At 42.8% G+C, this 143,437-nt stretch overlaps 6 protein-coding genes across 7 annotated transcripts; 2 read left to right on the forward strand and 4 right to left on the reverse strand.

Moving 5' to 3' along the window:
- Positions 1-7,299: 7,299 nt before the first annotated feature.
- rps18 (ribosomal protein S18) lies at positions 7,300-16,071 on the reverse strand. The gene is made up of 7 exons (XM_057827292.1): positions 16,005-16,071; positions 15,240-15,322; positions 14,428-14,526; positions 14,267-14,353; positions 14,096-14,197; positions 7,513-7,604; positions 7,300-7,428 (listed from the first exon to the last, which is right to left on the reverse strand). Exons 1-7 carry the CDS (start codon positions 16,054-16,056, stop codon positions 7,353-7,355), a joined length of 591 nt encoding a protein of 196 aa, XP_057683275.1. The 5' UTR covers positions 16,057-16,071; the 3' UTR covers positions 7,300-7,352.
- vps52 (VPS52 subunit of GARP complex) lies at positions 15,388-55,812 on the forward strand. Its single transcript, XM_057827290.1, has 19 exons — positions 15,388-15,550; positions 23,213-23,294; positions 23,369-23,421; positions 23,503-23,578; positions 23,992-24,059; positions 24,122-24,297; positions 24,373-24,523; positions 24,589-24,689; positions 29,257-29,389; positions 37,304-37,361; positions 40,812-40,945; positions 53,656-53,811; positions 54,414-54,532; positions 54,611-54,734; positions 54,795-54,998; positions 55,069-55,134; positions 55,208-55,319; positions 55,383-55,501; positions 55,561-55,812. The coding sequence occupies exons 1-19, from the start codon at positions 15,476-15,478 to the stop codon at positions 55,705-55,707; spliced, it is 2,154 nt and encodes a 717-aa protein (XP_057683273.1). The 5' UTR covers positions 15,388-15,475; the 3' UTR covers positions 55,708-55,812.
- Positions 55,813-56,459: 647 nt separating this feature from the next.
- LOC130910221 (F-actin-uncapping protein LRRC16A-like) lies at positions 56,460-75,522 on the reverse strand. Its single transcript, XM_057827288.1, has 37 exons — positions 75,373-75,522; positions 74,850-74,947; positions 71,635-71,685; positions 71,487-71,546; positions 71,300-71,412; positions 71,126-71,223; positions 70,984-71,054; positions 70,828-70,901; positions 70,670-70,745; positions 70,520-70,608; positions 70,360-70,454; positions 70,202-70,288; positions 70,031-70,134; positions 69,832-69,909; positions 69,664-69,740; positions 69,263-69,367; positions 69,119-69,188; positions 68,963-69,044; positions 68,745-68,844; positions 68,616-68,670; positions 68,367-68,539; positions 68,229-68,297; positions 67,850-67,943; positions 67,549-67,647; positions 67,354-67,482; positions 67,164-67,274; positions 66,912-67,087; positions 66,721-66,808; positions 66,524-66,652; positions 66,389-66,455; positions 66,153-66,319; positions 63,267-63,367; positions 62,786-63,200; positions 62,652-62,682; positions 62,410-62,592; positions 62,189-62,302; positions 56,460-59,143 (listed from the first exon to the last, which is right to left on the reverse strand). The coding sequence occupies exons 1-37, from the start codon at positions 75,404-75,406 to the stop codon at positions 59,013-59,015; spliced, it is 3,894 nt and encodes a 1,297-aa protein (XP_057683271.1). The 5' UTR covers positions 75,407-75,522; the 3' UTR covers positions 56,460-59,012.
- A 5,671-nt stretch (positions 75,523-81,193) lies between these two features.
- Positions 81,194-100,621, forward strand: LOC130910222 (venom phosphodiesterase CdcPDE). Its single transcript, XM_057827289.1, has 25 exons — positions 81,194-81,229; positions 85,640-85,727; positions 86,272-86,406; positions 86,470-86,595; positions 86,666-86,726; positions 86,803-86,900; positions 90,814-90,893; positions 90,959-91,078; positions 91,138-91,247; positions 91,304-91,369; positions 91,436-91,508; positions 91,594-91,702; positions 91,774-91,896; positions 92,055-92,086; positions 92,160-92,287; positions 92,357-92,426; positions 92,493-92,580; positions 92,650-92,822; positions 92,919-92,973; positions 93,553-93,707; positions 93,819-93,945; positions 94,009-94,086; positions 94,304-94,436; positions 94,646-94,802; positions 100,451-100,621. Exons 1-25 carry the CDS (start codon positions 81,194-81,196, stop codon positions 100,619-100,621), a joined length of 2,592 nt encoding a protein of 863 aa, XP_057683272.1.
- LOC130910224 (uncharacterized) lies at positions 100,609-107,991 on the reverse strand. The gene is made up of 4 exons (XM_057827291.1): positions 107,885-107,991; positions 107,758-107,810; positions 100,790-101,698; positions 100,609-100,734 (listed from the first exon to the last, which is right to left on the reverse strand). Exons 1-3 carry the CDS (start codon positions 107,905-107,907, stop codon positions 100,797-100,799), a joined length of 978 nt encoding a protein of 325 aa, XP_057683274.1. The 5' UTR covers positions 107,908-107,991; the 3' UTR covers positions 100,609-100,734; positions 100,790-100,796.
- A 23,845-nt stretch (positions 107,992-131,836) lies between these two features.
- LOC130910812 (ectonucleotide pyrophosphatase/phosphodiesterase family member 2-like) lies at positions 131,837-139,190 on the reverse strand. Of its 2 annotated transcripts, none has more exons than XM_057828377.1 (24): positions 139,042-139,190; positions 138,798-138,903; positions 138,403-138,552; positions 138,207-138,332; positions 138,064-138,124; positions 137,896-137,993; positions 137,741-137,820; positions 137,416-137,535; positions 137,293-137,348; positions 137,158-137,223; positions 136,773-137,071; positions 136,587-136,712; positions 136,260-136,291; positions 136,061-136,188; positions 135,875-135,953; positions 135,719-135,806; positions 135,467-135,651; positions 135,346-135,406; positions 135,058-135,197; positions 134,833-134,974; positions 134,675-134,752; positions 134,428-134,560; positions 134,209-134,362; positions 131,837-134,137 (listed from the first exon to the last, which is right to left on the reverse strand). In XM_057828377.1, exons 1-24 carry the CDS (start codon positions 139,057-139,059, stop codon positions 133,967-133,969), a joined length of 2,697 nt encoding a protein of 898 aa, XP_057684360.1. In that variant the 5' UTR covers positions 139,060-139,190; the 3' UTR covers positions 131,837-133,966. The 2 variants fall into 2 exon arrangements, with proteins under 2 accessions (XP_057684360.1, XP_057684361.1); XM_057828378.1 differs by lacking the exon at positions 139,042-139,190 and having other exon boundaries at positions 136,773-136,881; positions 136,999-137,071; positions 138,798-138,936.
- Between the last annotated feature and the right edge of the window lie 4,247 nt (positions 139,191-143,437).

Here is a 143,437-nt window from a genome sequence, read left to right on the forward strand (position 1 = left end):
TCAAACAATGTGATTTTCTGTTTTTTCCCCCATATTCTGTCTCTTATGGTTGAGGTTTACCCATGTTGACAATTACAGGCCTCTCTAATATTTTCAAATGGGAGAACATGCACAATTAGTGGTTGACTAAATACTTATTTGCCCCACTGTATTCACTATGAAGTTGCCAAAATATTAGTTTGCATCAATAACAATATAACCTCTCATTATTAACTTAAATATCATCATGAATCTGTCAGTTTCCTTACTTCATAGAGTAAGTTAGCTCATCCCTTCAGTGCGTCGCGATCCAATCCATTCCACCAGTTCAAATAGAGAACGCCCACATCTCTGAAATCCAGTCCACGTTTTTCCTGTGACATTGCTAGCAGTCGGTATTTTTTTCGCAGTTGGTCTCTGCCCACGTTTTACCTTTGTTGTCTTGCGGTGAAAAGTTCATCCCAGCTCTAAAATAACGCTGCTACTTCTGAAATGCATTGTGAAGGTCGAAGTAGAGTTAAGTGTGGACTCTTGTTACCAATATCTTTGGGGTGACTTCCTACTGGACCATCAGCTGTGGTTCTCACTTTACACGTAGAGGAGTACAGAAGCTGAGCTTATTCACGTATGATTATCATCATTGGATTGTCATGATAATACACTAATAATAATCACTCTACCACCTTTATTGGAGTCAGAGCAGAGGAGCAAAGAGGGTGACAAGGGAGACCTCTACTTAAAAGGTGAATAGGAGAGTAATGATGAAAAAGTGGCGAAAGCCAAGAAGATTATAGCATAAATCTAGACCCCCCCCCCCCCCCCACACACACACACACACACACACACACAAACACACACATAGACAGTACAGGCCAAAGGTTTGGACACACCTCCACATTTGTATTCACATTCTTTTTTTATGACTATTTACGTTATAAGTTCTCAATGAAGGTAATAAAACCATGAATGAACATGTGTGGAATTATGTACTTAGCCACCCTTTGCTCTGGTTACTCTTTTTTGCACACTCTTGCTATTCTCTTGATGAGCTTCAAGAAGGACTCACCTAATGGTTTTTGACTTCACAGGTATGCCTTTTCAGGGCTAATTAGTGGAATTGATTGCTTTATCTATGGGGTTGGGACCTTCATTTGTGTGGCATCCAACTATTAGGTCTGACAAAGCAAAGACTGAAAACCCTTCTGTAATATTAAATAACTTTACCACTGTAGACCAAATCGATGTAATTTCAGTTATAATGTCCTCCAAACCATCAACGTGCCTCCTAGACCCGATCCCAACCAAACTTTTAAAGAAACCCTGCCTCTAACGATTGATAATTCAATAATCAATACCTCATTAGTTACTGCTGCAGTCCTTTAAATATGCAGTTATTAAACCGCTTTTGAAAAAACCCCACTCTTGATCCTGTTATTTTGGCCAATTATAGACCTATCTCTAATTTACCATTTCTCTCAAAAGTCCTTGAAAGAGTGGTAATTAAATAGCTCTGTCAGCACCTACAGGACAATAGTTTATTTGAACATTTCCAGTCTGGCTTTCGACCTCATCATAGCACTGAAACTGCATTAGTCAAAGTAACTAATGACTTGTTACTAGCTGCTGACGATGGATTAGTCTCGATCCTGGTTCATTTGGACCTGAGTGCAGCTTTTGACACAATCGACCATAATATCTTATTGCAGAGACTAGAATGGGACATAGGCATTAGAGGAGCAGCCCTCTGCTGGTTTAAATCCAATTTATCTAATAGGTACCAGTTTCTCAATGTAAACCAGCAGTCGTCACCTTATTCCAGAGTCAGTTATGGTAAGCCGCAAGGGTCGGTCCTCGGGCCCATCTTGTTTACGTCATATAGGCTGCTTCTAGGCAATATCATCAGAAAACATAGCATTAATTTTTATTGTTACACTGACGACACACAATTGTATTTATCAATTAAACCTGATCAGATCAGGCAAGTGGATAAACTGCCTGCGTCTGGGAAGTAAATACCTGGGTGAGCAGTGAATATCTTACCTAATCTTGAAAAGACAGAAGCCCTTATAATAGGCCCTAAAAGTGTAATAGACTCTCTAACTGCCCAGATAGTCACTCTGGACAATGTGAGTGTAGCCTCCAGTACCACAGTTAAAAACCTATAAGTTATATTTGACTCCTTCTATTTGAGCTACCAGCTAATATTAAAGAGGCCGACTCAGTCTGTACATTTAGCATTAGACTAAAAACGTTTGTATTTGACAAAGCTTATGGTCAGGCTAGTTGAAAACTGACTGGACTCACAGTTCAGTCTAAGCTGCCCGAGGAGCTATAATGCTGGGGGAAGTACAGCCACTGAGTCCTATCTCCTGCTTTTCACTCTACCTACCACTTGTCTTTATTTCTCTTTTCTAATTCTAATATCTAGTTGACTAGTCCCTTCATCACTAGTCACCCGGTGTCCCCTTTCGGACAGGCTATTTTTTCAGCCGCAGCCACCTGACTATCCTGACCCCTGGCTGGATGGACGTCCTCGTTAAGTCTTAATGCACAAATCTGATTTTTCTTCATATCTGTGTTTGGGTGTGCCTGTTCAGACTGTCTTTTACCATTGAGCTCGTAAATGTAGTCCGACGCGCACTGAGCAAACTGACCTGCATGCGCAGAAGCATCAAAACAAATGACAACACATGCTGGCTCTACATCATTCTTGGGTGATCATATTTTCATTTCCAAAACTAGGACACACATAACAGACATAAATAATCCCCATTTAGTCTTATATTGATGTTTATATGGATTGATAAAACGCATGCACGCACTGTGCGTGCATGACGCGCACACACACATACAGGCCCCGACTCTCGGCCATATAAGCAATATTGAAATATTGCTCATTTGGCACACAGATAGAAAACCGAGTATTCTCAGGCTTACCCCCCTCTCCCATTTTATTTTTTAGGACTGTTCTCAAGCCCACCTCATCCGTAAAGGCAGAGTTCAAGCTCGGCGCTAATGCTAATGCATAGCTCCATCGCTGCCATAGCTCCCTGCCTCATTTGCTGACGTAACTGCAGCATGAGTTCCGATTTGGGAGACTTGACAGTTCAGACAGACTGTTGCCACATTCTGAAAAATGTGGCCCAGATCAGATTTGAACTACATACAAAAATGACCTAGATAGGATTTGAAATTGTCCTGGGGGGAAAAAAAAAAAAAAATCGGATATCTGCATTAAGACCTGCAGTATGAACTTAGCTTTGGTTTACATTTTATTGAACCAATTATATAGGACGTTTTTAATGGAAGCCACTCTTGTCCAACCACAGACCAGTTGTGACAACAGAGAAGCTGAGTTGCTTCACATAAACTGAACCACAGCCCATTTTCTTTAAAAGCCAGACAAATAGTGTCCGGCGAATGGGCTGTGCCGGATGCCGGACAGATCACTGAAAAGGCTGGGTGTCTGTCCTCCAGGCATGAAATGGGGTAAGGGGTAAAAATGTGGGAAGGGTGTGGAGGAAATATGTTCCGGAACACTGTACAACTAGGGCTGTCCCAAACGACTAATTTTCTCCCGATTAGTCAGCCGACTATTTTTATGATTAGTCGACTAGTCTAATTAAAAAATTTCCTGTTTTTTACTAATTTAGCAATGACATTTTGGTTGACGCTTATTAATTCACAAAAACATTTTGGAACACTTAAATTCTTTATTAAAAGTACAAATAAACACGTAAATAACAACAATAAATCAGATATAAACAATGAGACTCAAATGCTCATAGCATTAACTAGTGCAAAAGAATGGAATAAACATTCAGAACACTGACTTTGCCTTTCCAACATGATTCAAAACAATTCTTAAAAAAATATCTAGCATTAATATTATAGTATACTACTATATATAATAGTAGGGGTGAAAGTGGCTAGAATTTCTTGCCGGAACTCCCCGACATGAAGGTTGCAACGGAGCCAGAAATTTTGTTAATTTTTTTTACCTCCTAAAACTACTGAAATGCAAAGAAAATGGCAAAGAAAACTGTTTTGGCACAGTTATTTCTATAACACATACAGAAACTGATTTTCAAAATAAAAGTTAACAAAAACAGTAATAACCCCAACCTCCATCTCCTAATTTTTATTTTCCCTCATTTCCTAACATACTAAATGCCAAATCTCAATTTTAACTACTTAAGAACATAGGCTGTATATTAAAATCGAAGTTAATGTAAACATTTACTTTTACATATATATATAATAATAAAGATATAAGTAACATACATTCAGAAAAATAAGTACAAATGACTTATATTATGCAGAGTGAAATAGAATATATTTTGAAGATTGCACAAACATTGAAGTTTTTAAATCATAAGGAAATGAATAAGTCGCCTAACATAAATGAACAAATATAAGTCCAAAGTGCACATTGACAGCTAAAATGTTCTGAACCTCCCCATCAGAGCAAATAAAACTAAATATGATAAATAAGCCTCAACTCTATCCCTGCGTTGAAAGATTTGATCCATTTTCTGTTGCCTTCCCCTTTTTTGTCGCATCAATTCAACTTTTTTTTTTTTTTTTTTTACTGTTCCAGGAAACATGCACATTTGAACCAATCAGAGCTAACTATTTCTGCTGATCACATGTCAGTATGTCAGCCAATTGAACGGATAAATGAGTCGAGGCGTTTTGGTTTGCTGCGTGCATTCGCACATTGACGTGACTCATCATCATCATGCAGCAGCTGGGGAAACCTCCATACCGTCCGTGGAATAAAATAAATAATAAATATGGGTGAAAACGGACTACGCTACACAAGCACTTTATGATGCTTGGTGTTAACACTTGTGTATGTAAATCTGATGTTGGTAGTTTGTTTTCTTCTTGGAGATGAAATGTATGTGTGGCAGCTTAGCATTTTTTTTTTGTGTCCATAGTGTTTTGACAGTTGCAGTCATATTTTTGGAATCAAAGCACAGTGTACCGGAGCAGCATTCCGGCCCTGAATCTTATACCGGAACTGCGTTCCTGCCTTGAATCTTATATAGGCATGTGCCGGTATGAGATTTTGACGGTATGATAACCGTGAGCAAATATACCGCGGTTTTACGGTATCACGGTATAGCAATTATAGCTCCAAAATGTGTTATTTTGAGAGGTATGGGTTAAAAAAAATAAAAATAAAAAATCCGGGATTTTTTTATTTTTCAGAAAATATTTGCAAATTGGAACATATAAATATTATATTACAATATTATAAACAAAAAATATTTTAAATAAAATTAAAATAGATAAAACTTACAGACTACCCACAGCCACAGCTCAGGTTGCTCAAGATTGGAGTGAGAACTCAATTAAATGCTATAAAAAAGTAAAAATACTTCTAAATGAAATTGAAAAATATTGACTGTATTTTTTTTTTTTTTTGAGGGGGCAAAAGCTCAAGTGAAGTTTCGCCATTTTCAGCCACTGTGTCAACTCTAGTCTACATGTCATGCCTTTGTGTTATAAAGACGCAGATTTCATGAGTTAAAAATGGATAAGTTAAAATGTGAATGTGTAAACGTTTCATCTAAAAACACTGGGAGTGAGACCTCTCCTTGTCCAGCGAGCGTACATTTGTGCTTAGGGCAAGATCATCCGTCGCAATTAGCAATCTTTAATGTTATCCCTTTTCCTTCATTCAAGCTTGTTTCTCAGTGGCCGTGAGATTTATAACCCCGACGAAGTTGCTCTCCCGGCTAAGACTAGGCTAACATTCGTCTTTGTAAGTTTTTTTAGTTAATTTGTATTATAAATTTGAAAGGAAAAAGTGTGTTTTGTTTTGGGCGAACTTTTACATGGATGACTTCCTCACATTCTGTTGTGTTTGTGCTAATGAAGCTTCACACGTGTGAAATACTATTGTACAACATTTTAAAACTGTATATTCCAGTTACCATGATTTGAGACCTCCATAAATTAAAGAAAAGTACGCCTTTTGTTTGGAGTTTCTTTTTTGGTGTTTAGCAGAATAGAGTCAGTGACACACACACACATCAACAACCGGAGAGGGAGGGGTGAGCGCTGCCGCTCCAAGATACTTCTGGCTGCATTTTTGAGACTTGTAAAACAGCGAATACCGTACTACGGTATGACGAAAATTTTTGTGGTTTTGAAACCGTGATGTTTTCATACCACGGTAAACCTTGAAACCGGTACATGCCTAATCTTATACCGGAACTGCGTTCCTGACCGTTCTGGCCCACTTTCACCCCTGTATAATAGTATAATCATTGCCAGTCAGATTTTTCATAAAGGGTGTCATTTTAAAGCTATACTTACTGTAATGTAGAATCTGAATTCTGAAGTATGTGGGATAAAGTCCAGAAATCTTTATATAACGAACCTGACGTGCTTTTATTTTGAAATGTTCACCGGAAGCACATTTGCTAAACCGTTAGCCGAAAACTTAACACTAAGCTCTGTCATTTCATGTGTTTTTTTTTTTTTTAATGCAAATGCTGTTAAGCAGCGATTTTTCATGTTTAAGTGTCACCTTTTAACTGCAAGTTTGCATTTTGGAGAATACTGCCAATGTTTTATAGCAGGCTAAAGTAGGTTGTTCTTTTTCCCCATTAGCCTAAATGTAGCAATGCTAACCTTTACTGTGTTTAATATAGATGTCTCATTTTGTATGTCTGAACTTTAAATCTACAGCGTGTTGATGATCAATAAACATGTTACATATGTCCAACAAATGGACTCATTGCATATCGCGACAGGCTTTAGCAACTTCAACAAAACATGTCCGATGTGCATCTTCCAAAATTACAACTGGGTGACGGCGCTTTAGGTGTTCATTCACGTCCGACGTGCAGCCAAGCTTGGCGTTGAAGAGACAGGAAACAACAGTGTACCCTCCCTTTGTTTCGTTGGGTTGTTTCCCCTTCGTTTCGTTGAAATAAGAATGTTTTGACCACTCTGGTGTACTTTTTTGGCTTCGTGCCGGTTTTCCCTCTAGCATACAAAGCGTCCGACATTAAAAAAATCTCCCGACCCCCCCTTAAAAATTTTCTCCTCGGATCTACACAGTTCACGTAGGTCACCCTTTTTTTTTTTTTTACTTCAAAACAGCGAATTATTGCCGAAAGGTGATTTTCATGCCTGTTTAAACCAAAAATGCATTTTTACCTATTTTCTGCTGAAAGTTTTCAGTGCCTAATTTTTGGTGTCATCTCTAAAAAAAGATCCGAAAGTCACGTCAAATGAGTTCCCGTAAATAAGCATATGTCCAGGTTTGGCAGTTGAGCTACACAAAAAAATGACATCACATTGTTCATCCATTTTTTGGGGCGGTTTATTGAAAAGCAAAATACGCAGCCAGTTTACTTCTTCTTGGAGACACCCACAGTGCGACCGCGGCGGCCAGTAGTCTTGGTGTGCTGACCGCGAACGCGCAAGCTGCGGGGGGGGGGGAAAGACAACCGGTTGAAAGAAAGTGCGCTCCTGGGGTCAAAGTTCACAGACGGGTCGCCGAGGCCTTACCCCCAAAAGTGCCGGAGTCCGCGATGCGCTCGTATCTTCTTCAGCCTCTCCAGGTCTTCTCTCAGCTTGTTGTCCAGGCCGTTAGCTAGCACCTGCGCAGAGAAGGCGTCACCGCTTAAATCTGCGTTCAAACCGAACGGAATTTGCCACGCAACAACGCACCGCTCACCCTACGCCAAATGCAAACTAAGGGTGTAACGGTACATGTATTTGTACTGAACCGTTTCGGTACGTGGTGCCCGGTTCGGAACGGAGGCGTACCGAACGAGTTTCTGACTTAATGTAACCCTACTTTTCGAGGCTGTGAGTCGATCGGGTTGGTGTCTTTGTGTAGATTATATTTACTCCATCTTCTCTACTATAATGAGGATCAACACGGTAGGACAGTATAACCCAGAAACGTCAACGGCGCGACACCGTGGCTGCCGCGAGAACACCGTGAAACGCGGGCGTTAAAGTCAATCAGCCAACGCACACCAGTCGCAGTGCGGCCGCATGTTAGATGCGTCCCAGAAGCGGCTCAACACGACGCACGCGAAAAGAACAGCAGAGTTTATTACTTGACGCGAGATGCGGCCCTCCTGCTTCAATACTACTACCGGTAGCTAGGATCGGGCAGACTGGAAGTCACTCGTGTAAAAATACAGTGGATCCGGTTGATTTTCTAACTAATATGCAATCGTAACCCACTTTTTCATCATCATCAGATCTCTTGAGTGGTAGATCGGGGCACAGTTGACTTGTCTTTGTTGATTTACTGCCGTCTTCTCTGCTATAATAAAAAACAACACGGCCCTGTGTTGAATACAAAACCCTCCTACCACAACAAAACAAGTAGGAACTAATATTCACATAGGAACTAAAGTTATACACATAAAATATACAATACAAATGAATACTACATCACATTTGTAAAATATAAACACATAATAAAATACATAATAGCCCATTTAAATAAAATAAATTGAAATGAGCTAAAACACCTGTAATTAAATAAGAATAATACACAGATCCTGCTTACACAATTAAATTTATTAATTTCTGTGTGGCGCTTTAATTTGAGAAAATCCACCAAAAAAGCTTTTGAAAACCGTTCATAAGAACACAATGATTCATTGAGGCATTTCATTTGTAAAACACATGTTCAAAACTTTGTCATTGGGATTGCTTTTCTCTTTAGCACAGGACTTATTTTTTTCTTTCAGAAAGAAAGCTGACCAAAATGCGGGGTCTGAAAGGCAAATTGTTGTTGGATTATCTTTAAATACCCGCTACTTTTTGAGCAGAATTCCAGCTTTGTATAGGCTAATGTTCCTATTAATGAAAGCACAAAGGTGTGTAATAAACAGCTAGCACATTTAAATTTAGCATTTTGTTTTCTTACTGTACCGAAAATTAACCGAACCGTGACCTCACAACCGAGGTACGTACCGAACCGAGTTTTTTGTGTACCGTTACACCCCTACTGTTTTGTGTTCACAGTAGGGCTGTGGCTATCGATTATTTAGGTAATCGATTACTCCGATTAGTTCGAATAATTGAGTCATCAGATTATGAACATTCAATGCGTTGCAGAATACATTTTAGGAGATGTAAAACAAACAAGTGTATGCCTGCAGTAATATTTATTTTGGCTTGCTAAGATTACACCTACTAAAGAGGATTAAATGCGAATAAAAAACGAGAATTTGAGAATTTCTGCAAACTATGCATGATTGCACTTTCACTTCACAAAATCAATAAGTGCATTTGAAACTAAATTAAAATACCTGAGCTACAACAAAAGAACAATTAGCTAACTTGAATAGCTAACGTGCGCTAGCTTAAATGCTATAAAATGTTAACGTTTACAAAGTTCTTAAATCGTTCAAATATTCCCACACAAACTGCTAATTATACTTCTAAACTAAACGAATGAATAAACAAACAGTTTAGCTCAAAAGAAAGCATACCTTATGTTGGTCTGAACAGGGAGCAGCTGAATTCAGACATGAGTTATGGCATATTCACTGTTACCACTAGAGGGCACTATATCCACCCAAATTATTAAAACTAAAGGCAAGACTTTCAAACAAACCATTACAATGTCACTAATAAAACGAATCCTCAAAGCAGCAAAATTTGATTTGCAGCTTTTTTTCCCTAATCGAATTACTCGAGTTAATCAATTAGTTGTTGCAGCCTTAGAGATGTCCACATTGCGATCATTGCAGCACTAGTTCACACAGACCTTGATGTAGGCATGTGCCGGTATGAGATTTTGACGGTACGATAACCGTGAGCAAAAATACCGCAGTTTCACGGTATCACGGTATTGCAATTATAGCTCCAAAATGTGTTATTTTGAGATGTATGGGTTAAAAAAGAATATTTTATAATTTTTTCCATTGAACAGGATTTTTTGTTTTCAGAACATAGTTGCAAATTGAAATATGAATGTATTGTTAAAATACATAAATTATCAATTAAAAAATATATATATTTTAAATAAAATTAAAATATAACAGACTATACCCACAGCCACAGCTCAAGTTGCTCAAGTTTAGAGCAAGAACAAAATAATTTCTATAAAAAAAGTAAAAACTCTTCTGAATAATTTTTTAAAAAAAATGTATACTGCATAATTTTTTTTGAGGATTGAAAAGCTCAAGTGAAGTTTCGCCATTTTCAGCCAGTGTCAACATGATGCCATGCCTTTGTGTAAGGAAGAACAAAGAATTCAAAAGTTAATAAGTTAGTTAAAAATGTGTAGTTAAAATGTAAATATTGTTGTGGAAAGGTTTCACCTAAAAAAAAAAAAAAAAAAGAAAATCATTGGGAGTGAGACCTCTCCTTGATCCAGCGAACGTGGATTTGTGCTTAGGGAAAGATCATCTTTCCTCAATTAACGATCTTTGATGCTATGCCTTTTTTCCCCTTCATTCAAGTGAATCGAGCTTGTTTTCTCACTTTGCGGCTGTAACACTCGACGAAGTTGCTCTCCCAGCTAAGCCTAAGCTAACATTCGTCTTTTATAAGCTTTTAGTTAGTTTGTATATCGAATCTCAAAGGAAAATATGTGTTTTGTTTTTGGTGAACTTTTTCATAGTGCTAATCTGTTTAGCTACTCACACATGGAAAAATACAATTGTACGTTTTAAATGTATTCATTTTGTATATTCCACTTACCACGATTTGAGAGCTCAATAAATTGAAGAAAAGAACGCCTTAAGTTTGGAGTATTTGTTTAGGGTTCGCTGGCTGTTTAGCCGATAGTCACTTTCACACACAGCAACAAACGGGATGGGGTGAGCGCTGCCGCGCCACGCCACTTCTGGCTGCATTTTTGACACATGAAAAATGGCGAATACCGTACTACGGTCTGACGGAAAATTTTATTGGTTTTGAAACCGCGACGTTTTCACACCACGGTAAACCGTGAAACCGGTAACCGGCACATGTCCACCTTGATGTCTCCAAAAGTTGTGAGTTGGAATTCAGTTTCGTAAAATTACAATGTATGACTTCTAAGGCTGCAACAACTAATCCATTAAATCGATTAATAAATTGGTTGCCAACAAATTTAATAACCGATTTTACCCGGCATCTGTGAACAGTCCCGTTCGGGCCCTTGTTTGAGTGTAACGTGATGCTGAACAACATTCATTCGCCACTCTCAGTCCAAAAGGGTTGGAATGTCTAGTAGTGCTGCAACTAATGAGTATTTTTAAAATCTATTAATCGGACAATTAAACGATCAATCGGATGAATTACTTTTTTCAATTACCTTCACAGTATAACAAAGTTTTTTTTCGGCATATTGTAAGTAACAATGAAGACAGAATGGATGACTATTTCCTTAAATATTATTACAGCTTCCTGACAACTATAGTCTACAATTGTGCCATTTTAAATACAAAAAAAATGTTAAAGTTTATAAATAAGGTTCTGAGTATAAAACAAACGAATTTCTCAGACAAAAGTCCTGTTCATCAAAATAAAAATGCTGCCCTTTGACTTTTTTTGTGAGCAAAGAGTTGATATAAAATGTGTCAATGTCATTTATTTTCTTCAAACAAATTAAACAACAATAAGGCTGCAACAACTAATCGATTAAACCAATTGATAAATTAGTTGCCAACTTATTTGATAATCTTTGCCGGTAGCTATGAGATGTCCCGTTTGGGTCCTTGTTTGTGTGCAAATCTGAGGCTGCGCGTGTGCCAGTGATCAGAACAAGAGAGAGAATTCACTGTTTCAACTGCTGTTGGGTTGCTGCTGAATCAATAGTATTACCAAGTGTCAAGTTAGATTGTATTTTGTGTTATTAGATCCAGTGCGCCCCTGTCACAGGTGAGTAAATGAAGCCAATTCTATTGTCTGTATTCTTTGTTGATGAGATGTTACTACTTAGCACGGAGCGCTAAGCTAGTTAGCGATTATGCTACTTAGTGGCTTAAGTGTCCATTTGTATTGTGTTTTCGAGAAGCATATTAGCACTTGAGCTATTGTTAGATAGCAAAGTTGTCTCATTTCTTTTTTTATAAAGAAACCACACACATAAACCCATTCACATCCCAGCTTATAATCTCTTTTTAATACAATCTGTGAATTGTCATAGAAGCGTGCTTTAGATTTGGATTGGATTTATGAACAACCGTTTCATCAAAAAAGACTTTACAATCGAACAATAACAAGTGCTATTATTCTCCAAAACACAATACTAACGGACACTCAAAGCAACACCAGCAACCTTTTTCAACCTTTAAAAAATATTTTCATAACATTTTTGATATCTCGACTGACAACTAGTTGAATGACACCACTTTTATATCCCGAGGTGGTCTGTATCGCTTTCACCGGCAATAATCAACTTTGATGAGGGTGGCAGGAACACCACCACACACACAAAAAAACTACAAATGTGCTGACTGCTTTACCGTATACGTCACTTGCCCCTTTCCTTATTTGTTACAAAGACGGAAGTTGATGTGAATGCTTTCGCACGAATTCTGCAAAGACGGCAGGGCAACAAAAGAGAAGTTTTGTCAGAGGAGACAAAAAATAAGGAAAACGGCTCAGCGCACAAACAACAATTGGCTTCATTTACTCACCTCTGACAGAGGCACAACACTTCGTAATATTATTGATTCGGCAACCCAACACCAGCGAACTCTCTTGCTCTAATCACTTGTGCGCGCTCGCAGCACCACATTACACACAAACAAGAACCCAAACGGAACTGCTCATAGCTGCCGGCAAAAGTCGATTATCACATTAGTTTTAGTAATTTTTTAATTTAGTATTTATTTTTAGTAATTTATGAATCGATTAGTTCAGTGGTTCTTAACCTTGCTAAAGGTACAGTACCCCACAAGTTTCACAGGTGCATTCACCAAACACTGCTGAATTTCATAATAAAGTTTTTTTTTTTTCTAATTCAAAACCGGGCAAGCTAACATCTAATTAGTGTTCAAATTTGTTCGATTTCAAATTTACTACAAATAATTATTTCCTCTTTTTGTTTTCTTGTCTACTTTCTCATCTTATTGTCGCATCCTTGCGTCACATCCTATTTTCATGGCGTAAAATGATGCAATTTTTAAAAAACTATCTTCCCAGTTGACGTCTGTAGGTCTGTTATACTTCCTCATACCAAGAGCCAGTCAACTAGTGCTGCAACAATTGATTAACTCGAGTATTCGATTAGGAAAAAAAGATCCTAATAAAATTTTGCTGCTTTGAGTATTCGTTTAAGCGGTGTTGTAATGGTTTATTTTGAAAGTGTTTGCATTTATTAATTTGGGTGGATACGCTGCCTTCTAGTCTGCCTCATTTCACATGGCTGAATCCAGGTGCTCCCTGTTCACACCAATATAAGCCGTTTTGGTTTGAGCCAATTTTTTTTTTTTTTAAATGCATTCGTGATTTAGTTTATAAGTATATTTAGCCTGTTTTTGTGGGAATATGTATCTGAACCATTTGTTCAGAGCATTGTAAAAAAAGTTGGCATTTTATAGCGTTTAAAATAGCGGACTTTTGCTACGCAAGTTAGCCAATTTTTCTTTTGTTGCACATAGGTCCTCATTTATTTATTAAACCGTCTGAGGTTCAGCTCAGGTAATTTAATTTTTCATGTTCTTATCCGATTAATCGACTACTAAAATAATCGATAGCTGCAGCCCTACAGTCAACCTTCCACTGAGCAAACCAATTTCTCCTCCCATTAGATAGAGGACTAGCAGTTGAAAGAAATGGAATAAAGCCTGTAAATTGATGTCAAACAAGTCCAAAAACCTGGTCTAAAACGGCACTTTGCCTAGATTTAGTCAGCGTACAAAATAGGCATCTGCGTTTCTTAACCTTCAGTGAACCGCTGAGGCTTACTCACCGAACCCCAGTTAAGAACCATTGGATTAGTTGCTGTGGCTGTATTGTGAAGGTAATTGAAAAAAGTGACATTTATCCAATTAATCAATTAGATGTTTACATTCACTTTGTTAGGAAACCCATCGCGCAACGTGGAAATAACACATCTCATCTGAACTTAGCTTAACAGCTCCTCCACAGTGGGATTCCCCTCCGCTCGGCTGGTTTCACTCACCTGGCTGAATTTTCCATCCTTGACGTCCTTCTGCCTGTTGAGGAACCAGTCTGGGATTTTGTACTGGCGAGGGTTCTGCATGATGGTCACCACTCGCTCAACCTGCAAAAGGAGCAGAATGCCGGTCAGCAGAGTTCGGAGTGTCGGGGGACGGACGCGCGGCTGGCTTACCTCCTCCTCGGTCAGCTCGCCGGCCCGCTTGTTGAGGTCAATGTCCGCCTTCCTCAGCACCACATGGGCATAACGTCTGCCCACCCCCTGACGACAGAGGTAAAGTTGTCAGCGTCACGGGAGGAGACCCTGCGGCCGTCTCGGCGTGGTATTGCTCATACCTTGATGGCAGTGATGGCGAAGGCGATCTTCCTCCGACCGTCAATGTTCGTGTTCAAAACACGAAGAATGTGCTGGAACTTCTCAGGGATGACCAAAGACTGTACAAACCACAAAGCAAAAGTTGTCACACTTTGAGAACTATTTATTAACACTCAATTCAATGTTCATCCATCAAATTTCAATTTAAAGGGTTTTATTGGGGCCATAACTAGAATTGATTACCTTTTACACTCATTTTGAATTCAACACACTAGCAGAAAGTGACCCGGAAATGCCCCTGTACCAACAGGTGGTGTCCTGGAAAAGCCCTAAACATAACCTAACCCTTCAAATTTCAGTTTACAATGAACGTAATTTCGTTTGATTCTATCGCATGAGAAAGCCCGTTCATGGGGATAATCACTTTATCTTCTTAGCAGTTTTATTTCGATGACGACTGCCATGTGGCTAGTCCTGTGTATTTCTTGAATGTTTTCACAACAACCGCAACTTTACAGAGCACATGAAAACACAAGGCAGACATTAACGCTTCCTGTCCGTTCCAACATCCTATTTAAGCAAACAACGAAGCATACATTATTGTTTTTACATGTGACGGACAGGGAAACCGAGGCAGACATTGCTACATTAGCGGCATCGACGTCTGTAAACTCGCTCTTAAAAGTCAGTATATTTGCCCTCATTGGGAAACAATTCAGCTTCTGGTCGGCACAAACACACAAAACGCAACCCTAAAAGCCTCCCGGAGGACGGATGAACATTAATTCACAGTGGATGGCATTAGATTTGAAACGCTAAGGGAGATTCTCACCATCTTGAAAGCTTGTTCCAAGCAAAGAGGAAGTGACGACAATCTCGGGGCGGGATGACAGCGATGAAAACGGAAGTTGGTCCCTTTTTTTAAAAAAAAAATTTTTTTTTTTTTTTTTTTTTTTTTTCATTTGTTGTGCATACAACTATCTATTCATATATCATGAGTAAAAAATTCTGGAACGTGAACGAAAAATTCGGGTATTTTCCCCACCTTACGCTGACGTCATATTTACAATGGCGGAGGCTACTACGGATGTCATCTCCGCGGAGAGGACGACACAATCAGCTATGGCCTACTTTCACGACGAGGTGACTTTTAATCCTCTCACTCTGGCTTCAATGGTGTTCTGTGGCGGCGCCTTGTCCTTTTTTTTTATCGGACTTTGGGCAGCAATCTTCTCCGGAAGTCGCTAGCTTCCATTCATTGGCATGAGGCTGACACATTCACAAATAAATGATCGCATCGTCTTCGAACTGTTTACTTCATCAGTCCCATCTCACTAAATTGATCTGTAAGGACATAAGACATACAGAGTTAAATCTAGCAATGTTAGGATACCGGAAGTAAACAATGACAGCTATGCAAGCGACGCATAGTCGTCCAACAACTTCCAACGATTCTCAGTTTCACTATAAAAGACAAAGTTTGTATGGTTTAAGTGGAGGCGATAACCGAATTTTTAGTCATGTCGTGAACTGTTTAACTCCTTGGCTGCCATTGGCGGCGATCGAGCAAACAGAGTTGATTAAAAAACATTTTTACCTGTTATGTACCGATAGCAAAATTCTTGGCCGAAACCGAATATTGGAGACATTTGGCCGAGAGGCCGAAACATATAGATGCATTAATTTATTTATTTATTTAATTTCATTATTTTGCAATTAATGCCCTTTGCCTTGAAATTGGCTCTACAGCCCCGGAGGCTCAAGACATCGATTTACAGTGGTACCTCAACTTAAGAACGTCCCAAAATTTTCAGTTTAAGGCATGACTCAATGGGAAATATTGCCTCTTTTTAAGAAAAAAAAATCAGGATACGAAAGGCAAAAATACAGCATAGCAGCGATGGCTGGTATTAGCAGCTTCCATAGTTTACTGAACGTAGCATACTTGGGCTGCTCTGCTATTGGCTATTGCCCAGCATCTTCCTGGCAATTGGCTAAGAAGGACCCCTGCTGTATGTGTGCGGTAAAGAGAATAATTATTTCCACCCCTTGAGATTTTGCAAGTTCACCCACTGGGGTAGAGGTCTGAATTTTCATAGAAGAATTATTTCCACCCCTTGTGATTTTGCAAGTTCACCCACTAGGGTAGAGGTCTGAATTTTCATAGACGCATTTCCACTCATAGAGACATTGTCTGAAAAAAATCCAGAAGCCACATTGTATGATTTCAAAAAAACAATTTATTCGTAATTTACTGGGGTTCATAAGTATTTGTACCCCTGAGAACAAACACTGCTAATATTTAGTGCAGAAGCTTTTGTTTGCAATTACAGAGGTCAGATGCTTTCTGTAGTTCTTCACCAGGTTTTCACATATGGAAACAGGGATTTTGTCCCATTCCTCTACACAAATTTTCTCTAGGTCTGTCAGGTTTCGTGGCTGTCGAGAAAATTTCAGGTCCATCCAAAGATTTTCTATTGGATTAAGACCTGGAGACTGGCTAGGGCACTTCAGAACATTATGCTTTTTACGCAGCCACTCCTTGGTCAGCTTGTCTGTGTGCTACGGATCATTGTCATGTTGAAAGATCCAGCCACGACTCATCTTCAAGTCTCTGACTGAGGGAAGGAGGTTGTGGCTCAAAATCTGACAATACATTTCACCATTCATCCTCTTTATACAGTGCAGACGTCCTGTCTCCTCGCCGAAAAGCGCCCCCAAATCATGAGGTTTCCACTTTCCACCTCCATACTCATACTGGTCAACCCGAGGCCGTTGGCAATCTTACAAATAGTGACGTATGCCCTTACAAATTGGTGAATAATCTTACAACGTTGTATTCAATTTAATTCAATTTTATTTGTATAGCCCTATATCACAACAAGGTTGTCTCAAAGGGCTTTGATCTATAGCGTGCAATATGAAACAAAAATAAAACTGTTTTTAAAATAATATGAATTTATTGGCAATATTCTATCATATAACCTAGTGCAATCTGAGAACAATCAATATGGCGCCCAGGCTGTGGAACCAATTACCACTTACTATTAGACAGGCCCCCTCACTTACGGATTTTAAATCACGCCTTAAAACATTTTATATTTCTTCAGCTTTTTATGTGCAATGACAGTTTATGACCTCGTCTTTTATTTATTTTATTTCATGTGTTTGTTTTATCTTTCAAAGTTGACTTATTTTGCTGTGTTATGCTATGTAAAGCACTTTGGTCTCCTTGGCGGATTTTTAAATGTGCTATACAAATAAAGTTGATTGATTGATTGATTGAATATCTTCAGCTACATCATGATTACTAAAATTTAACCGTGACTGTTGTTGTAAATGTATGTAGCACTTTTGGCAATTTCTGTCATGTCTTGATGGCTGCACTTCATGGCACTTCAGCTCACAATTCAGTTTGACTTGAAGGTAGTTTGTTAGTGTGACTAATTATAAATTAAAAAGGCCAATTGTCAAAATGAACTTACCGATGCAATCTTTGAGCCAGGGAACATTTCTTTTGCTAATTCTGAGAAGTGATCAGCAATAGTTGCGGGCAAATTGTGTTCGGCAACAAATTGGCAGAATAAAATCTCCGCTTTCGTCACTTTTCAGTCTGCAGACTTCATCTTTATGACCAGTGTTGTTAATCTTACTTTTAAAAAGTAATTCATTACAGTTACAAATTACTTCTCCCAAAAAGTAATTGAGTTAAAGTAATTCGTAACTGGTGTTACCTTTCATGTTTTTTTTTTTCATTAAAAAAAAAAAAAAAAAGCATAGTAACGTTGCGTTTAATGTTGTGAATCACCTGTTAAAGTTGTTAAAATTCCTACCGTTTTTGCATTAGTTCCCTTCTGTCTACTTTCAACATGTTAAACAGTTTAATCATTTTAAGATAGATTCAAGTCAAGATTTTGCCGATTTAGGATTATTTTGGATAAAATGTTATTTAAGTTCGCTAGGAAGGTTCACTACAGCAGAGCCTTTCTGAGAAGTCTACTGCTTCAAAATGGCAGCTGTTTATTAACGCCGCCGTCTGTCATTTCGCATGTAGTTCTATAGGCATGTGATATCTAGGCATAGATTGTAGGCTGTCGGCCACAGTCAGGAAATATTGGAGCCACCTAGCCTAGCATCACGTTTGCTACAGCGTCACAACAAACACTCTTCTCTCTCAGGGTCGCTGACTTTTCTCACGTCATTCAACCAACGTAGTAACGCATCGTAAGGCACATTGTCTCGTTGCCGACACGGTGACAAAATACGAACGGAGAAAAAAAAGTACAGATTTTGAACGTACGGCGTACACATTTAAAAATCAGTGCTCACTTGTACAAATTACGCCAAAACCGTGCAACTTGACAGGTATGCATACTTTACAGTGTGGATGGTGTTCTTGGGATTGTACTTATCCTTCTGTTTCCTCCATACACGACGAGTAACGTTTGCACCGTAAAGTTCGACTTTGGTCTCATCTGACCACATGACTTTCTCCCATGACCCCTCCGCATCATTAAGATGGTCTCTGGCAAACTTCAGACGGGCCATCACATGTACTGGCTTCAACAGGGGAACCTTCTGAGTAATGCGTGATTTAAACCATTTCGTCGTAGTGTTCTACTGACAACCTTTGAAACTGTGAATCCAGCTCTCTTCAGGACATTGAACAGCTCCTGCAGTGTAGTTCTGGCCTGAGCCCTCACTTTTCTCATCACGAGTGATGCCCCATGAGGAGAGTTTTACATGGAGCCCCAGTGCGAGGTAGATTATCAGTCATGTTTAGCCTTTTCCATATTCTAACAATTGTTGCTTTATTCTCACCAAGCTGCTTTTCCATCCGTCCGTCTGTCCGTCCGTCCGTCCGTCCGTCCGTCCATCCATCCATCCATCCATCCCCCCACCCAACCTGCTCCTCTGGCGGAATCCCGAGGCGTTCCCTGGCCATCCGAGAGACATAGTCTCTCCAGCGTTTCCTGGGTCGTCCCTGGGGCCTCCCGCTTTCCAATTGTCCCATAGCCTATTCCAACTCTGAGATCAACAGTTTTTTTCTCTGTTGTCTTTCGAAAGCTCTCTGATCTTTCCCATGGTAGCAGTTAGATTATGACTGACTGTGGGGGGCACAGGTGACAATATTGAGCTGAAACGGGTGGTGGGTGGGTGGTTACTCATAGGCTAAAGGTGGACTATTTTTTAAGGTTGACTGACAACTCTTTGAGTGTCATAATTATTGCTGATTCTCAGCGGTACAAATACTTATAAATCCCAGTACGTTACAAATAAATGATTTTAAAAATCATAAAATGTGATTTCTGGATTTTTTCAGATTATGTCTCTATGAGTGGAAATGCCTCTATGATTGAAATTTCAGACCCTCTACCTATTTTCGAAGTGGGCAAATTTGCAAAATCTCAAGGGGTGCAAATTCTTCAGCTCTTCACTGTATATGCCAGCGTCCTCTTCAAGTGCCCTTCCTGTTCCGACAGCGTTACATGAAAGTATTAACTTGTATTCTTTACACTATGCTTTGTTTTATACATGATGCACAACAATGATTTTATGTGAATTGGGCAATAATCTAGTTGTAACATTTATTTGTTACATGTTTAGATGCTTTTTATGCATTATAAAATATTTCTGTCTGAATTATGGGGGTCTTGGATTAAATTAGGGCATTTACATGGAAAATATGTCTCTATTTACAGAATTTTCAGGTTACGAAACCATTACCAGAACCACTTAATTTCAAAGGTAGAGGTAACACTGTTTGAAAAGTGCCGATTCTGTACCCCATCAGAAATTGCAACTCACGGCAAGAGACTCGAAAAATGTGTCTCACGCCTCCAATTGCTTAGCTAAATGAGATCTTCATCCTCTTTTGTGTGGAACTGTTGTTCACAACTAGGGTTGCCACTGTCTCTTGAAACACGGGTTCGTCTGGTATTCAGAAACATTAGTACACCTCCCTTATTGAGCTTTCAAGGGTCACGCTTTGTCCCGTATTATCATCAAATTCAAAAATAGTGTCTTCTTTGTAGAACAAATACAGGAATGGTGCTTTACAAGAATATGCAGAGAAACGCATTTCCTCACCTATCCTGCTTTTTGACCAATGCAGGCATGAAAATCACTCACCTTTCGGCGAAATTCGCCGTTTTGAATTCAAAAAGGGTGACCTACGTGAATTGTGTTGATCCAATGAGAAAATTTTTAGGGGGGGGTTGTAAGTCCATCTAACTAACTAACGACATGTTTTATTGCGGTTGCTAAGCCTGTCGCGATATGCAGTGAGTCCATTTATCGCAGGGTAAATAAAAATGAGGGCGGTAATTTTCACGGCTGCGTTTCATCACCTCGTGCGTGCGTGTAGATGACATATGAGACTCCAGTTGTTGTGTCCAGATGTTTATTGGTCAACAAAACGCTGTAGAATTACAGTTCACACGTACAAAATAAGGAAACACATCTATATTAAACACTTTCAACATTAGCATTGCTACACTGAGACTAATGGGGGAAAAATACTTACTAAACTAAGACTTAATAAGCTAAACTTACTTTAGCCTGCTATAAAACATTAGCAGTCTTTTTCAAAACGCAAACTTGCGGTTAAAAGGTGACGCTTCAAACATGAAAAATCGCTGGTTAACAGCATTTGCAACAAAAAAATGGGGGAGGGGGGGGGAATCTATTTGTGACACCACAAGCAATGACGCCAAGTGCTTTTTGCAGAGTGTAAAGTTGTTAGCGGTTTAACGAACGAAGATGTCTGAAAATTGGCAAAAATGGGAATTTTAGATTAAAGTAAAGTAGATTTTTCATGTCCTACTTTGACTTAACAACAATATAATGACGAACTCTGATTATACATATTTCCAACTGAGAAGTTATACTTATGTTATAATTTCAAGAATTTTGACAAGTTTAAGGTGAAGAAGGTCCTAAACGGTTAATAGGTTGTCAAAATAGTTGTTGATTAATTTGCTAATCAATTAGTTATCGATTAATCAGTTGGTGCACCTGTGACACCCCCCCCCCCCCACACACACACACACACACAAAGGCTCAGGAGCTTAAGCATTTAATTATCCAATTTTTAATTTAGCAGGACAGATTTATTTCTTGTACATTTTGTATTAAAAATACATTGCTAATAATTGTTGTTTTCCCATGTAATTATATCATTCAAATAAGTACCTAAAAGTATTATAATAGAGTGATCCCTCATTTTTCGCGGTTAATTTTCAAATGGAGAATGCCATATGCCAAAAAGTCATTTTGTCATATACCAACAAAAAATGCCACATACCACAAAAATGCCATATACCAAAAGCCGTTTTGTCATATACCAAGTACTGTACCACTTTTTGTTCTCGGCCCTTCTGCATCTTTCAGTGCCATTGACAGCGCTCAATGTCCAATCCTTCGCCCTTCCCAGTCAAAATACATTGTACTATTTTGGCCAAAAATACCTTAGTCCAACTCAGATGAGATTTAATTACCATTAAATGTGGCAATCAAAATAAGTTAGACAAACCTGACTTAAAGCACTGAAACTGAGGAAACACATCAAAACCTTCTTACTTTTCTAGCGGCTTAGTTGTTCTTTCATACGTTTCCATCAATCACAATCCAAAGCATTGGATGCCTGTTGCACTCAATGACGCTGAAACATGACCGGAACATGTCGCAGAATGGCGTACTGCAAGCAACATGTCACTTCCGGTCATTAATTCTCATGACCTTAGCTACTGTTGCTAAGGAAGGATACGCCACCGTTTGTCCCCAATAGGAAATGAATGGAAATCGTGTACAAAGGAGATGTGTACAAAGCTAAACCCACCAATTCTCTCCGAAAATGATGTCCCTGGTGCCAAATTCACTTGCAAAGATGTGGAAGTACGTACATAAAAATGTTCAGTTAAAGAGATGGCTTGAGTGTCGATGGCTGAAAAAGACGGAAAAAAACAAGCCGACCTTAGCATAGCCTTAGCTTTTTTCATCGACACCATTTTCTGACAATGACATTCCCCTGTTTCAACAAGCAATCCTTTATCACCAGCCCTGTCTTTCCTATATTTTATATCCTCTGGTTGTCCTACGTCTCTGACCGTTCTTGGGGGTAATTTATATTTGTGTAGCGATCGCAAATGCTACTCAGTGACAGCCAACAAACACTTTTAATTTTTTCATTGGTAACAAATCTTAATTCTATAATTTCTTTACACTTCCTCCTTACTAAAGTTTTTTTTTTTTTTTTTACAATAGAACAGGTAACAGTGGCAGTCAGATACCAATTTAATTCTTTTCAGGTCATTCATTGTGAGACGGAAGCAGCACGGCACAACGTCACGCTAGAAAATAAGTTAAAAATATCAAAATGGCCAAATTACCTCTTTGTCCTCTGAAAGACCATGCCAACCCAACAAAATGTTTACTGCTTATGTAATGTGAATGGTTACACCGAGCTGGCGTTAAAAGTCCGCGCAAGTTGATTCATTCTTCACATTTTTTCCTCCCGAGTTTTTGTTTTCGGGAAACGTATGAAGAAAACATCCTTCATATGTCGTAATGTCTAGAGTCGTTTCTACAAGTGCCAAAAAAAGCAATGTGTGATCGGCATGTTTGTTTTTGAAAGATTACCGGAGAAAAGTAAGCAGAATTAACATGGTTTCTATACGAGGGCGGGTCTATAATGTCCCACTTCGGCTTTACTTCCGCTTTATGATGCGACGCCACGGTCTAAAAATAGCATGCGTGCGGTACGCCACTTACGCCGGTCTCCTATACTGCTTGCTTTGTACCCAGATGAGCGACGGGGAAATTGGACAACTGCACCTGGGAGAACTGGATCTGACAACGGACGAGTTGATCTTGGACGAAGTGGACCGTAAGTCAGAAAAAAAAATACAGCACAAAGTCGGGTTCTGTGACGGCTTTAAAACGGAGGCATCTTTTGCGTAGTTCACATCCAGGCCAATCTGGAGGACGAGCTGGTCAAGGAGGCGCTCCAGACGGTCAGCGTTTTCCTGGTTTTTCCACCATCTTTAGTTCGTACGCGGTGGTGACGACCTGTTTCTTTCTCTTTTTCTCCACAGGGCGTGGACCTTCGCCAGTACTCCAAACAGGTGGAGGGGGAACTGGAGCGGATCGAGCAGGCGTCCATCAAGGATTGTATCCGCTCAATCTGACTTGCGCCTCTGATAAAAGAAATGTCGTTGTTGAGGTGGTTGCAGCTCAATGTTGCATTCGTAGGGGTAAATGACGGAAAATAAGTTTTCTTTCAGCCAAAAGTCGGCGTGTTTAATTTCCATCGACATGCGGATACATCCTCTCGCATTGCCGTCTTCACAGGCAATATCTCAAATCAAAGTAATCAAAGTCAAACAAAAAGAAGTAATATAAGTAGCACTTTAGACAATTAAGTCCCATCCTGCCCTCTTGTGGCGAAAAGATAATATGTCAGTAATAACAAGCAATAGGAACATTATTTCAACATCAACTGAGGAGACATTTATGAATACCAAACATTTCTCCCAACATTTCTCTCAACAGTCGGTAGGCTGTTTTTCCTAAACGAGCATCAGATATCAAGGAGAGCCAGAACATCGCTCTGCTTCATCAGCAGATCAGCGCATGTGACGCCATTTTGGAGGTAAGCTGCCTTTTGGTCTGCGCTCGACATGCTTTGACGTTCACCTTCCACCTTCCTTGCAGCGGATGGAAGAAATGCTGAGCGGCTTCCAAAGCGACCTGTCATCCATCAGCAGCGAAATCCACACGCTGCAGCGGCAGTCCCTCAGCATGAACGTGCGTCTGAAGAACCGTCAGGCAGTGCACAGCCAGCTCAGCCAGCTGGTGGACGAGCTGCTCGTGCCCGGCGCCATGATCTCGTAAGACCGCCTGCTTCGTCCGTCAACGGCAGCCAATGTGTTTATTTTGGTTTTCCCGCCTGACGCTTCGACCAGCACCATCTTGAACAGCGCGGTGACGGAGCAGGAGTTTGTGGAGCAACTACACGAGCTCAACAACAAGATCAACCTGGCCAAGGAGCTGAGCTTCCGAGAAACGCTAGCCTGCTCGGACATCCAGGACATTGTCGACCGCCTTAAGATCAAGGTTGGGGATTCCGCCACAATGCCTGCCGAAACCGCAAATAAGTTTTGTCTTTTGCCGCGTCGCAGGCGGTGTCGAAGATCGGTGAATTCATCCTCCTCAAGATCAACTCATTCAAGAAGCCCATGACCAACTACCAGATCCCCCAGAACACTTTGCTCAAGTACAGGTATTGATGGATGGGGTTGGTGATACCCCAAGGAGCGTATTGGGGTGATTTTCATGAAAGCTATGCATTACGGTAATGAAGGAGACATTTACAAAAGCCACCTTAAAATAGAATGTTATGATGGCCAAGCCATTTTTTGTCATCAACAGTTTGAGCTCCGTAATATTTTATTTACGTTACAATAATCGTCGAAAAACATGTAATATTACACAATATGGTAATGATGGTGGCGAAGCAGACATACTATTTATAAAAACATAAATTTAACCATATACTTCATAATGATATTGACGGGACATGGGGCCGATTAATAGGGGGCCTGCATTGTTGGCGTAGCCGTCAAAGCTGACCGAGTGGAATCACAGACAAAGCGTTTTTTTCGTTGAAAATCTTTGTGAATAAATACTTAAATCCCTGAATTATTTATAGATATGGATCCAAAACAGTCTCGATTCTTGGTTAAAAGCAAAAAACGTGCAATTAGCATTTATTTTACGTAAATATGTCGAAGTACAATGCTAGTCTGTTAGTCAATGTGGAGGCAGCCTTACAACAAAGAGCTTTTTATGTTGAAAATTCTTGTGAATAAATGCTTAAATCCCCGAATTCTTTATAGATATGAACGTAAAACAGTCTCGATTCTTGGTTAAAATAGCAAAAAAAAATGGGCAGTTAGCATTTATTTTATGTAAATATGTCGAAATACGATGCTAGTCTGTTAGTCAATGTGACAGCCGCCAAATGCAAACGGAGCTTTTCCAGTGAAAATTCTTGTGAATGAATCCCTAAATCCCCGAATTCTTTATAGATATGAACGTAAAACAGTCTCGATTCTTGGTTAAAATAGCAAAAAAAAAAAAGGGCAGTTAGCTTTTATTTTACGTAAATATGTCGAAATACGATGCTAGTCTGTTAGTCAATGTGACGGCCACCATATGTAAACAGAGCTTTTCCAGTGAAAATTCTTGTGAATAAATCCTTAAATCCCCGAATTCTTTATAGATATGAACGTAAAACAGTCTCGATTCTTGGTGGAAAGCAAAAAAACTGTGCAGTTAGTATTTATTTTACATAAATATGTCGAAGTACGATGCTAGCCTGTTAGTCAGTGTGACGGCCGCCATATGCCGCCAGTTTTTCTGGTGAAAATTCTTTTGAATTAATGCTGAAATCCCTGAACTCATTATAGATTTGGACGCAAAACAGTCTCAATTCCTGATTAAAATTTTAAAAAATTTAAAAACTGCAGTTATCATTTATTTTACGTAAATATGTGGAAGAATGATGCTTGTCTGGTAGACAATGTGGCGGCAGTCTTACAAAAAAGAGCTTTTTTCTGTGAAAATTCTTGTGAATAAATGCTTAAATCCCTGAATTTTTCATAGATATGGACGCAAAACAGTCTCAATCCTTGGTTAAAATAGCAAAAAAACAGCATTTATTTTACATAAATATATCGAAGTATGATGCTACTCTGTTGTTCAATGTGACGGCCGCCATGTGCAAACAGAGCTTTTCCAGTGAAAAATCTTGTGAAGAAATGCTAGTCTGTTAGACAATGTGGCAGCAGCCTTACAACAAAGAGCTTTCTACGTTGAAAATTCTTGTGAAAAATGAAAAATATAAGAATTACCTTGAATCCTCAAACAAATCACTACTGAGACAATCCTTCCTGTTTATAAGCGGTACAGCTTTTTTACTTTTTCAACCTAAATCCGGCGTTGGATCGCTGCATGTGTCGCTGCGACCGATTGTGGACAAAGCGGATTGTGGGATGGCCCCCTACTTGAAGGCATGGCTCAGTGAAGGTAGAATCTGACCCGTCAATATTTTTATGAAGTCTATGATTTAATTATTACCAATTTAAAAAAACAAGGCCAAACAATCTTACCTTGTAGCCATCTTTTGTCTCGCATCCCTTGTGGCGCATTATGATTCAGAATAACTTTGTTTATTTATTTAAAAACAAACAAACACTGTGATAATGACGTGCAACAGTAATGGAAGCTGCATGCTTGGACACTAGATTTTGTTAAATGTTTTTTTCATACAAAGTAAGAAACCATTATAGTTCGTCATAATCTGCTGAATTCTACAGTTTGAAAAGTTTTGTATGTATATTGATCATATATTTTAATTAATTTGATTGAGTATTCATGATGCTGTATTGAGGTTAAAAACATCAAAGATTTCAATGGACATATTACAGACATGAATTTACAACTCTAAAACATACCAAATTCTATTTTGTTAAGAAATGGACTGGCCACATAATATATATAGCCATCTTTCAACTAAAAATGAACTACAGTGGTATGAAAAAGTATCTGAACCTTTTGGAATTTCTCACATTTCTTCATAAAATCACCTTCGAATGTGTTCTGATCTTTGTCAAAATCACACAGATGAAAACACAGTGTCTGCTTTAACTGAAACCATCCACACATTTATAGGTTTTCATATTTAAATGAGGATAGTATGCAAACAATGTCAGGGGGGGGGGGGGGGGGGGGATAAGTAATTGAACCATCACATTTAATATTTTGCGGCCCCCCTCTGGCAGCAATAACTTCAACCAGACGCTTCCTGTAGCTGCAGATTAGTCTGGCACATCGATCAGGACTAATCTTAGCCCATTCTTCTCTACAAAACTGTTGTATTTCAGTCAGATTGCTGGGATGTCTGGCATGAATCGCTGTCTTTTGGTCATGCCACAGCATCTCAATGGGGTTCAAGTCTGTACTTTGACTCGGCCACTCCAGAACGTTTATTTTGTTCTTCTGAAAGCATTCTGAAGTCGACTTACTTTTGTGTTTTGGATCATTGTCTTGTTGCAGCATCCATCCTCTTTTTAACTTCAACTGTTTTAGATTTTCCTGCAAAACATCCTGATAAACTTTTGAATTCATTCTTCCATTAATGAGTGCAAGTTGTCCAGGCCTTGAGGTAGCAAAACAGCCCTAAATCATGATGCTCCCTCCACCATACTTCACGATGGGGATGAGTTGTTGATGTTGGTGAGCTGTTCCATTTTTCTTCCACACATGACATTGTATGTTACTCCCAAACAATTCAACTTTGCTTTCATAAGTCCACAAAATATTTTACCAAAACTGTGGAGTCTCTAGGTGCTTTTTTGTGAACATTAAATGAGCAACAATGTTTTTTGGACAGCAGTGGCTTCCTCCGTGGAGTCCTCCCATAAACACCAATTTGGGCGTTAGTTTTACATATACAGTAGTTGATGTGTGCACGGAGATATTGGACTGTGCCAGGTATTTCTGTAATTTTTTAGCAGACACTCTAGGGTTCTTTTTTACCTTTCCAAGTATTCTGCGCTGAACTCTTTGCGTCATCTTTGGTGGACGGCCACTCCTTGGGAGAGAAGCAACAGTGCCAAACTCTATCCATTTGTAGACAACTTCTCTGACTGTCGATTGATGAACATCCAGACTCTTAGAGATGGTTTTGTATCCTTTCTCAGCTTTATACGAATCAACAATCCTTGATCGCAGGTCGTCAGACAGTTCTTTTGACGGAGCCATGATGCACATCAGACAATGGTTCTCATCAAGACATTTCTTACCAGTTGTGTGTTTTATAGTGGACAGGGCAGTTTTAAACCACTCATTAGTGATTGGGCACACACCTGACTTAAACTGTTTGGTAAAAATTGGTTTCAATTGCTTTTCAAGTCTCCTTAGGCAGAGGGTTCACTTACTTATTTTCCCCCTTCTGTCATTATTTGCATATTATACTCATTGAAGTATGAAAACATATAAATGTTTGGGGTGGTTTTAGTTGAAGCAGACACTGTATTTTCATCTGTGTGGTTTTGACAAAGATCAGATCACATTTGATGGTGATTTTATGCAGAAATGTGAGAAATTTCTGATACTTTTTCATACCACTGTATTTCAGGTTTTCAGGACTAGAGATAATTTAGCTTAGTTTACTGAGAATCACCCACTGACGCATTACACAAGCGGTGCCCACACTGAATTGATACTGTTTTGGTCAATCAATAGTGACCTATAGTGCTGTACATCTAAAATCCTTGCGGGTAGACAAAATGTAAATAAGGAAAAACTTGCATGCTGTAAACCCAATATTAGTCTGTGAATGATTATTTCAACTGCTAGTTTTTTTTTTTTTATTCTAGAAATGTATCATTTTATTTGTTTCATTAACCCAGTGAAGTTGATGATGGAACGTTGTCAAACGTTGAATTTATTTAGTATTGGGTTTTTGCGATTCAAAGTGCTGTGATATAAGAAGACACATACAAAAATGGAGTCGTTCATACATTTTATTGAGTTTGTAAGTTTCTTTGCTCCAAAGTGAATTTCCTGTTGGACAAAAGCAAACCGTTTCATCTCTATCCAACAAACCGCACAACATGTCGGTGCTTTTTATTTCCTTATGATCACTAATTGGTGCTGCGCATCCAAAAGATACACTTCCCGTACCGGTCACATTTTTTTCATCAAAGCGATACACGCAGCACGTGCCCGGATACAAAGGCATGCACGTCAGCTTGTGAAACTTAGTTTCGACGTCTTTGCAGGTTCTTCTACCAATTTTTGCTGGCCAATGAGAGGACGGTGGCCAAGGAGGTCCGAGACAATTACGTGGACACCTTGAGCAAAATGTACTTCAGCTACTTCAAGTCGTACAGCGGCCGGCTGCTCAAAGTGCAGGTGGGTCGACGAGGCCGCTATTCCGTCAGATTTTGCTCCCGAACAGAAACCGCAAAATCTGATAAGGAAGCAAAATCTGGCAGAAGACTGCCGCCGCGCCAAGCCACATATGCTTCCTCCACATGAGCCTGACACACCCTTCGTCGCGCAACAGGTGGCTTATTATCTTTAATTGACATCAATCTTGGTATTGAAAGCTTGCCAAAAGTTTTAAAAAGTTCAACCAGTTGAAAGGTGAACACTTAATATGCCAGGAAACTTCCACGAGTGGCTTGTCTCACACAAATCAGCTGAGGAAAAAAGTCAAAATTGACTCTATTTTAGACAAAACTCAAAAAATAGGCAGGACAAAATTGTTGGCACCCTCACCTCAAAATTTGGCTGCACATCATTTGTAAGAAATAACAGAAAGCAATGACTTCTTATAACCATCAACGAGTTTTGTGCACATCTCTGATGGAATTACTCTTCTTTTGCGAACTCCAGGTCTCTCAGATTTGAAGGGTGCCTTTATGCAACAGCAATTTTGAGATCTCTCCATAGTGTTCAATATGATTTGAATCCGGACTCATCAATGGCCACCTCAGAATTCTCCAGCGCATTGTCTCCAACCATTTCTTGGTGATTTTTGTGGTATGTTTTGAGTCATTGTCCTGTTGGAACACGCATGACCTCTGACGCAGACCTAGTTTTCTGACACTACCCCCTACATTCCGGCCCAAAACATTTTGATAGTCTCCATATTTAATGACTCCTTGCACACTGTCAAGGCACCCAGTGTCAGAGGTAGCAAAACAACCCCAAAACATCATTGGATCTCAACAATGTTTGACTATAGACACTGTGTTCTTTTCTTTGTAGGCCTCATTCTTTTTTCTGGCACTGGGACTGGTTTCCAACCATTTCTTGGTGCTAGTTGAAGGTATGTTTTTGGTCATTGTTTGAACACCCGTGACCTCTGACACAGACCCAGTTTTCTGACAGAACATCTACATTCTGACCCAAAACAATTTAGTCAAATTAGTCTCATGATATATTTCATGAGTCCTTGCACACTCTCAAGGCCCCCATTGCCAGAAAATAGAATGAGGCCTACAAATAAAAGAACACACTGCCTATAGTCAAACATGGTGGAGGTCCAATGATGTTGTCTTGGTGCCTGGGTGCCTTGACAGTGTGCAAGGAGCCATGAAATCTGGAGACCATCAAAATGTTTTGGGCGCCAAGGTAGGATTTAGTGTCAGAAAACTGGGTCTGTGTCAGAGGTCATGGGACAATAGGACAATGACCCAAAACATACCTCAAATAGCCGTAAGAAATGGTTGGAGACAAAGTGCAGGAGAATTCTGAGGTGGCTCTAGATGTGTCTAGATCTAAATCCCATTGAACACTTATGGAGAGATCTCAAAACTGCTGTTGCTAGAAGGCACCCTTCAAATCTGAGAGACCTGGAGTTCGCAAGAGTGGTCCAAAATTCCATCAGAGAGGTGCACGAAACTTGTTGATAGTTATAGGAAGCGATTGCTTTCTTTTATTTCTTCTAAAGCATGTGCAACCATATATTGAGTTGAGGCTGGCAACAATTTCGTCCAGCCCATTTTTTGCATTCTATGTAAAATTGTCTACATTTTGGCTTTTCTATTCAGCTTTTTTGTGTTTTTCCGATGCAAATTAGAAAAATAAACACATTCATATTGAAAACTTTTGTATACACGTTAATGTCTGGGAGAAACTGTTATTTCTGGAAAAATGCCAGGAGTGCCAGTAATTTTATCCATGACTGTATATAACAATTGTGCATTCATTCAGTAACCGTTAAGTGTATGAAAATATCTTGTAAACATAAGCATTCAAGTATACACATCTAAAACGGCTTATTAAGAGCATTTTCTAAAATACAAACACACACCCACACCCACACAATAAGCTAAACTGGTCCGACTCTTGTGCCAATTAAACATTTAAGATTTTATGATGGCAGTGAAATGACGCACAATAAAGCAAGCACATACAGTGGGGCAAATAAGTATTTAGTCAACCAGCAATTGTGCAAGTTCTCCTACTTGAAAAGATTAGAGAGGCCTGTAATTGTCAACACGGGTAAACCTTAACCATGAGAGACAGAATGTGGGGAAAAAAACAGAAAATCACCTTGTTTGATTTTTAAAGAATTTATTTCCAAATTTGAGTGGAAAATAAGTATTTGGTCACCTAGCAACAAGCAAGATTTCTGGCTGTCAAAGAGGTCTAACTTCTTCTAACGAGGTCTAACGAGGCCCCAGTCATTACCTGTATTAATGGCACCTGTTTTAACTCATTATTGGTTTAAAAGTCAGTCACACTCCAAACTCCACTATGGCCAAGACCAAAGAGCTGTCGAAGGACACCAGGGAAAAAAATGTAGACCTGCACCAGGCTGCGAAGACTGAATCTGCAATAGGTAAAACGCTTGGTGTAAAGAAATCAACTGTGGGAGCAATTATTAGAAAATGGAAGACATACAAGACCACTGATAATCTCCCTCGATCTGGGGCTCCATGCAAGATCTCACCCCGTGGCATCAAAATGATAACAAGAACGGTGAGCAAAAATCCCAGAACCACACGGGAGGACCTAGTGAATGACCTACAGAGAGCTGGGACCACAGTAACAAAGGCTACTGTCAGTAACACAATGCGCCGCCAGGGACTCAAATCCTGCACTGCCAGACCTGTCCCCCTGCTGAAGCCAGTACACGTCCAGGCCCGTCTGCGGTTCACTAGAGAGCATTTGGATGATCCAGAAGAGGACTGGGAGAATGTGTTATGGTCAGATGAAACCAAAATAGAACTTTTTGGTAGAAACACAGGTTCACCTCACAGGTACCTCAGCACCCTTGCGTCGCTTATTGAAGGCGAATGAGCCATGGGTGTGGTCTTCACAATGCTCTGCTGCCTTCGCTGCCCTGAAAGACCGGTTGATATCCCCTCCGGTCCTGGCTCATTTTGATATTAACAGCCCAACCATCCTGACCTGTGATGCGTCTACGGCTGCAGTTGGTGCTGTCCTTTCCCAGCTGCAGGATGGCGTGGAGAGGCCAATTGCCTCCGCATCTCGCGTTCTTTCTCAGACGGAACAGCGCTACTCGGTTGCGAACGTGAGGCGCTCGCCTGCGTATGGGCATGCGAACGGTGGCACATGTTTCTCTATGGTCGGGACTTCACCATCAAAACAGACCACCAAGCCCTGACTACGGTGCTTGCCACATCCGGCACCGGACACAAGCCGCTGCGACTCCACCGCTGGGCCGATCGCCTCCGGCAATACGACTATGATCTTGTATTCACCCCAGGCAGGGAAAATGTTGTAGCTGACCTCCTCTCTCATTCTATTGCAGCCTCAAAGCCTTCTGTCCCACCCAAGCTGTCTAGGCCAGCAGAGGACGAGGAACCGATCCTCATACAGACATTGTACGCGCCTTTGCAGCCTACAGTCAGGCTTGAGGAACTGCAAGCTGGATCGGATAAGTATCAGATTTTGTGCAAGCTCCGCACATATATTAGACTGGGCTGGCCTGCCAAATTTCCTGAGGAGCTAAAGCCATTTGCTAAGGTGAAGGATGAGTTGTCCTGCTGGGTTGACACATGTGTGTCAAGGGGACTCCGTATCATCATTCTGACCACCCTACGTGCTCGTGTGCTGGTGATGGCATATGAGGGCCACCTTGGAGTGGTTAAGCTCAAGCAAAGGTGCCGTGAGTTCGTATAGTGGCCAGCAGTTGACCAGGACATTGAGCATCTGGTCCGTGACTGCTCCGCTTGCCTTCTCAGTGGCAAGGCAGGGCCTCCACCTCCTGCTCCCTTACAACCTCTCGCATGGCCTTCTCAACCATGGGCCTACGTGCAATTGGATATATGTGGTGAAATCCATGGCCGGAATGTTCCTCGCCACCAGCGCTTCCTTGTGGTTGTGTATGATCTCCACTCCAAGTGGCCTGAGGTGGTTCTAGTGGGTACGGTGACGTCATGTGCTATAATCCAAATTCTTGATGATCTGTTTGCTCGCTGAGGGCTGCCAAAGACTGTGACGACTGACAATGGCCCTCAGTTGACATTTGCGGAATTTGTGGATTTCCTCGCCAACAGAAGCATCAAGCGCATTCGAACCGCCTTCTACCACCCTCAGGCCAATGGAGGTGTGGAGCGCTTCAATGCTACGCTGAAAAATGGTATCTGTGCTCACATGGCACAAGGCTGTAGTTTTCCTTTTGGACGATGGCTCCCGTTGGCATGCCTGCAGGCTGAGAAAGGTTCCACCGCCTTCACCTCCAGGTGGAGCAGCACTTACAGTTCCAGGGAAAGCGGATCCTGGACCACCTGCACATCCAGTGTGGACCGTACCTGAGGAACCAGTTGCTCCCCAGCTCCGGGCGCCACAGCAGCTGGATGCCAGGCCAGTGAGGGTCCGAGCTCGACCGGTTACTCTTCGGGACCATACCATACCTAGGTTGGGTGTGGGTCTTTGGACAATAGTTTATGTTGCATGTTAATGTTCTTGTTAGTTGTTGGGTGCGGGTTTTCTTTGCAACCCATCAAGAGGACAGCTTTTCACCAATCTGGTGTCTTACAATGGCAATCAGTAGAATGCAGTCAGGTGCTTCTTGTTTCCACGCACCCCTCATTGGTTAAACTGGCTGTACTGGATCAGTTGTAACAAAGACCTGGACCCACTGCGGCCCTTTAGGACCGGTTTGCCCACCCCTGCTCTAGAACCTTGATATGCTTTTTACGAAGCCACTCCTTGGTTATTCTGGCTGTCTGATTCGGGCCATTGTCATGTTGGAAGATCCAGTCAAGCCCCAGTTTCAGTGCTCTGAGGGAAGAAGGTTATTTCCCAACATCTCACAATTCATAGCCCTGGTCATCGTCTCCTTAATACAGTTCAGTCGTCCAGTCCCATGTGCAGAAAAACACCCAAAAGCATGTTCATGGATACATCATTCAAGAAAAGTTTAGGGCACATGACTATTTTAGTAATAATAAAAATAAAAAAAAGATAATAATATTATGCTGTGGCGTCTACAAGGACAATGCCAACTTGGTAATGATAATGCACACTCAGCAGGAAAATAGTACATCATTTTCAATTAATTGTACCCACCTGGACGACACCAACTGTAACGCTAAATGCTAATGCCAACAATAATCCGAATGCTATGCTAACACTCCAAGCCACCGAGTCAATCATCATTGCATTCACAACATTGTCACCACCCTATACCCTCCTCCACCCTCCCGCTCTGCCCTCTCACAGGAAGCTGTGAGAAAATCCGACAACTAGTGTTTCATTCAACTAAATTGTAACGTCCTCAGTAACGGTAACAGAGTTGCAGATGGGAAATTTTATTAATTAGATGACTCACTACTAAAAACAATAACACCATTAGAAATGCCATTATTAACAACACTGTTTATAGGTCACTTACTGTTTGAGTCACTACCTATTTACTTAAGGAGATTGCCAGGTCACTGACCCTGAAACACCCCAAAATCTTCCGGAAGTGATTGAAAATCAATAGCTAATACAGCTGAAATGCACCCAAATTAAACTCATTGGTTGCCATTGACTGCCATAGACGACCAATCCATTTAAAGTGGGAGGGATGGCACACTCACACTTCAAACGGATTGGACATTTACTTGTGAAAAACTCACAACTGAAGGATGAAAAGAGCCTGCTTTTCTGTTCGTTAGATATTTTGTAGGATATCTTAGAATGATGTCCTGCCCTGTCCTGACCCGTGTATCGATAACCAATTATATCGCCATATCATGAAATCGTTATGGTGAGCTTTGTATCGCAAATCGTATCGTATCGTGAGGTACCAAAAGGTTCCCAACCTTAAATTGATGCGCAAATGAAATATAACCAACTCTGAATTCTCTTATCATCAAATTTATTCAAATGGAACCTTTAACTTATTGATTTCCATTGATGACAATAGATGCCCCTTTCATTTAAACTGGCTGTAAATGCTCATCTTAATTACACTGACACCATTCTTTTTTCTCAAACGCACGTTTGATTAGCTGATGACTAGATAAATTCCCTTATTTTCAGTGTAAATCTGTGAAAGTAAAATTATATGTCAGTGCTGCAAGTAAATTTTACTCACTTAGCTTTCTTGAAATAAGATCATTTTCAGCTAGCTATTTTTCTTAACACACTTATTTTAAGCAAAAAGTGGGTATATTTAATCTTAAAAAAAAAAAAAAAAAAGCTTTCTTTTCATCAGAAATGTTCTTGATTCAAGAACTGATATTGTTTAAAACGTTATTTGAAAGCAATTTTTTCCTTGATTTTGGTGAAAAATGACCAACCTTCGAATGTATGGGCTTAATAAGAACAAATGGTAATATTTACCTAAAGTAAATTGAATAATCTGACCCTTTAATCTGTTAACTAGGCTTTAACACACATAACAAGATGGAGGAAGTTATTCGAATAGATTTAAGAAAATATCAGATTAAGACGGTAAAAAATTTGCTGTGTGATTTGCATTGAGCATTTAGCCAATCAATTAATTAGGTTCAAAGAAATGTAGCCCTCACCCCCGTTCACCCAATCTGTTTGATCTTAATAATGTCCCACCCTCAGCAAAAAGTGTACATGCAGGTTATGCTGTTATATCGTCCCTACCAATATTGAGACCAAACCTATGCCCTTGTAATGGACCCATTTCAAGGAGTCAGGGGAAATTATAATTGCCGTGTATAGCATTATAGTAGTTTCGGTGAGAAGGTGAATAGGTTTTTTGTTTTTGTTCGTGAACTTTATTTCCAGACAAAGGCACATCGAGGTACCATTTAGCTTGGCATGGAGAGGTATGAGAGCCATTTTTCGAGTGTCCCAGAGTTCACAAAACTTGAAAAAAAAGGGCATTTATAAAGGTTTCGTCAGCCGTGATTGCGTATATCCGTCCATCCCGTCAAAGACGGCCGTCCACCACTCACTTTCGCCAAAAAGTCCAATCCAAAATACTGTAATGCCCCGGATGGGAAGAGAAGGAGAGTCGGTTGACTTACCCACTTTATTGTGGCTACAATAATAAAGAAAAACAATAACAAACTAACAGTGGGCTGCCGCGACGTGCGACTGCTATCTCTTGCTATCTCGCCCGTTGTCTTTCTCGCTTCCTTCTACGTCACAGCTCGTCTCCAGGGGAGTGACGGACATTGTAATACACAATGAATAGGTTACCGCTGAACCCTTCATTCACAGTAGGCTGCTGCTAGTTTGAAACGGCCTTAAAAAAAATCTCTTTTACAAGGCATGGCGGCTTTTATTTTGGTGTGGCGGTGCGCCACAATGTTTAATATGTAGGTGAAACCCTGTGTAAATGCCCACAAAATTAATTGGGTGTCTAGCGCAGTCAATGGCAGCCAGTGAGCTAATACTTTTCTAAAGGAAGATTTTGGTAGCAACCCTGGCATTAAACGCATCGTCTGGAAATTTAATACTGACTGCAATTTTCCATTAAATTAAAGACAATTTAAGACCTTGATAATCTGGATTTTAAATTCAAGACTTTTTAAGGACCCCGCAGGAACACTGTGTCAGACGAAGACTGGCATCCATCTCGTTACATTTCAGTCTCCCAAAACAGTTTTTAGCTCATTCTCATCTCCTCAACAAAATATTTTCATTATCGTCATCGCTGATGAAAACAACACTGGTCTAAAGTATGAAAATATGTGACATTGTGATGTTTTTTTTCTTGTTAATATTGTGTTGAAGTATCAGTTTAAAGAATATGCGGTCGGGATTATGTGCTATGTCGTGTATTTGATGACCTCATCCTTGACAGGCGTGTCGGTTTTCATTGCCATTCATGAACAAGGAGTGAACCTGTTCCCTGTCTTTGCCCACGTGTAGTATGAAGAAGTGGCTGACAAGGATGATCTCATGGGAGTTGAGGACACTGCCAAGAAAGGTATGATGCTTGCGTAACTTTTTAATTGATGGCAACACCTGTCTCAAGTGTGGGTTACAGGCTGACACAGGGTGTGTGTGCATGAGATGGATTGTTCATTGTATAGAAGGAAAACATAGCAAAAATGCCACCGATGTCCTTAATTTCCAGGCGTGGTAGCAAATTAGCAATTAAGGTGCAATCCTTCACACCAGCTGTTAACCCATTATGTAGCGAGTTTATAATGGTATCTAAAGACAAATTCCCATTTCTTATTGTCAAGACGCCGAGCACACTTGGCTGAATTCATCCAGCGATCCAAGGCAGGAGTTGGGTCAAACTACTCTAGACTAGGCCCCTCCAGAGTCATCCGCATTAGGGCTTCTTTTGGAGATCTTAATCCCAGCGGACATAGGCAGCACCGTCAGGTCTACTATTATTCACCAACTTTGGCCATAATTTCTTCAAAATTGTGGATTTACAGTACCACAACTGGACTGGACTGTAACCTGATTAAAGTTCACATGCATAGGTTTGAGTAGGGCAGTAGTCAGAGAGGTCCACTACTAAGATTCACCAACTTTGGCCAGTACTTATTCAGATTTATTCAGATTTGCGGCTTTTCAGTGCCACAAAAAGGAGAACTGTAACTTACCATCCACTAAAACCACACATTGCTCAGAGGAATTGCAAAATATTGCACTGACGTGACAGTGTACGTAACGCACATGTAGATGTCTCTTGGGGTCTTTTTTACGAGTGAGGGTAGGAGGGAGCGGGACATTGACAGGCAGATCGGTGCAGCGTCTGCAGTTATGCGGACTCTGCACCGTTCCGTAGTGGTAAATAAAGAGCTGAGCTGAAAGGCGAAGCTCTCGATTTACCAGTCGATCTACGTTCCTACCCTCACCTATGGTCAGGAGCTGTGGGTCGTGACCGAAAAAACAAGATCCCAGGTACAAGCGGCCGAAATGAGTTTTCTCTGCAGGGTGTCCGGGCTCTCCCTTAGCTATAGGGTGAGAAGCTCGGTCATCAGGGAGGGACTCGACGTCGAGCCACTACTCCTCCGCGTTGAGAGGAGCCAGCTGAGGTGGCGCGGGCATCTGGTTCGGATGCCTCCTGGACGCCTCCCCGGAGAGGTGTTCCAGGCATGTCCCACCGGCGGGAGGCCCCGGGGACAACCCAGGACACGCTTGAGAGACTATGTCTCTCGGATGGCCTGGGAACGCCTTGGGATCCCGCCGGAGGAGCTCGTTAGAGTGGCTGGGAAGAGGGAAGTCTGGGCTTTCCTGCTAAAGCTGCTGCCCCCTCGACCCGAACTCGGAGCAAGCGGTAGATGATGGTATGGTATGCTAGCAGTGTCGCTGCTAACCCCGGCTTTATACATGATACTGTCAGACCCAGAAAGCATCTGCTGCCGTATTTCTCTCTCCAATTTCCTCTCAAAACTATTATATTTTACATTAGCAAAATGCGAATTAAAAGGGTCAAATCTTCATTGCACTGGTGCTCCCTTTTTTTTCTCTTCTGGCAACAAATTATTTTTAGGCGCAAATGCTCACATTATACAGCGCTTTAGTGGCATCCCCACCAGATGCTTGAACCAGCTCAACTGACTCCTTTCTATGCGAAGGAGCAGCAACTGAACTGAGTCTCTCGCAAGCAACGTTTCTCACCCTGTCTCTATAGACCCTACCCACCGACGTCACAAAATCACGTGATCGCTGTATTGTTCCGCCCCCTTGTCCGTCATGTTGTGTCTGTATTATCCATGGTCTCAATTGATCGAGCAATTTATAATGCATTTCATGGAAGACCCGGTGCTTTCGGATGCCGTAAACTCATTGGATGCGTTGCATAAAAGGCGTTATGTGGAAAAGCTTCAGTTTATCCATTCGCCAGATCCATATTTGATGCCTAAATCGATGTTTTTCGACCCGCTGTCTTCGCCGTATTTGCCTGACATCTGCTAGCTACCCTGATATTTACAACTATCTTGTCCACACAAAATCAGCCTATTCTCACAAAAGTTTAAAAAACTTTAAGAGCTTGGAGGCTTATAAATACTTCGTTGCTGGTTGGGTGAAACAGGTCCTCGTCCACGAAAATTCGGCAGGAATCTATCTTGTGCTTGGAAAGGTGAGTTACGAAATTTTCAATTCAAAATCTTTTGTTCTTGCTAACATCCACTGTCAAGTCTAATGTATTTCATATCATTTGTCAATGGAGCTAGGGCTTTTAATGTTTATATGGTTTAGCGATAGCACTCTCACTACATACATACGTGTACGTTGTCGGCGATTAGCCTAGCAATGATCTTAATTGTGGTTGTCAGCCCAAAACCCTCTTAATATATATTAAATGCATCTTACCAGATATAAAATGACTACTACATAATATGTGGTAATCGTTTGGAGCCCAGTTTTCTCGTCGAATTGCAGCAGCCCATCTCGCTCTCTCCTCTCCGGGTCTCTCGGAATCCAGTAGAACTTCAAGTCTCTCTGTCTATCTTCTCTGTTATTGCAACCGACCGCCACACACGCCTTCACCATTTTGATTATTAATGTTAACGAGCAGAAAAACACGCCGTAAATAGGAGGAATGTACGTAGCCGTAACAGGTAATTACGATGTGTTGACGGACAATTGGGCGGCACCAGTCAGGAGGGCGGAGTTGTGACGTCACGTGGGTAGGGTCTATAGGAGACTATAGTTATCCGCCTGAGAAAACCCATTTCCGCTGCTTGTTCTTGTTCTTGTTCTTTCGGTCATGACCATCGCTCATGACCATAGGCTAGGGTAGAAACGAAGACCGAACATTAGATGGAGAAATTTGCCTTTCGGCTAGCTCCCTCTTCGTTGCAACAGTATGATAAAGTGACTGCAATACTTCTCGGGCTGGCCTGATTCTCTGTCCAATCTCACGCTCTATTGTTCCCTCACTCGTGAACAAGATCACGAGATACTTCAACTCCTTCACTCGAGGTAGGACCTCAATCCACCGGTTTCCTGCGGAGGACCATGGCCTCAGGTTTGAAGGTGCTGATTCTCATCCCCGCCGCTTCACACTCGGCTGCAAACCGGTCCAGTGAGTCATCACCTTATCGTGGTCCAAAGGTTTATGTGCCCCAATGATCCCAAGAGCTATATTGTTGGGAGTCTTGTGCTCCTGGTAGGTTCACCCAATGCAAACACGTCTAAGGTGAAAGGCCAGGCAAAGTATGGTTGACACCCCATGATAAATAGAGGAGGGAAATACAAGACCCTGCCCAGAGGAAGCCCGGGGCCCAGAGGAAGCCCTTTGTAGTATGACTGTTTTTTGGTCAAGATTGATTTGTTTTCAAGTTTGGGTATATAACAAGTACCATTGATTTTTGCATAGCCAAACCTGAAAATGGGTCAGTTTAGTCCTGTTAAAGAATCCAGAGTCGGAAAAGTTCATCCTTGGATCCATGACTCCTCGTTGTCTCAGGTTTCTTCTCCAAGCCATCTCTGAAGAGCAGGAACACCATCTTCACTCTGGGCCAGAGGGGCGCCATCCTCAGCCCCCCGGAGCTAGAGGGTCCCATTCTGGTTCCTCACACGGCGCAGAGAGGCGACAGCAGGGTAAGGCTTACCGGTCCCGTTTGGAAAATAGCTAGAGTGCAGGAAAATTGTGGCTCCGGTTGTGGTCCAACTGGACCTTGTCTACTAGAACGTCATTTAAAGCATTTTTGTTCCTAGCACAAAAGCAAAGTTTTATGTTTTTGCAAAAGATCAACTTGATTGTACAGAGCACGACTGGTAGTCGTACTGAATGCATTGTTTATAGCAGCCCTTATAAATTTCATATTGTCTTTTAGAACAAAATACATTGGGACCTCGACATACAAACGCTTCGACACACAATCTTTTCGACATCCGACGTAAAATTTGACTCGCCATTTTTTGGTGAAAAAAGGAAAAAGACTTACCATTATTGAAATGAAGATGGAAATGATAGAAAAATATGAGCGTGGTGTGCGCATCAGTGAACTGGCTATGATCTTGACAGTCCTCCTACCTCCATTCAGCAGTCTTTATAAGTTAAAGGGCAGATGTAGAGGTGAATTCTTGAACGTTTTACTTTGTTTACATTGTTTTACATTGTATTGAATGCATCATTCACTGTGTCAAAACTCATATTACAAAAAAAAAAAATAATTGACCTAGCAGTTTTTGAGTTACTGCCATAGCAACATCTAAACAATGAGTGACGCGCCTCGCTGCCGGCCGCTACCAAATGACGTCATTTACAGAAGACCTCGCCAGCACTCCAATACGGATGTACAGTATAGCACTACGCTATCTTCACCATATATCACAAAGATTTTTGGGGGTTTTACTTGCAAGATTTATCATGCCATCTCGATGTGTAGTGATAAATTGCTCACATAAAGGCTTGAGACTATCAGTGGCCCTAAAAAACTACTTCTGCAAGGATTTGGACATCTTTTGTGAGAGTCGAGCAGAGTCCCCGGCTCCTCGATTGCTTCCTGGTTTTCAACATCTCAGCGATGACAGCTTTGAAAGCCTAGGAGAAAACAAACCTTGGTTTTTCAAAGACATAAGTTGACCCTTACTGGCTTTTCTAATTCTAAAATTTGAAGCAATTCTGTTAATTTAAGAGGGAAAATTCTACTGTCTGTTAGTTGAAGTGCGACCTGTTTTTTGTTGTTTGCTGGCCTGTCATAAGTAGATAGAATACAACTGACGGGCAGAGGTGGGTAGTAATGGGTCACATGAACTCTGTTACATTTACTTGAGTAACTTTTTTGAGAAAAATGTACTTCTAAGTGTAGTTTTACTAAGCCATACTTTTTACTGTTACTAAAGTTGATTTGTGAAAAAAAAAACACTATTAGTCCGCTACTTTGGGATATACAAGAGTCGTTAAATTTTTCCTCGTTATTCTACATATTAGATTTGTTTATTTTTTGCTAGCAATGCTATTGCCAAGAGCACCGCCACTAATTCCACTAATGAGACGTTGCAACAAGGATCATATGACTCCATTACACCAATCAGACGCAAGCTTGTCGTTCAATGATTACAATGAGCCATTCAATGAGCCTGTTCAATCACGCGTCTTTAAAGCACGATAACAAATGAAGTATTTGACATAGCTGCACTCAACATGAATCGGAATCGCGGATTTAAAACTCTCCCAGTCTTTTATTTGGCACCGATTGACTACGGAAAACCGGAGATATGATCCTTTTAATTTCCTAATAGTAACTATGAAGGAACTACAGTATTCACTACTCAAACTGGAACTATTTTCTCCACTAGAGGGCAGGGCACACATGCTGTTTGGACGAATAAAGCTCCATTACTGTTTTTTTTTTTTTTTTTTTTTACTCTTTTTAATGATTTTTTATTATTCTTTCTTTGGCTTAATGTGCTTCTCTAAAGGGTTATTGTCCAGTTTCATTATAACAACAGTTCATATAGATACGTTTGTGCTGAGAGAAAACAAAACCATTGTTTAAAAAAAATAAAAATAAGCAGTTACTCAAAATGTTCCTAATTACTGAGTATTATTTTCACTGGGTTCTTATTTACTTGAGTACATTTTTTGGATGACTACTTTTACTTGAGTACCGTATTTTTCGGACTATAAGTCGCGGTTTTTTTCATATTTTGGCTGGGGGTGCGACTTATACTCAGGAGCGACTTATGTGTGGAATTATTAACACATTATGATATAATTTCACATGTTATTTTGGTGTTTTGCAGTGACACTGATGGTTTTGTAAAGTTGTTAGCATGTTCTTATGCTATAGTTATCTGAATAACTCTTTACAGCTATGGCCACGTTCACGTTCTGCCTTTTGCAGTGTATGTTCAATTGTATTATTGACTTTTTTATCTTGAAATGGATGCGTTTAGTTTGTGGCGCTTTCACGGCCACGTGAGGGCGCACTCGCACTTGTTTACGTGAAGAAGAGTGCTCACACGCCAGAAGAAGACTGACAGCTACGTAGCTCTGAGTGAGTGAGTGAGTGAGTGAGTGAGTGAGTGAGTGAGTGAGTGAGTGAGTGAGTGAGTGAGTGAGTGAGTGAGTGAGTGAGTGAGTGGGCGAGTGAGTGAGTGAGTGAGTGAGTGAGTGAGTGAGTGAGTGAGTGAGTGAGTGGGCGAGTTAGCGAGAGAGAATAGACGGCTGCAAACCTACTTTCATTGTTTATGCTTTTAAATCATCTCTACAGAGGCAACGCCTGCGTGTATCATCTTTTCTGTTGTTGTTGTGTGTTTTCCACCCGCGATCGGACACTTAGAGCCAGTTGTGTGGTTGTTTGAACGATGTGCTAATGATAGTGAACGCATGCTAACCTGTTACTTATTACTCATAGTACCTAATTATCATATATTTACGTTGATGCGAACCTGTTTTCTATCGAGGACCAAATTGATTCAGCAAATTATACGGACGTCCAGCATTGTCTTTTGGGAGTTCGCTGTATAGCCAGGACCGAGCCGTAACGTAGGACAGTATATTCACATTTCGTTGTTCATACACTGTACACTGTACATTTATTTAGCATGTTGTTCTCTATTGTATTTTTATATTAAATTGCCTTTCAAGATGACATGTCTGTTCTATGTGTTGGAATTTATCAAGTAAATTTCCCCAAAAAATTCGATTTATACTCCGGTGCGACTTGTATATGTTTTTTTTCTCTTCGTTGGGCATTTTATGGCTGGATCGACTTATACTCAGGAGCGACTTGTAGTCCGAAAAATACGGTAATACTTTTTTGAAGTAACGCTACTCTTACTTGAGTCAAATTTTTGGCTACTCTACCCACTTCTGCTTATGGGTCATTTATTCATGTGAATTTGATACATTTATTACTAGATCTATATAACTACTCGTCTGTGTATGCAATGACTGATAATTATATCACAGAATGTTCGGGGAGAGCAATCCCAATGCTAGACATAGGCTTAACACTCTTCCTTTTGTGAAGTGTCAAGCCATCAATCGGTGTCATTGCCACCGTCTGCTGTGCCTAGTAAATAGTCATCATCTGACGCCTCAGGTTCAAACATGTAAGGAGTAACTGTAGACAATGGTTCCTGGGAGCCCGTATCATCGCTAACGTCACGAAAAAGCGATCCTGAATGGCTACTTTTGCTGGATATAACACTATCGCTGGTGCTGCTATAGATAAAATCTTCTGTTGAGTTCTGTAAATGACGTCACACTTCTGGGTTTTGGAAGGCAATATTGATGGAGTGTTGAAAAACTAAAAAAAAAAAAAACGCATTCTCCTCACAGTTACCCGTCTGAAATTTACAGAGCCCCAAGGGGACATTGAAGAAGAAAAAAAACAAAGGGAAAAAAATAGTTGATGTTAAAAAAAAAAAAAAAAAAAAAAAAAAAGTGTTCCTAGAGGAACTCGGAAAAAAACATCGAAACAAAACAAAAAAAAATCTTTGAAAAAAAGTTAACATTGTAGCAAAAAAAAAACAATCCTAGAAGCTAATTGTGCCTCCAGGTCAGTTTGAGTTTTGGAAATCGAAGAGATCACAGTGGACGTCTTGGATGCTCAGTGACCTGAGAGAGGGCAAAATACTGGAATCCTTTAGCAACAGATGGCCTGTCCTTGCCTATACATCTTGAAGTTGACTAACAAGGAACCCAGCACACGCCCAACAGCTTCTGCAGAGTGAACTTTTCTGCAATACAGATGTGGTAATCCATGGTTTGCCGGAAATGTGCTTAATATCAAGAATTGATCTTATGCCTTCATATTTTAGGCCTATTTCAAAGTAAAACTCAATTAACCTACCCCAAGGGTGAACAAGCTCCATTGTTGCGATTGTTTATCTGGAAATTGAGCCTCACACTGCATGTTTATCAAATTAGGTGTTTTTAATTTTATTTTTGCTGCGACATCAACTTTTTTTTTTTTTTTGCTTAAATGTAAAAAAAAAATGCTTGAATGCAAAAAAAAATTTTTTTTTGCTTCCATGTAAAAAAAGTTTTTTTTTCTTTTTAATTTTTTTGTTTTGTTTTTTTTTTACTTCCGTGTCTTTTTTTTTTTTTTTTTTTTTTTTTTTTTTGCTTTGACAGAAAAACAATTACAGTGTTTCCTTTTTTTTTCCCCCTCTGTCTTTTTTTGTCTTCTTCCATGCAGGGGTCGCGTTAACCGAATATTTTCCGTCGTTGACCGGTTTTTTAAAACGGTGACGAAAAAACTGAAGTCCATCTGTCATTTTGACAGGTTGCAATTCACACCCCAGACCACAGGGTGGCGAGTGAGCATATTAATTGGCTATTGTCTCTCTTGATGCGTGACGTTGTTGGGCTTACTCGGAAAAATGTCAAGGCAACTGAGTGTCCGAAGTTTCTTCAAAAAGCCCTAAAACGCCGATGGTGTTGAAAAAAGAGGGACTGATGCATTGGAGTATGAAAGATGACAACAAATCAAGTGAATCGCCGGTTCACTCCTCACTGCGGCGAGCAGTTGAAAACACCGCCAATTACCAGGAAGGGCAGAATTGGTAACACGGTGAAAGCGGCATAAAGCCAAAAAAGCGGACCAGACTAGCCAGAGCCTGAAATTATTTCAAGGAAAATATGGAAGGTGCCACCACTGTGTCTACTCTTTTTGCTAAGCTAAGCTCATACCACGGGAGCACGTTGGCACTTGACGCGCCGTCACCCAGGTGTATTTCGGAAGACAACAGGAAACAACAAGCTAGCGGATTGTAAGTCCATACAACTTTCTAACGATTTTTAAAAAAAAGAAGATGCCTTTATGTGCGTCGTATCAACGTGCATTTTTATTTAATAATAATTATTATAAATTTAAAATATATATACAGTATATATATAAAATGGAATTATATAATATTTTATTATTATTAAATGTATTAGGATCATGGTCCCACTTGGGGGAACAAAACAAAAAACAAATTATATATACATGTGGAAACACAGCACTGGCCTGCTTACTGTAATCCATGACTGCACTAATGTTAGTTACTTTATATTATAAAGTATTATTGTATTATTGTGTATATACATATAGTGACTGCATCAAGATATAGTCATTTTAAAAATTTAAGTGACGGGTAAAAATAGATTATGACCGGATTTTTATGACCCTGTCAGTCAAAATGACAGACAACGAAAAAGTCTAGCGCAACCTCTGCTTCCATGTCCCCTTAGGGGCTCCGTAGAAATGACAGTCATTTTGACCCAACCGTGTTGTTGCCCGGGGCACCGTGTAGGCTAGAACCACCACTGTGTCTGAGAACGTTTTACCTAGTGAGTGTCAATGTTGTGGCATTAGCAGCGCAACAACTCTGAAATTTCTGTGCAAACTTGAGTTGAGTATGGTCACAGCTCTTGGAAAGAACCGGTCTCTCAGTCTGTTGGTTCAGGCTAGTAGTGCCTGCCAGATGGCAACAGGTTAAAAGGGTGGAAGCTGGGGTGTGTAGTGTCTTTTATAATCCTCCTTGCCCTACCTTGGCACCGAGAGTTGTAGATGCCAGACAAGGGAGGAAGAGGTCAACCGATGACGCTTTGTGCTGTGTTGAGCACCGTCTTCTCCTATATGCTTCTGTGCAGCTTGAGGCGAGCTTTGTAACGCCCACCTCCGTGCAATCCACGACGGGAAGACCACCAATGGGCACCGAATTGAAATATATTATTGCGACATACGTTTGAAGTGTCCAAGATCAAAGTGTGAACGCACCATCAACTCACAGCTCGTTCATGTCAAGCAAGCCGGCCGGTTCCACATACAGTGAGGAGCAGAAGTATTTGCATCCTTTGATTTTGAAATTTCACCCACTTAGAAAATAGGTAGAGGTCTGAAATTTCAATCATACCTGTAGATGCATTTCCACTCATAGAGACATAATGTAAAAATAAATCCGGAATTCACATTGTATGATTTTTCAATATTTTATTTGTAATTACTGGGGTTCGTAAGTATTTGTACCCCCGAGAATCAGCAATAATTATGACACTCAAAGAGTTGTCAGTACCTTAAAATTTTTAAAAAAGTCCACCTTTACCCCATAAGTAACCACCCACCCACCACCCGTTACAGTTCATAGTTGTTACCCGTGTACCCCGTAGTCAGTCATAATCCAACTGCTGCCATGGGCAAGACCAGAAAGCTTTCGAAAGACATCAGAGAAAAAAACGGTTCGGATCCACAAAGTCGGAAAAGGCTATGGGACGATTGGAAAGCAGCTTGGTGAGAATAAATCAACAGTTGCAGCAATTGTTAGAATATGGAAAAGGCTAAACATGACTGATAATCTACCTCGTATTGGAGCTCCATGTACAAACCCTCCTCGTGGGGCGTCACTCATGATGAGAAAAGTGAGGGCTCAGCCTAGAACTACATGGCATGACCTGGTCAATGACCTGAAGAGAGCTGGATGCACAGTTTTAAAGGACACTGTCAGTAAAAAACTACAGTGCAATGGTTTAAGATCATGCATTGCGCAGAAGGTTCCCATGTTGAAGCCAATACATATGAAGGCCCCTCTGAAATTCTCCAGGGACATTCGGAATGATACAGAGGGGTCATGGGAGAAAGTCATGATGAGGCCAAAGTAGAACTTTTTGGTGCAAACTTTACTCGTCGTGTGTGGAGGAAAAAAGGACGAGCACAATCCCATAACACCATCCCCACTGTGAAGTATGGCTTGGAAACCGCATCCTTTGGGGCTGCTTTTCGTGAAATTGTGAAATGTATCGTCAGATTTTGAGCCACAACCTTCTTCCCCCAGTCACAGACTTGAAGATGAGCCATAGATTGCTCTTCCAACATGACAATGATCCAAAGCACACAGCTAAGCTGACCAAGGAGTGGCTGCGTAAAAAGCATATCATGGTTCTGGAGTGGCCTAGCCAGTCTCCAGACCTCAATCCAATAGAAAATCTTTGGATGGAGCCGAAACTTTGTGTTTCTCAACAACGACGGCCCCGAAACTGGACAGATCTAGAGAAGATTTGTGTGGCGGAATGGGCCAAAATCCCTGTTTCTATTTGTGAAAACCTAGTGAAGAACTACGGACAAACCTGTAATTGATGTCTGTAATTGAACTCTGTAATTACAAAGTCTTACGCACTAAATATTAGCACTGTTTTTCTCAGGGGTACGAATACTTATGAACCCCAGTAAATTACAAATAAATTAGGGCTGTCAAACTATTAAAATTTTTAATCGAGTTAATTACAGCTTAAAATTTAATTAATCGTAATTAATCACAATTCAAACCATCTCTAAAATATGCCATATTTTTCTGTAAATTATTGTTGGAATGGAAAGATAAGACACAAGACGGATAAATACATTCAACATATGGTACATAAGTACTGTATTAGTTTATTATAACAATAAATCAACAAGATGGCATTAACATTATTAACATTCTGTTAAAGTGATCCATTGATAGAAAGACTTGTAGCTCTTAAAAGATAAATGTTAGTACAAGTTATAGAAATTTTATATTAAAACCCCTCTTAATGTTTTCGTTTTATTAAAATTTGTAAAATTTTCAATCAAAAAATAAACTAATAGCTCGCCATTGTTGATGTCAATAATTACACCATGCTCACTCATGGTGCTGAAAGCCATAAAATCAGTTGGACCCAAGCGCCAGCAGAGGGCACCAAACACCAAAAAACTAGTAACAAGCGGACATTACACTCTGCTGTCATTTTAAGCTGTTTGAGCGGGGCATGTGCGTTAATTGCGTCAAATATTTTAACGTGATTAATTTAAAAAATTAATTGTCGCCCGTTAACGCGATAATTTTGACAGCCCTAAAATAAATTATTGAAAAATCATACAATGTGAGTTCCGGATATTTTTTTAGATTACGTCTCTATAAGTGGAAATGCATCTATGATAGAAATTTAAGACCGCTACCTATTTTGTAAGTGGGTGAACTTGCGAAATCACAAGGGGTACAAACAATGTTCCCTCTAAGCTGCGTGCGTGCGCAATCGCACACTGCTTGCACACACTCGGCGCACCAAAAAATCTATGAAGCGCAGGAAAAATTCAACAGAAATGTATTGTAGCGCCAATTGGACTACTGTCTTTTAGCGCCGTAATGATATGTCACCGGGACACTCCTAATAGTGCGTTCGATACGGCAACGCAGCGCTCCCATTAGTGCGTTCGATACAGCAACGCGGTGCTCCCATTGATGCATTCGATGCGGCAACGCGACACTCCTATTGGTGGAAAAAAGTGAGTTTGACTCCTCTGCTGATTTACTGAAGCAACATCCGCTGCCAGTCTTTGCAAGCGCTAGAATATAGATTAATATCTAATTTTAATACTAATCTAGGTAATTAGTCAGTTAGACCAACAAAATTGTTTTCTGTATCATTTTGCAACGTAACTCAATGAGCGACAGGTGTCTAGAAAAATGATTTGAAAAATGTTTTGAACAAAATATATTCTTGAATTAAGAGTGTTTCTGACCTTTCAAAGCTTTTTAAAGATTAATAATAATAATAATAATACATTTTATTTGACAGCGTCTTTCTGGCACTCAAGGTCACCGTACAATCATTTAGAACTATTAGACAAAGACTAGATAAAATACTAAAAGATAAAGATAATTAGCTGGACAGTAAAACACAAGAAATCAGGGGTAATTATGGGTATGCGAATCTGAACAGGTGAGTTTTGAGTTTGGATTGAAAAACAGGGAGTGAGTCGGTGTTCCTGAAATTGGGTGGCAGGGAATTCCTAAGCCGGGGAGCAGAGCGGCTGAATGCTCTACTCCCCATAGTACTGAGGCGAGTGGGGGGCACAGACAGGTGTATGGAGTTTGAGGACCTAAGGGCACAGGAGGGAGTTGTAGTATGGAGGAGGTCAGACAGGTACAGAGGGGCAAGGTTGTGGATGGCCTTGGTAGTGAGGAGAAGAACATTGTACTGGATGCGAAAGTGGACCGGGAGCCAATGAAGCTGGCAGAGAACCTGAGTGATGTGGTGGACGAATGGGGTACGTGTTATAATGCGAGCGGCTGAGTTCTGGACCTGCTGCAGTTTATGGAGGGTCTTTTGAGGGAGGCCAAAGAGGAGGGAGTTGCAGTTATCCAAGCGGGAGGTGACAAGGCTATGAGCCAGGATGGCAGCAGAACGGGGGGTGAGGGAGGGGCAGAGGCGGTTGATGGTCCGTAGGTGAAAGTGGGCAATCCGGGTAATATTATTGATGTGTGAATGAAAAGAGATTGTACTGTCTAAGATGACACCCAGGCTCTTAACTTGGGGGGAGGGTGAAACAGTCGAGTTGTCAATGGTGAGGGGATTGCTATGGTATTTAGATGTAGTGGATTTGGAGCCGATGAGGAGCACCTCAGTTTTACTGCTGTTGAGTTTGAGGAAGTTTTGGGTGAGCCAGTTTTTTTATTTCGGTGATACTGTCAGGCAGGAAGGTGGGCGTGAGAGAGGAGGAGGGTTCGGAATTCAGGTAGAGCTGGGTGTTATCGGCAGAACAGTGAAAGTTGATGTTGAATTTACGGAAAATATTGCCAATGGGAAGGAGGTAGATGATGAAGAGTAGGGGTCCTCGGACAGAGCCCTGAGGGACACCGGAGGTAACGGGTGAGGGAGTAGATTTATGGAACTTGAGTTGTACTTAGTGAAAACGTCCAGAAAGGTAGGATGAGAACCAATTCAACGGGGTGTGGGTGATGCCAATAGTGGATAGACGGTGGAGGAGGGTGGCTTGACAGATGGTGTCAAAAGCTGAATATAGGTCCAGAAGGATGAGGATAGTGAGAAATCCATAAGGGGAATCTGGAAATATACTAATTTATTGCTTAAAATGTGTCTTTTAAGCCAAATTTTCACTAGCTATTTTACTTATTTCAAGAAATCTGAGTAAAAATTTACTTGGACTTGCAGATAATTTCACTTATTTCTTGTAGCTTTTACACTGAAAACGAGGGAATTTAGGTTTAAGGAGGTGTGTTTTTGCAGTGTAGCTGCTCAGACACAGAGAATAAGAATCTTGAGTGTCCTTATTGTCAGAACAGTTTTAATGTGGGAGTGATATAGTGTGATACATTGTGGTTGTTCGTTACGTTTTATTTATTAACTCAACTATGCCTCAATTGGACCTTACCCAGGCCAAAGCAGGACTCTCCTATGGTTGAAGCAGGACCAAGGGCGTAGGTTTGCATAGGGATGGTAGGGACATAACACTACCAACTTCTCAGGGTGCTCAAATTGTCCCCACCAACTTTAAGCAACCTTATATGGATTATATAATGACTTCAGTTATATAGGTAATTTAGATTGTCTTGTCAAACGCAGGTCTGATTGGCTGATGACTTGACCCCCACACACACGCATTCACACCCTCGACAGAAATACAACATGCCGTCTCATCCATCTCCTTCAAGGACAAGAGATATTTTAAAAAGAAGTCGGTAAGCAGCAGCCACTGTAAGTAATGTAAAAAGACATTAATGTTCTGGAGGTGGGGAACACACCACTAATTTTGCTACTGAAAGTCTGACCTGCATCTGAGTTAGTGTAACATTAATCTGTGCAAATTTCTCAAACTAGAGGAGGAAGCTGCTTTGAGAGAAATATCCTCCTGGATGTTTTCTCCTGTTAATGTTAATTAAACTGTAAGAAATGTAGTTTACCCCCTTCTCCCCAGTTTTGTTTTTATTTATGTGGTCCTAAAGCAGCCCAAAGGAGCTTTCACTTTTTTTGTTGAGTTTGGCTGTGATGTGGACAAAACAGTAGTGTTTTACCTGGAGGAAGGCTAAATTTTGTATTTATATTTGTTATCCCCTGACTAAGAAGTTTTTTGTTATATTTAATTTATTTAGACAGACAATGTTGAGTGGTATAAAGACAAATGTTTTTTTGTTTTTTTTTAATCCCTGGATACCTAAGAGATGATGAACAAGTTTGTATTTCTTGTGTATGTTAATATAATTTCTGTAAATAATGCAATTTATATTTGCTAATAGAATCCAGACATTGTGGAAGTTTTCAAAATGCTTCTTTAGTAGTTTTTGAGAACTAAGGTTTGGATCGAACAGTGTATCACCTGAACCAATATATATGCACTGCAAAAGCCCACCTCCTAAAAACTGACATAAAAAAAAAAAAAAGAAAAGAAAAAAAGCGAACAAAAAATAACTTTACCGGTAATTCCCTTGTTTCCAGTGTAAATCTACTACAAAATAAGTGAAATTGTCTGCCAATGCTTCAAATAAATTTTACTCACAATTCTTGAAATAAGAAAAATAGCTAGCTGAAAATAAGCTTAACAGACTTATTTTAAGCAAAAAGTTTGTATATTTAATCTTAAAAAACTTGTTTTTCAGAAATTCAAGAATAGATATTGTTGAAAACATTATTTGAAAGCATTTTTTTTTTAATTTAGGTGAAAAATGACCAACTTTTAGATGTATGGGCTTAATAAGAACAAATAGTAATATTTATGGATCTAAAGAAGATTTGTGTAGAGAAGATATGTGTTGTATTAAGTGGAAGAATCAGTAATCTGTTAACTAGCCTTTAACACTCAAAACAAGATGGAGAAAATTATTCAACTGGATTTAAGAAAAATTATCAGATTAAGACGTTATAAATTTGCAGTGTGAAAGTTAGTATAAGTCAATACAGATTCTTTTTGCATTAATAGTTTAGCATATCAATGAATGAGGTTCATATTGGTGACCCCCGTTCACCGAATCTCTTTGGTCTTATTAATGTCCCGTCCACAGCAAAAGGTGTACGTGCAGGTTATGCTGTTATATTGTCCCTACCAATATTGAGACAAAACCTGCATCTATGAGCAGGACTCTCACATCTAACATAGTAAACATCTCTGAACAACGAGATCTTGGTCTTTTTCATTTTAAGTGGGCCAAATCAATTATACTGTATTAAAAGTAAACTATTGAAAATTGCCTCTGTAATTGCATTCTTTTAATAAACCATGTAACTTGCAATGATTCAAGGTTTTGAATAGGCGTGCTACTGGTGTGTGGCCTCCGTGTACACATCTGATGTTGCTCATCGTGCTCCGCAGTGTGCTCAGAGAGCTTGTGTGTCTGCTCAGACACATGATTGGCGGAGAGCCAGATATGGGTCGCGTTATATAGGTTCCCGACCCGTCTTAAGTTATCAATCCAAACAGCTGTCACATTCAGTGACAGTAATATGACAGTCAGTACAAAAGAAAAACTGAAACGGATATAGGGTTAGAAGGAGAAAGGCAAGAATGGTGTCAAAGCGTGCACTAAACCACACCCTCCATTACTCTTTCCGTCAGTACCCATACGAGACACTGTTCCGCAGCCAACACTACGCCCTGCTGGACAACTGCTGCAGGGAGTACCTGTTCCTCTGCGACTTCTTCATGGTGGCAGGAAACTCAGCCCTGGACCTGTTTAACAGCATCATGGGAAAGACCCTCAGCATGTTCCTGGTACGTGGCTCCACTCTATCTCTCATCTAAGCTGGAACAACCAGATTTCAGTGGAATGTCATTATCCAGTTCCAAGCTGTCTGTCACTAAGGCAATTTGTTTTCATTTGACTTGCGGCACACAAGCCAAAATGCAATTAGTCACTTGAGTAATCTTTGAATCCCGGCCGCCGCCCGCCCCTTCCGCAAATAAAAAGGCGAGCTGTTACCTTTAACTCATTGCATACCATTGAGGGTGATAGACATCCAATCCATTTGGACCTGAGGGGCCAATGAATGAACATTCATTCGCCACTCCCGTTGCAAACGGGTTGGATGTCTAGTGCTGTCAATGGCAGCCAATAAATGCCTATAAAGGTTTTTTAAAAAAAATACATAAATGGTGCACGAGAAGGGTTAATAGCCTCCTTTGTTCGATTGTTGGGAACGTCAACCACTGAAAGCATCTGAATTGCTACCATATCACTTTCCAATCAGCTTTTAACTGCGTCAGTCTACTGTAAATTACAACTGTCCTTCTAGGCATCCATTTTTAGCACTGACGTTTTAACTTTTGCCATTCACAAAAAAGCACTAACATGCCGGTGAACTGCGTATGCGTAGAAAAGCATGTCAGCGTACGTGTCAGACTGCTACGACGGCATCGCGGTCTTCCTCTGCATCCACATCATCCTGCGCTTCCGAGCTATCGCCGCCAAGAGGAACATTCCGGCCCTGGACAAGTGAGTGGGTTCGTGCGCGTGAGTGTTCCCTGCGGCCAGACGCCCTGACGACAGCCCCTCACCGTGTACGTGTGGCAGGTACTGGGAGGCGGTGCTTGAGCTGCTGTGGCCACGTTTTGAACTCATCCTGGAAATGAACATCCACAGCATCAGGAACACGGATCCGCAGAAGCTGGGAGTGCTGGACACCAGACCGCACTACGTAAGCGACCCGGCGGCCCATTTCGCCTTCCCGCTCGGCGTAACTCCGCCCGTTTTTCAGATCACGCGCCGTTACGCCGAGTTCTCGTCGGCCGTGGTCGGCATCAACCAGACCTTCCCCAACGAGAGGACCGACGCGCTGCTGGCTCAGCTTCAGGCGGAGGTGGAGAACTTTGTGCTGAAGATGGCGGCCGAGTTTCCCTCCAGGAGAGAGCAGCTCATCTTCCTCATCAACAACTACGACATGATGCTCAGCGTGCTCACGGTGACTCCCGGTTCTCCGCCTGAAAACAGGATGGGTTTCGGTGCAGCTAACTAAAACGCGTCGTTCTCAGGAGAGGGCGGCAGACGACAGCAAGGAGGTGGAAGGCTTCCAGCAGCTCCTGCTGGCCAGGACGCAGGTGAGTGGCGACGTGCGGCGGAAGGCGTCCCGAGCGCCTGAATTCTCACGCGCTGCATCACGCACCCCGCCAGGAGTTCATCGAGGAGCTTCTGGCGTCTCCCTTTGGTGGAATGATCGCCTTCGTGAAGGAGGCTGAGGCTCTGACGGAGAAAGGCCAGCTGGAGCGCCTGAAGAACGACGAAGGTGAGAGGTGGCCAGCGTCGCCGGCCGATGTGGGCTCACTCCCCGTATCGTGTGCGCTTTCAGCCCGAATCTGCCAGCTGGTACGAGGCTTCTCCAGCTCCTGGAAGCAGTCGGTGGAGGCCATGAGCCAGGACGTTATGCGGTCCTTCACCAACTTCAAGAACGGAACCAGCATCATCCAGGTAAGACCGGGGAAGCCAATCGTCGGATCTGCTCTTTAACGCCCTCGTGGCTTTGCTAGGGCGCCCTGACCCAGTTGATCCAGTACTACCACGGCTTCCACAAGATCCTCAACCAGCCCGCGTTCCGCAGCCTGCCGGTCCGATCCGAACTCATCAACTTGCACCACCTTATGGTTGAAGTGAAGAAGCACAAGCCCAACTTCTGAGGCGGAAAAGACTTTAAACTCACAATAGCTATTGTGTTTCTGTTGGCACCTTGTCTGTAAATAAGCTCCCGAAAGTAAGAATAAACTACAAAGTTCACTTCGATAGAGCTGACGTCTCCCGGGCAAATGTCATTTCCTTCACGCGTTTGTCGGTCATAACTGTGAAGTCTCCCGGGAAACTACAATTTTGCCTGCCGGCCACCTGTATTACCTTTTCCCCCCTCAATTCTCCTGTATGGAAAAATAGACAAAACATTCCTTTGCCTCTTTTCCTTCCTCAGTGCTTCTCAATTTTTTCCCGTTACACCCAAGGATAGGCGTAACCATTTCGCGCCCCCCGGCAACTCTCTGCCGCCAGTGTAAATAGTATTTGTCTATGAAATTATTATAAGTACACCTTTGCATAATATTGCGTCCTTCTTAATGTTAAGCGAAAAAAGGAATATAGCTCACCTTACATTAAAGTATAACTTTAAGTCTTGTTTTGTTTGTAACAGAAAAGACTCAAAACCCATCAATTTACCTGAATTAAAAAAAAAAAGTCACATCCAAACTGTAAAAATATAATCAACCGGGGGTTATTTTGTGCCAGATCCTGCCGGAACTAGATCTGGCACCTCTTGATTTTGGCCTCCCTGTGTTCCGGGACTTATTTGGGCAGATCCGGCACCTCTCGTGTATAGCAAATAATAACACAAAAATGTTTTTTAAAAATGTTTTGTAATCGCCCCGAATGGGGGGAAAGAAGTAGAGAAGTCGTTGATGGCTTTTTCCACTTTATTATGGCAACAATAAGAAAACTGTAAACAAAATAACAGCGGATCGCCGCTACATTCGACCGCTAACTTTTGCTTCTCGCCCGTCTCCCCCTTGCTTCCTACTACCTCACAGCTCTCCAGTCCCAGTGTCTCTTAAAGGGACCGTGCATAGTTACGGACATTACACGCATACATATATTTACAGAACAAATCCCAAGAATTGCATGTTGTTTATGAAAATTTAACGTCATTTGAAAGAGTTGGAGGTTTTTTGATGCACTGAAAAACTGGACACGGCCAAGCCGGGGCAGGAGCCCGCTACCGTGGCAGCAGCTGTTCAGGTCCAGGGCCACCCGGAGTGCGGGCCAGCTACAGCGCCAGCAGTCACATGACATTTCGGAGGGAAAATGACAAGCAGTACTCAATTTGGACATTTAGGGATGTATGTTTTTTCAAAGGGGTGTACTCACTTTTGTTGCCAGGGGTTTAGGTATTAATGGCTATATTTTGTGTTATTTTGATGGGAAAATAAATTAACTCTGCACACTGACTAATTTTCATTGTGTCAAAGTGTCATTTTGTCAGTGTTGTCCCATGAAAAGATATACTTAAATGTCTGCAGAAATGCGAGGGTTATACTCACTTTTGTGATACACTGTATGTGGGGTTTATGTAAAACAGATGAGAACTTGCTTACGATACAGCCAAACATAAGTTTGTTTTCCCTTGTAAGTGTTGTAATCAACCTATACTTTTTTTTTTCATTATTATACCAAATGGGCTATGAAAAAGACTCATTTAACTGTTATTTCTGACTTGGCCGAGAACTATGAAATCATGTCCATGTATCCAAAAACTCAACAACAAAAAATGCCCTAAAATTGGCAAAACTGCATGTATACACATAAAATACAGAAAATAAAAACAAAATTGGCAAAACACAAATGAAAAACAATTGAAAACAATTTAATTATTGATTTCGACTGAAAACTTGGTTATATATGAAAATAGGTTGATTAACTTCACGGAATGAAGCGCCTCGAATACTACCTCGGCAATATTATTGTTCCTAATATTTCGTGGGGTTGGTGGTGCGTCCCCTCTTGCAAGCCCGGTTGATGGGTGCGCGGGTGGCCCAGGGGACCACCCTAGATCCCGGGGGGGGTACACTCTACCCCAGACATGTCCAAAGTCCGGCCCGGGGGCCAAATGCGGCCCCTGGTCAAATTTCATCCGGCCCCCAGCCTCTGTCATAAAATCAATAACGTCTGGCCCGCACACAGACTTAATAAATTGGTCATCAGCATATGAAGTAGTTTACACACTAAATGCTGCTCCTCATTTACCTACTAAAAGGCAGCAGCACTCTAAGCCTGTGTGACCCTTGAATCCCAATTTTCTAAAATGGTGACAGTCAACACAAAAAAGAAAGTTGACTGCGACGGCCGACGCTTCAAGGACAGGTGGAAATTGGACTATATCTTCATTAAAATAAATACGCAACAACTGTGTTCGCCTCATTTGCAAAGAGACAGTCGCTGTTTTTAAAGAGTTCAATGTGAGGCGATATTACCAAACAAGACATGCTGACATGTATGACAAGATTACAGGGAAGATACATCGTGAGAAATTAAAGCAACTTGAAGCTAGTTTAATTTCACAGCAGCAGTATTTCGCAAGGGCCCGAGAATCGAAAGAGAACGCCACAAAGGCTAGTTGCGAGATTGTTGAAATTATGAATTTAAAAAAATAATAAAGCAAATGTGACACACAGAATGGCTTGCTAAAATTTGCTTAAATATACTGTTCTACGAAAAGGACGTCAGCCAAGGTCGGCCCACCACATTTTTACCACACCAAATCTGGCCCCCTTTGCAAAAAGTTTGGACACCCCTGCTCTACCCCTTTCAATCATTTAGCTTATAGATTCCCCCGTCCGCCTTTCCCTGGTCAACAGGTCCCCCACATGGTGTCAACTGGTAATACATCTAGCTGACGATAGCACCAGCATATTAGTAATTGGTCTAGATGTTCAATGTATTTCTTGTTGTAGTTTGTGTTTTTCTTTCTTGTCTTTCTTCTGTTCCCCCATAACCCCTTCCTGTTCGCTGCTTTGTCATAATAAACAAGGAATGTTGAGTGATCACAATGGGAGTATGCCAGACTCTCAATGTGAAACATTAAAACTGTTCAAACTATCAGGGCACTTAGACTTCCATTCTCCGTGTCAAACAGCTGAACAGGACAGGGTTAAAAGAAAAAAAAATAGATTAAGATACTTTTCATTTTTGGAGGTTGAAAATACCGTTTTGTGTTATGATCACGAAATATCCTTTATTCAGTTTGCATGACTTGACTTGCTTATGATTGTTTTTCTTTTTTGTGGTGACATTTTATGTCCATCCACACCTAGGGGTTATCACAAAACGCACGGAAGGAGAATTGCATTTTAATTCCTTTAAAAGAAATAGATTACAAATGAATGAAATTCAGGGACACTAGTGATGAGATGGTAACACGATGAGCATCTCGGTCACACGGCTGTCGCTACGGCGCAGGAGCCATCGGACCGCGTTCGGGCAAGGACTTGGTTCGCCGCCGCCCAGTCAGACTTGGGTGCGATGAAGACATCTTGAAGGAGGCGCACCGCCGTGGTGAAGGTGTGTCAACGCCACGTGCTAATGGGAACAACAACATAATTAATGAAAACACAAAGGTAGCACTACACTTAGAAGTAGGACTAAATTTGTTGCAATAGAGTTAGATCTAATGTGGGCCGGGTGTTCTGACAAATTTTGCGACCCATCAAAAATGCTACTTTGCAGTTCTGCGCATGCGCGTAACGCTAAAAATGGCCGCGAATGCAGCGATTCCAGAGTAAACGCTAAAAGTACAAACTTTCTTTAAAGAAAGGAATATTTACTTCAGTTTGATCATGGAAGGACATATAGAAAAGTTCTCAGACACCGGATGTAGTTTTGGCTAAGCAAAGCAAAGGGCTGTCTCTAAAGTGCTAGTCGCATGATCTGTTCGAAAAATAATTTTGACTCATTATGAAATACTTTCTTTTTTTGTTTGTTTCATTGCTTTACAACTTAGACAACATTTTACTGGCTAGGTCTTTATTTTAAAGGGGAAGTTCAAAATTTTTGACATTAGGCTTAAGTTAGTGGGGGTTTAATTAGTTAGTGGAGTTGATTTCATCAAATTCCGTGCAGTTTGTCAATTATCCGTTAGTTTCAGGCCTCCGGAGTGGCTAAGCCAGCTGGATTCAATGGTGCTTGCTTAGCATGCCAGTAAAAAAAATAATGGTATTAACATATCTAACATAGTCAAATACATTCAAAATGCAGATCATTGTATGAAATACTCACACGGCCAAAGCAATGTCATACCAAACTGCCATAATTCATTTCATTCTGCAGGACTAATTTTTTACGATGTGTAATGCGACCACAACAGAGAGGAGTGCGTTGGCCACTCATGCTCAGTCTCCTCAGGATTCCCTTTCGTTCCCGAAAAAAAAAAAGAAATCTGCGGTGAAAAAAAACAATGTGATGTCACTCCGCCCTGATGCCTAGACAGCCTGTTCCTTATAGAGCTGCTGGATTACAAATGTTGCTATCCATAATACAATTATTGACATGCAATGGTAAGTTTTAATAACTTTATCCTGAAAAAATAGCCAATACATGCATGGGTCATCGGTGATTCTCATGTGTGCATATGTTGTTTTTTGTATTGGTATGCTAAGCAGGCACCATTGACTCGTGCTAGCTTAGCCACTCAAGAGCCCTGAAACTAACAACTAATTAACAGAATTTGTTGAAATAAACTCCACCGACTAAACAAACCCCCGCTAACTGGAAGACTAAGGCTTATGTCAAACATTCTGAAATAAATTTATCTATAGGAAAGTCAATTACATGCAATGACTTAATTCCGCCACCAGGGAGGCGCTGCACTTCTTGTAAAATTTGGATCATTTCCTGTTGATTTTTGGCCATTTTCAGGCTGCTTCTTGTTGATTGATTTGGTGTCACTTGTTAAGTTTGGGTCACTTCCTTGTTAACCCATGGACTGCCCTTGATGATGCATGAACTTCATAATGATATTGACGGGTCCGATTCGACCTTCAATGCGCCACGCCTTCAAGTAGGGGGCCATCCCACAATCCGCTTCAGTTATTCGCAATCGGTCGCAGCGACACATGCAGCGATCCAACGTTGGATTTATGTAAGCTGTACCGCATACAAACAGGAGTGATTGTCTCAGGAGTGATTTGTTCGAGGATTCGAGGTAATTATTATATTTTTCAGTTTTTCACAATAATTTTCAACGTAAAAAGCTCTTTGTTGTAAGGCTGCCACAACATTGTTTAAAAGACTATCGTACTTTGACATATTTACGTAAAATAAACGTTTTTTTTTTTTTTTTTTTTTTTGCTTTTAACCAATAATATAGACTGTCTTACATCTGTATCTATAAAGAATTCAGGGATTTTTTCAGGGAATTTTCACCGGAAAAGCTTTATTTACATATGACGGCCGCCACATTGACTGACAGACTAGCATCGTACTTTAACATATTTACGTAAAATAAATGCTAACTGCACTGTTTTTTACTTTTAACCAAGAATTAAGACTGTTTTATGTCCATATTGATAAAGAAGTCAGGGATTTAAGCATTTATTCACAAGAATTTTCACCCGAAAAGCTGTTTACATATGGCGGCCGTCACATGGACTGACACTCGCATCGTACTTAAACATTTATGTAATATAAATGCTAACTGCACTTTTTTTTTGCTTTTAACCAAGAATCCAGATCTTATATGTATAAAGAATTCAAGATTTAAGGATTTATTCACAAGAATTTTCACCGGAAAAGCTCTGTTTGCATATGACGGCCACCACATTGACTGACAGACTAGCATCGTACTTCGACATATTTACGTAATATATAACTGTACTTTTTTTTTTGCTTTTAACCAAGAGTCGAGACTGTTTTACATCCATATCTATAAAGAAATCAGGGATTTAAGCATTTATTCACAATAATTTTCACCCGAAAAGCTCTTTGTCTGTGATTCCACTCGGTCAGCTTTGTATTTGTATTTATTTTGATCTCCATTAGTTGTAACAGGTACATCTACTCTTCCTGGAGTCAATTCAGCCTGCTCCGTTCAAACATTTACACCAGTGCTTGCCTCAAAAACCAAAATGAATACAGAAAAAAATAACAATAAATAAAACCCACACCCAGCCCCTCCCCTCCCTCCCTATCCATACACTCACTTTGATGGCCACGCCAACAATGCAGGCCCCCTATTAATCGGCCCCGCGCCCCGTGTCCTGTCAATATCATTATGAAGTCTATGGATGGTGCTAGACGTCCAATCCATTTTGAATGGGAGAGGGCGAATAAACGAATGAAACCTCTGAAAGTGAGCCAAGTACAGTCGTACATGCACTTGATGATTCAAATCTACTGCGCAAATTTCAAAATTAAAGCATGTGATTTTATCTGTACAGTATGAATGAGCTACAACTAGAGAACTACTGTACTTTCTGCATGGTAAACGTGTCACAATTGCAGCAGCAGTAACAAATTCACGCTCATAGTGTTATCGCATTACTTTAGAAGCATTATTTTAGTGGTAGCGGTTTCATCGTTGTAGTAGCACTGTGTATTTTGCAGAATGTTTTTCCATGGATGACTGACCAGTCGAGTTTGTCCCTCGGTATCCATCACTTTGTTTTGGCTCGTGTATGGACGGCTCCCTCCTCAGACGAGGAGCTGGAACCGGAATCTGGACGGCCTCCCACCGGGAATCATCTGAAAGGAGGGGACGGCGGTTTGTTGGCTTACCATCATCACGTTACAAAAGCGCTGTAGTGTTTGCGTTCCTGTTCCGTGATCATCCTCTTTTTACTTCCACTTACCCATCACGACGACGGGATGTCGGGGACCCGGCGTACCAAGTTGACCGTTGGGACTGGAGGGTGTCATGGAGGTACGCTGACCCGCTGGAGATTCGGGAACCTGAGGAGGGGGCGACGGCGGGGCAGGGCCGACGGCAGGCGCTTTGGACCTCGGGGCGGCCTTTGGAGAACACCGGTCTTCGTCTGCGCCCGCAAATCAGCAGGAATCACTTGGCGTCAGAAATGGCGTTCGAATGACCTACCTGCGTCGCCATCTTCCTTTCGTAATTCTGACTGGACAAAGGGAGAAAAATAAAGGTGTCAAGTCAAGGAGACAAAATTACGTCTCCATGTGCTTTTGTTCCTCATTGCTTGCTTTCCTGGTTGCCCTCCTCACCTTGTGAGCGGCCATTTTTTCCTGCCGCGCCTTTATCTCCGCCAGAATGTCGGCCCCCATGACAGGAATGCCCACGTGGCGCGGAACAAGGGGACTGTCTTTTTGCTCGAGAAGCATCGACGCGTTCACCTCAGGCCGATCGACGTCTCGAGACGGGGATACTGGCGAAGCGGGGGACGCGGGCGGAGGATCTTGGGCCATTTCTCCAAAAGAAGGCGTTCGCGGCGATAAGGTGGGAGACACGGGCGATATGCCTGGGGACACCGGCCCAGGCGACCCGAGGGCTACGTGGCTTTTGTCGGAACGCGACGTTCGACCTTTGATGAGGTTGAAGAAGCCGCTTCTCCTGGATTCCCGTTTCTTGTCGAGTGACTCGTGCGTGTTTAACGGCGTCGTTTGCGCGGCGGCGGGTCGTCTGTGCCAACAACAAGGCGTGCGATGAGTTCGCATCTCTTTTATTCAAATCTGCCGAGGCCCTCACTTTAAGCTGACTTTCAGGACTTTCTTTGAGAAGAACTCGTCCACCCCCTCATCCAGTTTTTCCATCATGCTCGGGTTCACTGCCTCGTGAGGTGCCTCGTGCTGAAAGGAAAAAGTGTAAACTGTAAACTACAAACCTGCAAACTAGAAAATGCCATTTCTGAAGAAATTGCTATGGTAGCCTGTGATGGTCATTAAACACCAAAGAAACTTTCTGTTGATTATGGGGTGTTGGCATCACGTTTTTATTGATTCCGTGGCATTTTGTGGTCATTACCTGTTGATATTGTGTCACTACCTATTGATTTGAGGGTTTTTCGGGGTCACTTCCAATTGCTACTGGATCACTTGCTGTTCATTTGGAGGCATTAGGGGAAGGGCGTAGATTTGCATGGGAATGGTAGGGACATGACACTAGCTTTTAACTTTTCAGGATGCTCAAATTGCCTCAACCAAACTTTTAAGCAACCTTATTGGCATTACACACATTCTCCTGGATCAAGGACTTCCTGTCCAACAGACCCCAGACTGTGAAACTTGGCCCCCACCGTTCTTCCACCTGCACACTGAGCACCGGCTCACCACAGGGCTGCGTGCTGAGCCCCCTCCTGTACTGCCTCTACACCTATGACTGCAGTCCAATCCACAGGAGCAACACCATCATCAAGTTTGCTGATGAGACCTCAGTGATTGGACTAATCTCACAGGAAAACGAGGCACCCTACAGAGAGGAAAGGTCCACAAATTCTCAGCCTGGTGCTCCGACAACAACCTGGCTCTGAACACCAGCAAAACCAAAGAGATCATCATGGACTTCAGGAGGAACGGTACCGACCCGCCGCCCCTGTACATCAACGGCAAGTGTGTGGAGAGGGTCCACACCTTCAAGTTTCTGGGAGTCCAGATCTCAGATGACCTCTCGTGGACAGCAAACATAACAGCTATCATAAAGAAAGTTCAGCAGCGTCTGCACTTCCTGCGCGTCCTCAGGAAGAACAAGCTGCTGCTTGCCTTCTATCACTCCTATCAAACCCTGGTACAGTTGCTGCAGCACTGCTGCAGACAGGGAGATGCTTCAGAGGACAGTCAAAATGGCGCAGAGGATCATTGGCTGCCCTCTCCCCTCCCTGTTGGACATCTACTCCTCTCAATGCCTCAGCAGAGCTCTAAACATCGTCAACGACAGCTCACATCCTGGTTCCCAGCTGTTTGTACTGCTCCCCTCTGGGAGACGCTATAGGTGTTTAAAATTAAGAACAAACAGACTGAGGAACAGTTTCTTTGCTAAAGCCATCTCCGCCCTGAACAGCCATATGTAACACCACATCACCCAATGTCCAATATTCATTTACATGCAATATACTATGTGCAATACTTACTAAGTGCAATATTCAATGCCTCACTGTCAACTTCTACAACTTAACTTCTATTCGCACATATTCTATGTGCAATACTTATTTACGTGCAATATTAATCTGCAATATTCAATGCCTTCACTGTCAACTGCTGCTACTTCAATTATTTGCACTGACTGAACATAGGACTACCTCATACATATCTTATATTTATTTAGATGTTTGACTTTTATTCATGCAAGCCACTTTTGAGATTTTTTACTAGTCCTGCACTTGTCCCACACACACACACACACACACACACTCACATACACACACTCACAGCCCCGACACATGTCGACAACATGCCGCCTCCTCTGCCCCCTACAAAGACATGGGATATTAGAATTTTATTTTGGCCAGTAGCAGTAGCAACCACTGTAAGTAATGTAAAAAGACGTCAATGTTGCGGATGGGGGGAGCACACCACTAATTTTGCTACTGAAAGTCCGAAATGCATCAAAGTTAGCATAACATTAAACTGTATGAATTTGCTAACCTGCAAAACTCGAGTAGGAAGCTGCATATAGAGAAGTGTCCTTCGGTATGTTTTCTACTGTTAAGAGTAATTAAACTGTGAGAAATGTAATGAACCAAGGATTAACCCCTTCTCCCTTATTTTCATTTTAATGTTATTTATGTGGTCTTAAAGCAGTCCAAAGGAGCTATCAATGTTGAGACCAAACCCACGCCCTTGCATTTGCGAGTCACTTTCACTTCACTTCCTGTTGATTCATGGTCAATTCATGTTGCCATCGGGTCACTTCCTGTTGTATTAAGGGGTTTTCGGTGTGACTTCTTGTTGATTTGGGTGCATTTTGGGGTTACTTCCTATTGAAATCAGGTCACTTCCTGTTTATTTGGGTTACTTCCTGTTGTTTGAAGGGGTTTTCAAGATTTTTTGTTGAGTTGGGTTCATTTTGGGGTTACTTACTATTGATGTTAGATGACTTCCTGTTGATTTGGAGGCATTTCACGGTCACTTCCAGCAGATATCGGTTCACTTCCTGTTGATTCTGGGTCATTTCAGGGTCACTTCATGTTGCTATCGGGTGACTTCCTGTTGTTTTAAGGGATTTTCGGGGTGACTTCCTGTTGATTTGGGTGTATATTGGGGTTACTTCCTATTGATAAAAGGTCCCTTCCTGTTGACATGGGTCATTTCCTGTTGTTTTAAGGGATTTTCAGGGTCACTACCTGTTGATTTGGGGGCATTTCACGGTTACATCCTGTTGATATCGGGCCAGTTCCTGTTGTTTTGGAGGCATTTCAAGGCCACTTCCTGTTGTTTTGGGGCATTTTGGGGCAGCTTGCTGTTTATACGCGTCCCTTCTTGTCGATACCGAGTGACTTCCTGTTGATTTGTGAGGAAAGTGAGGAGAAGAAGATTAAGACAATGAGATAACGAGAAAGGAATTTTATAAGATGGCAGCTTAGCTTTCATCAGTAATGGAGTACTCAGTATGTAGTGCTTTTTTCTCCTGGTGACCTACAGCAACTCTGCTGGGTTTGCTCCGCCTCCTGGCTTTGGGCCGAACTTTAGTGTGATGCTGCAATTGTGGCGGCGACACCAGAGGCGGGAAAGCTGGCAATTGGTCTGGCGGGTCCTCCACGTGCACCGGCACCTCCTGGAGGGCCTCGTCCAGGTCAAACTCCGTCTCTTTAGAAAAGTGCTACAAATTTTTCCTTGAAAGCGACAAATCAAAACGCCTAAAGTCCCGTAACTTACCAAAGGCCACTGAGACAGGTCGCATCATTCGCACCAGAATACTTTTCCTTTTGGACTTGGCTGTCAACTGGAAGGAAAAGCACAGTTTGAAGGACATTTTTTGACTTGGACTTCACAATGAGGAGGAATTCCTACCGCGCAAACATCCATTTGGCCGTCCCCTTTGCCACTCTCTGGACGAAGGACCGTCTCGTCCAGAACCTGAACTTCCTCCCGAGACTCTGCACGTAGTGTCGGTCGGCCTCGCCCACTCACGTGGTCAGCCTGCTGACACATAAAGAGAAAGGTCAGGACAGAAAATGGATAAGGAGATGGGAAGGATAACGACGGACCAGCATGCTGCGGCAAGTCGACAGAGATTCCAGGATCTTATCCATGATGCGATCGGAGATCAGGGATGCCACACTGAGCTTCAGTTCACTTGCGACAAAGAGAAAAAATAAATAAATGAAGAGGACCAGACTCACATGAGAAAACAGCCAACTGGGAGGCGGAGACAGTGTTGTACAATGTCCACGCTGACCTGATCTTGTTGAGAATGTCCATGCCTGTCTGTTCCAGCAGCGTCTTGGCAATGAAGCTGCGAGGGACGGTCATCCTTTCCGCGCCGGCAATGAGCAGATGTGGACGGAAACCGCTCGTCTTCATCACATGTGGGCACAAACTGGAGGCCGCTTCCAACATGGACGCCAGCATTGTCTACGGGGACAAAAACACGTCACAGGCGAAGCGACCAGGGAGCGGAGAGCGACAGAGGTGACGCGCTGTAAGTGACCTCCAACTGCTCATCCATCACGGCCGCTACCTCCGCCGCTACGGCCTCCAGCTTGTTCTGGATTGCGCCACGTAGACCGTCACCCCCTATGTGGTAGAGGCTGGGGAGTAGCTGGAGGAATCGGCCAGAGAAGCGACATATTTTAAATTTCTAGTCAGAATCTTGTCACGCTCGCCTCAAGTTCACCTACAGTCTTGGAGTTCTTTGCATCTGTCATTAGGTCTTCCGCCGCTTTTATATCCTCCTGGACTGTGTGGTCCTGAGAGAACATGAGGGAGTTGAGGTGATCCTGAACCTTCACGCACATAGTGTCCATCATCTACACAGAAGAGCAGAGGGTCAGCGAGAAAGTAGTCCGAGTTGGGTTGCCGGCAGAGTCGCCTGCCTGCTGCGTGGTGCTGGTGACGATGCCCTGATGCAGCCTGTACGCCTGCTCCTGGAGGTACTTCCGGGTCTCGTGGTTCCTCAGCAGGAAGCGCTCCATCTGCGTGCAGAGGCACCAGGTGAACTGCAGCGTTCCGTGCAGTCATCATCGGTCGACTTCCACTAAGTGATGGTGCGAGTGTCCAAGTTTGTCCACTGTAATTGGCTGTCAAGCAGTCCTGAGTGGAGTCTGCCTTCCACTCAAAGTAGCCAGGAATAGGCTACATTCCCTTAACCTGAACAGGATCTAATTGGAAACTGACCTTAAGCAGAGCGTCTTCGGTCTTTTCCGGGTTGGTCTTGAGAGCCTGGGCGGCATCCACGATGGGCACGGGCATGAAACGGATGGTGAAGTTCCTGACAAGAAGACAAAAAAAATGCCTGGGCATCACGAAGCGGTCAAATGATAAAAATGTATTTTCTGTTGCACAGACGGAACTCAAACAGGGCCGTAAAAAGCCCACGCAGCAAGCTTCAAGGTTTTTCCAGTTCAGGAAAGGAGAGAAGATTGTTAATGACTTCTATCAAGGGCAAGAGCAGCCTTTTAAGTGTGGCAGGAAAGGCCAAATACGGCATAGGAAGTTGCTCAAATGATCCAATCTCAACGACAAGCGACGTGAACGGGATCGACGAATAACATACTTCTCCAGTGCTGACGCCACTTCCTGAAGACCCTGAGGGCTGACGTTGTTTCTATCCCAGATGAGCGTCCTGCAAACGGTGATGGTAACCACATCAAGAGCCAACAAGAAGACCGACTGAACGAACGTGTGCGCTCACCTCAGCTTGGTGTTGATCTGCAAGGCCTTGGCTAGCATTTTGGCAGCCACGTCGCCCATGGCATTCCCACTGATGTCCAGTTCGGTGAGTGAAGCATTTCCTCCCAGCGCATTGAGGACCACAGCAAGGTCTCCCTTTAGCTTGGAGTCAGCCAGCGACAGCGACGTCAGCGGCTATGTGATGCGAACGGATGTTAGTCACAAGGAATGACTGGCAGGTCCAGTTTGAACCCGTGTTCCAATCACTCACCGACTCCTCCTCCTGGATCATACGAACCAGGTCATCCAGGACCGGAGCCACGTTCCTGAGGGGAACAAGCGAGCGGGACTGAAAAGTGACAGCACAGATGCGTTGACGCGATCTAGTTCACTGACTCACTTGGACTTGATGTTCTGGAAATTTTTGCCCAAGGAAAGGTGACGGACTGAGCGATTCTTGGACAGCCAGACCAGCAGGGTGCTCAAGTCCCCATCAAGACCTGACAAAAGACAAGGCCATGCATGTGGCTGTAAAGACTATCATGGCAACCTTGACTGGGGCTAATGTAAACACTTGATTTAAGGCAATAATGGAGACAGATCAGGATGCATCAGCACCGTTGTCTGAGATGTCCAGACTGGAGATGTTGGGGATCTCTGCGATGCAGCCCTCCAGGATCTGAGAGCCCGCCGAGCGGAGCTACAAGTCAGAGAGAGCAGGTCACATAGCTCCATGGTTTCAATGTGGCATCCAGTTTCCTAATTATCGCGTACCTCGCAGGCGCTCAGGTCCAGTGACACGTCACTCAAGTTAGGGTTACAGCCCAGGCCTAGCAGCAATGCCCTGCCAAGATGCCGGGAAGTGTGTAAAAAACGAACCATCGTGCTGGCTTTTGGACTTTCAGAAAGCACTCTTACTTGAGAGCCTCGGGAGGAAGTCGGCATCCAGACACGTTTACGGAGCTCAGAGCCTGCGACAGGCTGAAGAACTGCTTAAAGGATGCCGGAACCTCCTTGCACTTCCTGAGGATGAGGCAAGAGGCACTTTATCGTTATTTCTGCCCGCTTCTGGCGACTCTGAATTCCAATCCCTCCCAGTCATCAACGATGTGATCAATAACATTCAATCCCATCCACCCAAAAATGTCCAACAATGACATACAGTACGTTTTCAACCTGGACATGTGTAGGTTAATAGGACACACATGAGTAAGAATGACATCTGTCACATAGCATCACATGTTGTGACCCTCAGACATGTCACATTTCAGGTAGCGCTGAGTTAATTACATGTTAGTCACATGCCTGTTAAATTTCACCTGTGAGAGAAGAGCGTCTTTGACATGTTCAGCACACGGAGACGCTTCAGACATCCTTTCAGCAGGGATGCTGATGTCTGACACAAACCCACACACAAAAAATACGCACCATCATTTGGTTGTGTGTGCGCACGTATACATGTGTTCCCCTGAGTCGATGTGGTTCACCTGTTCCAGTGAGCAGTCACTACAGGATAAATCCAGGACTTCTAAGCAGTTGTCATGACTTAAAAAGTTATGGAGGTTCTGACAACAGGAAGAAAATCGTGTTAGCAACGTGACGCTAAATTGTTGGTCACATGTAGTAAACGTCTTGTTGTTGTGCTGCAATAGCTTGTTGCTTGTGAGGAAAGGTGAGCACTACTACCTGCAGGTCATCTCCTCTGAGTGAGTTTCCTGACAAGTGCAGGTGAGTGAGGGTGGTAGCCATTCTGGGATTGGCACATAGTGCCTGACCCAGGAAATTAACACCTGAGACACATACACACATATGAGTGGAGCTATTCCTGAGAAAAGGCCTCCAAGGTGCAAGCTTCACCTTTGGGGGACAAGGAAGTCCTGCTGAGGTTGAGCTGCTTCAGGCCCATTGGGAGTTTGCCCAACTGGGAGCTAAGAGCACACACGCCTGAAACACACAAGCGTGCACTTTGGTCCTGACTTCTGGTGGTCATTACAGTCTATGTTTGTGAGTTGAACCTTTGTCGTCCAGAGTGTTGTTGCTCAAGTTGAGGTAGTGCAGCGAGGAGGCGGGGTTATGACACAGTGCCAAGGACAGTTTATGAGCAAAGTCACTGAAGAAGAAAAACAGAAAGAAGATGAGATGAGAAGGGACAAGAAAGAGAAGCTGCCAGCTGACCTTCTGAGACCGGCGTTGTCCAGGACAAGCTCCTCCAGGCAAGTGGACCGGGACATCACGCGCAGGATCATCTCGCACACATCTGCGGACTACACAAATACGCAGGTCATGGTTGACTCCCCTCCATTTTCTGGTAGATGTGAACCTTACCAGTTTGCAGTCTTTAGCTACAAGCTTGGTGAACCACTTGTTGTACTCTAGAGTACCAACGATGGCCACCAGATCCCTGCATGGGACAGCGCAAAACATCATCATACATCAACGCCTTCGGTTTCTAGTTTTGTCGTTCCGTGTGGGCGGGTGCCCACCTGCTGTCTAGGTGACTGAAGTCGTGCAGGTTGAGTTCTGTGGTGTCCTGGCTCAGGTAGATAGTGTCCACATCCTGGCCGACAAGTACAGCGTGCGTGTAAAATCTCAGTATGCTCACGTGCTGCGTACGTGTACTTTTAGAATGTGGCACTGACCCACTGGACCTCGTCCCTGTAGGCCAAGTTGAGGTTGTCGCAGACAGCCCGATACTGATCCGAGAATCCCCCTGGAACGCCACAAATCGATCTGAATGACCTTCGCAAAGCTCAACATCCGCTGCCGGTAAAGTCAACGTACCGCATGGCCCTGGGTCCAGTTGGCATTGCTTCTCCCAGGCTGATCGGAGGGCATCCAAACGCTCTGGGGGCGTCACATCAATATTCTTTAGCAGATTCCTGCCGAGCAGAGGGAAGACTTTGTAAAGTCGAGGGACCCCGTGCACCCATCCCATACGTTCGGCTGGTGACGTACGCATCTGGGCGGATCTTGGCTAAACACGTAGCCACCTGTGCGATGAAGCGGTCGGTGTCCGTCTGAGTGCTGAACCATAGCGTACATGGCCCACGCTGGAACTGCAAAACCACCTGCATCCACAGGCATGGGTACACGTAAAGTCGTAGACACATGCAAAGACGTGCGTGTACTGATGATGTCTCACCTGAGTGGGCTTGTTGCTACGGAGACCGTTGATGTCCAGGTAGCTAAAGGAGTGCTCCACCTGGGCACACACATTTAAACAAGTCTCTGTTGCGCCACTCATCAATGAATTGCTCCATCAAAAGCACAGAAAGCAAACACGGCCTGACCTTGCAGGGGGCGCGTGCTGACAGCAGGAAGGCTCGGTGTGATGATGAAGCCTGAACACACAATTGTTAAGCCTTGAAAGGGCACTCATAAAAATACTATAGACCTACATGTTTTTTGTTTTTGATTAAAAAAAAAAAATTAAAGAACTTTAGAGTGAGTGGCCAAAACCAGAGTTGATTTCCCGTGGATATGCCCTGAAATCAACAGAAAGTGACCCGTAAATGTCCCAAAATCAACAGGAAGTGACCCAAAATATGCGAAAAGGGACCTAGAAATGACAAAAATTTCGCTGAAAGTAACGAGAACAGAAAATGCCCTGAAAGCACAACATAGGCTAGGTTCGGACTGCAGGACTTCATACACAAATCAGAATTTTTTTTCGTCATTTTAGAGCATTTGAGGAGAAAGCCAGAGAGACCAGGCTAAGATTGTTTGGACATGTACAGAGAAGAGATAGTGAGTATATAGGTGAAAAGATGCTAGATTTCCATATGTCAGGCAGCAGGTCTAGAGGACGACCAAAGAGCAGGAGAACATGAATTTAGTTGGTATGAGCACAGAAGATGCAGAGGAAGGGGTTAGATGTTTTCAATTGATTCGCTGTGGCAACCCCTGAAGGGAGTAGCCCAACGGAAAAGAAAAATAATTGTGTCCTCTATTTAGAAATCAAAATATGATCACCCTAGAATGAAATAGCTAACTCCAGGGCACTGCTGACCAACAAAAGCAGCAGGAGGGAGAGTGAAGGCTGTATGAGCATGAAGCAGAAAAACAACAAATATATTTTGGAATTAAAAACCCGATCTGTTTCACCCAATGTCAATCCTCTGAAAAATGGCAAGACCGACCCGATTTCCTATCACGTGATCGGATCGGGACATCCCTAGTCTCGACATATGACGGCGTGCTCGAAATACGATGATTTATGACAGCGTTGCAATTTCCTTTTTTTACTGCAAGACGGATACACGGTGGATTTTATTGTGAGAGTAATCAACATGGGTCCCAAGAAGGTTAGGGAAGGTGGTGAAAAAAGGAAAAAGGTCACACTTAGCACTGAATTTAAGATGGAAATGATTGAAACATATGAACATGGTGTGCGCATCAGTGAACTGCCTCGGAATATGTCTACGATCTCGCCGATTCTCCTCTGACCTCCATTCGCTAGTCATTATAAGTTAAGGTGACAATTATTATTATCTTTATGCATTTTTTATGCATTTATTTCAGAACTTATGCAAAACAGAACGGCTACTGTCCTCCGTTGCCGACACCAACAACAAATGAACATGAATAAAATCACACAGTGCATTCAGAAACACCTTGCAAAACGCAACGGCCACATTAGCACCGGATTTGTTACATAATTATTATTACGATATTATTATTTCAATTTGTAGTTATAATTTATTTTGTTTTTCCATGAGTAATTGCTATTTGTAATTATACCGTACTGTATGATAATATAGTATATATTAAGGATTTAGCGTAGGCTTTTGGGCTGTGGAACGAATTCATAGAATTCTAATGTATTCTTCTGGGAAAATCCCGCTCGATATACGACCATTTTGACTTCCAAACCAGGTCCTGGAACCAATTAAATTCCTAAATAGAGGTACCACTGTAATTGGATTTAAAGTACCTGTGACACGATAAAAAAAATCCTAAATATGATTATTATTGGAATTCAAATCATATTTTGAGACGATTCAACTATATACAACAATTTGGCAAAGCGCAGATGATGAGAAATGAGACTTTTAATTTGTCCTTTAGCTCCTTCTGTCATTATGGCGCTGTAGCGCCTCCATCTGGGTGATGATGTCTGTGAAAGAGTGATTTCAGCAGATTTATCTTTGAGCCCAAAGGAGGAGCAAGCATTTTTCAGCGATTCTGGTTCAAGTGTGGATCTTTTTAAGTGATATTGTTGATCCAGAGGAAGCTTTTGGCATATAGCCATATACTGTATGTTTGAGTCGTATTTGAAGGAGGAGGAAGATTCAGAACGACAACACACACAAGGCTGATGACTAGAGCACAAAGTAAAATGTCATCATTGTTTTTATCTCTCTACTCCAATATTTTTACAGGATATTCTTTGTATCTGAGTATTTTTCCCCGATTGCTAAATAAATTGTATGATCATGACATAACAGTCTTGTTCTAAATTGAATATGAAATATTAAAAATGCATTTATTCAGTACGACAGGGCTAAATTACTGCATAATAGTCATAACTGCCGACTTCTTAAACTTCCTGAATGGTATTTTATGCCACTGGAGTTAGTCTTGTCCTTTCCCAGCGGGGACTCAGAGACGGAGGAAAGAGGGTAGACAAAAGAGGAGTGTGGGAGCTAGGCTACATGCTAACCTGAACCAAGCGGCTCTTCCAAGTCTCTTCCTCGCCTTTCGAAAACAAAAAAAATCACACAAAACTACTCTGACTCATGTCACACACGGCGGCGGGGGTGATTGTCTTCACCGATCGGCCGGCCCCCTGCGGCAACCAAGTTTTGGCTCGTCGTTCCCCTGAGTGCTAGTCGCCGTAGATGCGGTCGGTGGACAAACCGGCTGACATCGGCGCGAGTGGCTGCCCGAGCCCAAGCCAAGGATAGCGCTCTCTCAGCGGGCACACAAAGAGGGCCGAGAGGGGTGGATTATAATATAATATGTAATGTATTCTTATGGGGAAATCCCGCTCGACCAATGATCATTCTGACTTCCAAACCACGTCCTGGAACCAATTAAATTCCTATGTAGATGTACCACTGTAATTGGATTTGAGGCGGCAATGCTTTCAGTCCAGTCTGATCTCTATAAGCCCCGCCCTGCCTAGGTACAATGGCAACAGGAAAAGTTGACTGACATGTCCGCACACGCCATGGCAGAATTTACGGGTGTCGTTGTGGTATGCGTGTTTCATATCAGTCACGTCTGCACAGGCCCGCCGCACAATTCCAAAGAAGACCAAGTTCGCTCAGAGCTCACAAGAAATTTTCTCATGTTCATTCCAATGGGTCGCCCCCAGATTGCGCCTTATCTCATTAGCCGCCATTGACTAAGGGTGATAACCACATTTCAATTCACCGCAGAAACATAAATTGGCGCCTATCAAGGTCAATGACATATTGAATGAACGTGCATGCCCCACGACATGCTTCAGACGAGACGTTAAGACAAATGGGTTAGGTCGTTCAGGTCAAAGGTCACCCACCAGCACTTTGTTGTCCAACTTTTCACCTTTGACCTCCTGCTGCACCTGGCACCTCAGAGTCAATTTCAGGCTCCGTCCCACCGCCTCCTGCACGCTCTCTGCACGGGGCAACACAACAAACATGGCAAAACAACCACATGATAAATGCGAAAAACGTCCTTCAAGTGGGCGTGTGTGGGCGCCATCATGTTATCCAGTTTGACAAGATGCAATTAACTCGTACTGTATGTGTGTGTGTTTGTCAAAACTCTGAAACTCGAAGTTGGAGTTGACTCGGCCTGACTCGTTTTTTTTCCCCCCAACACAGTCCCATGTGAGGAATGCGGCCGAACACACCCACTTGGCCCATAGACAGGAAGTTGCAGGTAGCCCCCCCCCCCCCATAGCCCCCCCTCCACACACACATGCAGCCCTCCCCCATTCTGATGCTATAATCTATTTTGTTTGTGACGATGTCACTTTGGAAAAAAAGTCCAGCACCATCCGCTACCCGTGTCCCAGAGGTCAACACAGCTGTTCTTACCCAACAATTCCTTTGGGAATTCTGAAGAATCCATTTCCTGGTTTGCTTCTTTTCCAGATCACCTTCTCCTCGCTCTTCTTTTTCCTTCTCCCGCTGCCGGCAATCAGCGGCCCGGAAACACCCCCACCAGCCCGCCCTCGCTGTTGCGGGAGCGGGTGGGTGGGAAGGCCAATGCGGGAACCAAAACAAATCCTCAAGCAGACGCCCCCCACGCACGCGCGCCATCTGGTGGTCAGTCAGTAGGTTGTCGGTTTATCTGTCGATCATTGATCAGATGGCGTCATGCGAACTTCCTTTCAGGCAATGGGGAATTTGAGGACACCTTTTGATTTCTTTTTGTCCATTTTTGTCTCACAATTTGAAGGGTTTCAATTTTTGCACAGAGTTCTCCATCTGGAGCTTGTCTCTGCATTGATCAGTCAACCTGTACTAATACATAAAAATGCACCTCAAAGTACCGTATTTTCTGCACCATAAGGCACACTTTCAATGAATGGCCTATTTTAAACTGTTTTCATATATAGGGTGCGCCACATTATAAGGTGCAGTAGTAGTAGTAGTGGTGGTTGGGGTTATATTATGCATTCACTAGACTACATCAAACCAAAATAAACAGGAAGTGACCTGCAATGTCCCCAAATGAAGAGGAAGTCACCCAAAATCAAGGGGCGTAGATTTACATAGGGTTAGTATGGACATAACGCTACCAACTTTTCAGGATGGTCAAAAATTCCCCCCCCAAAAAACTTTTAAGCACCCTTATTTGCATTATGTAATGACTTCAGTTATATTGGTTATTTAGATCGCGTTCCCATGTGTTGAGCAGTGTTATGAAAAAGTATCTGAACCTCACATTTCTGCATAAAATCACCATCAAATGTGACCTGATCTTTGTCAAAATCACACAGATGAAAAAACAGTGCTTTAACTAAAACCACTCAAACATTTATAGGTTCTGATATTTTAATGAGGATACTATGCAAACACTGACAGAAGGGGGGAAAATAAGTAAGTGAGCCATCACATTTAATGTTTTTGCCCCCCTTTGGCAGCAATAACTTGAACCAGACGCTTCTTGTAGCTGCAGATCAGTCTGGCACATCGATCAAGACTAATCTTGGCCCATTCCTCTCTACAAAGCTGCTGTAGTTCAGTCAGTATTCTGGAATTTCTGGTATGCATCGCTGTCTTTAGGTCATGCCACAGCATCTCGAAGGGGTTCATTCTGGACTTTGAGTGGCCACTCCAGAATGTGGATTTTGTTTTTCTGAAACCATTCTGAAGTTGATTTTCTTCTGTGTTTTGGATCACACCAAGCCAACAGCCATGTCCGGCCAACACCTTCACGTCTGGTTATGTGGAGGATGCCTAGGGAAAATGGAGGCCAATATGCTTAACGTCTCTCCAGATTGAGGACGTCGAGGACCTCTTTATCTTCGGCATCTCTGATGGTGCTCGCCTTCCTGTTGCTTCTTGGTGCCCTCTGGGTACACCGATTCTCGATGAGAATGAAGAGTCAACTCAACGAGGCAATGGAGGTTGCTCGTAACAACGGCGACAAATTGTCCCAGGTGACGAAGGAACAAGCAGCGTTAAGTGATGCCACCGCTCAAATGGTCACAAAAATCATCACGGAGCTCCGGGATCATGAAAGGCTCGCTCGCGGGAACCGGGCAAGGGAGGATGATGACTAATCTTCTGAAGCGGATACAGCAGACGTGGGCCTCCATGATACCCCCGCCCATCCCTCCCTACACCAACTTGGACATCAACTGATACAATGAATCCACTCAAATTGACAATATGTGAAATTCCATGGCAATCAATGACTTTTTAATTGATATGTGAGTTAAAAAAAAAAAAAAGGAAAAAACAAAACAAAAAAACTGATAATAACTGGACTGTAACACAAACATGCTTGACTGTGCGTCCCGGGCTGTTGGGGGACGGGTATCGATAAGCATTTGCTTTTTCCCGTGTTTCCTTTGTCTGTCATCGTCTTTTTTTCGGGCAAATTCCACACTCTGAAACTGTCAATGATTATGATGATGATGACAATGACAATAAATTCATTCATTCATTCATTCATTTTGATTGCAAGTTGTCCAGGTCCTGGGAAAGCAAAACAGCCCCAAATCATGATTCTCTCTGCGGAGTACTCTTACTCCGCAGGTACTCCCACTACTCCCGGAGTTGTCCCTGGTGGACGGCCACTCCTTGGGAGGGACGCAACAGTGCCAAACTCTTTCCATTTGTAGACAACTTCTCTGACTGTCAATTGATGAACATCCAGACTTTTCGAGATGGTTTTGTATCCTTTCCCAGCTTTATACAAATCAACAATCCTTGATCGCAGCTCGACGGCTCTTTTGACCGAGCCATGATGCAAATTAGACAATGCTTCTCATCAACACATTTCTTACCAGGTGTGTGTTTTATAGTGGGCTGGGCAGCTTTAAAGCACTCATAAGTTTTTGGGCACACACCTTAACTTAACGACCTAAAAGACTTAAAAAACCTTGATTTAAAGAGCAACAGAAACCAATTTTTACCAAACATTTTAAGTCTCCTTAGGCAGAGGGTTCACTTATTTCCCCCCCTTTTGTCATTGTTTGCATGCTATTCTCATTAAAATATAAAAACCTATAAATGTTTGGGTGGTTTTAGTTAAAGCAGACGCTGTATTTTCATCTGTGTGATTTTGACAAAGATCAGATCACATTTGATGGTGATTTTATGCAGAAATGTGAGTTTCAGATACTTTTTCATACGACTGTAAGAATAGAGTTGACCCTACCATTATTAAGTGAATTATTTCATTATGTTCAGACTTACATTTACCCCTTTTTACTTGCTGACTGTGCCGGTACATTTGTTTTCCCCTTATACGCACGTTTGATTGGCTGAAGACTTATCTGCCCCCCCCCCCCCCCAACACACACACACACACAGAGCCCCGACAGAAATACATATCAACAACATGCCGCCTCCTCTGCTGAGGAAGGATATTCGAAGGTTTTTTTCGGCCAGCAGAAGCCACTGGTAGGAATGTAAAAAGACTTCAATGTTGTGAAGGTGGGGAGCACACCACTCATTTTGCGACTGAAAGTCTGACCTGCATCAGAGTTAGCATAACAATAAACTTCAGAGTTAGCATAACAATAAACTTCATTTATTTACGTTGTATTCATGTTGCACATGTATGCTTATTATGGGTGTGACAAAATATCGAAATGGCGATATATCATGATACGTTGTGTCCCAAAAGGTTATCGATATGCTCCTGCCAAGAATCGAGATATCGTTTTAAAAAGGTGTCAATGTCAAAAAATAGAAAGGAACCAACAACTTGCTACCAAAATCTTCCACCATAGTGGTGTCTCAGTTAACTCTTAGGCAGCATTGACAGTGCACGACGCCCAATCCATTGAGACTGCGAACGTTCGTTCATTCGAAACCAGAGCATTCAGTCATTCTGTCCGATTTTCAGGGCATTTCACTTGCGGTTCATTTTAGGGCATTTACAGGTCATTTCTTCTTGAGTTTGAGTCACTGCCTATTCATTTGGGTGATTCCCAGGTCACTTCCTGTTCTGTAACTGAAAATAAACAGGAAGTGACCCATAAAATACCCCAAAATCAACAAAAAGTAACTGAACATCAACAGGTAAATGACCTTAAATGGCCCAAAATTACCTCATTGCCTGGCATTGGCTGCCACTGACGGCATAGACGTTCAATCTGTTTGAAGTGGGAGGGATGGCAGCGAATGAACTTTCGTTCATTCGCTGCCACCCTCCCAGTTCAATTGGATTGGACGTCTACTAGTGATAAACTCTATCTAATTCACAGCAGAAGCTTGTTTTTCTGTTTTTTAGTTGTTTAAAGAATATCCTAAAATTATTTCCTGACCAATGTATTGATAATCGTTGTATCGCCATATCGTCAGGTCATTGTTATCTTGAGCTTTGTATCTCAAGTTGTATCGTATCGTGAGGTAATAAGAGGTTCCCACTCCTTATGCTTATGATGTAAGTTGTTTATTTAGCACCTCTGGATAATTTTGAGAATCCGACTGAATGTAAAAGAATGCTTATTCATCGCCACAAAAGCTTCGGGAGAAAAATCTGACGGAACACATGACGTAACGTTACTAAGTAGCTAACGTTATAGCTAGACAGATATTTGGCCTGTGGGGTTTCTCGTTTTTAAGTTGCAAGTGGTAGCATTTTGCCTTGATTATTATCATGGTCTACTCTCTGTAAGTTTTAATACCATGGACAGACCGCTCTGCTGCATATTGTAACCCTCTCTGTCTGCTTCTAAATGAAATTCTTCTATAAAAAAAAAAATGAATAAATAAAATAGGACTATTGCCAGCTGTGATAGTGCAAATTCAGAAATTTGAACTCACGCCAGCATCCATAAATTGTTCGTTTCCTGAATCATTGTCACTGAGAGAATTTGACAGAGCCTTGGGTTGACAGAGTTTTACAAGGGGGCGGAGCTTTGCGATAGGTCCATTCGATGAATTGTGAATTTAAATGGTTCAACTGTACTCTTGACGTACCAGGCAGTTATCTGTGGTGAACTACTCTGGTCGCGAATTGAAGGAGCAGATTAGCTGCCGTATTTTACTGAACTGTATATGAATACAATGACAATTAAATTCGATTTGAGTGAGAGGCTCTCAACAGGTTAGTCTAATATTGTGTTAATAATTTGAGGGGGGAAAATGGACGGGCACATTCAGCAAGTGAAAAAGGGGTCAATGTAAGTATGAAATAATGAAAGTACTGTAATTCACTTAATAATGGTAGGGTCATTTCTATCCTTATAATATATGGGAACAATTTGAGCATCCTGAAAAGTTGGTAGTTTTATGTCCCTACTGTCCTGATGTAAACCTACGCCCTTGGCACAACAGTTACAGTGATATATCCCCATTTCTGTAAGGACAAAGAAGACCAGCAGAGTTTAGGAAGAGGTGAAGGAGAGACAGAAGTTGATGAGCATTAGCACAGGTGAATTGACTATCAACAAGGGATGTGCCAATTTTGATTTGAATACTGATAGCTGAAAAACAAAAAAAAATAAGTGACTTTTTTACAGAAACTTGTATTTTGGTTTGATTATAAACAGTTTAAAGCACTTTTTCTGACTTTTAATATGATAAGTGCCCCCCCCCCCCCCCCCCCAAATTTTTTTTTGCTCGCTCGCCAAGGGCCAGCTATTGTATTAGGTCTAGTGATACCCCTGGTTCGGCTTACTTAGAATCTTGAGTTTTCAGCATCATTTGCATCAAAACTTGTTAAACAATGTTAGCTTCATTTTATGAACAAGACCCTAATGACCAATGGCAAGACACAGATTTTTCTCCTTTGGGGCCTAATCTGCTGTGTTTCCAGCGGGACTGCTCATTAACTTCAGAGGCAAGCAGAAAAGAAAAGATGAAAATATTTTTCTTATCGCATCTCGCTCGATCCTTATGTCCCCAATTTATGATTGTTCAGTGAGTCTGTAAAGATGAGTTTTTATTAGGTATCACAGTGCCATTGTCCGTGTTGACCCCACCCTTACACAGTCTAGAGTGTAGAGTCCAGTATATAGAAATAAAACTTTAGTTGATGGGCCACTTGACAGAGCGCACGTGCAGGTCTACCCTCTGAGCGGGAAGTGACATCACAGCACGCATTGTCTTATCTGCATTTTGGGCTAATCAGTGACCAAAGTCACGCCCGGCGGGTCCAGAGGTCAAGTGGCCCGCTTGCATCTCACCACCCGTCCCCTCACCCTTTTCATCATTTACCCTTCCGAACGACATGAAGGTGCCACAAAAGAAGAAACGAATCATCCTTGTGAGTAGCGCTCGCATGCACACACGCACTCAGGCAGGCAGGCACGTTCTATGTAAAAGAACAGTTTGTTGGCGTTTGGTGTTTTGAAGTGTTTGCAAACAGACCGTTGCTATGGTTGCAACCAGCACTCTTCAGCACAGCCACTTTTATTTCTGGAGGAGTGAGCAAACAAGGGTACGCGAGTTATCCCACATCACTAATAAAACGACAAATGCCGGCCAAGAAAAAAAATGACAAAAATACGCAATTTTAACTATTTCATTGCCATCAACGGCAAGAAATGTCCAATCAGGGGCCATTGTGACAACAGAGTGGCTCTTTTATCCTTTAGCTGTGCAGTGAAATGAATTTGTCACTAGATAGACATCCTATCCATGTGTGGATAGGCCATCTAGTGCTGTCACTGCAGTCAATGAGTTCAAATGACATTGGATTACTGGGAAATACTTGTTCTTCTGAGCCGTAAACCCCCCTTGGGACACCTCCTGTTGATTTTTAGCACTAATGAGTCACTTTTTTTTAGTTTATTTTTAAACTTGTCCTTTTGGGCTGCTGTGACACGGAGAATGGGATTCTGAGTGTCCTTATGGTCTGAACAGTTGTAATGTATCACATTGGAGGATGCTATACTCCCGTTGTGATTATTCATTGTGTTTCATTTATTAGGGGGAAGCAGTGAGCAGGAAGGACTTATAGGGGGGACAGAAAAAAATATTGAAGAGGAGAGACAAAAGAGGAGAAAAACAACACAAGAAATACATTGAAGGCCTACACTACCTATGAATATAGTGGTGCTATCATTAGCTAATTGCATTTTCCGTGGACACCATGTGGGTGGCAGAGGAGAAATAGGAGTGGAGGTGAGTCAAAAGGAGGTGTGATAAGGTGGGGTGAAGTGTACACAAATCAGCAATATGAGTTGTCCATCCATCCATCCATCCATCCATTATCTTCCGCTTAGTCCGGGGTCGGGTCGCGGGGGCAGCAGCTTTAGCAGGGAAGCCCAGACTTCCCTCTTCCCAGCCACTTCAGCCAGCTCCTCCGGCGGGATTCCAAGGCGTTCCCAGGCCAGCCGAGAGACATAGTCTCTCCAGCGTGTCCTGGGTCGACCCCGGGGCCTCCCGCCGTTGGGACATGCCCGGAACACCTCTCCAGGGAGGCGTCCAGGAGGCATCCGAACCCGATGCCAGAGCCACCTCAACTGGCTCCTCTCAACGCGGAGGAGTAACGGCTCGACACCAAGCCCCTCCCGGATGACCGGGCTTCTCACCCTATCTCTAAGGGAGAGCCCGGACACCCTGCGGAGGAAACTCATTTCGGCCGCTTGTATCCGGGATCTTGTTCTTTCGGTCCGAGTTTTTGCCCCGGCGACCGCCGTAGCTGCAGTCCGCTTGGCCAGCCGGTACATGTCAGCTGCCTCCGGAGTCCCACAGGCCAAAAAGGCCCGGTAGGCCTCCTTCTTCATCTTGACGGCATCCCTTACCGCTGGTGTCCACCAGCGGGTTCGGGGATTGCAGCCACGACAGGCACCAACTATCTTACGGCCACAACTCTGATCGGCCGCCTCAACAATGGAGGTGCGGAACATGGCCCACTCTGACTCAATGTCCCCCACTTCCCCCGGGACAAGGGAGAAGTTCTGCCGGAGGTGGGTGTTAAAGCTCTTTCTGACAGGGGATTCTGCCAGACGTTCCCAGCAGACCCTCACAATACGTTTGGGCATGCCAGGTCTGGCCAGCATCTTCCCCCGCCATCGGAGCCAACACACCACCAGGTGGTGATCAGTTGACAGCTCCGCCCCTCTCTTCACCCGAGTGTCCAAAACATGCGGCCGCAAGTCCGATGATACGATTGCAAAGTCGATCATCGAACTGCGGCCTAGGGTGTCCTGGTGCCAAGTGCACATATGGACACTATTATGTTTGAACATGGTGTTTGTTATGGACGAACCGTGACGAGCACAGAAGTCCAATAACAAAACACCACTCGGGTTCTGATCGGGGGGGCCATTCCTCCCAATCACGCCCCTCCAGGTCTCACTGTCGTTGCCTGCGTGAGCGTTGAAGTCCCCCAGAAGAACGAGGGAGTCCCCAGAGGGGGCGCTCTCCAGCACACCCTCCAAGGACTCCAAAAAGGCTGGGTACTCTGAACTGCTGTTTGGTGCATAAGCACAAACCACAGTCAGAACCCGTCCCCCCACCCGAAGGCGGAGGGAAGCTACCCTCTCGTCTACCGGGGTAAACCCCAACGTACAGGCGCCAAGCCGGGGGGCAATAAGTATGCCCACACCCTCTCGGCGCCTCTCACCGTGGGCAACTCCAGAGTGGAAGATAGTCCAACCCCTCTCGAGAGGATTGGTACCAGAACCCAAGCTGTGTGTGGAGGAGAGTCCGACTATATCTAGTCGCAACTTCTCTGCCGCGAACACCAGCTCGGGCTCCTTCCCTGCCAGAAAGGTGACATTTCATGTCCCAAGAGTTAACTTCTGCAGCTGGGGGTCGGACTGCCAAGGCCCCCGCCTGTGGCTGCCGCCCAAGTCGCTATGCACCCAACCCCTTTGGCCCATCTCACAGGTGGTGAGCCCATGGGAAGGGGAACCCACGTTGCCTTTTCGGGCTGTGCCACCAGACGCTTGGCTTCAAGCCCCACCTCCAGGCCTGGCTCCAGAGGGGGGCCCCGGTAACCCGCGTCCGGGCAAGGGAAACTTGAGTTCATTTGTTTTACTCATCATCGGGGTGAGTAATGTGAGTTGTAGAACCCAGTAATATGTGAATCACTTATGGATATGATGACATCCCATTCTATCCTGCCTGATCGCTCATCCTGGCACCGACATTCTCTCTACTTGAGTGTGTCTAGTTGCACCCAGTTACTCGTGAATCCCATCAGACGTGTGATAGTCCTGCAGCCAATCGGGGGGGTATGCCATCGCAACCCATCTCTCCTCCTGCAGCTCCAGCAAGCGGCCACCGCCACCCCCCCCGACCTAATGTGGTCCCCCGGATCAAGCACGCCCCATTAACCAGCCTTCAGGGAAGGGATGAGGGGATGCGCCACCGCCTGCCTATCCGGCCCACCAGCCACAACCCCTAAACCGACACGGCACACCACGGCCCACTAGGCCTGGGACAGGACCGGATCCCCACCCAGAGTGGGTGACACTCCGTCGACCCACCAGCACTCAGCCAACGACCCGCGCCAGGGCCAAGAAGTTGTCTAGTACATCAGACTCACCGCTGTTCCAGCTATAAAGTCTGGCGACCATTCGGCGGATCAAATTCCCAGGGCGGAGCAAGCCACAGCGAACAGACAGCGGAGTGGACCAATCAGCGACAGGCGAACGTGCCGTTGATAAAGCGACCAGGAAACTAGCACGAGGGAATAAACATACGAGGAGAGTGGAGAACGGAGAAGTTTATCCAACATGGCTAGCGCGAGATAGACTGTTGGTTTTAGCGACTCGATGTGTTTTTGGTTCATTAAAACTGAATTTTTCCATCTGTGTTGTTGTGAAGACGACTTCCAACGCGCAAGAGTGGCATTGCTCGTTAAGAACATGTCACGCAAATAAATGAATCTGATTGCACGGATGATTTCATTCTGGCTCAAGAGGCCAATAAGGAGATGGGTCCCTGACTCTTCTCACGGTGTTTGAAAAATACAGGGAGAATAGTCTGGCGGTGCCAGGCAACCCAAGGAGGATACCCGGGTAGAAAAGAGAGGGGAGGGTGGATGCAGGAGAGCACAGAAAAGCCGCTGCGGGGCAGTGCGGGAACGGAGCCCCGACCTCCAATACCGGCAGCCCAGGCGAAAAGGAGGCCACGCCCCGGGAGCCACGCCAGAGTGAAAAATGTAGAAGCCACCTAGCACCTAATTACTGTGGCTGCCAGGTCCCCGACTGGCAGCCATTACTCAACACCGTGACGAGATTGTGTGGGCACTGTGTACAGCAGGGGTCAGCAACCCTGGTCCTCGAGTGCCACTATCCAGCTTGTTGTCCATGCCTCCCTCCTTTAACACACCTGACCCAAATAATTCTGATCGTTATCAGGCTCCTGCAGAGCTTGCGGATGAGCTGATCATTTGATTCAGGTGTGTCAAAGAAGGGAGACATGGAAAACAAGCTGGATAGTGGCACTCGAGGACCAGGGTTGCTGACCCCTGGTGTACAGTATTGTGGCGAGCGACGAGGAGAACACTTCTTGCTCAGTTTGGGTCATCTGTTGATTATAATGTATTCTCTGGTCCCTTCCTGTTCATTTGTTTTCTGGTAGAAAAAAAAAATACCAATGTTTTTGTGGGCACCATTGCAATGTATCCCCAGAATAACATGGCGTGAAGGCGATGGAATCATCATGTTTTTTGTCTTTGTTTTGTCACACGGTTCTCACGTTTTGTTCTTGTTTTCAGGTGGGGGTGCTGTCCTTGTGTCTGTTGACACTGATCCTTGGCCTAGGCCTGGGTCTGGGTCTAGAGCTACAGTCGTGCCGAGACCAAGGTGCCCTCCCTCTTGTACCGCACGTGTCCCTGTCGGATAGACACAGTGTCATCAAAGTTCAGGGAACTCGGCAAATTCCAGGCTGTTAACTTTCTCCTATAAACTCGTATATGCTCTATATGCTGACTAAAATGCCCTTTAAAAATACCCACCTAGCAAAAGGAGAGTCAGAGATGAGTGAATGATTGCAAACATTTGCGATCATTCACTCATTGTCGACCTTCCAAATAGCTAGATAAGGATGTTTATATTGTAGCGTTATCAGTCAAATGAAAATTAAGTCAGGTGTCATTAATGTATGCCATCAACCTCTATCAGAGTCCTGGCGAGCATTAGCGACGGTGTTAGAAACAAGCTAACATGACCACTCTCTGGGACGTCAGATCCATTTGAAGTGGAAGGGCGAATGATTCGCGGCCATCCTCCCGCTTGAAATGGATAGGACGTCTACCAGTGATAAACTCGTTGGCAGAAGGATGATTGGACCTCAATCATTGTCACTGGAATTCTCACAAAATTTGACAAGGGTATATTGCCCTCGCAGTGGCGCCACAGACGTCATGCAAGAATCGCTGCTACCAGCCGTACAACGGCGACATCCCCGGTTGCAGGTGTGACAGCGCCTGCGGGGACAGCGGAACCTGTTGCCACGACTACCACGACCTCTGCCAAGCCCCCGGTAAGTCCTCGCCGGACTCCGCCGTTGTCCGACTTTGTAGCCGACCTGTCGCTTTGCCTGCAGGCCAGCTGTGGGAATGCACACGTCTGCGCTGCGGCGAGACCAGGCTGGAGACCAGCAGGTGTCACTGTTCTGACGACTGCGTCGCAAATTTCGACTGCTGCAGCAACTACCGACACATCTGCCAGGGTGAGATGCCGCAAAACGCGCCTGCTGCTCGCGGCACTCAACCGTATTTTTTAAATTTGCGCTTCAACAGGACAAACGGAATGGGTGGAGGACGAGTGTGACGATCTATCAAGCCCTTCATGTCCACCGGGGTAAGGCGAACCTAATGACTTGCTAGCACCTCTGCAGGAAAGATGGGAAATGACAAGCCTTGTGTCATCTCGCTAGCTTCCAGCGCCAGCCGCTGCTTCTGGTGTCACTGGACGGTCTGAGAGCTGACTACCTGCATATTTGGAGCACACTCATCCCGGTCCTCAACAAACTAAGTGAGCGACATTTCTGCTCCTGGTCTTGAAAAATTCTCCCCTAAACCAGAGGCATCAAACGTACGGAGTTGTTCTGCCATAGGCTGATTTATGCTTCTGCGTTGCGGTAACCTACGGTGTTAACGCAGACCCGATTTACGACCCCTATGCGTCAGGTCAAAGCGTGGTAGCGTGAACATCAAAGGACTGTGATTGGTCCCCTCAGAACGTTGTTTCCAGTTCAGCACAACAACAACACCATTTTCAAACATTCACAAACATCTTCTGTGCCTATGCTTCGACATTTGTATTCACAACATTTTTGTTCAATATTGATTAGCTGCAGCAGCAAATGCACGTTCCATCTCCGTTGCCATTGTTGTCTGTGACCGGAGGAAAACTGAAAGAATTCGACAAGTCCCCTGAAACCGTACAAAGACACAGCCACATCCCTCTAGTGGCTTGGCGGTGAATTACGATGTTGTATACGATATTATGACGATGTATGGTCTACACCGCTGTTCCACCGTCAAGGGAACGTAGAAGCATACATCAGGCCTTAGAAGCCTCTTTCAACTCATTCATTCTGTATTATGTATGCTTTTATTTTGACATTTGCGCAAGAAAAAACAGAAATCTGTGATTTGGGCGATTGAGGGCGTGTACTACCGCACTTATCCGCCGTCACATTCGTTCATTCACCCCCTCCCAGTCAAAATGACGTCATCAACAGCAGCCAATGAGTTAAAAAGAAAGTGAGACAAAAAGGGAGAAACGACGAGAACGAAAACTGGTATTTGGTATGTGGCAAAATGTATTTTGGCATGTGGCATTTTTTTTTGCCATGTGGCTTTTTTTTTTGTTGGTGGCAAAATTGATTGTGGCATTTGGCACTTTTTTTTATCTTTATTTTATCAGGCAGTCTAGAGATTCATATCTCATCTGGTTATCTACAATAATCAGTAAAAACATCAGACAAAAGAGATTTAAAATCACCAAGATGAATGATTGACTGTAGTTTAAGAGTAGATTGCAATTTGTTCCATTTAAGAGGAGCATAATAGCTAAAGCCAGTTCTGCCAACATTAGTGCATGTGAGTGGAATGTTTAGGGTTAAGTAGTTAGATGATCATGTCTTGTAGTTACTGGATTTGAATGACAGGAGAGATTTGAGGTAGTTAGGAAGTTTGCACAATAAAGCCTTATAGATGAATAATATGATCTGGATATTTCTTCTTGACTGTAGTGAAGACCAACCAACGTTTTGATAAAGGGTACAATGATGAGTGCAGAAAGTGTCATTGGTGATGAAACTGTGATAGACTGGGTTTAACTGTTGAAGAGAGGATGGATCTGCATGACAGTACAGGATGTCCCCATAATCAAGAACAGAAACATAAGAGGATGATAACACAACGGTTTTTCGGTTAGAAGTTGACAGCCAGCCTTTGATTCTATACAGGAAGCTAAGTTTGAATTTAAATTTACGGATTAGATGATGAATATTTGTTTTGAATGATAAATTACTGTCAATCCAAATTCCTAAGTATTTGTATGAATCAGTGAGAGTAATTTGAGTACCATTTAGGGATTTGATTCTGGGTTAAGTCATTGTCAGTAATGGTGGAAGTGGAGAAAACCAAGTATTTAGTTTTTTCAGCATTTAAAACTAATCTGTGGTTATGAAGAGATATTTGTAAACAATCAAAAGCAGTCTGTAAATGTGTCAGAGCTAGAGCTGGGGAGGAACCGGGAGCATATAGAATACAATCATCAGCAAAAAAGTGGACATTACAATATTTATTAGGAAGAATAATATTATGAATGTATAACGTAAAATGAAGTGGTCCAAGAACAGACCCCTGCGGCACCCCATCTTTAATCGTAAGTGGACTTGATTGAACACCGTCAGCAGAAACAGTTTGTATTCTGTCTGTTAGGTAGGACTTAAACCAGTTGAGGGCATTAACATCTAAACCTATGGCCTGCAGTTTATGAAGTAAAATTTTATGATCTACGGTATCGAATGCTTTTGAAATATCAATGAAAAGAGCAGCACTGTTTATTATCAAGAAAGGAGACAATGTTATTTAAGACAGAAACTGTAGCTGTAATTGTACTGTGACCTGGGTGAAAAAAAGACTTGCGGCTGAAGTATGTTACAGTAGATGAGTCAATAAAAGAACGTAGTTGAGAATTGATCAACGATTCAAGAATTTTGGATAAAAACGGAAGCTTGGATATTGGACGGTAATTATTGAGGTCAGAGATGTCACCATTTTTATGTAGCGGGATTACAGTAGCAGTTTTCCAAGAGGTTGGGATGATGCCGGAAAGAAGGGTTTGGTTAAAAATGTGAGCTAAATATGGACTGATAAAATGAGCACTTAATTGAAGAAGATATGGATCTAGATCAGGAGTGTCCAAACTTTTTGCAAAGGGGGCCAGATTTGTTGTGGTAAAAATGTGAGGGGCTGACCTTGGCTGACGTCCTTTACGTAGAACAATATATTTAAGCAAACTTTAGCAAGCCATTCTGTGTATCACATTTGCTTTATTATTTTTAAAAATTAATAATTTCAACAATCTCGCAACTAGCCGTTGTGTTTCTCGGGCTCTTGCGAAATACTGCTGCTGTGAAATTAAACTAGCTTCAAGTTGCTTCAATTTATCGCTACTTATTTACCCTGTAATCTTGTCGTACATGTCAGCGTGTCTTGTTTGTCAATATCGCCTCACATTGAACTATTAAAAGCAGCGACTGTCTCTTTGCAAATGAGGCAGACACAGTTGTTGCGTATTTTAGAGAAGAAATAGTTCAATTTCCCCCTGTCCTTGAAGCGTCGGCCGTCGCAGTTGATTGTCGTCATTTTAGAAAATTGGGAGTAAAGGGTCACACGGGGTAATGTTGCTTAGAGTGCTGCTGCCTTTTAGTGGGTAAATGAGGAGCAGCATTTAGTGTGTAAGCTACTTCATATGCTGGTAGCAGTCCTGCTGACCAATTTATTAAGTGTGTGTGTGGGCCAGATGTTATTGATTTTAGGACAGAGGCTGGGGGCCAGATGAAATTTGTCCAGCGGCCGCATTTGGCTCCTGGGCCGGACTTTGGACATGTCTGATCTAGCTGGTCAGCATTTTTGAACCCGACTTCTTTTGCCATGTGACATATTTTTTGGTATGTGGCAAAATGGATTTTGCCATGTAGCATTTTTTTGCCATGCAGCAAACTGTATTTTGGCATGTGACATTTTTTAGGGCATGTGGCATTTGGCCATAGTGTATTTTTGCCTTCTGTATCCTGAAATTACTTGCGAAACAAGAGGCAATATTTTCCTGTTGAGGGTGTATTAACCTGAAAATTCTGTATGTAGAGACGATCGTAAGCAGAGGTACCACTGTACAAGGACTTGACGCAAGTCATTGCCTACCATTGACAATGATTTATGTCCATTTCACTTAAACTAGAAGGACTGACTGTGGATATCTTTCAGGGCCATTGATGGAGCTAGACATCTAATCTAAAATAGATTGGACATCTAGAGCCGTCAATGGCAGCAAGTGAGTTAACCTATATGGCCAAAAATTCAATGGTCCGGCCAACATGAGATCTAATTTTCCATAAATCACCAAAAAGCTACTACATAGCAGCATAGTTCCCGCGCCCCCACGGAAAGTATTCACTTCAGAGTAAGGGCTAAAATGGTTCTCGGTATTCGAGTTCCTCATCCCTAGTTCCTACATATCCGAACACGCAAAATGACATCATCCACCCCCAAAAGGTTCGAGGAACTGCGGAGTTCTTAGAGTGTGAAAGCGCCTTTTGACACCCCTGCCCTAAACTATCTTGATGGCCTTCAGCAGATTTTGGAAGGTCCACTTTTCGTTTTAAACGCCAGTAATTGGATGTCACAGATCCGCATTTGTCTGCTTTCAGAGACGTGTGGAACATCGACTCCGTACATGCAGGCGGCTTTTCCCAGCAAGACCTTCCCCAACCACTACAGCATTGTCACGGTAACGCAACACAGGCAAAAACATACACATACTGTAGATTACACTAAGGCCGCAGCCCCCACCAGGGTCTGTACCCCGAGTCCAATGGTTTGATCGACAACGTCATGTACGATCCGGTGATGGACGCCATCTTCACGTTGTCGGGTCCCGAGAAGGAGAACCCGGACTGGTACCTGGGACAGCCGGTGAGCGGATTTTGTCAGGTGGTCGCTCGTCTGGTATAGCAGCTGCCTTTCCTCTGCAGATTTGGCACACGGCAAAATACCAGGGACTGAAGTCCGGGACCTTCTTCTGGCCCGGGTCAGACGTGAAAATAAACGGCAGCTTCCCAGATATCCACCGGCCCTATGACGGGTACGGACGTACCCCTAGGTCTAGCCGACACTGAGCTGACCTCACGTCTCTTGCAGGAAGGTCCCCTTTGAGGAGCGAGTTCTGACGGTGCTCAAGTGGCTCCAGCTGCCAGACCAGCAGAGGTGACTCTGCCGGTCTGCCCCAAGAACCCGCAAGCCTCCCGCTAACAGCTGTCCCTTCGTCTCCAGACCTGACTTCTACACGCTGTACCTGGAGGAACCCGACAAATCGGGACACAGCTTTGGTCCCGTCAGCGGGGGGGTACGTCCGCAACATCCAAACAAAATCAATGGCTGCCGTCAGGAATTCTAGGTCATGTGTTTTTGGTTTCCATTGATTGTCACAGGTTGCACAGGCCATAAAAGGCGTGGACAAGATGATGGGTCAGCTGATGAACGGACTCAAGCAGATCGGACTTCACCGATGCGTCAATGTCATCGTGGTTGCCGATCACGGTAACTATGACGACGCTATGCCAAAGCGTAGTAGCTGTAGCAGTTGTGGTGTCCACGTATGCGTCAAACAGGCATGGAGGAGACGAGCTGTGACAGGAAGGAGAACCTAGAGGAGCTTGTGGGAGACGTTGGCGACTACATGGTCACCGAGGGACCCGTTGGCCGCATCCGGGCTAGCAATAATAATAACCACTGTGAGTCACTCATAGGTCACACAGGGTACACTGGTGCGGTACCGGTAATGCCGCATGAAACGTTCACAGGAACAGTCCAATATTAACACTAAACCTGCGCAAAGTAACCTGATGACAGGGACAGTAACGCAATTTTTGTATATGTGTTTTTTTTTCAGTGGACGCGGCCGGGCTCGTGGCTAACATGACGGTAAACACGTAACACCTTTCCATTGGAATGTGTAGCGTGTTTGGTGTCACATCTTTCTTTGTTGCGTTTTCAGTGTAAGAGAGCAAGGCAGAAGCTGCGCCCCTACCTTAAGTGGCATCTGCCCAAGCGTCTTCACTATGCCAGCAGCCGCCGCATCGAGGACATCAACATACTAGTGGAGCCGAAATGGCTGTTTGAGAGGTCGGCACTCACGTCGCTGGGCCTTGGGCCTCTCGCCAGCTGCGCCTAATGGTCCTGCTTGGCTTTCAGGCGTCCGGGTTCTCTTCGTTTCTGTTCGGGCGGCCAGCACGGCTACGACAACGACGTGGCTAGCATGCATGTGAGCGCACACCGCATGATGGTCGCTGACCCAAGTGGGCGCTGACCTGAATGTTCTTCCCTTCAGGCCATGTTTGTCGCTCACGGGCCAAAGTTTATGGCCGGCGCAGAATTTGAACCCTTCGCCAACATCGAGCTCTACAACCTCATGTGCGGTCAGTACACCAACAGCGCCGTCTCATGACATCTTGACAAAGGTGTTCACCCAACCCGCTCACCCACAGACGTGCTGCAGATTTCACCGGCTGCCAACAACGGGACGCACGGCAGCCTGAACCACATGCTGCGACAGCCCTTTTACTCGCCGCTGCCCCCGGAGGAGCAGAGTGCACCTGACCAGTGTGGCCTCAGCAGCCTGCTGCCTGAAGAACCTCTGGGCTGTTCCTGCAAAAACATGGTGGCTCACCAATCTTCAACTGTACCACAGTATCACTACACCATGGCTGATATCATCACTGTTTTTTTCACATTTTGGTTACTATTCGTTCAACAGAGCGAAGACGCAGTGAAGGCCGCCAACCGTCGCCTTAACATGACGGCGGATCAAGGTAATTGTCCTGAGGTCCAAAAGGTGCCATTGATGGTGCTAGACGTCCGATCTATGTGAAGTGGGAGGGATGGCAGTGAAGGAAAATTCATGCTCTGGCAGATTCCTGCTTCTCATAGATCGGACGTCTACTAGTTTGTTTTTTAACCTGTTCCGTTCAGCTGCCTGACACGGACAATGGGAATCTGAGTGTCCTATTGGTCTGAACAGTTTTAATGTATTCAATGAGAATATGATATACTCCTATTGTATTTATTGTGTTCCGTTTTGTAAGGCGAATGCAGCAATCAGGAAGGGTTTATGGGGGGACAGAAGGAAATAGTCACGTCACCTCTCCCCACGTCTACTAGTGATAAACTCATTGGTGGGAGGGTTCGTCTTGTCCAGAGGAAGAACAAATTTAATTTTTTAACTCTGTCTGCCTTTGTTAGCACTAAATGTCCAATCCATTACAAGTGAAGGCCTACTTCAACGTTTACTAGTGATAAACTCATTTCAAGTCTTTCACTTTGGTTTTTAAGAGCCACATGGTTGGACATCTATTGTCATCAATGGCACTGAAAGAGTTCATTTCCCATAGAGACAGAGTCCCGGCACAATCACCTGCCATTCGGCCGTCCTCGTTCGCTGCAGCCCGATGAGCCATACTGCCTCCTGCACCATGAGGCGTTCATCAGTGCCTACAGTCGCCGACTGAAGATGGCGCTATGGAGCTCCTTCACTGTCCAAGCTACGGTATGCCATCCATAAACTACAAAGTATTCAGAGGAAGTGCAGTCGTCTGTTATCAAGCAAAGGACATCTAGATAAAAAACAGTGGCTATTTTTTTCCTATCCGTTTTGTAGAATGACTCAGACCCGGTGTTGCCCGCACAACCGGGCTGCTTGCGGGCCGACGTGCGAATCCCGCCCTCGGATAGCCGGCCGTGCAACGACTACGGAAACTTTCGGCGCGCCTTCCTGTACCCACCCGGTAAATGCCGGCCGGACACTGGCACAGCGGATGACTCCCGGTGACGTCGTCCATGTGTTGCAGGTCTGAGCCCGGAGAAGGAAAAGCGGAACGATGCCCTGCTGAGCAGCCACTTGGTGCCCATGTACCCAGAATTCCACAGTACGCTCTTCTACCACGCCGTTCTGGCTCATCACTGGGGACTCCAAATGCTCATAACGCAGTCTGTCCCGTTACATGAATATGAATGCAATGCGGTTCCTGCGTTTTATTTGTAACAGATGCAGTTACAAGTTGTTTCTTTACAGAAGATAAAGAATATCTGTAGAGCCTTGTCACTCTTGATGATATCACTTGTATTTGTTGATTGCTCGGTCAGGAATCTGGGCATACTTCCATGGCACGCTGCTCAAAAAATACGCGTCCACGTACAACGGTGTCAACGTGCTGACAGGCCCCGCCTTTGACCGTGACCACGACGGACACGCAGACCGACTCGAGCTCATCAAAGAGTAAGGGGCTCCTCCTCACTAGAATACTGGGATGAATCGGCGCCCATTATAATGAACATAAACGAGCATTTAGTATAGTTTAGCCACCAGCAAAAATAATAATAATAATAATAATAATATACTCTAAATGCAGCTGTGATTGGTCCACTGGATTAGCCAAGCTATTGAGAAGGCTGCCCCTCACCATACTGTCCGTTGATCTCGTGCAGGCGGTCGTCTGACGGCAACGTGTCCGTCCCCACGCATTACTTCATCGTGCTGAGCAGCTGCCAGAACACCAGCCGCGACATCCGGCAATGTGACGGCCAAATACACGCAATCTCTTTCCTACTTCCTCACCGAGCGGACAACTCTGAGAACTGCAAGGTATGCTAGCATTCCAGCACGCCAAGATGCTATTAACAGCCATAGATATCCACTCCCTTTGAAGTGGGAATGTATGGCAGCAAATTACCAAACGTTCATCAATCAATCAATCAATCAATCAATCAATCAATCAATCAATCAATCAATCAATCAATCAATCAATCAATCAATCAATCAATCACCAGCCTCCCACTTCAAATGAACTGGTTGTCTACTTGTAATAAACTGATCAAAAGACACCTATAAGACCAGGTGTCTGCGTAGGGCCAAAAGCCTAACCTGTGACAGTTCATACCCTGTTCTGTTGCCCTCAGGGAAGAGGTGTAGGCAGTGTTGTCACGAACGTGTTATCTTATTACGTTCAGTAACGAGCAATCTAACGCGGTCATCTTTCCAAACCAGTAATCTGATGAGTTTCCTTAGTGTCTGTGCATTACTATTTTCTTATTGCCTCATAATATATGTAGAATGAAGAAAACCCCGAGAAAACCCACACAGGTATGGGAAGCACATGCAATCTCCACAGGAGTGATTGAACCCATGATCCAAGAACTGCGAGGTGAATTATTTTTAAACAAGAATAACTTAGAACTAGACCTGCAAGCAGGACTGAACGGGCTTACAGAATGGTGCAACTCGGACGGCACGCAACTCAGGGTGGTGGAAGATAGTTTAACATGAGATGATGAGAGGGAGACTAACATGTGCTCAAAACTTTTTCCTGGAAGTTCTTTTGTATTGTGGGCATGGCTGAAGGATGTTTTTGTATATCCTGAGATGAGAAATTCATTCACAAACCTAGGTGAAAAAAACTCTTATTCAAAACTAAAATGAATTTGCCTGGCACAGCCAGACTATTCTCCCTGTATTTTTCAAACACTGTGAGAAATAGTCTGGGACCCAGCCCATTAACGGCCTCTCGAGCAAGGTACAAAATCAATCGTCCAATCAGATTCGTTTATTTGTGTGACGTGTTCTTAACGAGTAACGTCACTCTTGCACGCCGAAAGTCGTGCCTACAACAACACAGATGGCGAACGGGAGAGCCGAGAATATGTTCCAATGCGCGGTAAAACCAGTTTTAAATGATCAAAAACACATCGAAACAAGTCATTGACAACAGTCAACATGGCTCGCGCTAGCCATGTTGAATAAACTTCTCCATTCTCCGGTCACGCTAATTACTCGTCGCTTTAATAACGTGACGTCTGCCCGTCGCTGATTGGTCCACTCCGCTGTCCGTTTGCTGTGGCTTGCTCCACCCTCGGAATTTTAACCGCCGGACGGTCGCCAGACTCAATCGCTGGAACAGCGGTGAGTCTGGTATACCAGGCAAAAAATGAATCTTCTACTTGGGCCAAGTGTGCCAAATTTTGTGGCTCTGTAAGCTGCCAAAGTCCCTCAAGAAATGTACTTCCCTTTCATGGTGACCAAAGGGTCGTCATGGAAACAGGCATGTGGACATGTCACAAAACACATGTAGACTGGTAGGGCGAACTCCCATGCACCCTCGAGGACCCTGCCGAGGGTGTAGAGCTGGTCCACTGTTCCACGGCCGGGGCAGAAACCACATTGCAGTAACCAGTTTGCATTATTTTATTGCAATGTTTTTCCTTATTCAGATTAGTTTCAAGACTACAGTTAGACTTCTTTGATGGTTATTGCAATTATTGCAATTTTGTTGTTTTATCACAGTATTTATTTACATTTAAAAATGTTATATTTTATTTTTATTATTTTATATACCCACAAGATTTATTTACATTTCAATAACCAGAAGCCATTCATTTACGAACATGATTGCACTTTAGTTTACATATTTAAATGTTCAGATATTAGGATTTGAGTGAGGCAAAATAACATGCTTTTTCTCTCAAATATATTGTTATAATCATTTGTTTCAGATGTACTGTAATTATTTTCTGTATAAGAATTAATTTGGTGTTCAAAAAGTCTTTTTTCAAACTTCAGTCTTCAAAAAGAGGGGGTCGTCTTATAATCAGGGCCGTTTTATATTCAGGCCAATACGGTAAAAGCAGATTTTTGTTCATGTCCTACTTTGACTTAAAAATATAATGAAATCTGATACATAACTTCTCAGTTGCAAATACTGTATGTTATAAATACAAGTTTAAGGTAAAGAAGGTCCAAAACGATTAATTGGTTATAAAAATAGTAGGGCTGTCAAAATTATCGTGTTAAGGGGCGGTAATTTTTTTAATTAATCACGTTAAAATATTTGACGCAATTGACGCACATGCCCCGCTCAAACAGATTAAAATGACAGCACAGTGCAATGTCCACTTGTTACTTGTGTTTTGGGGAGTTTTGTCGCCCTCTGCTGGCGCTTGGGTGCGACTGATTTTATGGGCTTAAGCACCCATGAGCATTGTGTAATTATTGACATCAACAATGGCGGGCTACTAGTTTATCTTTTGATTGAAAATTTTACAAATTTGATGAAAACGAAAACATTAAGAGGTGTTTTAATACAAAATTTCTATAACTTGTACTAACATTTATCTTTCAAGAACTACAAGTCTTTCTATCCATGGATTGCTTTAACAGAATGTTAATAATGTTAATGCCATCTTGTTGATTTATTGTTACAATAAACTAATACAGCACTTATGTACCGTATGTTGTATATATCCATCTTGTGTCTTATCTTTCCATTCCAACAATAATTTACAGAAAAATATGACATATTTTATAGATGGTTTGAAGTGCAATTAATTACGATTAATTTTTAAGCTGTAATGAACTCGATTAAAAATTTTAATCATTTGACAGCCCTAAAATATAGTTGTCAATTAATCAATAGTTGTGCCTCTACTAATGGGTAATATTTCAATGCCGTCGTCTTCAGGCTGGGATACCTCTCATACATGCCAGATATGAAAAAGACAACCTTGGATCATGGAGTTATTAGTCATTACCTGAATTTGGTGTGTTTTACCCCCCCACCCCTCCTAAAAAATAAAAATAAGGGAAAAAAAAACAAAAAAACTTTAGCACCCCGCCCAGGTTAGGCCGTGATTGAAAACTCACCATTTTGATAACTTTAGATCTCATGAACAGTCTCACCAATTTTATGGAGGATCCAACCAACTCCCTCAGGGCCAATGTCTTAAATATGCACCCTGTAAAATCGTTAAAAATTTCACATTCAATCAAAAATACCAGATTTCCTGTTGGGTTTGGAAAATGGGGCCAACAACAAGGTATCAACTCTCCAATTTTCACTCTTTTGAAAAAAAAAAAAAAAAAAATCTGCACATCGCGACGACGATAAAATCCATCAGGCCTGGTTAGGCGCTGACACAGCAACTTCACATGTTAAATTCAATTACAGTGAAATACAGTCGTACCTCAACATACGATCTTTTCGACATCCGACGTAAAATTTGACTCGACATTTGTTTCTACATCCGACGACATGCTCTAAATACGACGATCTATGACAGCACCGCAGTTTGTTTTCCCGCAAGACTGACGCATGGCAGATTTTGGTTACACTGGTAACATTGGTTCCAACAATGTTAGTGCAGGTGTTGAAAAAAAGGAAAGCAGTTGATGCTTACCGTTACCATTTACATGAAGATAGATATGAAAAATATGAGCGTGGGGTGCGCATCTGTGATATGGCTCGCTCAACATTACAGCCGCAGACGGTCTATGACGGTCCTCCTCCGTTCGCCTGTCTTTACAAGTTAAGGTGGCAGTTATTATTGTGGTAACATCACCAAAGAAATCGCCAGCTTTTGCCACATTAGAACCCGGTTTGTTACATTAATACAGGCATTAATTATATTATTACTATTATTCATTCATTCATTTTCCATGCCGCTTTTCCTCACGAGGGTCGCGGAGGTGCTGGACCCTATCCCAGCTAACTACGGGCAGTAGGCAGGGGACACCCTGAATTGGTTGCCAGCCAATCGCAGGACACAAGGAGACATACAACCATTCACGCACACACTCATACCTACGTACAATTTAGAGTGTTCAATCAGCCTACCATGCATGCTTTTGGGATGTGGGAGGAAACCGGAGTACCCGGGGAGAACATGCAAACTCCACACAGGAAGGCCGAAGCCCGGGATTGAACCCTTGATCTCAGAATTGTGAGGCAGACGTGCTAACCACTCAGCCACCGTGCCGCCTATGATTACTATTATTCCGATTTTTATTCATTATGTATTCGTTTTCCTCTTTGTAATTGACATTTGCAATAGTAACATCAGTATTTGAGAATTTAGGTTTTCAGGCTGTGGAACGAATTAATGGAATTATATAATGTATTCTTATGGGAAAATCCTGCTCGACATACGACCATTTCGACTTACAAACAAGGCCCTGGAACGAATTAACTTGGTATGTAGATGTACCACTATATATATTATATACACATGGCGGAAAACACTCAGGTGATTTGAAGTTCCGCTCTGAGACTCCCAATTTGGCCAAATTTCTAAATTGTCCGATATGCACGTGTTATACATCATTGGAAAGCTTCAAATCTTATTTTCTGGGGGAAGAAAAATCTTGAACAGGAGGGCATTTAAAAAAAAAATAAAATTTTAAACAGCAAAACCCTAGCTGGAGGCAAGAGTACGCGAGAGCAGAATTAAAGACGCCACGATTTTAAAGAGATTATCGCATACATACTATGTTTCGATTCAAAAACTCCATGTAGCATGTATCACCGAGTGTCAAGGTGTCAAGACACAGCTGTGAATGGCCACAGCCGCATTTTTTTTTTTTTTTTTTTTAAATGGGTGAAACATAGTGATATAACAAGGGTCGCGATGCAGAAATCGCAGACAAGAAGTGGTTGAGATTTTTTTCATATAGTTACCCTTTTAAACGTTATTTTCCGAATTTTTTTTTTTTTTTTTAATTTTGTTTGGATCGATTATTTATCATCCAACATATCGGGGAAAATGCGACAGCAACAAAAAAAAAAAAAAATACAATTAAGCGATAGTTATGAGGTATAGAGCCATGACTTTACAGACGCCAAATTTTTCATTGTGACATAATTTGCTTAAAAGTTTAAAATATGCGAGTGAATAATTTTTAGTCTTTTTTTTTTTTTTTTAACTAAATATTAGACATCAATTAATGATTTTAAGCTAAAAATGACACATTTTGAATAATTGCTTACCTTTTTTTTATGGCTAGGTTGAAACAAAAGCGGTTGGCAACGTCTGTAAACGGGGGTTTTCAGGGCAAAACGGAAAAATTAAAAATAGTTAGGAGGCTTAGTGCACCATGAACCTGCTATGGCAGCATATAGACATATTGTTCTATCAAACAATAGTTCTTTTGGCTTAAAATACAGCAGTTTATGTTAAAGAGGGGTGCAAGAGCAGAAACAGCTTTTTCAGTCTTGTGTTTTCCACCATATATTCTGCTCTTGTGGCCCATTCTACTGTACATGCATACACTAACTGGCTCCCTTTTCAATACATTTGTTAATTTACTTTGCCTTAGCTTTTGTTTTATTTGATCACCTTTTGACTTTTATGCCACCAGAATTTTCTTCAAGTCTCATTGTGCATGCAGGATGACAATAAAAGGCATCCAATTCAATTCACAACAGAAGCGATACTGAAAGAATCAAGACTTGTTTTCTCCCACAGAGCGCCGAAGATGAAGCTTCTTGGGTGGAAGACCACATTTGGTTCCACCAAACACGCGTGAGAGATGTGGAGTGGATCACAGGACTGGATTTGTACCAGGACAGTCTGCGACCAATCCCCGAGCTGCTGCGACTCAAAACCCGCCCCACTTCGGCCAATCAAAAGCCATGAAGAAAGTTTGCTTCTCAGATTGTATTTATTTTCATTTCTGTTATTAAAGAGTAAACATTTGACGTGTGCTCCGACGTAGTCCAAGTGACCACCTCATAAGGTCCGATGGCAACCTAAAAGGAAAAACGTTAGTGTGGGAACATTTGCTTTCTCAAAGCGAAAACTCACCTGATAGCTAGTGCCGCGGGTAAAGCCCAGAACCGAATGCTCTCAAGCGAGTCTTTGGACTCCGAGGCCTTTGGTCCTGGGCCGAATTGGTCTCGTACCTCGATGGCAAGGCGTTCTGCTGAAGTTTGGCTTCGTAGCCGGTTCCCACCCATATTGGTTTTTCGTGCATCCGCTGCAGTTTTGACTCATGTTCTGGTAGAGCTTGTGATAGTTTTTCATATGCTGACGGCGTCAGAACTCTGGTCGGTTTTTCATACCTCTGCTGCTGTTTATGTTCATACCATTTTGATGCCGGAACCTGCGGTGGTCCGAGTTCAAACCTCTGTAACACCCGTGCAGGACGATTGTAGCTTTGTAATGGTTTAGGTTGATACATCGGAAGCGCCAGTGGGTTTTCATATTTTGGTCGCCTCATATCTTGTGGATTTTTATCGATTTGAAAGTCCTTTGGTGATCTGGGCTCATACCTTGGTGGGGCCCAGGCCATTGATAATTTGGGTTGGTACCCTGCTCGACCTTGTGGTTTCTGTTCAGACTTTTGTTGCGCTCGAAATTTTGGTCTGTGCCTTTGCGGGGTCGGGGCAGCCATCATCTGGATCCCCTGACTTGAAACAATTGTTCCATCTTGGTAGTTTTGTGGACTTATGTTCTCTGGTTGACGGCGCTCTAGATCCAGTCTGTAAATGGGAGCAATTTCTGCTCGACCGCGATCCGCCAGCCCACCATAACGACCTCTGGTACCCAGTCCCATGGGTGTCCGGTTCTGCTGTGAGAATCGCTCGCGATACTTGTGTCCAAGGGGAGATGTAGAACTTTCAGAAGGCATTGAAACCTGGGTGTCCGTAAGAGACGCATACTTCTTGGAGCTGCGAGGGGAACTCTGAAGCGAAGTCAAGTAAGGTTCAAAAGCTGCCAAAAAAAAAAAAAAAAACTTACGTCAGTCTTTGAGCATCATTGACGATGATAGACGTCTAATCATGGCGCTCCCAAACACTAAATTAAAACTTGAGTATCACTGGTAGACATTCTATCCATTTAAGTCGATTGGACAATGAGTCAAGTCTGTGGCATCACACTTTACGAAACAAACTATGACAGCAGAAACCTGCCAGCAGAAGTGTCTAAAATTGACAATTATTATACTCCAAATATTTATGTCTGAATGTTCTGCATCATTACAATGACTGCACGACCATCAGATATCAAAACGATGTTATCGATATGAAGATTTTAAATGCTTGATAAAAGCAAGACTTGAGAAATGAGCAGTGAAAAATGCATCTGGCTTGTCCATACCGAACAAGCATGAGTGTGCCACAGCACACTACAGGCTGAAGGTTATGAGTTTCCTCCGCAGGGTGTCCGGGGCTGTCCCTTAGAGCGTGAGAAGCTCGGTCATCCGGGAGGGACTTTGCGTCGAGCTGCTACTCTTCTGCATTAAGAGGGGCCAGCTGAGGTGGCTCGGGCATCTGATTCGGATGCCTCCCTGGAGAAGTGTTCCGGGCATGTCCCACCGGCGGGAGGCCACAGGACACGCTTTGCTGGCCTGGGAACTCCTTGGGATCCCGCCGGAGGAGCTGGTTGAGGTGGCCGAGGAGAGAGAAGTCTGGGCTTCCCTGTTAAAGCTGCTGCCCCCGCGACTCAACCCCAGAGCAAGCGGAAGATGATGGATGGATGTGTTCACACACACCAAGTGTGAAGCAGTTGGGATGAAGATCAGCACCTCCAAATCTGAGTCCATGGTCCTCAGTCAGAAAAGGGTGGCGTGCCCTCTCCGTGTCGGAAATGAGATCCTGCCCCAAGTGGAGGAGTTGAAGTATCTTTGGGTCTTGTTCACGACTGAGGGTAGGAATAAGCGGTAGATCGACAGGCGTATCGGTGTAGCGTCTGCAGTGATGCGAACTCTGCACCAGTCCGTAGTGGTGAAGGAGCTGAGCCGAAGCTCTCGATTTACCTGTGGATCTACATTCCTACCCTCACCTATAGTCATGGCTGTGTGTCGTGAACAGGAGAACAAAATCCCAGATACAAGCAGCCGAAATGAGTTTCCACCACAGAGTGTCCGGGATCTCCCTTAGAGATGAGAAGCTCAGTCATCCGGGAGGGACTGTGTCGAGCCGCTACTCCTCCGCGTTGAAAGGAGGCAGTTGAGGTGGCTCGGGCATCTGGTTGGTTAAGTTTACAAGGGACGTGAAAATTAAAAAGTGTTTTAGAATGAATACTGGTATGGTACTTTTCAAGAATATATAGGGGAACAGTCACCCGCCTCTCCAGCTTTCTGACCAATGAGCTGACAGAACAATGACAATCCCACTCATCTCATTGGTCAAGGAGGTACAGTAGTGTGCCATGACAAAAACTGAAGACCACATAAGCGTGTCAGCGATAAGAAAGTTTGGGTGAAGCACAAGTAAAAAGCTTGTTCAAAATCATCATTCTCTTGCTCTTTGTGTACTTTTCAATTTTTGTGTTCCGTCAATTTTGTTTGCATTTCCACATTATAATCTGCAGTGATCATTTCAGAGAAATTTATTGCCGAGGGGACGGAACGCACCCAAATTGGGGGGGGGTAAAAAAAAAAAAAAACGTTTATATGCATTTTTAAAAAAGTTTTTTAAAACTGCCCAAAACACAAAAAGGCTCAGGAGTTTAAGGGTTAAATAAACAGTTTTAAATTTAGCAAGACAGATGTTAATTTTATTCAAGTAGTTTTTGTATTAAAAATGATATTTTTCATGCGTTTCATCACTCAAATATGTACCAGATTAATTTGGTTTTGAGTAACATTATTACAACACTTAACTAAAGTTGTGCTAATAATACTTAGAGATGTCCCAATCGCATACTTTTGCACCCGAGTCACCGGATTTTGATAATCTGCCAATAAAGAGTTCCGATCTGGTACAAAAATTTGAACAAAGTTACATGATACTAGTGATGGGTGGTACTTATGTGCTGGCGTGCGGCCCGAGCTCAAGGAACAACCCCTACGTATCGCTACAAGAAAATCACGTGACCGAAGCATGAACTAATTGAACTGTGTCGACACAATCATGACGTGGCAAACTGGTTCAAAAGGAAGCGCGTCTGTCAACGCGATTGAGCTGCTGAAACAATCCACATCTCACGGTTACTTCCTCGTTGTCTACATGCTGTGGAAATGGACGTAACACAGGGAAAACGCACTTGTCATCTTCCATTCAAAACAATTAATTTTAAGGTAACTTAGTTTATTAGTGTGACGGGTACACGCGGGTCCGTCGTTTACGGTGCATGGAAATATCCCTTTCGATACCTTCAAGACGGTCTGTCACCATTTAACCTGCTATCTTAGTGGTCAGACCACTCACCTTTCATCCTCAACGAGTCGTGCGCGCGGGTACAAGTCCTGGTCTGAACGTGTTGAACAGATCGCGTCGCACGGCACGGCTCCAAAAACACTCGTAATATTAATAACGGTATTTTCTTTGCAGGTGAAATGTTGCATTTGTACTTTCAACCAGGGCCGGCCCAGCCTATGCAGCTGCTTAGGGCCCCTGACCACTAGGGGGCCCCCAATCTGGCAATTGTTTAATTTATATTCTATTTTGTTTACTACAGTTTGCTTTATTTTACTTTTGTGAGTTTTGATACTTGATTACAAGCTTAAAAAAAAAAAGTTCTTCCTTAACTTCTTTCTTTCCTCTTTTAGAAAGGTTTGGCGCTATCTACCAGAGGTGGGAATCTTTGGGTACCTAACGATTCGATTACAATTCAGAGGCTCCGATTCGATTATAAATCGATTATTGATGTCACCCAAACACCCACTTTTAATGTTTTGTACATTAGTTCAAAAAATAGTTTTAAAATCCTATTAGGCTAAACCAAACTAATATTTAAGTATCAAGTTAACAGTTAAAAACATTAAATAAAATACTCAAGTCCCCATTCTGTATCAGCAGCTTTAAACTACATTCAATTAATTTAATGATGTGAATCAACCGTTAAAGTTGATAAAATTGCTCCCGTTATTCCATAATTTCCCTTCGGTCTAAGTTTTAAAACTGTTTCATTATTAAAAGATAGATTCAAGTCATGATTTTGCTGATTTAGGAGTATTTTAGATAAAAAGTTAATTAGGTTCGCTACAACAGAGCCTTCTAGAGAAGTCTTCTGCTTTAAGATGGCGGCTGTTTACAACGCGGCAACTACTAAACGGCAAGCATGTCGTTTCGTATCTAGTTCTTTTAATATGTTCCAACACCGCAGTCGTCTGTCATTTAGCATCTAGTTCTGCATATATGTGATATCTACTATAGCCGTATGTTTGTAGCAATTAGCAACTGGGCGTTGTTTGAACCAGCTGTCGGCCGCAGTCAGGTTTTTTATTTTATTTTATTTATTTATTTTTTTATCTAGCAGCATGAGTTGAACATATTTGCTCTCTGTCCGTTCGTCATTGGGTCCTGAAGACCGCGCTGACTGTTTTAGTTCTGCTTTACCTGGTATAATTCAATAATCGGAATTTGGATGTTTGTGAATCGTTCTCGAATCTTCCACGGCCGAATCGCGAAAAATCTAAGAATCGGAAATTTCGCACGCATCTACTATCTACTGTAAGTACTGACAATCATTTGGGGTGAGAAGTTTGAAGTACGCAGTGCAACAAAATCTGATTAATATACAAAATATGGACGTATGGCTTGGATTGCATGTATGGGTTTCACAGTACACTGTGACGAAATGGTGGGCCAAAAATATGGGCCCCTTTGCATTATTTTGCTTAGGGCCCCCAAATGGCCTGGGCCGGCCCTGCTTTCAACCTGTCATATACAAACAGTAGCCACCTCCTCAATGCTGAAGCATTATTGGGCCAAGCATGAGAATGAAGTTTCTGATAATCCGAAGATGAACACAGGTATAGAGCCATTCCTTTACTTTCCCACAGTAGCTTTATTGGTAATTTATTAGAAATCGGAAATTAAGCTATAATTTATTTATTGTCCACTTCAATTTTCTTCTGATGGGCTATGGTAGCACTTATATGAAGTGGGGAGTCAAGGAGGCAATGCAACTGTAGATGAAATTGCAAAAGTGCAACGACGCATGGCTGAGCCGAACATGGCACGCAATTCAGATTTTCTTCAATACTGGAGGAGCGAATGGACATCTTATCCAAACCTCTTTCAACTGGCTAAATTCTTGTGCATGCTGGCATCGTTGGCTCCATGCAATTGTGTGTTGTCCACAGCAGGTGAAATTGCTTAAGATTAAAAAAAAAAAAAAAAAAAAAGGAACCAACTAAATTTTAAACATTTAAAAGAAAAAAATTGAATAAAATTTTTTACCAGAACAAAAAGTCCACAAGCATCCTCATTCACCCATTCATTATTACTTACATTTTCACAATATGTATGTTCACATAATGTAATATGAATGCAAAGACTTAAATGATGATTTTACATGCTATGTCATCAATTCAGTGTCAGTCTGTCAAGTGGGTTTCCTATAGGGATTTTTTATGTCCAGCAGGTGTCAGTATTCAATGACACAGTATCCACTGTGTCACAGTGTGTCACTGTGTCGACATGCTTCATGAGGTCTCAGGGACCCATCACTACATGATGCAATACTGTACTTTTTTACATGCACGTCAGGACCAACCCTTTAAGTACCCCTAATTACCCCCTCGAAAAATTACCGTATTGGCCCGAATACAAGACTGCCTTCATTATAAGACAACCCCCTCTTTTTCAAGACTCAAGTTTGGGGGGGGAAAAAAAAAAAAAGAAAAAAAAGACTTGTTGAACAAATTTTTATACAGAATAGTTCCAGTACATCCGAAACAAATGATTATTACAATATATTTGAGAGAAAAGCATGTTATTTTGCCTCATTCAAATCTTAATATCTAAACATTTAAATATGTAAACTTAAGTGCAATCACATTCGTAAATGAATGGTTTATTTACATTTAAAAAACCAGAAGCCAATCTATTGTGATCAAACAACAAAATTGCAATAACTCCATTAACCGTCAAAGTGAAGTCTAACTAACTGTAGTCTTGAAACAAATCTGAATAAGGAAAAACATTGCAATAAAATCATGCAAACTGGTTAAACTTGAGAGTAGCCGATATCTGTCTCGACAGAACATCGTGAATGGGTATAACGTCAAGACCGCGAATATAAGACAACCCCCTCTTTTTCAGTCCAATTTCAATGCAAAGTCTTATATTCGGGCCAATACGGTACTATCCAAAAACCTGTACATCATATTTATAAAAAGGTTAAAAAAAAAAAAAAAAAAAAAATTTTTAAAGAGGTATTACTCCCCCCCCCCCCCCCCCCCCGGTGACACTGATTCACACAATAGTTCTTACAACTGACTAGGCCTGCAACCAACGATTATTTTGATAATCGATTAATTAGAATTGGGTAAGTGTCACTTTCAATTAACTTCACAATTCACCTTCACATTTTTAGTTGTTTTCTGCATGTTATAAGTAGCGATGAAGACAAACTAGACCATTTCCTTCAACTATATCGATTATCAAATTTGTGGGCAGCCAATTTATTAATTGATTAGTTGTTGCAGCCTTATTAAGCAGCTAGTTTAGAGAGTAAGATGCCTGAAAATTGGCAAAAATGAATTGTTGTTTTCCAAAGTAAAAGATTTTTATTCATGTCCTACTTAAGAAATTGATAATATTTACAAATGACAAGTTCTATATGTGTAATAATTTCAAGAATTTAGACAAGTTTAAGGGGAAGGTCCAAAATGATTAATCGTTTATCAAAATAGTTGTCGTTTAATTTGCTAATAGACTAGTTGTTAACCCATCTCCTCCATAAATTATTCCTATGACGTGATTGGACTCTAAAGATTGATAGATACTGGCCCACGCAAGAAACCTATCAAACAGGTAAAGGTAGTAAACATGGCACCGGTCACATTAGTGTGCAGGACCTTAACGTGAACGACTCACCTCTCACATGTTGCCCAAAGAACAGCAGTGCAAGCAGCTGGAGCACCAGAACCCTGACGAGCATCCATAGTAGTCAAAAGCTGGCCTAAATTCATCCAGTGAGCAGAGACCGAATGTCAAAACTTACCTGCAACTTCCGTTGAAACGCATTCTGCTGGACTGCTGCAGACCTGTTTAGCAGCTCTTGCCGTCTTACTTAAAGCCCCGGCGCCTTATTGGACACAGCTGCACGAGACCGTCGAGATCACAGGCGGGATCATTTGGCCCCACTGATATTATCTTGATGGCTTGGCTTTGGTGTTACCATGATCTTTAATTTCATCCCCTAAAAACAACTTTACGTTTCAAGTGGAAAGAGAGTATTCAATAGTCAACACAAGCGAAGCACTACCAGCACACTCCTCAATCACCAAGCATTTGGAGCGACTAAGATGTTTAAGATGTAAATATGGAAATGCTCATTTGTTCTCCCCTCCAGGGGCGTCACTGAATGAAGGTAGATTTGTGTCTTTATTATTCAATCCAAAAAAAAAAAAGTTGCTTCAATCCAAGGGCGTAGGTTTGGTAGGGACAATATAACAGCATGACCTGCATGTACACTTTTTGCTCGGGATCATGAGACATTAATTAGACCATACAGATTGAGTGAACGGGCATCAGGGCTACATTTCTTATGAATATGAACCTAATTAATTAATATGCTAAATTAGGGTGAGCAAAAGTCCTCTTTTGCCCGGACAAGTCCTACTTTTACTTAGTATCCTCGTCGTCAGGGCGGGTTTTATAAATTCATAAAAATGTCCGGTTTTTATGATTTTTCACGGGACCAATTTGAAGAGAATTTCTCCAGCCGCTGGGTGGCAGCAGTTGACATGGCTCCTACTAGAAGGGAGGGAAGGAGTCGTTCTTCTAGTTTTTGTTGGCAGTTTACCCCTATCATGAGGCATTATCGCCATCTACTGGGTTGACGATTTGGCCACAACGCCTACACAGTTGTTAAGTTTTTATGATAAACACATATATAATGGCAACTGTTGACTTCTGTCGCAGCTTTGACTGTAAAATCCCGTTTGGTGTCGCATCGTTGCGCTGCCGATGATTGTAAACTTTTATAATAAAGTTTGTAAGCTAAACCACGCTAGGCATTATGGGAAATGTAGTTTTGAGCTGCTACGTTTGGAAACATGCTGCATTATATATAATATATAGAGTATATTTTAGTCATTATTTATTTATATTTTTTTCAAACTGCATTTTTCCATCCAGAGTGCGTGGGCACACTTTAAATATTTTAAAGTGATATAGACATCTTTGAGTGAACTTAAAGTAAAATTCAAGTATCTTGAGGCCGGGCTGAGTGTCCTCTTTTTTGTAAATCAAAATATAGTCACCGTATGCTAAATCAGGGGTGTTCATTACATTGATTATGATCGACCAGTCAATCGCAACGCTACTGTGGGCAGCTCGCGACATCCCCTTTTTTTTTCATGTACATGGTTAATTATGATTATGTTTTGCGCATGTTGTGTTGTGTGAGCAACATATGAGGTTATGCAGCACCCGCCTCTCTCTAAGCAGCTTCTTGCTCACGTTTTTCTGGTTCTATAGTTTCCAGCAGAGTTCACTACATTTCTCACACTTTAATAAATGTTAACAGTAGAAAACACAAACAGAGGGACATTTCTTTCCAAGCAGCTTCCTACTCAAGTTTTGCAGGTTAGCAAATTCACAAAGTTTAATGTTATGCTAACTATCATGTCTTTAGATGGCTGCACTTCATGGCACTTCAGCTCGCAATTCAGTTTGACTTGAGTGTAGTTCGTTAGTGTGTCCAATTATAAATTAAAAAGGTCAATTGATAAAATGAATTTACCGATGCAATCTTGGAGTCAAGGAACATTTCTTTAGCTAATTCTGAGAAGTGATCAGCAGTAGTTGCGGGCAAATTGTGTTCGGCAACAAATTGGCAGAATGAAATCTCCGCTTTCGTCACTTTTCATTCTGCAGAGTTCATCTTTATGATCAGTGTTGTTAATCTTACTTTTAAAAAGTAATTAATTACAGTTACAAATTACTTCTCCCAAAAAGTAATTGAGTTAGTAACTCAGTTACCTGAATGTAAGAGTAATTAGTTACTTGGAAAAGTAACTGGTGTTGCCATTCATGTTTTTTTTTTTAATTAAAAGAAAAAAATTGTAAACATTGCTATGTTTAGAAGTCATTTAATGTCGTGAATCAACTGTTTAAAACTGTTTCATCATTTAAAGATAGATTCAAGTCAAGATTTAGACCATTTAGGAGTATTTTAGTTAAAAAGATACTTAGGTTCGCTAGGAAGGTTCACTACAACAGAGCCTTTCTGAGAAGTCTACTGCTTTAAAATGGCGGCTGTTTACTAACGCCGCCAAGTCTGTCATTTCGCATGTAGTTCTATATGCATATGGTATCTAGGCGTAGATTGTAGGCTGTCGGCTACAGTCGGGAAATATTGGAGTCACCTAGCCTAGCATCGCGTTTGCTACAGCGTCACAACAAACACTCTTCTCTCTCAGTGTCTCTGACTTTTCTTGCGTCATTCAACCAACATAGTAACGTATCGTAATGCACATTGTCTCGTTGCCGAAACGGTGACAAAATCAGAACGGAAAAAAAGAACGTAATGCACGTAAAACGTACAGATTTTGAACGTACGGCGTACACATTTAAAAATCAGTGCTGACTTGTACAAATTACGCCGAAACCGTACGACTTGACAGGTATGCATTTGTGTCTTTATTATTCAATCAAAAAAATAAGTTGCTTCAAAAAAAAAAAAAAATTTTTTTCAAAAGTAAAATCACTTCAATCAAAAATAAAAACAATTCAATCAGAGAAAAAAAGTTTTTGAATGCGAAAAAATATTTGAGACTCAGAAATTCGCATTTGAACACTTAGTTTTTCGTTGAAACTGTTTTCTTTGATTGAAGCAATCCTTTTTGTGTTTGGGCCATATTATGGGTAGGGCATTTGTGTCTAAATCGTTATATCCCAATAAAAGTTGCTTCAATCAAAAAAAAACAAAAAAAAAACTTTATCAAGGAAAACAATCATTTGCAAAAAATTTTTTTTTTTTTTAAATATTTTTTTTATTTGAAATATATATACATTTTTTTATTGAAGTGTCCCTTTTTTTTTGAAAAGCTTCATGCTTTTATTCCATTGGCGTAGTCAGCGGTCACTCAAACATGTCGGAAGTCGCGGCGAAGTTGGATCTTTGTGTCAAAATGATTCAATCGAAAAAAAGTGCGTTCAAGACTTTTCCCACTTCAAAAAAAAAAGTGCATTCAAAACTTTTATCCACTTCGGAAAAAAAGACTTTAAAACTTTTTGCATTTAAAAAAAACTTCACTTCAATAAAAAAAAAATATATATATTTCAAATAAAAACATATTTTTAAAAAAAATGTTTTTGCAAATGATTTTTTTCTTTGATTAAAAATAGTTTTTTTTTTTTTTTTATTGATGCAACTTTTTTTTTTTTATTGAATAATAAGGACACAAATTTACCTCCATATCACTAGACCTTTTACAATACTGGGGAATAGGGGAATTTTTTTTTTTTTTTAGCACTCATCAATTATAGAAAGTCAGAAATAGCGCTTTGAACTATATATAATCAAACCATAATACTAGTGCTGCAACGATGAAGGTTAACTCGAGTATTCGATTAGAAAAAAAAGATTCGAATTAAATTTTGTTCCTTCGAGTATTCATTTAATTAAAGTGGCGTTTTAATAGTTTGTTTTGAAAGTGTTTGCATTTAGTTGTATTGATTTGGGTGGATAGACCTGCTCTCTAGTCTGCCTCATTTAACAAGGCTGAATCCAGCTGCTCCTTGTAAAGACCAACATGAGTTAAGTTTTTGTTTGAGCTAATGTTTTTTTTTTTTTATTTATATGCATTCGTAATTTAGTATATTGGTAGATATAGCAGTTTTTGTGGGAATGTGTCTGAAACATTTGTCAAGAGCATTGTTTAAAAAAAAAAAAAATGTTAGCATTTTATATCATTTAAGCTAGCGGACTTTTGCTATTTAAAGGGTAAGTTATGCCCTTGGAAAATTTTAATATTCCATCATTTATCCATAAACGCATGCCTTTTGTATTCATATCATGCCACTTCATGTAATTACACACAAGAAAATGAGAGAAATTTGGCTCGATTGTCAAGCTAAAACGACCGGCGCCCGAGATCTGCCAGATTGTGTGCGTGACGTCACGACAAGTGAAGAGAGTGCCACCGGCCACTAGGAGGGCAGCGCCTATCTGCATCAATATAATTCCTTCTAGTGAGGGGAGAATTAGGGGTGTTTTGAGCTGTTTATGCTGATGCATTGTGTTCGTCCTGCACATATTCCAGGTTCCCTCATGAAGAAACACTCCTCGTTGTCAATAAAAGAGAATTCAGAATTGACAGTGAGGGGTGTTTCTTCAACAAGAAAAAGGCTCAGTGCTTTAATACTGAATGGCGGCGATGATGGCAGACAATTTCGTTTCTAGTTTCAGCGACGAATCCGACATAGAAGGACGTAACGAATGTTCATCTAATGGTGACGAGGAGAGTTACGAAGCTTTAACCGGTGTTTTAGGTTACCAATTTGAGCCCAAACGAACGCCAATGCAGCGTAATGAAACGGTCATTGAGGGGAGCAATGACACTGATGAAACATAGGCAGCAGATCGTGTGGGAAACACCAATGATTTGTTTTGCATTTCTTTTTGTGAAGCTGATACACCGTGACCGCAAAATAAAGGAATGCATACAATAATTATCATTTATTGCGCTAGTATAGCTTTTCGCTCTGCCAACAGACACAAATATGAATGGGATCAGAGGATTTGTTCTATATATTTTACGAACGATAATTTATACATGTGTCCAGTCCTGTATCAAATGCGTGACATTTTTTTTATTATAAAAGAGTACTCACACTGGCCATTTCGAGCTTGGCTGCTCCCCTCCTTTGCTTAGCCTTAGCCTCCTTTGCCAGTCATCGTCCTCTTTCTTGATATCTCGGGACATTTAGGTGGCTACGCGTGTATGGTCGGCACCGCATCTCCTTTGAGCAGCAATCTTTTAGCAAAACCCGATTTCATTTGTCCATAGTTCGAGAAGCTTTCAGGTGGAAAATGCGCACCACAGAAAAGCGTGCCGGAGGCTGTGTCAAGAAAATTAGCCCTCTTTGCACGGACGAACTTTACCCATTGTCTGCGTAGTCCAGCTTTTTTTTCGCGTTCGGGAACTCATGGATACTATATTCCGATAAATAACTATTTGTACACCACATAGCACAGTAGTTTTGAACCATTTTTGTGATGTTTTCGTCAAACAAACCCCAACGCTACTCTCTCATTGTTAAAAAACAATGGCACCTGGCTCCGCCTCAACTGTCAATCACTTGTCGTGACGTCTCCGCCCCATTCGGCTGTTTCCGGAACACTTTCGGAAATGTTCGTCATTTTCGATCTATTTTCGATAATTGCTCATTAATGTGATTGATTTTTTTGGTAACTTTATCAATATTTGTTATCTTGGCACATAACGGTTCTATTGATGTGTCACACCCCCTTTGCCGCTACATACCCTTTAAGTTAGCCAATTGTGCTTTTATTGTACATAGATCCTCATTTATTTATTTATTTTATACCGTTTGAGGCTCAGCTCAAACGCTCAGCTCTTATTTGAACTAACTAGTTCATCGATTAATTGACTACTAAAATAATCTATAGCAGTAACCCTACAAAATACAAGTTCCTGTAAAAAAAAAAAAAAATTGGGACATACCTAGTTGATAGTCCATTAACTTCTGCTCGTGGTCATCAACTTCCATCAGTCTTTCACCTCTTCCTGCTGCTCTCCTTTGTCTGGACAGAAATGGGGATATATCACTGTAACTGTTATGCAATTAATCAGTGTTTCTCAATTTATAGTTTGTGATTGTACATATAGGCGGAGTTTGATTTTTGTCACGCACGTTTTTATGTATTACCTAGAGGAGAGGTACATGCCGCGTCCTTTTTGACTGAATATTCCAGCCAGGAACATTTACTTTTATATAAAGTTGAAAATGAGTGTTTTGTTTTTGTTTTGCTTTTTTTGTCTCAGGTGTTTTTTTTGCCCAAGCAAAGCAAATGACCATCTCTAAGGTGCTCGTCACATGATCAGTTTGAAAAATAATTTTGTCCCATTATAAAAATATTTTTGGGGGGTCATTTCATTCTTTTTTTTTTTTTTTAATTGCTTTACAGCTTTTGTAGACAACATTTTACCTGCAGAGGCTTAATTTTAAATTCATATACTGTATTAGAAAGTCAATTATATGCAATGATATTTTCGGCCACCAGGGGGGTTTATTCCCCGGCCCCACCTTAATCTCTACATATGACTTTAGATTGGCCGAAAACACTCTGGTGACTTGAAGTTCCGCTCTGAGACCCCCAATTTGGCCAACTTTCAAAATTGTCCGATATGCATGTGTGATACATCATTGGAAAGCTTAAAATATCAATTTTCTGGGGGGAGACAAATTTTGAACAGGAGAGCATTAAAAACAAATACATTTTAAACCCCTAAACCCTGACTCGAGGTGAGCCAGGGGATGAGAGAGCATAATTAAAGAGACCATGACTTTAACAAGATATCATCCCGTACTTACCTTGTTTCGATCCAAAAACTCCATGCAGCATGCAATACCAAGTGTCAAGACACAGCTATGAATGGCCACAGACAGATTTTGGGGGGATTTCATGGGTGAAACACAGTGATATAACAAGGGTCTCGATGCAGAAATCGCAGACATCAAGGAGTGGTCGAGATTTTCCTTTTCATATATTTACCCTTTTAAATGTCTTTTTTCCCATTTTTTCTTTGTTTGGATCGATTATTTATCATCTAAAATATTGGGGAAAATGTGAAAGTAACAAGAAAAATACAACTAAGCGATAGTTATGAGGTAGATATCCGTGATTTATTTACAGACGCCATTTTTTCATTGTGATGTCATTTGTTTAAAAGTTTAAAATATGCGAGTGAATAATTTTTTAAAGTTTTTTTTTTTTATAAACGAAATATTAGACATCGATTAATGATTCTTAGCTAAATATGACAGACATTTTGAATAATAAGTAATTACTTACCTTCTTTTTATGGCTGGGTTGAAACAAAAGCGGTTGCGCGACATCTGTAAAGGGGGTTTCCAGGGTAAAACGGTCAAATTACAAAATAGTTTGGGGGCTTAATCCGCCTTGAATCTGCAATTGCAGCATATAAACATTTTGTTCTATCAAACACAACAGTTGTTTTGTTTTAAAATATAGCAGTTTATTTTTAAAGAGGGGTGCAAGAGCAGAAACTGCTTTTTCAGTCTTGTCTGGGGTTTTCCTCTATACGTATTTCCATTTATTCACACAAATACATATCTGTTCATTTAAAGGGTATGACAACACCTGGGGAAATGCTAATATTCCATCATTTATCCATAAATGCGTGTCTTTTGTATTCAAATCATGCCACTTCGTGTAATTACACACGTCGCAACACCTAGAAAATGATAGAAATTTGGAGCGATTGTCAAGCTAAGAGGACCGCCCCCCGAGATCCCGGAAATCTAGCATATTGTGTGCGTGACGTCAAAAGAAGGAAACAACCGGCTCAGTGCTTAGTACTGATTAGCGGCGATGATGGCGGACAATTTTGCTTCTAGTTGCAGCGACGAATCCGACGTAACGAACGTTCTTCTAATAGTGACGAGGAGAGTTATGAACCTTTCTTTGGTGTTTTGGGTTATCAATTTGAGCCCAAACGAAAGCCAATGCAGCCTAATGAAAGAATCATTGAGGGGAGCAATCACACTGATGAAATCCCGGCAACAGTTCGTGTGGGAAACACCAAATGGTATGTTTTGCATTTCTTTTTGTGAAGCTGATACACCGTGACCGCAAAATAAAGTAATGTATAGAATAATTATCATTTATTGTGCTATCATAGGTTTTCGCTCTGCCAACAGACACAAATATGAATGGATTAAAGGATTTGTTGTATATATTTTACGAGCGGTAACATATATGTAGATGTATCCAGTCCTATATCCAATGCGCGATGTTTTTTATTATATAAGAGTACTCACTCTGGCCATTTTGAGCTTAGCAGCTAGCCTTCTTTGCTTCGCCTGGGGCGGTGGGGTGGTGTCATCAGTGCCAGGCGTCGGCCTCTTTCTTGATATCTCGGGACATTTAGGTGGCTGCGCGTGTATGGTGGGCACCGCATTTGCTTTCAGCAGCAATTTCTTAGCAAAACCTGATTTCATTTGTCCACAGTTCGAATAGCTTTCAGGTGTAAATTGTGCACCACACAAAACCGTGCCGGAGGCTGGGTCTGCAAAATTAGCCCTCTTAGCACGGACGAACTTTACTCATTGTCTGCGTAGTCCAGCTCTTTTTCTCGCGTTCGGGAACTCATGAGTAGTACATTGAGACAAATGTACACCACACAGCATGACATGTTTGAACCATTTTAGCGATTTTTTGATCAAACCCGAACGCAACTCTCTCGTCGATATACAACGTTTGAACCTGCCTCGACCTTTTGTTTCCTTGCTATGACGTCTCCGCCCTTTCGGCTGTTTCCGGAATACTTTCGAAAATGTTCGTAATTTTCGATCCATTTTCAATAATTGCTCATTAATGTGATTTATTTTTTTGTTTACTTTATTCATATTTGTTATCTTGCCACATAACGGTTCTATTGAGACCTCACAGCCCCTTAGCATTATAATACCCTTCAACATGGCTGTACATGGTATTTTCGAAGCTGTACGTTTTATCTGCGTACAAGGACCTTTCTCCCATTGTTATGTTTAGCCATGGGCGGCACTAGGCTGGCTTGTTTTTTGGAAGACAGCAGATATAAACGGCATGCGCGCCGAGATAAGGGACATCTTGTGTGTCCCGGCCGGTTTCTCTCTTGTCTTTCCTCACTAAATATAAACTCGGTAGTTTCTTTTTGTTCCTAAATTGTGTGTTGTCATCTCCTGTTTGTTAAGAGAAATAAAGAACCTGTATGAAGAAAAATCGACTTTCTTTTCCTTCATGACCTAAACAGTGGTACCAGCAGGGGGTTGGCCACGGCCTCCCCTATAAATTTGTTGGGCACCCTACTGGCCACGCCCCTTGCCAGTATATCGTTAGATAATTTTAGCATCAGTTATGCATTTCATTCCAAATGCATAGCCAGGCAAGCCACTGCTCCTCACCTTCACAGTGGTGCGCTCCACCCCACCTATGCTGCTGTTGTGTGATTGGATAGCAACAGCTCAGTGCCCAACTAGAAAGCACAAATCGATGGATAGCTTATTCCGATGAGACGCCAGTGAACGACACAAAGGTTCATAGAGAAGACTGAGAAGACTACAAGTAAGTACTGTATATATAGCGGAAAACACAAACAAGGCTGAAAAATCAGTTTCTGCTTTTGCACTCCTCTTTAAAAGAAACTGCTGTATTTCAAGTCAAAAGAACTGTTGTGTTTGATATCACAATATGTCTATATGCTGCCATAGCAAATTCATGGCAGATTAAGCCCTCGAACTGTTTGTAATTTGTCCGTTTTACCCTGGAAACCCCCCCCCCCAGACGTCGCCCAACCGCTTTTGTTCCAACCCAGCATAAAAAAATCATTCATTATATTCAAAATGTCTGTCATTTTTAGCTTTGAATCATTAATTGATGTCTAATATTTCATAAAAAAAAAAAAAACTTATTCACTCGCATATTTTAAACTTTTAAACAAATTATGTCACAATGAAAAAAATGGCGTCTGTAAAAAACTCAGGGATATCTACCTCATAAATAACTATCGCTTAATTGTATTTTTTTATGTTACTGTCGCATTTTTTCCGATACGCTAAATGATAAATAAATGATCCAAAGAAAAAATGGGGAAAAAAAAACATTTAAAAGGGTAAATATATGAAAAAAAAAAAAAAAATCTCGACCACTCCTTGATGTCTGCGATTTCTACATCGCGACCCTTGTTTTATTACCATGTTTCACCCATAAAATCTCAAAAGAATCCAGCTGTGGCCATTGACAGCTGTGTCTTGACACTCGGTGATACGTGCTACATGGAGTTTTTGAATCGATACAAGGTACAGTAAGTACGCTATCTCGTTAAAGTCGTGGCATCTGCAATTCTGCTCTCACCTCCGGATAGGGTTTTGCTGTTTAAAAAACTTTTTATTTTTTTTAAATGCCCTCCTGTTCAAATTTTTTTCTTCCCCAAGAAAATTTAGATTTTAAGCTTTCCATTAATGTATCACACATGCATATCGGACAATTTTGAAATTTGGCCAAATTGGGGGTCTCAGAGCGGAACTTCAAGTCACCTGAGTGTTTTCCGCCATATATGAGTCTGAATATTTCTTTGTAAAAGAAGAAAGGGAAGCATGCGCCATCGCAATGTGCTTTTTAAGAGCTATGTGTTGCTGTTACACACCCGTTAGAGCAGCTTTTGGCGTGTTTTCGACTTGTGTAACTGAGTTACGTACCTAACGCTAGCTGCTGCTGTTCCATGTTCAGATGAAGAACAGAAAGTCGACACACATTTCTTTGTTTTAAGAAGAAAATTAGCACAGGAGGACAGAAAGACATGACGGGGAAGCAACAGAGGCTTAGTGAGGAGGAGGAGAAAAAGGAGGAGGATGGAGGAGAGGAACAGACAGAGCAGCATGACGATGATGCACAGCCAGCGGAACAGCAGAACAAAGTCAGTCAGAACCAACACTGGCCACAGAAGCGAGGCAGGACTCAGCAAAAGCAGGTGTTCGACCTGTTCCTGGATCAACAGGTAAAGTTACGACTACAGTGCCCTCCATAATTATTGGAACCCTGAAAAAGATGTGTTTTTCAGCTTCTAATCATTTTTTAAAATTCAAATAATATGGGACCTTAATGGAAAAAAAGAGAAAAATCCCACCTTCAATACAAGCGCATTCATTCAGTGGGGAAAAAATCTCACATAAAGAAAAACTGATTTGACATCAAATAATGTGTGTCACAGTTATTAGCACCCCTGGGGTTAATACTTTGTACAACCCCCTTTTTCCAACAAAACAAGGTCTGTGGCCTATACTACGAACCGAGTTCAACCTCCCCAGAAGTAATCCAGTTTACCAGCGGGTAACCGGAGTTGACAAAACCTGGCTGTCTAGTTTGTGATCAATCGGTGCTATGACGCTGATTATGAGGTTGATTAGTCGAACCTGTGTCAACCCAGTCAGAGTTACTGCGCGTTCACATAAAAGGGGGCGGAGAGCAGAGTCAAACACTACTTGTTTTTTTTTTTTTTTAAACCTGTCCTGTTCAGCTGTTTGACACAGAGAATGGAAGTCTAAGTGCCCAGATTCTGAACAGTTTTAATGGGGATGTCCACCCCAACCCAGGGCCACAGCCCCCACCCAGCCAGCCCGGGGAGGGAGGGAGGGCGAGCGCGGGGGCGGGGGGCCATGCGCAGCCCATCCCTCCTCCCGCAGCCCAGCAAAGGAGCCATCGTCCCCCCCCCCGGGACCCAGGGTGGTCCCCCGGGCCACCCGCGCACCCATCAACCGGCCCTCAGGGATGGCAGGAGGGGACGCATCACCAACCCCACGCCTACACCCACCCCCGCCCGCCCACCCGGGCCACGAGCCACAGCCGCAGCCCCCCAACCGGCACGGCACGCCACGGGACCCCCAGCGGCCCACCAAGCCCCAGGCAAGGCAGGGTCCCCCGCCGGTGCAGGCGACACCCCGCTGATACACCGGCGCCCAGTCAGCGACCCGCGACGGAGCGCAGGGCGGATGCCCAGCCAGAGAAGAGAGGGGAAGGCGGAGGCAGGAGAACGCCCAGGAACTGCCACGGGGCGATGCAAGATCGGAGACCCGACCCCCCAACCTACTCCCGCGGCCGGCAGCCGAGGCAGAGGGGAGGCCACACCCCAGGAGCCACGCCATATAAAAAAGTGTGGGACCCACCTACCACCCTATTACTGTGGCTGCCAGGTTCCCGACTGGCAGCCATCACCCAGCACCGTGATGGGGGTGTGAGGGGAGGGTAGTGCAATGTATGCATTAAAATAGGAGAGCTTGGCTTGGGGCAGTGGGACCGCAGCATGGAGCTTCTGCCCAGCCGCCCGTCCCACCGCCCTTTGCCAGAGCTCTCCTGTGGAGTATGATGTGTGGTGCATTTAAAAAAGGTGCAGAGATGGCGGGGCCTGTGGTGAGGAGGCAGCCGTGAGGTACCCCCACCCCCAACAGGTCCCAACCATCCCACAACCTTGGTGTGTGGTGCATTAAAAACAGGGGGGAGCCGGGCCGGGACTGTAAAGTCCCGTCCCAACTCTCCTCGGAGAAATGTATGAGCATGTAAGTGCCAAGGTGAAAAATATTTACAGTGCCGAAGTGAGAAGTGCGTGAGTTAAGAGGCAGGCTCCCGCGGGCGTGGCCCCGTCCACCAGAACCACCGGCCGCAGGGCAGAAGAGGCGTCAGGGCCCCGATCAATCTCCGCCCCAGACCACCCACGGCGCCTCCGCGACCGCCCCCCCCCCCACCCACCGAGCACCCACCCCGCACTCCGAGCAGGCGCCACACCAAGCGCCGGCGACCAGGGGACGTCCACCCCACCGGCAAGGGACAGCAAGCCTCACCCAAGGCCCCGCGGGCCCCAAGAGGCCCCGCCAACGACCCCGCCGGCCGGGGGGCAGCAGCGGCCGCCGCGGCCCAGGGAGGCGGACAGGGCCGGAAGCAGACCAAGGGGACGGAAGCGCGCCCCCCACAACCCACCCCCGGGCCAGGAGGGGCGCGCGGCATGACACCAGAGGGCACCTCCCCGGCACCCGGTACAGGGAGACGCGGCTCCGGCCGGGCGGACCTGGGAGGGAACCATGGCTGCCGCATGCACCCCCCGGCCCCCACCCCAACTCCACCCCACCCCGGCCGGCCGGGGAAGGGCCGCGGCCCCGGACTGGCACCCACGCGGCCCCCCCACCCGCCCATGACACCAGCGCGCGCCCGACGGGACCCCGGGACAGCCAGACGCAACCAGACAAGCCCCGGCCGAAAATCCCGGGGGCCAAGACTGGCGACGGGACGGCCCAGGGCAGGACGCCAACAAACTCCACCTGTAAAGCTGACAGAAGAAGAGGTTTATCAAACACCATTAGATGTATGCCAAGGACCGGTGAAGTGTATTATTTACGCATAGTTCCTTAATTGTTCCAAGTCTGATAATATATAGGGTGTTCCAAAAAAAAAGTTGCATATGTTCCCCAGCAGCTGGAAACCAAATTGTCTATGAGTATCCTTGTAAAATAAGCCCATTGACCGACTAAACTGTGAAGGAAGAAAGTGTATTTATTACATGCTGTTGGGAGTGTACAAAACAGTTTGGATTTAAACATGTCCTGTTTCCAGCTGCAGAAGGATGCATACAACTTCCCTGGACACCCCGCATACATCAATTTATGTGTACATTTTTATTATTTTTGTGGCATTCCTTCGCAGGTGAGAGAGAATCCTTATTCTATGTTCATCATTCTTGCGACCGTTTCCCACTGTTGTTCGTATTTGTCCATATTATTTGTCTGTTTGGCAGATATTTTCTCTAATGTTATATATTCAATGATTAGATTTAGCCATTGTTTAATGCTAATGTTTTGTTTTTTTTTCCAATTCAACAATATTGTTTTTTTGGCTATCGTTAGACTTGCTAGTAGTGGACGGGTTTGATGGATAGAGATATTCACTGTATTCAGATCGCCAAGCAGACAAAGAGTTGGAGACAATGGAATCCTGCAGTTCAATAGGAAAGAGAGTTTCTTCGCTACCTGTGCCCAGAAATCTTGTATTGGTTTACATTGCCAAAGAGCATGAAAGTATGTATCTGAAGTATCTTCGTTGCAGTTTGTACATTTATCGGATTGGGAGAACCCCATTTTGTGCATTTTAGATTGAGTAATATGCCATCTGTGCAGTATTTTGAACTGTATAAGCTGAAGGTTCTTATTCTTTGTCATTATAAATGTATTTTTACAGATGTTGGACCAATAGTTATTATCTAATGTTACCGAAAGTTCGTTATTCCATTTTTCGATTGGTAGGCAAGTAGAGTTGTTACATGAGAGGGCTTTATATACTTTTGAAAGTATTTTTTTTTGTTGAGGATGTATATTTATTATTTTATTTACGAAAGGTGGTGGGTCTAACGTACCCGTTAGTGATGGAAATTTGCTTCTGATGGCTGCCCTGATTTTATTGTATTGCAGGAAATTGACCCCTTTGATCTGGAAATCTTGCATTATTTTTTCATATGACATGAATGTATTATCTTTAAAGAAATGCTGTAACTGGTTTATTCCCGTATCATCCCATGCGCTGAAATAAATAGGAATTTTATTAACTCCAAAGTCTGGGTTGTGCCAGATTGGTGAGAATTTACACGGGGCTTGTTGTGATTGCGTAATTTCCATACCTCTCCACCAGGCTTTCAAGGTACATGCTATCATTGGGTTTTTGAAGCAGCTATGGTGCTTAATACTAGAGCTAATAAAGGGGAGGTTTGCCAATTGTATTTGGTTGCAGTCTGTTTGCTCTAATTCTAGCCATGACTGTTGTTCAGTGTTAAGATATAACCACCTAATAAGATATTGTATTTGATTTGCTATATAATAGTGTTGGAAATTAGGGGCCTCTAGACCCCCCTCTGGTTTATTTCTTTGCAATTTGGCAAGGCTAATTCTGTTTTTCTTGTTTTTAAAGTAGAATTTTGTGACGGCTGAGTCTAGGTCTTGAAACCATTTTTGAGTGGGGTTAAAGGGGATCATTGAGAACAAATAGTTTATTTGTGGTAATACTTTCATTTTGACTGTTGCTATCCGGCCCAAAAGTGAGATGGGTAGATTATTCCAGTGTGTCAAATCTTCACATATTTTTGCTAAGAGAGGTGTATGGTTTAGTTTAGTTAATTCTGTAAGTTTTGGTGAAATGTTGATTCCAAGATACTTTATATTCCCTATTGGAATATTGTGATTTTGATTTGCAGGATTCCATGAGTTTGTTGATAAGGGCATTATAATTGATTTTGACCAATTTATAGCATAATCTGATATTTGTGAAAATGTCTTTATTAGTTCAAAAGTCTCATGTAGGGAGGATTCTGGTTTTTCTAGATATAATAGTATATCGTCTGCGTATAAGTTAATTTTGTATTCTGATGTGTGCGAGCAAATCCCTTTGATATTAGCGTTTTGTCTTATTGCAATTGCTAATGGTTCAATAAATAGAGCGAATAATAGGGGTGAGAGTGGACAGCCTTGTCGAGTTCCCCTTTGAAGACAAACTTTGTGAAATGACCCCGTTTGTGTTTACAGTGGCTTTTGGGGCGTTGTAGAATATTTTTATCCAGCGGATAAATGGCTCACCGAAGCCAAATTTTTCCAAAACTTTGAAGAGAAAAATCCAGTTGACTTTGTCAAATGCTTTTTCTGCGTCCAAAGAGAGGATAATTGCTTTCTGTTTATAATTCTGTGCAATATTAATAAGATTTAACAAGCGTCTTATATTGTTTGTAGAGTTACGTCCTTTAATAAAGCCGGTCTGGTCTTTATGAATTATAGTGGGAAGAGTTTGTTCTAATCTAGTAGCTAAAGCCTTTGCAATAATTTTAATATCTGTATTCATTAAGGATATTGGTCTATAGTTTGCTGGTTGGGTTAGGTCTTTCCCTTCTTTTGGCAGTAGTTTGATTACTGCAGTGTTCATATTGTCTCTAATTTGACCCTTGGCACTGATTTCTTGAACCATTCTATAGAAAAGTGGTGCCAGCATATTCCAAAAGTGTTTAAAATATGATGTCGAGAACCCGTCGGGCCCCGGTGCGCGACCTGTTGGCATGTCCTTTACGGCATTCCATAATTCAGCGAGGGTAAGTGGGGTATCTAGCAATTGTTGGCTTTCTAAAGTTATTTGGGGGATGTCAAGATTATTAATGAATAGGTCAATGTCTTCATTATGATCGTTTGTCACCGAGTATATGTTTTTGTAGTAGCTGTAGAAAGTTTCGTTAATTTTTTCTGGTGATTGTGTTATTATGCCGGCTGAATCTTGTATTGTTGTAATTAATGTTTTTTCTTTGTTACGTTCGAGTTGGTTTGCTAAATATTTCCCGGATTTGTTATTATGCTCAAAGTTGGTATATCGTAGTTGTTGTAACAGAAACTGAGTTTTTTTAGACAGAATACTATTGAGTTGTTCTTTGGCGCTGAAAAGTTCTTTTGTGGTATTGTCCGTGGGATTATTGGCGAATTCCTCTGTCAGTTGTTTGATTTTTATTTCTAACTCGTTTTCCAACTTCTGTTCTTGTTTTTTTTAATATGATGAATATGAGATAATCTTGCCTCGAATTACGCATTTTCCTGTTTCCCAAAGCAGCGATGGTGAGATGTTTGGGGAATCGTTAAGTTCCATGAAGTCTTTCCATTCTTTCTTAACGAATGTATCAAATGCTGGGTCATCTAATAAGGAATCATTACAGCGCCAGGTTGCAGGGGGTATCGTGCGGGAGTCAGTTTTAAGGGCTAAAGAAATTGGTGCATGATCACTGATGATTATTGGATGTATTCTTGGCGAAATATTATTAATAGCGGAATTATTCGCTAGAAAAAAATCGATTCTTGAACACGAACCATGGGCTAGGGATTGAAAGGTATATTCCCTTTTTGTTAAATGTTTTGCTCTCCAGACGTCACTTAAGCCGAAATCGTCCATATATTTCCTAATGGTTCTTGCAGTTTGTGACTGTTTAGTGAGTTTAAAATTGGAGCTATCTATACTTGGATCAAGTGTTGTGTTAAAGTCCCCTCCTATAATAATTGTTGAGTTCACTGACATGTCACTCAGTTTACCAAATATATTGTGGAAGAACTGTGTGTCCTCGTTGTTTGGGGCATATATGTTCACTAATGTGAACAGTTTATTACTTATGGTGGCTTGTACTATTATGAATCTACCTTCCGGGTCTGCAATTGCACTATTTAATGTGAACGAGATTCTTTTATTTATTAATATTGATACTCCTCTTTGTCTGCTGTTATAGCTGGCTGAATAAATCAAGTTAAAATTTGAGTGTTTAAAATATTTCTCTTCGGATTTGGCTAGATGTGACTCTTGCATAAAGAAGAGGTCTGCCTTTAATTTGGTGATGTATTCCATAATTTTAGTTCTCTTTGCCTGCGATCGGAAGCCATTCACATTAAATGAAACAAAATTTATATACGTCATATGCAGATATTTATAACTATCTTAAGGAAAGTAATGATCTCAGGATGTGAGTTATAATATTCGGTCCTGAATGTCAACGACCATTCACATTCATTAGAAGCCATACGAGTATGTAATAAATCAAGTTCTAATAAAACTGAATGCAATTTTTTGTAAACCTCTTGGCATAATTCACACAACATTAAGATGTTGTTAGAAGGATTAAATAAACACTACTTGTGACGATGGCACGGGCACCTTTCTTCACAGAGGAGGAATGCGCGATGATTAAAATCCACCCTCACCGCGAAATCCAACACCGATTCGGCGAGTTGAGCGCGACGGGTCTGTTGACAGCGAATTTACAGATCGTGTGATTTGTGAATGCGTCAATATGCCAGTTTACTTATGTCCATGAAAAGAAATAAAGCCTGCTGTCAGGACAATAAAAGAAGAGTTGGTACGTTAACAGTAAGAAATAATTTATCGCGCATCACCACATGAAGCAGGATGATTGTATGTTTAGTCTCCTTGACTGTATGAATACGTATGTTCTTTTTTTTAGTTTGGGCCTAAAAAATCCAGCTCGACCCGACCCGAGTCCGATCAATCAACTTGATTTGCAGGCCCAAGCCCGACCCCCCCTCCCAAAATGTTATGTTATATTTGTTAGGACTCAGGAGAAGAAGAAAATGCGGGGATGCCATGCGTTGTTGCGTAAATTAAAGCCCGTCTTTTGTAACAAATTTTCGCTGACAAACAAGACTGTAAGATGCATATTCAATAAACATTTATATCTTTTATATTTGTGCGTCTGTCCTATCAGTGGATTTGACAATTTAATCTCTTCGAGTTGGCAGAAAAAAACGCAAGTTTTCTCAATGTTTAAATAGTCTACATATTTCTATGATTATTATAAATACATTTACACAACGAAATAACGCTGGAAAGTCCGTTAAATATATTTCTTGTATGAGAGCAAAGCTCCGCATTCGTTTACATTCAGCGATTTCAACAATCAATTTGAAGCGTTTCCATACCCCACCCCGAATCGCACGGCATACAGTGTTCTTACGCAGATATTTAGCATCACCGATGGAATCATGGAATACATATATTGTCCCTGGCAAAAGAGCACACGGACAGGCACACAAGCTGCGCGGTTGTGAGGGCCTGACTCGGCGGGTTACATTAGTGACGTCCGCCTCGATCAGTTGGCACAGGTAAAGAATTCCCTCAGTTGAAAATATGTCTTTCATGGAGAACATCTTCCGGGTACGCCAGCGGATTCTGGCGGTCCCGAAATACCCGTGCCCTCCGGAGAGAGCCCCTCACAATCCGCGCGCCAATGTCGTATGGGTCGTCCAAGTACGCTGTCATTGTCAGGAGGACACGTCCACGGAGGAGTGCTGTTTAAATAGAGCGTGGCTAATTGGAACCCTGATGTTAAGCAAGATCTAACTCTGACTCGACCAGGTTTGGCGTGTGGCGTGTGTTGCCATGGCAACACTTCTCGGTTCCAACATATCCACCTTTCGTAGTCTCGCATAGCCGCGAACTTACGTCGCACGTGATAAAGTTACTCTCGAAGTTACCCTGCTAAGCCAGAAAACCGGCTTCGTAGTATAGGCCACTGGGGACTGAGATGGCCATGGGAGGAGCTTGATTTTGTGTCTGGTGAACCATTTCTGTGTACATTTGGCCATATGTTTTGGGTCATTGTCTTGCTGAAAGACCCAGTGACGACCCATCTTCAGCTTTCGGGCAGAGGGCAACAGATTTTGATTCAAAATGTCCTGGTATTTCAAAGCATTCGTGATGCCATGCACCCTAATAAGGTTCCCAGGGCCTTTGGAAGCGAAACAGCCCCACAGCATCACTGACCCACCCCCATACTTTACAGTGGTTATGAGGTGCTTTTCAGCATGCACATCTTTCGTGGCACGCTAGACCCACTTAGAGTGTTTGTTGCCAAAAAGCTCAATCTTGGGCTCATCTGACCAAAGCACACGGTCCCAGTTGAAGCCTGGGACCGTGTGTATTTTTGTGTTGTATATGGCCCTTACAATGATATTGATGGCTAAGCTAGATGGTAACTTCACACGAAGAATTTCCCTTTGAATTAATACATTTTTGGTGTGCCACCCCGGAATTTTAAGTGGCCCCATCTGGCCTCTCCTATCAAAAATTTCTGTAGGTGCCACTGGACCTAAAAGTGATTTATGTTGCCTAGGTGGGCTACCTATCTTACCTCTCTCATCCGTCCTTGCAGATTTATCCTTGCTGAGAGCAAATAACTTTCTTATATCCATTTGCAAGTGTAATGCTGTTAGAGTCAAATTGAAATAAAGATTTTTTTAAAAATCTTGTGACAGATTACAGGGACTGCAGTGACAAAATGCTTGTAAAAGCTGGAAATTATGATGCGCGCGCGTACAAAAATGTTAGAGGTTGTATCCCAAAGATAGACAATTAATTCATACAGATTTGTTCTATTCATTTTGATCATATAAACCAGGGGTCAGCAACGTATGACACGCGTGTCAGCACTGGCACGCGAAGGGTTAACCAGTGACACGCGAGCGCATGGCAAAAAGAAAATAAAAAAGTTTTACCTGAAATTAAGACATTTTCAGTTGCGCGCTTTACGGGAGCCCCCCTCCCACCCACTCTGCCTATGGCGTTATATGCGAGCAATAATGGATTTGGAGCACAACTCCATTTCTTCCTCAATTTCTCGACTCCTGCGCTCGTCTGTTTTTTTCTCTGCGCGCTCAATTCAGCACAGACTACTAATGTGTCACGATCCCAACCAATCAGAGAGCTGGCGGAAGTACACTATGTTACCAATCTGCACTTTTGGTAATTGTGGTGCTTTCATCTCCACACCGTAGTGTGGAGTGGACCAGTGATTAACGTGGTTCGTTGTCATCGGTTCATCTGGTGCTTACTTCGGAGAGGTGGTGATGTGTATAAAAACACAGTGAAAAACAAAAAAACCAGCAGGGGACACAGCCACTTTTCATGGCGATCTCCGTGCAACTCTCTCTCTCAACACCTTGCTTCGCTTTGTCTCTTTTCCTCGCCCAGACGTCCGCCCACTTCTTTTTCTAGTCTATGACCATATTAAAGTGCCTCTGACAGCAAAAATATTTTTTTATTTTTTATTTTATATTTTAAATTTTAAATAAATTTTATATTTTTATTTTTTTTAATATATTTTATTTTAAATATTTTTAATATTTATTTCCTATTTCCCGCGGTATTTTATGCTCTTCAATGAAATGGACTGCTTGGATGTGTGTGGAAACGATTGTTTTATTTATTCAATTTTTTTAATCCCGCACCATGAAAATGAGTGACTTCCAGCTCCGGTCTTGGGTTGAGGACAAATGTGAATGTGACGTCACCTGGGTCAGCATCTCACAATACAGCAATGCTTCATAGCATGCAGACGGACTGCGGATTCAGCTGATTTTGTGGATTAATTCCTTTATTTTTCGCATCACGCCAGCCAAATGTGCTGCAGGGTTTCGTTGCTCCACCAGGGATAGGCGTGTGAGCCTATTTGGGTTTCAAAAATTTTCCATTCACGGTATTCACCCCAAGATTGGCCAAAACAAGTCCGACAACTGTTGGACCATTGGTCTTAGGAGGAATTGAGTAAACATCGTGTTTATGTATTATGTCAAATACTGGGATCATGGCACACGTTTTAATACGGAGGTGGCTTGCATTTTGTATTTTGTGGCCGACAATGCTCCTTGTCCACCGAGAATACCACTCAGCTGACGACCGGCAGCTTGTCGCACCCCCCCCCCCCCCGGTCCTCTTCGTGTGCCTGCCGGGAGAGTGCTATACTCAGCTTTTGCTCACGCGGTTCTCCATATTGTCCAGACTTCCAGCCCCCTCTGCCCTCTTCGTGTGCCCGGCAATAGACCACTGTCTTCGGGTTGGGCTCGGACAGCTACGCGCTCCTCGGACGTCAGCCGGTTTGTCCAGCGTTCATTCTCCAACTGCTTGAAATGAGCTCTCCTGCCCGCAGCAGGGGAACGATGAGCTCTAACTTGCTCACCGCCGGGGAGGTTGCTTATCCGTGAAGACAATCGACAACCCCGCCCCCGTGTGACATGGGTTGGGGTAGTTTTGTGTGTTTTTTTGCTTCAAAAGGTGAGAATGACACTTGGAAACGCCTCTCAGTTTGGGTTAGCATGTCGGCTAGCTTTCACGCATCCTGGTTTGATGACGCTCTACAAAGCCGGGGCTGGGAAATGACAAAAGCCGAACTAACTCCGGTGGCATAAAACATAGTTCGGGAGAAGTCGACAGTATTGAACATTATGGAGTAATTTAGCCATGTCGTACTGAATAAATGCATTTTAAAAATTTCATATTCCATTTAGCACAAGACTGTTATTTGTCATGACCATACCATTTATTTAGCAATTTGGGAAAAATACTTAGATAAAAAGAATATCCTGTAAAAATATTGGAGTAGAGAGATTGAAACAATGACATTTTGCGGCTCTCTTCGTAGCATTTTCCTCGTTCTGAACAATTCCCCTTCAATGGGCTGAAATCTAAATCAGATGAAAAAGTGACCCTGCTGACGTCATCCTCCAGCTGGAGACGTTAGAGCGCAATGATGACAGGCAAGGGCTAAACGGCAGATTAAAAGACTAATTACTCGTCATCTGCGCTTTGCCAAATTGTTGTGTATAGTTGAATCGTCTCAAAGAATGATTCTAATTCACATAATAATGCTATTTAAGATTTTTTATGCTGTCACAGGCACTTTAAATAGGCACATTCTGTACATTATGCTATGTGTACTTGAAAATCCACTTTCTTTCTTTTCTCACCGGCAAAATTTTCACTGGGGCTCTGCTGATCCATACCAGTGAAATATGTCTGGCTACGCCCATCTTTTCTTCTGGGACAAATTGAAACCAAGAAATCAGCTGATATCAAAGTCCTTTACTTGTGCTTGCAGACAGGCCAACGTTTGTTTGTTGTGTTTGTTAAATAAGAGCCAGAGGCCGTTAGCTTAGCGTAGCATAAAGCCTGCGAGACCGAGAATAGCGCTCGCGTGGGCCAAACAAAAAAGTGAATGGCTTGAAACAAAATGACTGTATAGTGCGTGATGTGCTCACATTGACGTGAGTTATGTGTGTGTCCACGGGTTATCTTCGGTCTTCATGGGACCGCTTTTCTCACAGTCTTATGTTAAATGAATATTAAAAAAGGGATTTTGAAGGTCATACTTGGTGTTCAGGTGTCTGTCAGTCGGGTGACTCTTTCGTTTGGCAACTATATGGATGTCTTTAAGTCAGGTGTCGTCCTTTTTTCTCCTTGGTCTTTTGATCTCTTTGTGGGCCAATAGATAACCCTTATAAGGCAAGTGGCATTTATCATTTAAAAACGTCATCATTGTGTTAAAAAAATAATTAATGCTATTTCTGGAGATAGAGTGATTTCATGCTGGTCATTTAGTCCAGTCCTTCTCAAATAGTGGGGCGCAGCGATGCCTATGGTGGGGCATGTGACCTTGGGAAGAATGACTTTTTTTGTCGTAGTATAGTGGTTCTTAACTAGGGTTCAATCGAACCCCAGGGGTTTCGGGGAGTAAGCCTCAGGGGTTCGGTGAAGGTTAAGAAAGGCAGAGCCATATTTTGTACACTAAAAAAATCTAGGCGTTTTTAGACCAGGTTTTGGACTGGTTTGCCCTCAATTTACAGGCTTTATTTCATTTCTTTCAACTGCTAGCCCTCTATCTAATGGGAGGAGAAATCGGTTTGCTCAGTGGAAGGTTGACTGGCACTTGGTATGAGGAAGTATAATGGACCTACAGAGAGCGTGAACTGCGTAGATAATTTTTTTAAAAAAGCGTCATTTTACGTAATGAAAATAGTATGTGATGCAAGGAAGTGACAATAAAATGAGAATGTAGATATGACATAGACTTCATAATGATATTGACGGTTCACCTTGGCCAGACACTGCGCCATATCTTCAAGTAGGGGGCCGTCCTAGACTCTGCTTCAGTCGGTCGAAGTCGGTCGCAGTTGTTCAACACATGCAGCGATCCAACGCCAGATTTAGGTTGAAAAAGTATGAAAGCTGTACCGCACACGAACAGGAAGGATTGTCTCAGGAGTGATTTGTGCGAGGATTCAAGGTAATTATTATATTTTTCGTACCACTTTGAAACGTTGTGGGAAAAAAAAATCAATGGGAGAAATTAACTGATACGGTATTGGCTTCATAATTTGCAATATTTACGTAAAATAAATGCTAACTGTACGTTTTTGGTTTTTTTTTTCGTTGCTTTTAACCAAGAATCGAGACTGTTTTACGTCCATATCTATAAAGAATTCAGGGATTTAAGTATTTATTCACAAGAAATTTTTATTGTAAAATGCTCTTTGTCTGTGTTTCCACTCGGTCAGCTTTGACGGAGATAGGCCCCCTATTAAAAGGCCCCGCACCCCATGTCCCGTCAATATCATTATGAAGTCTATGGTTAGCTTGCTAGGTTTTGAATTCGTACAAAAAGGGCTTTATCATGAAATTCCTCAGGGTTCAGTGAATGCACCTGTGAAACTCATGGGGTTTGGTACCTTTAGCAAGGTTAAGAACCACTGCCGTAGAAGAATAAAATGTAACTGCACATCCACTCTGTGGGTGGCAGTAACGCTCTCATTTTCAGAGCGTGCGCAGTATTTTTGAACTAAAAGAGGGCACACAGCAAAGAGCTTTTGGCTCCACTTTTAATAAGGCAGGATAAGGGGAAAGACCAGTATGTTTACTGTGTCTAAAAATGTTAGCAGCGGACAGCATGAAGCCAAATCAATTAACACATCACTTAAAGACATTAGACCCCAATCACATTGATAAGCCGCTTGATTTTTTTTTCAGTGAAAATGTGCCGAATATTGCCAATAATCATCCCTCTGAGTGTTACATCAGTAAACCAGCGAGCACTGTTAGCATCATATAAAGTGGCATACCAAGTTGCTCAGTACAATATAAGACCACACCACAGCAAAGGAGCAAATGGGAGAAGAGATGTATCTTGAGTGTATGTTGATAGAGTATTTCTGTTACAAATAAAACAATGTTAATAAAGTTACACTTTATTGTAAGTTGCTCTATATTACTTTTTTTTCTTTAATGTTAACATGGAAACAATGTGATGTAGAAGTGTACTTATAATAACTTTATAGACAAATTATACTATTTACAGTGGTGGCAGAGAGGGGGCGCTAAACGTTTACATCTTCCTAAGGGGAGCGCGTAACAGAAAATAATTGAGACTCGCTGTTGATTTTAGGGCACCTCCTGTTGAAATCGGGTCACTTCCCGTTGATTTTGGCGTATTTCTAGGTTACTTCATGTTGCTATTGGCTCACTTCCTCATAAATTTGAGACGTTTCCGGGTGGTTACCTCTGTTGAATTTAAGGTAGTTATAGGTCACTCTCTCTTTTTGAATATCTACCTGTATATATACTGTATGAATAAAAACAGAAATAAACTAGCGTTGAATTTTTGTGGGGTGAAAGGACTGTATTTCAGTGAGTGCCCTTTAAAGGTTTAAAGCGAAAATTCAGGAATTTTGACATCAGGCTTACTCTTCGAGTTAGCAGGGGTTTAGTTAGTTGGTTGAGTTGATTTCAGCAAATTCCATTTCGTTTGCAAGTTATTTGTTAGTTTCAGGGTTCCAGAGTGGCTAAGATAGCGCGAGTCAATGGCACCATTATAGCATGCAAATACAGAAACGATACAGATCTACGAACAGATCCAACGTAGTCAAATAAATTCAAAACACAGATCATTGTTTCAAAACACCCATGCGACCAAAACAATGTCACGCCAAATTGCCGTAATTCATTTCATTATGCAGGACTATTTTTATAGATGCGTAGTACGACCCTAATAAAGAGGGATGCTTCGGTCAATCGTTCTCACGCCGCATTCGAGGAAGGCGGGAAGTCAGACTTATCCCGCTCAGAGGGTACCAGTTGCGACCTTAAAGCATTCCAAGCCAATGTAAACAGCAAAGATGGCTGATCACCACAAGTTGTTTTTTATTTTGGCCTTCAAAAGACATTTTGAGTTCTCATAAGCGATCAAATAGTGGAGGTTTACTAATGATATTTTTCCAGATCAGAGGTTGGAAACTCTGACTTCCCACCTTCCTCGAATGCAGCATCAGTCTGCTGAGTTAACTGACAGCCGGCAACATGGCGAAATGTGCATTTAGAGGCTATGGAAACATACAGAAGAAACAGGCAAAGGAAAGTTTCCACAAATTTCCTGTGAAGAACGAGGACAAATATAAACTGGTCACTTGCTGCTGGCTACAACATAAAAAGATCAGCGGTGAAAAAAACCTGATGTGATATTACTCCGCCCTGCTCCTCTGCAGAGCTTCTGGATTACAAATGTTGCTTTTCATACTGCAATTATTGGTATGCAATGGTAAATTTTAACAACTTTATCCTGAAAACATAGCCAACACTATTGATTGCATGGGTCATCGATGATTTTCATGTGTTCATATGTTGTTTTTTATTGGCATGCAATGATGGTGCCATTGACTCGCGCTAGCTTAGCCACTCCGGAGCCCTGAAACTAACAAATAACTAACAAACTGCACAGATTTTTTTTTTAAAACCAACTTCACCGACTAATCAAACCCCTGCCCACTTGAAGATTAAGCCTAGTGTGTCAGAAATCCTGAACAGCTTTAAGGTGTCAATTTATCAGGCGTCTTTCTTGGGCGTCAGCTGTTTGAGTGCCAATTGGTTTAGCGTCAGGTGTGTCCCTGTCGGGTTTCGATCTTTCGAGCGTCCGTCGGTCAGGTTTTGGCCCGACGGGCGTCAGTCGTCGGTCTCAAAGGTGTGCAGGTATGTCTTCAGGCCGAGTACGTCGCTGTAGCTCTGGTTGCCGGCCCGGTACAGGTCCAGACCGGTCAGTATCTCCACATCTCGGACCCTGGCTGTGTGAAGCTGCAGCAAATCCTCCACCCAATCCTGCTCGACGTCTTTGCTCTGCACGCAGGAAGCGCGTCAGCGTCTCTGGGGACGCCTGCTTCCGCCGGCGGAGGGAAGATGGGACTCACATTGCAGCTCTCGCTGTTGTCGTCTCGGTGAGGAATCAGGAAAGAGAAGACGCTCAGGTCTCCGTCGCACTCGTCCAGTGTTTGGTTGACTCGCTGGCAAGCCGTCACCACTGTGAAGAAGTGCGTGGGCACGGGCGGCGTGATGGGATATCGCCTGTGCATCGCAACGGTTACTCTGGGAGCGCCTAAACAGGTGCTAAAACAGAGCTGCCGACTCACTCCTGAATTTCCTCCAGGCTATCTTGGAGGCCGTCGTAATTGTAGTCAAAGACGGGACCCGCCAGGACATTGATGCCATCGTTTTCCCGGGTGTAGCGTCTGAGCAGCGTCCTCTGCAGGTAACGCCACACTCCTGAGCAGAAAGCGCTGAGTCAGCTCATACAACAAAGAGGTCAGACAAGAGGACAGCACCACCTTTGTCCTTTTTGCCAGCGACGTCGCTGGACGGAGGCAGCGTGTGACTCACTTGTGAAGGCGGGAAACATAGGCGCCGTGTTCGTGACGAGCGATGCCTCATACTTGGCCTCGGGTGACGACGCCAATTCTGCGCGCGGAACATAAAAAAAGAAGCCGACTCAACGCCGGTTACCGACAGCCTAGATGGTTGGTGCCCTCGCTGTTTACCGGGTGGGAACAGGAAGCCGTAGTCCAGGTGGCGGTTCCGTTCGTAGACGCCGCAGCTGGCGCTGTGCTTAGCGGACACTCGCGGGTCCGTACGCAGACACGGGCCACGCACAGAACCATCTGGAAGTGGAGCCACGTCGTCCTAAAATAGAAAAGGCCTCGTGGTCCGAAGGACAGTTCCGCCTCCATCCCCCTTCGATCGAAAGCGATGACTGTCTAGCGTACCTCTGGTGTCAGTGTAAATGACGTCCACAGTGGCATGGCCAGCTGGAGGCTATACGCGCTGACAAAGTCCAAGTGATGCAGCAAAGTGTAACGGGTGACGAACAGCACGGCGGGGCGGCCCAACGGCAGCTGGGTCACGTCTGTGGGACAAACGCTAAATAAGGGCCACGTTAGAAGCGTTCTAAGGGGTGAGCCGTGCCATCGGAAGGCTTGAGCAATGAGGGAGAACTATAAGGCCAACATTAGGGGAGCTGTCAAGTGTGATATTGGGAGACGATGGGGACGTACTGTAGTCGTAGATACCATCTTGTGTGAAACTGAAGATCTGCGTGCTTTGCTCGACTTTGTTCTGCAAGCAAACCACAAACACGTTGACATTTCTGAGTCACACCCCGCCGGCCCGGCCAACCTCATCGTCGCAGCTGCAGCCCGGCTGAAAATCAAGCGCTGCGACCCCGCCTTCCGCCGCGTCCTCATCCCGAGTCGGCGCCGTCACTTCCTCGGGCATGACGGGCTGGAAGGGTGGCGACTTCAGCATGCCGTTAAGGCTCCCGTGCGTCCCGTTGTTCGGCGCCGGTGTCAAGCCCAGCAAGTCTGTGACAGAGGAGGAGGCGGAGTGAGGGGAGCATGTTTGCTATGCGCCGCATTCGCCGCGACTCACCGCACATGACATTGTAAAGCTCGATGTTGTCGAATTCTGGGACTTGAGTGCGGAAGCGGAAGCTTGGCCCATGTCCCATGAAGATGGTCTACATGCGAGGTGAGAACTAAGTCAGGACTAGCACGGAAAACGCCACAGCAAATCAATCGTTCGCACCCTCATGCTTGTGATCTTGTTGTCAAAGCCATGGTCGCCGAAGAAGCCACAGCGCGTGCGCATCTTTTCCGGCATTTTCCTGAAAGCAAATTTGGCAAACAAAAAAAACTAAATAAAAACAGGGTGACGTTCATGTTCAAGAGCAGAGACAAGGTATTTAGCTAGCATTACTTTACTACACGTTACCTGGCGACATGCCACTTCCTTTCCATGAGCAGGTGCACGTCCTCAATACGGCGGTTGTTGGCATAGTGCAGCCTCTTGGGCAGGTGTTGCTTGAGGTAGGGTGTGAAGTGCTGTGTGGCCATCTTGCACTGTGACCCATACAAGGTCAACGCAACTCGCGCCACACGGAAGCGCCCGGCGGCGCATGCTCCTTACTCACCGTCAGGTTGGCTACCACCTGCTTGGGGTCATCTGCGGGGCGACACATACACACCAGTGTCGACAACGGGCCCAGACTTTAGTGAGTAACGGCAAAGTGTGCAGCAAGTGCGAGCCGGGTGAAGGGGGATGCGAGAATGAGCTGAAAGGAGTGGCGAGTGAAAGCGAACTCAGGAAGCAAAGTAAGCAGAATAAATGGCCACAAAGAAAGTAAGAAATACAACCAGATTGGAACGGGAAGTAAACACATACTGGGAAGTAGCAGCAGGAAGTACAAATCCAGTGGAAGGAGTTAAGTGAAGGAAGAAACTGTGACTAAAGGACTCACACAAGGGGGACTTGGCGTCACGAGGTCGAATCCTGCCCAGTGAGCCTGGGATAAGTGTTATGTCATCAATGTTGAGCGGGTAGCTGCTGAGGAACTCTGTGCGGTCACAGTGGGCCTCTTCCATGCCTGCAGCGGGAACATCACCGTTGTCAACCTAATCATCATCAAGGCACCCGTGGGCCTTACCGTGGTCGCCAACGATGATGACATTGACGCAGCGATGGAGGTTCATCTGCTTCAAGCCGTTCATCAGCTGACCGATGATGCCATCGATCTGGCGCAGCGTGTTGTCCAGCTGCCCACAAGCACAAAAATAGTCCGCAATTTTTAAATAAGAACGTATTCTGCCCGGACCGCAAAAGTCATTCATTTCTAAAGTTTTGAACAGACCGGGACCTCGCTTCCGACCCACCTCGTTGCTCAGTGGACCCCAGCGATGTCCGAATGTGTCGGGCTGCTCTGAGTGCACTGCATACACGTAAGGCCTGCGCACACGCAACACCAAATGTAGGAGATTGCTTGCCTTATAAGCACACAAAACATAGGTGAGTGCATGTGACTTGTCTGGCACCTTTCTTGGTCAGGCAGCTTCAGCCATTGCAGGATGGTGAGGATGCGTCTCTCCAATTCGATGACCCTGAAACGAGGTTGGTGATGTCACAGGCTGCGGTCGGTACCGAGTAGGTCCGTAGCGCAATTAGAGTACCAGGGCCAGAAGAAGGTTCCGGCTTTGACGCCTTGTTCCTTGGCCGTGATCCAGATCTGGGGACAAGAGTGTTTCGTGACACCGAAAAGTGACGTCAGTGATTCTGCTCCCTAGCCATCTCACCGGCTGCCCGCCCCACCATCGATGGTTCAGCTTCTCTCGGGACCGCAGGGTGAAGGTAGCGTTGAACACCGGGTCGTACATGGTGTTCCCCACGATTCCGTGCGATTCCGGGAAGAGGCCCTGTTCATTTGGCAAGACGGATATCACGCAGTAGCGTGAACATCTGCCGGTGCCCAGCATCTCGGGTGCTCGGCCAAATCAATACGGCGACCGCCCGAGGCCCTGAGCGGCCTCTGGTGGACCCTGGCGCACTTCTGAGGCGCGCCGCCTCTTGGGGCCCCCGATGGTGTTGACTCAGTACATATTAACAGGTCGCGTGACTCACCGTGGCCAATGTGTACAAGTTGGGGAAGGTCTTGGTAGGGTAGACGGGACGCATATACGGAGCCGTCGTCCCGCACTTTCCTAGTGGGAAAAATCCATTAGCGTTAGCGCCAGCCTGAACGCGGGCCCCGACGGGTGAGGGTGGGGCCGACCTACTGAGTTTCAGGATGTTAGGCATGATGGACACGCCCTTCTTCAGGTAGGACGCCCGGAAGCCGTCCACGGACAGCATGATGAGCGGCGGCCGCACAAACCTGCGGGCGCAAAGAAACCCTCATATTTGTGCTCCCTGTTCCTCACTAGCGTTACTTCCTGCTGACTCACCCGGCAGGACATTCGGGGCTGGCGATCTCTTCGCAGTCTCCTTGGAGCCACGACGCCTCGCCTGTACAATGACAGCAACAGAGTAGAAGGACTAGAGCGGGAAGTGGAAGCGTAGGTGCAGACATTTGGAGGCTCAGCGTTACCTTGGCAGACCGCCTTGTAGTTGGAGCAGCAGTCTCCTTTCTCCATGCAGTCGTCCGTGCAGTGACACGCATGCTCGTCTTTCCGCTCCTCACCACAACGTTCCGGGCGGCACTCGAAGCGTCCCGCTGGCGGAACGGGCCAAAAGGCGGCTTTAAAACGGGGCCAGTCGTACAAGGGCCCTGAGTGGGTACTGACCGGTTTTCAGGCATTGCTGGTCAAAGTCGGAACAGCAACTGTAGTAGGTTTTGCACAAGTTGTCGCAACGACATCCGGGAGGCTCGGCCTCCTCCAGCTCAAAGCAGCGACCCTTGCAGGAGCCTGATGAGCTCACCCACTCCGACACCACTGTGGGTCACAGCGGGAGACGACGGGAGGCAGAGAAAACCAAACCGGGAACATAAGAAGAGCACCGCACATCAGGAAGACGCCAGAAGACGAACGCCGGGAACAGAAAGCGGCGAGGAGACGGGAGACATGACAAGAAGAGAACAAGGCCCCAGACGCAGAGGTCATCGGTGATGCCAGAAAAGTCACGGGCACGAGGACAGACACCAGGGCCGATAATAGAGCCGTCGGTGCATCGTTCTCACCTTTGGTGTGTACAGGAGGGGCATCTCCGCCCTCCACGGGTCGGCTGGCCTGGAAGACGTACGCGGCGATGATGTCACAGCGCCACCCGCCCAACACCAGAAACAACTGCGCGCAAAGAACACGGCAGAGTGACCTCATCGCCGGACACTTTGCCGTCTTTGTCAGCTCGGCCTTCAGCGTCGTCATCATTGTTATCGAGCCTGCGAACGGCTCGTACGAGTGGAAAAAGAACGCAGGACTTACCAGATAGCCCATGAGCATGTTTGCCAGTGAGACAACAAAGTGAAAAGTGTTCAACGTCCGCGACGACAAACCAGTGCGCGTGTGCGGATCGATGCGCGACCTGCTCGCTCTTTGCTTTCTCGCTCTGTCTCTGTCTCTGGCGCTGTGTCGTGCCGCCCCCGCAGCGTGCCCCCGCCCGACTGTGTCATTGTTTGTCTTGTCCGGCCAATGAGGACGGAGTGAAGTGAGGAGGAGGGGGGACTGTGTGTGCGTGGGGGGCGGTCGAGGGTTGGCGGTTTCCGAAGAGCAGGATCCACCTGACACATGACCTCTGACCTCTATCTTTCATCAGTGCCCGTCAGCGTTGGCAAAACATCAAGCGCTTCAGAAGCAAATGCACAAACTGTGCGTGTGTGTGTCCCAAGCACATTATTAAGCTGACAAGACATCACACAGATCCTTCCGGAACTTCTTTAACATTCTCCTCTTCTTACACAGAGCACACACGGGGTTCCACAAAGCGCCCCGGCGACACCCGCCTAGGGCCCGGATTATCTCTTTAAGCCGTCGGGCGCCACGATTGGCCGCGGCGGCGGCCGTCACCCGAGGCCGAGCTTAGCGCCGTGATCCCGGCAGGAAGCGAGCCGGAAACTCAGTCGCACCTGGCCCAGGACTCGCTGGGTGGCTCGTTGCGTGGCCCTTAAGTGCCCCTTTTCCACCCTCAGGCGCTGTCTGTCTTTATCTTTTTTCTTTTCCTGACTCCCAATCAGTGCACTATAGGTGTTTTGAGTGGAGGTGACGTTTGGTGAGCAGGCACTGCATGGCAACACTGTCTTTGCCTCCCCACATGGAAAAAGACAAGACAGCAGTTGAGTGCTGACTTGCACAAACTTGTGTGTGTGCATGATTACTTGTGTCGTGTTGCTGCAGTTGTGTTAGTTGCACACACATATAAAGTGTGTTTGACGTTCTTCTTATGCACTTTGGACAGTTAATATTTGCCCCACTCTGCTTGAACACCCCCTACACACATACGCGCACCCCCACACAGTAGTGTGCTTGCGCACACACAGTGTTGCAATCTTCACATTGCAACTTAAATTGCATTATTGAGGCTTTTTTTCTTCAAACAAATATGGCTTTTTAATAAGGAATGCGGTCAATAAATCTCTTATCTGCCTTTTTTATGTGCATAATCTTTGTTTGAGTTAGTAAGCTTCCGAAAGTGGAAGTTCCAGAATTTCAGAACCCTTTTGGTGAATCAGTTAATAGTCTCTTTATTATTTTTGCCAGCAGGAGGCAGAAGTCGCCCATTTAATTTAGATGTGATTCTACTGTCATCCACTAGATAGCGGCACACTATATATTTTTTGCCTCTAATGTTATGTCAGCTACAAGTTGTGGGAACGATAAAATATTCTGTTGCTGTCCTTTTATGGAACTAGATTTGTGTCATTATTATTTAATTTTAAAAAAAGTTGCTTCAATAAAAAAAAAAGTTGCTTCAGTCAAAATATATATTTTCAGTAAAAAAAAAAAGTCATTTCAATTTTAAAAAGTGTTTGAATGCAAAACTAAATTTTGAAACTCAAAAAATAAATTTGAAAGCTATTTTTCTTTAAAATTATTTTATTTTATTTATTTTTTTTGATCGAAGCAACTTTTTTGATTGAAGTAATGTTGTTTTGCGTTTGGGCCACATTTTGGCTAGGACATTTATTCAATCAAAAATAAGTTGCTTCAAACAAAAAAAAATATACATTTTCACAAGAAAAATTATTTCAATCATAGAAAAAAAGTTTTTGAATGCGAAAAAAAATATTTGAGACTCAAAAATTTGCATTTCAACACTTAATTTTTCATTGAAAATATTTTATTTGATTGAAGCAATCCTTTTGTGTTTGGGCCATATCATCTGTAGGACATTTTTTTTTTTTTTTAGTATCTTTTTATTTGAGCTTTTTAATACAGTAGATCAGTCAATACATCTCAGCCAGAACAAAAATAACAGAACGATTAATCTTATTCATGGTCAATCTGGTATAAGAACAAAAAGTAAAAGCATAGACTGACATAATTCCAAAGTTGTGATTGGCTATATCGTGAGCAGGTCCTTCATCTATTTTACACAGACCAGGCATACATCACTAACGAAACAAAACACAGCAAGACACACACACACGCACCCCCCCCCCCCCCCCCCACACACACACACACACAAATAAATAAAAATAAGTTTAAACAAAAATAAATAAATAAAAGAATAAAAACCAGAAGAAACACAAAGAACATATTTCAATGATACCGTAGGTAACATTGATATTGTAATGAACAAGAAATAAAATGAAGCATTAACTAACTAAACGAATTTTAACAAAATAAAAGGAGAAGGGGGAAGAGCATGGCTTCTAGTCGCTTTCTTGGGAAATTGTGGGTCCATCCAGGTAGTCTTTAAAGGGATGCCAGGTTTTTTGGAAGGTACTTCCCCTAACGGAGAGTGAGAATCTCATCTTCTCTAACTTAAAATGGGTCAGGACCTCTTTGAGCCGACTATTATATGATGGTAAATGTGCATCTTTCCACTTGAATAAAAAAAGCCGTCTCACTAGTAAGGTTGTGAAGGCGATTACATTGCATATTGGTGCAGATAAAACAGGTGATGGAGGAGGGCAACCAAAAAGTGCTATGCATGAGTCATCCCCCAGATTTGTGCCAGATACGGTTTCCAGCGTATTAAAGATCGGCTGCCAGAAACTAGTGAGATTAGGACAGGACCAAAACATATGCGTATGATCGGCAGATGATTGTTTACGTCTATTGCAGCTGTCAATGATAGTGGGGTAAATTTTTGCAAGTCAAGCATTGGTGTAATGTACTCTAAAAACATTTTTGCATTGCAATAGACCATGTCTGGCACAAATGGAGGAGGAATGGACCAGTTTACAAATCTGCTTCCAGCGATTGCCCGATATTGCAGTCCCGATCTCACTCTCCCACTTATGTTTTAAAGAGTGAGCATATAAAGGGCTCTGACAAGCTAAGGAATTATAGATGAATGAAATTGTTTGTCTATGGGCATGGTCTAGCACGGAATCAAACAAGGAGGTTTGTGGCTCATTGGGAAAATTTGATTAAGAAGATTGAATGAAGTGCCTAATTTGTAAAAACCGGTAGAAGTGGGACTGAGATAGGCTGAATTTCTTCGATAGCTCTTCAAAATTCATAAAGCGGCCATCAAGGTATAGCTCTCGAATATTTATCAGGCCTCTGTTGTGCCAAGGCACGAAGTTGGAGTCCAGGTTAGATGGAGAAAATAATGATTTTTTTGCTATTAGTGCAAGAGTTGAATGACCCACTAGACCAGTGTTTTTTAAACAGTGTGCCGCGGCACAGTAGTGTGCCGTGAGAGATCATCAGGTGTGCCGCGAAAAATTATTCAATGTTTTTTTTTTTTTTTTTATGTCAGTGGGCAGAGTTGCAGTAGGAGGGAAGGAGGAGGTAGAAGGTTGCGGTCGTGATGAGTATTGCTCGTGTCGCGTTCAAGAACTGCTCAGATTGAATGAATGAATGAATGAAATATTTATTGTCATCGTCATCGGTATCAATGACAGTTACAAAAATGTGGGATAGTTTGGCCAAAGAAAGAGAATCATTGACAGTCACAAAATATGAATTTGCCCGAAAAGACCGATGACAGACAAAGGAAGACGGGAAAAAGCATATACTTATCAATACCCGTCCCCCACCAGCCACCTTGCTGTCCACGACAATGTGGACCACAGCACGTCTACTGTACATCATTTTATTAGACTCGTCAAGTATCGATAAACACGAAAGTGTCCTTTCCATGTTATCCATATGTGACACGTCAATCCTCCCCCTCTGTTTTATTCCAACACATTGTCAAGACAGCAAGGTGGCTGATGGCTAGAAATCTGAGCAGTTCTTGAATGTGACACAAGCAGCTATCCAACAGCGCCATGGTGCCAAGTAAGCTTAAATGTTATCTCCTAACAAAACACCAGTTGCTTTAAAACAAGTCGATAGACTAACTTGTTTTTTTGTTTTCGCCTTCGTGAAAACACAGAGAAACAGGCAGGTTTTTTTTTTAGAAAAACTACAAAGGTAAATGAGAGAGCCCTCAAAGCCAGTTACCTTTTTGCTGAACTTGTTGCTAAATCCAAAAAGTCCCACACTGCAGCATTAATAAGCATTAATACTAGCGGCTTGCAAAGCCATTGTCAGCGAGATGCTTGGGCCTGATGCTGTTAAAGACATTGCTAAAGTCCTTCTGTCTGATAATTGTGAGCTTTTCAAGCCTAACTGCTCTGAAAAGTAAAAACAGAGAGACTGATAGCTGTTGAAGAAGATTCCTGCCAGGATATCGGATTTGTGTTCATCTAAGCAAGCTTAAGGT

The sequence above is a fragment of the Corythoichthys intestinalis genome, chromosome 22 (assembly GCF_030265065.1).
Source record: "Corythoichthys intestinalis isolate RoL2023-P3 chromosome 22, ASM3026506v1, whole genome shotgun sequence".
Taxonomy (NCBI): Eukaryota; Metazoa; Chordata; class Actinopteri; order Syngnathiformes; family Syngnathidae; genus Corythoichthys; species Corythoichthys intestinalis.

What these genes read in the sequence shown, in the direction of transcription:
- vps52 (XM_057827290.1), top strand. Translation starts at nt 15,476, where the DNA reads ATGGCGGAGGCTACTACGGATGTCATCTCCGCGGAGAGGACGACACAA. An exon ending in TCAAGGAGGCGCTCCAGACG is followed by an intron (nt 23,422 to 23,502) that starts GTCAGCGTTTTC and finishes TTTTCTCCACAG; the next exon opens with GGCGTGGACCTTCGCCAGTA. An exon ending in GCAGGCGTCCATCAAGGATT is followed by an intron (nt 23,579 to 23,991) that starts GTATCCGCTCAA and finishes AACGAGCATCAG; the next exon opens with ATATCAAGGAGAGCCAGAAC.
- rps18 (XM_057827292.1), bottom strand. Translation starts at nt 16,056, where the DNA reads ATGTCTCCAATATTCGGTTTCGGCCAAGAATTTTGCTATCGGTACATA. An exon ending in TCGCCATCACTGCCATCAAG is followed by an intron (nt 14,354 to 14,427) that starts GTATGAGCAATA and finishes CTCTGTCGTCAG; the next exon opens with GGGGTGGGCAGACGTTATGC. An exon ending in AGGATGGAAAATTCAGCCAG is followed by an intron (nt 7,605 to 14,095) that starts GTGAGTGAAACC and finishes TTCTCTGCGCAG; the next exon opens with GTGCTAGCTAACGGCCTGGA.
- LOC130910221 (XM_057827288.1), bottom strand. Translation starts at nt 75,406, where the DNA reads ATGGATTCTTCAGAATTCCCAAAGGAATTGTTGG. An exon ending in CAGATCAACACCAAGCTGAG is followed by an intron (nt 68,298 to 68,366) that starts GTGAGCGCACAC and finishes CACCGTTTGCAG; the next exon opens with GACGCTCATCTGGGATAGAA. An exon ending in GTCCTGAAAGTCAGCTTAAA is followed by an intron (nt 63,201 to 63,266) that starts GTGAGGGCCTCG and finishes TTGTTGGCACAG; the next exon opens with ACGACCCGCCGCCGCGCAAA.
- LOC130910222 (XM_057827289.1), top strand. Translation starts at nt 81,194, where the DNA reads ATGAAGGTGCCACAAAAGAAGAAACGAATCATCCTT. An exon ending in CTACCGACACATCTGCCAGG is followed by an intron (nt 86,596 to 86,665) that starts GTGAGATGCCGC and finishes GCGCTTCAACAG; the next exon opens with GACAAACGGAATGGGTGGAG. An exon ending in CCTTCACTGTCCAAGCTACG is followed by an intron (nt 93,708 to 93,818) that starts GTATGCCATCCA and finishes TCCGTTTTGTAG; the next exon opens with AATGACTCAGACCCGGTGTT.
- LOC130910224 (XM_057827291.1), bottom strand. Translation starts at nt 107,907, where the DNA reads ATGCGTTTCAACGGAAGTTGCAG. An exon ending in CGTTTCAACGGAAGTTGCAG is followed by an intron (nt 107,811 to 107,884) that starts GTAAGTTTTGAC and finishes GATGCTCGTCAG; the next exon opens with GGTTCTGGTGCTCCAGCTGC. An exon ending in CTTTGGGCAACATGTGAGAG is followed by an intron (nt 101,699 to 107,757) that starts GTGAGTCGTTCA and finishes TTTTTTTGGCAG; the next exon opens with CTTTTGAACCTTACTTGACT.
- LOC130910812 (XM_057828377.1), bottom strand. An exon ending in AGGAAGTGGCATGTCGCCAG is followed by an intron (nt 135,954 to 136,060) that starts GTAACGTGTAGT and finishes ATTTGCTTTCAG; the next exon opens with GAAAATGCCGGAAAAGATGC. An exon ending in AGCCTGGAGGAAATTCAGGA is followed by an intron (nt 134,363 to 134,427) that starts GTGAGTCGGCAG and finishes TGCGATGCACAG; the next exon opens with GCGATATCCCATCACGCCGC.